This window comes from Schistocerca americana, chromosome 3, assembly GCF_021461395.2.
Source record: "Schistocerca americana isolate TAMUIC-IGC-003095 chromosome 3, iqSchAmer2.1, whole genome shotgun sequence".
Taxonomy (NCBI): domain Eukaryota; kingdom Metazoa; phylum Arthropoda; class Insecta; order Orthoptera; family Acrididae; genus Schistocerca; species Schistocerca americana.
Genome location: NC_060121.1, coordinates 94,220,705 through 94,364,883, shown reverse-complemented (window position 1 = coordinate 94,364,883; position 144,179 = coordinate 94,220,705).

The window sequence follows — 144,179 nt, the reverse complement described above, 5'->3', positions numbered from 1 at the left end:
GTAACAGTACCATCGGCACCGCGCAGCGAAGGTACTGACTGCGTCTTGCCGCTTGTGTACTTTACATACGACCATAATTTCTTCGGATTTTCTACCAAATTTCGAGACAATGTTTCGATGTGGAACCTATTAAAGGCATCTCGCATTGAAGTCCGTGCCAAATTTCGCGCGTCTGTTAATTCTAGCCAATCTTCGGGATTTCGCGTCCTTCTGAACTTCGCATGCTTTTTCCGTTGCCTCTGCAACAGCGTTCCGACCTGTTTTGTGTACCACGGGGGATCAATTCCATCTCTTACCAATTTATGAGGTATGAATCTCTCAATTGCTGTTGCTACTATATCTCTGAATTTGAGCCACATCTCTTCTACATTTGCATAGTCATTTCGGAAGGAATGGAGATTGTCTCTCAGGCAGGCTTCTAGTGACACTTTATCCGCTTTTTTAAATAAAATTATTTTGCGTTTGTTTCTGGTGGATTTGGTAGAAACGGTATTGAGCCTAGCTACAACGACCTTGTGATCACTAATCCCTGTATCAGTCGTGATGCTCTCTACCACCTCTGGATTGTTTGTGGCTAAGAGGTCAAGTGTGTTTTCGCAACCATTTACAATTCGCGTGGGTTCGTGGACTAACTGCTCGCAATAATTTTCGTAGAAAGCATTTAGGACAATCATGGAAGATGTTTTCTGCCTACCACCGGTTTTGAAGGGAAGGTTGAAGTCCCCACCAACTATAACCATATGAGTGGGGTATTTATTTGTTACGACACTCAAATTTTCTCTGAACTGTTCAACAACCATATCATCGGAGTCTAGGGGTCGGTAGAAGGAGCCAATTATTAACTTAGTTCGGCTGTTAAGTATAACCTCCACCCATACCAATTCACACGGAGTATCTACTTCGACTTCACTACAAGATAAACCACTACTGACAGACACAAACACTCCACCACCAATTCTGCCTAATCTATCTTTCCTGAACACCGTCTGAGACTTCGTAGAAATTTCTGCAGAACTTATTTCAGGCGTTAGCCAGCTTTCTGTACCTATAACGATTTCAGCTTCTGTGCTTTCTTGAAGCTCAGGGACTTTCCCAGCACAACTACAACACTTTACAACTACAATTCCGACTGTTCCTTGATCCAAGCACGTCCTGTATTTGCCACACACCCTTTGAGATTGCAGCCTACCCCGTACTTTCCTGAGGCCTTCTAACCTAAAAAACCGCCCAGTCCACGCCACATCGCCTCCGCTACCCGTGTAGCCGCCAGCTGAGTGTAGTGAACTCCTGACCTATTCAGCGGAACCCGAAACCCCACCACCCTATGGTGCAAGTCAAGGAATCTGCAGCCAACACGGTCGCAAAACCGTCTGAGCCTCTGATTCAGACCCTTCACCCAGCTCTGCACCAAAGGTCCGCAGTCGGTTCTGTCAACGAGGCTGCAGATGGTGAGCTCTGCCTTTATCTCGTATATGGACATATTTTGGCGAAGTATTATCCTGGTGGAAACGCCGTTAAGAATGGTTCCTGTCAGTATAGGGGCGACCTACGTAGTGAACTGCACGATATGTAAAACTGTGACAGCTATTGAGTACGAGAGTAGTGACAAAAATCCAGACAGTCATGTCATTTAAATATCTGTGTCAGACAGTCCTTCGAACTCTCCCCCAACGTTGACCTCTGTAGTTGTTGATACAGCGCAGAGCCCTTTCCTCCATTCTCTGAAGGCACTTTTCTGATGCCACTCACGTCATTTGCTCTGTACTGTGTCACACAACATATGGTGCATGGGAGAGTTCCTAGGATGTAGTGTACCGTACCTGAGAACATATTATATGTTTGTTGGTCGGTACTTCAGACTAGTGCCTGATTTTAGTATCACATGAAGAAATGAGCACTAGAGACCGCAATAAGGAGTTTTCCAAATTTTCTACAGTTCCTGTTGTTGTTACAAATGAGGTTATGTTTTGTGCGAGATTTGTAAACATTTCGCAGTTTACATGTTTAAGTGCAATGAAATACATACATCAAAAAAAGCTTTGCATGACCTCGTTTCCGAGAGTTCCGGAACCTGTACAGAAAATTGGAATAGAGATCAACATAAACATCATTTCCGCCCTTTTTATTGCTCATGAAAACCACACATTGCATGTTGTACCACCACACAACGAAACCTTCAGAGGTGGTGATCCAGATTGCTGTACACCCAAGCACCTATAATACCCAGAAGCACATCCTCTTGCATAGACGCAAGCCTGTATTCGCTGTGGCATACTATCCACAAGTTCATCAAGACATTGTTGGTCCAGGTTATCCCACTCCTCAACGGCGATTCGGCGTAGATCCCTCAGAGTGGTTGGTGGATCATGTCGTCCATAAACAGCCCTATCCTATCTATTCCATACATGTTCGATAGTATTCCTGTCTGGAGAACATGCTGGCCACTCTAAACGAGCGATGTCGTTATCCTGAAGGAAGTCATTCACAAGATTCGCACGATGGGGGCGTGAATTGTAGTCCATGAAGACGAATGCCTCGCCAATACGCTGCCGATATGGGTGCGCTATCGGTCGGAGGTTGGCATTCACGTATCGTACAGCCGTTACGGCGCCTTCCATGACCACCACCAGCTTACGACGGTCCCACTTAATGCCACCACAAAACAGCAGGGAACCTCAACGTTACTGTACTCCCTAGAGAGTGTGTCTAAGGCGTTGAACCTGACCTGGTGCCTCCAAGGAGTGTCCGAAGATTGCCTGGTTGAAGGCATATGCGACATGCATCGGTGAAGAGAACGTGATGCCATTCCTCAGCGGTCCATTCTTCACGTTGTTGGGACCATCTGTATCGCGCTTCATGGTGTCGTGGTTGCAAAGATGGACGGTGCCATGGACGTCGAGAGTGAAGTTGCGCATCATCCAGCCTATTGTGCACAGTTTGAGTGGTAACACGTCTTGTGGCTGCACGAAAAGCATTATTAAACATTTTGGCGTTGCTTTCAGGGTTCCTCCGAGCCATAATCTGTAGTTAGCGGTCATCCACTGCAGTAGTAGCCCTTGGGAGGCATGAGCGAGGCATGTCTTCGACAGTTCCTGTTTCTGTCTGTATCTCCTCCGTGTCCGAACAACATCGCTTTGGTTCACTCCGAGACGCCTGGACAGTTCCCTTGTTGAGAGCCGTTCATAGCACAAAGTAACAATGAGGACGCGATCGAACCGCGGTATTGACCGTGAAATACAGGGCTGAACTACAGACAATACGAGCCGTGTACCTCCTTCCTGGTGGAATGACTGGAACCGATCGGCTGTGTGACCCCCTGCGTCTAATAGCGCTGCTCATGCATGGTTGTTTACGTCTTTAGGCGAGTTTAGTGACGTCTCTGAACAGTCAAAGGGACTGTGTCTGTGATACAACATCCACAGTCAACGTCTGTCTTCAAGAGTTGTGGGAACCAAGCTGATGCTAAACTTCTCTTGATATGTGTATATTAAATCTGTTTTGAATATATTGTTAATTCTACACTGCCGGCCGGTGTGGTCGAGCGGTGCTAGGCGCTTCAGTCTGGAAACGCATGACCGCTATGGTCGCAGGTTCGAATCCTGCCTCGGGCATGGCTGTGTGTGATGTCCTTCGGTTAGTTAGGTTTAAGTAGTTCTAAGTTCTAGGGGACTGATGACCTCAGATGTCAAGTCCCATAGTGCTCAGAGCCATTTGAACCAATTCTTCACTTACAGAATTTATGGAGAGTAAAATGCCACATGTTTTTAGAGCTACACAGGTATGTAACGCCGGAAATGCATATCCTCGTATTTCCATCTATTGTACTATAATTTTTTTCCTTATTTTGTTACCAGAATATATTTCGTTTCTGTGTCTTTGTATATTGTAATTGTTTTAATATTTGTATATATATGCATTTATGTCGATGTAGAATTGGTTTGTTGTGTAAAGATTATTTGTATTTTTACGCTGGGTCTGGCCTAGGGAAAACTATGCTATCGAACGAATACATCGATAGGTCGTGTGGAGAACCAAAGTGTTTAGGATCTCCGGTAGTGTTAACTCTGCCGCGTGGAGCGCGGGCAGAGCAGAGAGAGTCTGGCTGGGGAGGGGCAGTGGAGCGGGTGTGTTGTGTGAAGCTCCCGCGAGTTGCCGCGCTTTCGGGGTTTGGCAACATGTAATTGCGCTCGACTTGCGATGATAGTTTCTGACATGGTGTCGCGGACGGGAAGCATTAGCTGGCGCACATCAAGATCCCATTTCGTCTGGTGACCGTGTCGAGAAGAAGGCGCGCTAACATCCAGCTTCTGCAACAGTGACGGCCGACAATGAGTGACTGTCGCCACCTCCTCGATCGACAGCTTCAAACCTTCAATCAGCCAATAAGGAAGACTGGAAGCACGTAAAGTTTTAGAACTGTATGGCAGACCTCAGCTTTTCAAACTTTTAAAATTGTTGCACCACAAAATTACAGCAACTTAGCATGAACCTTTGTTGCTCATTGTCCCAGTTGCATTGCCAAGCAGGGTCCCTTCCTTTTGCGAAATGAGACCGAGTGTCGTTGAAATTCAAACGCCAGCATCATTCGATTTCACTGCTTTAATTTCAAAGTTCAGTTAAGGAATTCATAGCTGGCTACAATATTTAAATTGCAAAAGCACAAATTAAGAGTGCGAGTTTTGTTACCGTATTTTAGTTACCTGTGACTGCAGCTCAACTTGGTACGTACGAAATTTTACTATTGTTAATTGTTCAGAATCATTTAATTCAAGTTCAAAGTTAAATCTCTTATTTCTAAATTGCGTAGATTCAAGTAGCTTTTGAAATGATTGTTGAGGTAGTCCAAGACTAACCGTAATTTATTGAATTTCGATGTGATTCAGAAAGAAAGCTCACTATTAACTTCAGTCACTAAATTAACTTGCGATTTTCCGGTTTTATTAATTCTTTTGCTAAATTAAGTCAGAGTGTAGCGAAATTTATTACTTCTGACAAACTTTCAGTTTTCACACTACACGTGTCAACCTTCAGTTGCCACGCTTCTAGTGCTAATTATATGTGTAATAACCTTTCTTTTTTCAGTTACTATAGTAATTGTCCTTAGGACTGGCGACCGTAATTTCCCCCAAATCTCAAATATCTAATTACCGCTAGTTAATTGTTAACGTAACGGCCGCACATTTACTTTCTTTATTAACTTTACCCCTTTTCAAAATTAATTTCCACCAGTTTCATTTGCATTTTTCCTTTCATTTAGATGTAACCCTTTCCTCCCTCTTTACCGACATATTAACTTCGGTGATGATTGCTTTTCCCAAATTTCCATTAGATACACGCGGTTTAATTTTTCACTGTCATTAAGGTCGATAAGTGAGGGGGAGGTTACAGGTAGATGCAGTGTTCCATGAGTTCCGGTAGGCACTCGATGCATTTCGGCGAGGCCGCCTAATGAACAAAACTCGAGCTTACGGAATATCCTGTGATTGCATTGAAGCGTTTCTAGCAAACAGAACAGACATCATGACTGCAGCAGAAACTGGGCCATCGAGAATGACCTGTGGTCACCTCGTTGGATAAGTCACGGATCCTGCGACCCCAGGTGGAGGGCAGGGTCGGCATACCCAGTCATCCAGGCGCCTCACCTGCAGCAATGCGCGCTGAACCGTCTCTTCTGAGACACCTGTTCCTGCACGAGCTTTGTGCTGCGCCCTCAGATCTCTCACAGACAGACGTCTATTCCACTTTTCAATTATGGAAATTCTCTGACCACATTTTTTGATGAGGTGTGGACGTCCGGTGTATAGCTTAATTGCCCCAGTATGGCAGTGCCACCACCGCATCGTTGTTTAAAACGACAATACAGTGCCACGTGAGGAGTTACACTTTCTGTCAGACCAACGACATCCGTCTCTGCCCATCATCAGCTAAAACAGTATCTTTTGTAATGGCGGCTTGTTACGTAATTGTAGCCGCAAGCAAGCCATGTGTCAGAGTTACATCTTACGCAAATATGTAATTTATATTAAGTGAACTAGGCAGACAAAAGGATAAAAATGGCCATGAACGTATAAGAGGGAAAACTGCTACAACAATGTCAGCATGCAAAGTGAGTAGAATGTTATTCTCTTATGTACATAAAACGATTGCATTTCATTAAGGGAATACAAATCTGGAATGAGTTTTTGTTGAGACAAAGTATTTTCAAAATCATCGATGCATTTTAGTCATGCTTTAATTAATTACCATTACTTAAAATATCTTGTTTTAAGTGAGACCAGAAAACTGTATTGAGATTTTTCAGCACGTATTTCGACTGATACCTGAATTCCTTCAAGAGACGTTTTTAAGTAAGTGCAAAATAATACGTTCAACTGCGCTCGCATGTCAGGCTTGATAATCCCACTAATCCTGATAGAAGCTAAAACCATGTTGTCTCTATTATATCGCTGCAAGTAAAGTTCTGAGTTTCAAAAAATGCTATTAACGTTAGGCGTAATTTCGGAAAAGAAAACCAAACAATAAAACATCAATCATGCGATGACAGCTTATACAGTAAATATAAGTAAAATTACTTCTATGTAAAGAGACGGATAATTTCTTGCAATTTGATATTGTAGCGCGAAGTGTCGTTTATGTTACGTCAGAACGAACTTTCACCAAGTGAAAATTTAGGTAATGACGGACAAAGAGCTTTCGGAAACAGTGGATCAGATATAGACCACGTTATCATAATCGGTCATCGATTGATAAAAAGGGAGAAGTTCATTGTTTTGTAGTCATCGTCTACTTCCTACCAGTCCCATGTCACTCACAATCGGAAGCAAGGAACTGCACATATCTACCGCTAAACGTCCGACACGCTACTGCTATGTTCCAATTTACAGTATGCCATAAGGAAGGCGTGATTATACCATATACCTAAGGTATTATAGACAGCCTCGGAGTCCGCAGCTCGTGGTCGTGCGGTAGCGTTCTTGCTTCCCGCGCCCGGGTTCCCGGGTTCGATTCCCGGCGGGGTCAGGGACTTTCTCTGCCTCGTGATGACTGGGTGTTGTGTGATGTCCTTAGGTTAGTTAGGTTTAAGTAGTTCTAAGTTCTAGGGGACTGATGACCATCCTGCCTCGGGCATGGATGCGTGTGATGTCCTTAGGTTCGTTAGGTTTAAGTAGTTCTAAGTTCTAGGAGACTGATGACCACGGATGTTAAGTCCCATAGTGCTCAGAGCCATTTGATGACCATAGATGTTAAGTCCCATAGTGTTCAGAGCCACAGCCTCGGATACTTCACACTAAATATGTCCAAATTGCAATTGTGAATCATAATAATTAAGTAATCTCTTATCTACGTACTATGTTTCAAGAGGGAAACTCGTAAACACCTCTTGCCTAGCGTATCGCAGCCTCCATTGTTGCCCGGCCGCTGTGACCGAGCGGTTCTAGGCGCTTCAATCCGGATCCGCTCTGCTGGTACGGTCGCAGGTTCGAATCCTGCCTCTGGCATGGACGTGTGTGATGTCTTTAGGTTAGTTAGGTTTAAATAGTTCTAAGTCTAGGGGACTGATGACCTCAGATGTTCAGTCCCATAGTGCTTAGTCATTTGAACCATTTGAACCTCCATTGTTGCACAATACATTGCGTCTCTTTCCTGGTTTATCTATTGAACTAACAAGTTATCGAACAGAAATCTGTGGAACAGACGGTTACAGTGGACTCTCCTTGAAACAGTCACAACGAATATCTCAAAAATGATGTCATTCCATCACGTTATAACCTAACGGCAAAAATAACGGAAAATAATCACTGGATGGTACTATCCTTGTTTTATAGCAAAGCTTTTAATGATTATTTCTGTCTCAAATAGTTATGTGAGATGAAACTTCCTGGCAGATTAAAACTACGTGCTGGACCGAGACTCGAACTAGAGACCTTTGCTTTTCGCCGGCAAGTGTTCGCCCACCAGCTTCTGTGAAGTGTGGAAGGTAGTAGACGAGATCCTGGCAGAACTGAAGCTTTGAGAACGGTTCGTGAGTCGTGCTTGGGTAGCTCAGGTGCGTGAGCACTTGCCCGCGAAAGATTAGGTCTCGGTCCGGCACACAGTTTTAATCTGCCAGGAAGTTTCATATCCTCCCACACTGCTGAGTGAAAATCTCATTTTGGAGTTAAGTGAGATATATGTTTTTCGCTCTTTTCATAATTCCGGCATAGCTTCCAACTGATAATTGTTTATTATCCGACAGGGAAGCAGTGGTTGGGAAGGGAGTGAGACGGAGTTGTAGCCTCTCCCCGACGTTATTCAATCTGCATATTGAGCAAACAGTAAAGGAAACAAAAGAAAAATTCTGAGTAGGAATTAAAATCCATGGAGAGGTTCACCGATGACATTGTAATTCTGTCAGAGACAGCAAAGGACTTGGAAGAGCAGTTGAAGGGAATGGACAGTGTCTTGGAAGGAGGGTATGAAATGAACATCAACAAAAGCAAAACGAGGATAATGGAATGTAGTCGAATTAAGTCGGGTGATGCTGAGAGATTAGGAAATGAGACATTTAAAGTACTAAAGGAGTTTTGCTATTTGGGGAGCAAAATAACTGATGATGGTCGAAGTAGAGAGGATATAAAATGTAGACTGTCAGTGGCAGGGAAAGCATTTCTGAAGAAGAGAAATTTGTTAACACCGAGAATAGATGTAAGTGTCAGGAAGCCGTTTCGAAAAGTATTTTTATGGAGTGTAGCCATGTATGGAAGTGAAACATGGATGATAAATAGATTAGGCAAGAAGGGAATAGAAGCTTTCGGAATGTGGTGCTACAGAAGTATGCTGAAGATTTGATGGGTAGATCACACAGGTATTGAGGAGGTATTGAATAGAATTGGGGAGAAGAGGAGTTTTTGGCACAACTTGACTAGAAGAAGGGATCGGTTGGTACGACATGTTCTGAGGCATCATGGGATGACCAATTTAGTATTTGAGGGCAGTGTTGAGCGTAAAAATCGTAGAGGGAGACCAAGAGATGAATACACTAAGCAGATTCAGAAGGATGTAGGTTGCAATAAGTACTGGAAGATGAAGAAGCTTACACAGCATAGAGTAGCATGGAGAGCTGCATCAAACTAGTCTCAGGACTGAATACCACAACAACAACAATTTAGTTCCCTACATTAGTATTACTGTTATTAGATGTTATGTTAATTATGTTTTTCGCAAACTTGCCATCAGCCAAACAATTGCAGAAAAGGGTCGCAAGTGTCTAATTTAAAGCGTGTAATGCGAAACGTGCGGTTCAAACCCTAGACGAATTTGCGCCAAGACATTTCGACGAAGAAGAACTGCATGTTAGCCCGAACATCTTTGGGATGGGTGTGAGTGTTGTCCTTAGCGTAAGTTATTTTAAGTTAGATTAAGTACTGTGTAAGCTTAGGGACCAATGACGTCAGCAGTTTGGTGCCACAGGATCTTACGAAAAAAGAAAGTATAACAGAAATACTGCCTGGCATTTCCGAAGGAAGTGTATGGTCCCTCTGCTGTTCCTGATATACCCAAACGATTTAGAGATAATCTGAGCAGCCGTCTGAGATTGTTGGCAGATGATGCTGTTGTTTACCTTGTAAACTCATCAAATGATCATAACCAACTGTAAAATGATTTAGACAAGACATCTTTTCATTGTGAAAAGTGGCAGTTGTCTCTAAATAATGAAAAGTGTGGAGTCGTCCACGTGGGTACTACAAATAATGCGGTAAATTCCTGTTACATGATAAATCACCCAAAACTAAAGACTGTAAATGCAACTAAATACTTAGGGTCTACAATTACGAATAACATAGACTGGTACGATTACATACACGATGTTGTGGGGAATGGAAACAAAAAGCTGCGACTTATTGGCTAAACACTCAGAAAATGCAACAGGTCTACTACAGAGGTTGCCTGGACTATGCTTGTCCGCTCTCTTCTGGAGTACTGGTGTGCGATGTGGGATCTTCATCAAGTAAGATTGATGGAGGACATCGGAAGAGTTCAATGAAGGTCAGCTCGTTCTGTATTGTCATGAAATAGTGGAGAGAGTGCCACGGACATGATGCGGCAATTAGGGTGCCAATCATTAAGACATAGACGTTGCGACAGGAACTTGTCATGAAATTTCAATAACCAACTTGCTCCTCGGAATGTGAGAATATTTTTTTGACGCCCACCTGCATATGGAGAAATGATGACCATAATAAAATGAAATGAATCACTGCTCGCACGGAAAGGTTTAAATGTTCATTTGTCCTACACGCATCACAGCGGGTGGGTAGAGAAAGAGCTTGGAGGTGGTTCTATGAACTCTGTGCTAGGCACTTAATAGTCATCTGCAGGGTGGTCACTTTGTCGTGTATTAGATGTAGTGTTGCTGTTGTCTGAACACTGCTTTGATGCCGGTCTCCACTCTATTCTATGCTGTGCAAGTCTCTCCATCTCGGAGCACTGGAACCTGTGCCCACTTGGACATGCTTACTATGGGCAAGCCTTGCCCGCCCGGTTGGCCGTGCGGTCTAACGCACGTCTTTTCGGGCGGGAAGGAGCGCCTGGTCCCCGGCAGGAATCCGCCCGGCGGATTTGTGTCGAGGTCCGGTGAATTGGCCGGTCTGTGGGTGGTTTTACGCGGTTTTCCATCTGCCTTGGCGAATGCAGGGCTGGTTCCCCTTATTTCGCCTCAGTTACACTATGTCGGCGATTGCTGGGCAAACAAGTTCTCCATGTACGCTACACCACAATTACTTTATCGCGCAAACATAGGGGTTACACTCGTCTGATGTGAGACGTTCCCTGGGGGGTCCAACGGGGGCCCAACCGCACAATAACCCTGGGTTCGGTGTGGGGCGTCGGAGGGGTGAAGTGGACTGCGGTAGTCGTCGTGGGGTTGTGGAACACTGCGGCTGCGACGGGGACGGAGCCTCTCCGTCGTTTGTAGGTACCCGATTAACATACAACATACAACTTTGCTTCTCAAATAGCAAAATTCATCTACCATTTCAAGTGTCTCATTTCCTAATCTACATCCGTCTGCATCGTCTGATTTAATTGGATTGCATTCCATTTTCTTTGTTTTACTTTTGTAGATATTCACCTTATATCCTTTTTTCAAGGTGCTATTCATTCCGTTAAACGGTTCTCCGTAGCACTTTGACCTCTCTGACAGAACTGTCGCGTCTTCAGCTAACGTTAAAGCTTTGATTTTTTTGCTAGAACTACGTTTCATTTCCAAATTTCTCCTTGGTATCTTTCACTGTTTGCTTGATGTACAGATTTAATAACAAGTGGGACAGGTGACAAACCTGTCTCATTTTAATCTCAACCACTCTTTCCTCTTCATGTTCTTCACCTGTTCTAATTGCAGTGCGGCTTCTGTACAAAGCATACAGAAAAGTGTATTTTGGAAACTGTATTTCAGTCAACATTGTCAGAAACATTCTCTAGATTTTAAATAACATAGTAGATTTGCCTTTCTTTAACTCACCTTCTGTAATAAGTCGTATGGTCACTATTACGTCACATGTTCCATTATATGTCAAGGAACCCAAACTGATCTTCATTAAGGTCGGCCTCCATTTGGTTTTCCATTGCTCTGTGAAAACGTCATGCCAGTATCTTGCAACCACGATTTATTGAACAGATAGTTAAATAATATTCAAACCCGTCGGTGCCTGCTTCATTTGAAATTGAAATTATTATATTATATCTCAATCGCTCATTGTTATCATTTCGGCTGGCCCACTATAGCTTTCTCCTTTTTCATTCAGTTGTCGCCGGATGCTGCCTTGGAAACTCTGAACAATCAGTTGGTCTTTTCAGTTTACATTTAGATAATTACATACCTTTCCTTAATTTCTCAGGTTGTAATCCACAGTTCATTATCCATAAATTGTGGTCAGAGACCACATGTGTCAGAAGAAACGTTTTTAAATTTATAAATTGTTTCTAAATTTCTGTATTAATCCATCTAACACCTCCCAATGTCTAAAGCTCTCTTCCGTGTATACATCCTTCTATCATGGTTCTTAAAGTACTTGCGATGTTCTGTGAATCACATACGCAGCTTTATTACATCATTCGAAAACAAAGTGTTTCCAGTGCCCTGTGCAATATTCTATACAGATTTGCGTCTCCCTTAATTATCTGAATCATTTATTGTACCTCACTATACATTATTTCACCCTCTTCAGTATCTGCGAAGCCTAATAGGCTTATAAATTATGCTGGTGGGAATATAAATTCATATTGGTGTGTTGGCTGCATTTGTATCTTGACGAACATAACACGTTCACTATGCTGTTCACAGTAGCCCGTATTCTTACTTCTTATTTTTGATTACACCAACTCCTGCGTCGGCGCCAGTGGCCGAGCGGTTCTAGGCACTTCAGTCTGGACCCGCGCGACCGTTATGGTCGCTGGTTCGAATCCTGCCTCGGGCATGGATGTGTGTGATGTCCTTAGATTAGTTAGGTTTAAGTTGTTCTAAGTTCTAGGGGACTGATGACGTCCGATGTTAAGTCCCAAAGTGCCCAGAGCAAATTTGAACCAACTTCTGCACAAACCTTGTTTGATTTTGTGTACTCACCTGAGCAGTAGTCCCATTCTTCCTGTCACTGCACTTCAATAATTTCCACTATATCTAACTACAAATTTGGTATTTCCCACTTTCCATTCTGCAGCATAGCTATCCGATTAAGGTATCTACCATTCCACGCTCCGATTCGCAGAACGACAGGTTCCTTTTTTCCTGATTGCAAGACCCTCCAATATTCCGGACCTACAAATTCCAATGGGGGACTACTTCAGCCCAAGAATACTTTACTCAACAGGATTTCATCATCATTAAGCCATACAGTATAGCTGCTTGTCGTCAGGAAACACAATGCCTATAGTTTTTCCTTCCAGCCGTTCCAGAGTCTTCCACATTGTTGCTCCAGAAACTGCCACCTTACTGATACCCTTCCGAAATGATCGCATCTACCGTACAACTATCTTACCATGGAGGTACGCAAGGCGCCCCACCGCTCCAAAGTCATGCTTCGAGGATGTGGCTCCAAAGTCTGGCTTTTACATTTTCCGCATACGTGTTCTGTGTGTTTGTGTGTATGTGTGTGTGTTTGAGGGCGATTCCTCTTCGCTTCTGCCGGCACCACACTGTTGCCTGTCCGGCTATGGAACGCCTTTTCTCTAGTCCTCCTCGAGCAACAAAGCCGTCAGGGATCCTCGTGAAGTGTGTACCAAAGTCACTTGGCGTGGGGCCAGCACACACTCACATACAGGTTTTTCATAGACATTCACAGTGATCAATGCGGAGGCCCAGGTTAAGTTTAGATTTAGTGCGGTATAGGAAAGGTTGTGCCCCTGCATATGTTTTTAATGTGATATTTTACATTTTAAAAGATCATCACTATTATATAGTTCTGTTCACGAATGTGTCTTAGCAGGAGGAGTCCGGTGGGTACTGCTGTTTTCCCTGGTTGTGTCCTTAAGAATCGGCTACCTCAAGACTGGACTCTCTTCGATGCAGAATTATACACGATCATAAGGGCACTGGAGCAGATAAGACGTGTTGCGCCTGCTAAATTCCTCATCTGTTCCAACTCCCTGAGTGCCCCTAACCCCCTACAACTCTTGGATTCAGCACATTAAGCAGTCCAGGATGTCAAGGACGCTCTTCTCCACATACAAATGTTGAGAGGAGGTTTCTTTCTGCTGGGTATCGGGATATACTGATATGAAAGGAAACGAAATGGCGGATGTGATAGCCAAGGATCTTTGTTTCCACACTCAGATTGTTCAGTGTGCCATTCCCCTGCATGCTATCATCTCATTGTTGAAGCAAAGAGTCATGCGTAGATACGAAGAAGAGGGGCTGGGAGGGACAATCAACAAACTGCGCCGCCTCCTTCTAGCCAGGCAGACATGAAGAGGTCCTTCCTACTCGTCTGCGCAGAGACAACAGCCCTATGACGTGTGGCCGCTTGCTCCAGCGAGAGGACCCTCCAACATGTGGTGCTTGTGGCGTACAGATGACGGTGCATCACATTTTAGTAGACAAGAGGGTAGAAACACATTTGCAGATGGATTTACTATCTATTTCAACTGACTGTAAAGTTTCATGAACTGTCCGAACTGGTTTCCAAAAATGTTAGGGAAAAGTTTTTAACGTTTCATCAGGGTGGCTGGCTCTGATATTATTTTGCAAGCGATCAGTCCTGTGCAGCTATATTAGTTTTCCGTTTTGCTTACCTGCGTTTTAATTTCCAGTTTTGAGACATCTCCTCACTTTTACCTCATCTTAATAGATGAAAGCTCGTTCTAATTTCGGGATGAACGTGACAGAGGTTGGGAGAGGGCGTGTATTTGCGTAGGACTTACTCATCCTAGTATTATGACATTCATTCCTATTAATATTTGCATAGCCTCGCTGCTGAGCGCTCGCAAACCACAAACACACACACGACTCGTAGAAGGATTTAATGTAATTTTTTTTTCCTTCTTGGAAGGCGGCCGGGGTTTAGTGGAGGATGAACAGTGTTCTGACGGGTTTTATGCCGTCCAGTCTTCTGTTTCTACTTCTTCACATCAGTTTAGTACAGACAGCCAACGTCCTCAGTTATCTGACCGCTGCTTCTAGCAGCATGGACATTAATCTCTCATCGGCTGAGTTTCTCTCACGGTATCCGATATACTCTTGTAAGCATGAACCTCGGTTAGTGGAAAACGTCTGAGAAATGGATCGCACTAGATCAGTATTTGTTGCATCTATGTACGTACTACAGTGATGAGACAGATGAGAAAAGTCGGTGACTCATTATGTGTTTCCTTCCCCTGTTAGTGATATTTAATATTCACAGACTAAGTCGGTGATTAGAGAATATACGCAAGTTTCGATACGAAAAAGAGACTTTGTATTTTCTAAATATGTTCTTGTGAGACATTAGACATGTTTCTTCATGTACCGTTTCAGGTTATGCAGCATTTCGTTTCACTCCTCCAGAAATCAGACGAGACTGTGAGCTTCCTGATGACCTTACGCTTATGTGATCGATGTCCACGAAGACAAGTGAACATCATTACGGTAAAATTTCATAAATGCTCACAATTAACAACATTTTGGTTGCTGTTGGTGGTTTGTCTACTATTTCTGACGAATGTACAGAACCATTTTATTATACCATCTTAAGTAAAAACGCCGTGGATACATTTGATTTTCTCAATACTTTAATGAAGACACTGTCAAGCATCTAGTGTTTTTGTTTGAAGACATAAAGGACTGTTTCAATAAGTTAGGTAATTTAGGCTCTTACGAATGTATCAATACACTGCCAACTATATTCCATACCTGGATAGAAGAGACGATCAGCGCTTACGAACTCCACCGGCAGATGTATGTATCTATGCTACTGCGTTTCGAAATACAGTCTCAGGATGGAGGTGTTGGTGGACACATGCCAGCATACTGAAGTACGAAGTGTAGCCAGGTTTCTTCGTTTAGAGGAAGAGCTGCAAGTTTCAGTTAACTAGTGCAAGCTTACGGAGCCAGTGTAATGTCACGAACATTCTCCACACACTCCCGTTCTAGCACTATGCGATTTTCATGTACTCGGTCCGTTAAACAAGCTGTGACGTCGCATCGCTTTAATTTGCCACCTAAATAATTATACTCACGTTCACTTGCCATTTTCTGTCCTCGCCAACAGCCATAACTGTAATTACGTACGTCGCTAGCCTCACTATAAAAGTTTCACACAATGAGACGATACCCCTCTGACAGTCTCGATGACCTAGCATCAGTTCGTATGATTCAGGAATATCATAGCCGGACTATTAACACCAATAACTAAGATTAGATAGAAATGTAGTCAATGAGGTAGTCGACAAGAAATATAGACGTCAAAAAATATGAGACTGGCAGAAGTGAAAAATGATTAAGCAGGAATGGTTAGAAGACACATGCCTGGCTGTATAAACACAACTGGGAGAAATACTGATGCCGCCTACAGAAACGTTAAAGAGATCTCAGAGGCAACAGAATCTGCTGTCTATCAAGAGCTCAGATGGCAATTGAGAACTAAGCGTAGAACGTAAATCTGAAACGTGAAAGGAATATGTAGTGGTGTCTATATACAACAAACGGACTGGAAGACAGTCTTATAAGAAAAGAGGAAGTAGTTCAAGATATGATAGAGGATATGATAATCACGCTAAAAGACTTGAGTCGAAAGGAGGACACTGGACTGCTACTGAGATTCATGGGAGTGTTAGTTATGGCGGAAATCTTTCACCTAGTGTGCAGGATATATGATACTGGTGAAGTACCCTCACCTCAAACTTCAATTGATGACAGGTGGGGATACTACCGAACCATCAGTTTAACAAGTCATGGTTGCAAATTACTGACACAAATTATTTACGGAAGAATGGAAAAATCTAGTAAAAGCCAACCTCAGGAAAGATTAGTTTGGGTTTTGCAAAAGTGTAGAACATGAGAGGCATTACTGAGCTGACGACCTATCCAAGATGAAAGGCTGAAGAAAGGAATACCTACTTTTTTAATGGTGTAAATTCTGAGAAAGCTTTTGACAATGGTGACTGGATTTCATTCTTTGAAACTGTGAAGAGAGTAGAGGATAAAACACAGTGAGAGAAAGGTTACTCACAACTTCTATAGTAACCAGACTGCTGTTATAAGAGTCTAAGGATATAAAAAAAAGAAGTCGTGGTTGAGAAGTAAGTGAGACAGGGTGGTAGCCTATCCCCAACATCATTTAATCAATACATTGAGCAAGCTGTATAGGGTATTAGGTAGAAATTTGAAAGAGGAATTAGACACCAAAGACTTGAAGAGCAATTGAAGGGGGTTGATAGTGTCCTCAAAATAAGTTATGGTATAAATATTAACGGGATTACAACAAGGATAATAGTAAGTTGTCGTATTAAATCAAGTTACACTGTATTAATAAAGTACGGAAATCAGACCGTAATAGTAAAAGATGATTTTTACTTTTGGCAGCGAAATAACTGATGACGGCTGAAGCAGAGGATATGTAACACAGGCTGGCAATATCAAGAAAATCATTACTGGAAAAGAAGATTTTTTTAACATCTGATATCAAATTAAGTGTTGGAATCATTTTATGAAGACATTTTTTGCAGCGTAGCCTCGTATTCAAGTGAAATGCGAACAATAAAGATTTCAGATAAGCAAAGAATAAAAGGTTTCGAAATGTGGTGTTACAGAAGAATGTCGAAGATGAGAAGGGTAGCTCGATTAAGAAATACGGAGTTATTGCATCGAATTGGACAAAAAAGAAACATATGTCACAACTTAACCAAAAGAAGGGATCGGTTTATAGGACACTATCTGAGGCGTCAGGCACTTGTCAATCTGGTAATGGAGGGAAGTGTGTGTGTGTGTGTGTTTGGGGGGGGGGGGGCAAAACTTGTCGACAGAATGCAAGAGATTAATACACTAAGCAGTTTCAAATGGATGTAAGTTGCAGTAGGTGTGCAGAGAAAAAGATGTTGGCACAGCATAGACTAGCATGGAGAGCTTCATCAAAGCAGTCTTCGGATGAATATCAGAACAATATCAATAGTATAAGACAAACACCTCTTCCGTTCACTTATTTCTATCAAACATGGAAGAAAAAGAAACGACAGTACAAAGTTTCTGAAGACACGTAATGAGGAAAATACTATCAAAAAGGACACGCCAGGTTACATTAAACGTGAGGGATTTTTATTCAGCTCCTTTACTTACTGTCTCCGTACTTTTGCACACTTCGTATTTTACAAGGAATCGTTCCAGTGCGAGGTTGCAAGTTCAGTCATTTGAATGTATTGTGTTAACAACCACGACACGAAAAATATTAGCTGCTAATGACTCACCATATGCATCAGGAGGACGAATGAAAGTGAATGTCCAGGAGACGCAAAGATCAACTTTCTATGGGATGTATGTGTTACACTTCAAAAAATTGACATCGCCGAAATTAAAAAACTGTCGAAAATAAACCATTACTATGCACCATGAAAACCGAATGAAAAATGACGCGCCACAGAGATCACAAAGGTTCACGTCATCAAGATCGAAGGTGAACGCTTTGGTATTTATAAACTATGCATCACGTTCAGCCAGGTATCCACTCTTATAGACTGCGTGTAGAATGACAGTGGTGTAACAAGGTAATGGGAACTGATGGAACCTGATGCATGCACCCGAAAGCGAAACAATCTGTTTTGGACCTTATCGTGTAACTGACCTTCCTTTTAGAGGTAGCTGCAGATAGAGGGATTATTTGTGTCATAGGCACCGAAAAAACAAACATCCAGAGGCTGAAACTGTCCATCGGATCCAGATGGTATGAACTGCAATGTCCCGCACTTTTCAGGGGTATTATTTTTATACGCAGACCGGGAATTAAGCGGAAGCAACTTATTTTGGCCAGCTATTGGCCAAATGCAGTCTTCATACCATAGTCGTAGCTCTCTTGCGCCCATTTTCTCATTCTTGCTTGCTGTGACGTAAATGTTCCATTGCCCCTGCCTGATCACCCAGACGAGAAGGAATCGTAGGAAGCAGAGCACCTCCAAGTTCTCGCAGCACAATAAGTAACTGTCCAGCCACTTTACCATCCAGATTAACAGTCGGAATAATTGTATACGAGTGCTTTAAAGCACTGATGTTAGTTGACCTTGATACAGCTCTCTTGGTACCTCTAATTTTCGTGGTTCCTTTCTCATGCGTTTCCTCTTCTACTCCCGATTGGTTGGAGCTGAAAACTGTTTCCTTCATGAACGATGGGATAAGTTTGTTTATCTTATCTACAAATTTTTTGGCCGATTCCGTAGTTTTCTGTGCATTGTGAAATTGACGCTTGGTTTGGAATTTCGTTATCTCATGTCTTCCAGCTCTGCAGCACTGTTTTAAGTTATGCAACCATCCATCGCCTCACTTGAAATCATTGTAATCTATGTCGTGTGGAACTTGATGTACATTACGTAGTAGGTCACTATAATGCACATCCTGTAAATTGGCCAGTCACTGTGGCCGAGCGGTTCTAGTCGCTTCAGTCCAGAGCCGCGCTGCTGTTACAGTCGCAGGTTCGAATCCTGCCTTGGGCATGGATGTGTGTGATGTCCTTAGGTTAGTTAGGTTTAAGCAGTTCTAAGTCTAGGAGACTGATGACCTCATATGTTAAGTCCCATAGTGCTTAGAGCCATTTGAACCAGTAAATTAGATCAAGCATTCTTGAAACATGCAAACATCTGTCTTTGTAACAAGGGCACCTTGTCCTCCGTTGAAAATATCCGTAGCTTTTCTCATGCACTACAGGATTATATTCCTGCGGATTTATTGGAAATAAGTCCTTTTTTTATGAGGCGTGTTGCGATAGCACGGTCCGATCGGTGGCGAAATGGAAAACACAATGAAAATCCGACAAAGCTTTGAATAGGTGTGTTGGACAATGTCTGTAGTATGCCCATTAATTGTGTCACATCTGTCTTTCCAGTTCTGAGCGCTCAGTAAACTGTGTCTCCCGCCAAGTATGAGTGCCTGTGGGAGATTTCGCCTGATTTGATGCAGCCCACACAACACAATTGTCATGCATTTCCTCCTTCATGACAGATCTGGGCCGCCCTCTGCAGGGGCAATGAGGAAGCCCCTGCAGCGTTTTCGATGGGAAGTGTTTGATTGTCCTCCATACATCCCGGACTTTGCTCCCTCTGAGTTTCATCTCTGCTTACATGAACCGCTTGCTATAAACTCGACGTTTTGGCATAGACAACGAACTGGAGGTCAGCGTAGAGAATTGGTGGAAAGTGCAGGCGGCTGCCTTGTATGACGAGGATACTGTAAAGTTGGTACAACGCTACAAGGAATGTTTCAGACCGAGCGGCGACTATATAGAGACGTTTCTGGAAGCTATAGCAAACTGTTGCATATAAATCACTTTGGATTTTCACTATGGTTTCCATTTCATAACCCATCGGACATTACTTTCGGAATACACTCCGTAATATGCTGAGGGTGATATTCCATGTACGTAATTATATTTAGTACTCGCTCCTTGGACAACTATTATCCTTTACTACGTTACACTGGACACGAAATTTGTTGCTTCCTGTCCGACAAGGATGATGAACTACAGGGCTCGACACCTGTTTCGATACCTATTTCATTTGTTAAGCATGTATCGTCATCATTGTATTCCTCATGTACAGTCGTGCTCAAAAGTATCCGAACGACCTAAATTGCATTTCGCCTGATTCGAATGCAACCCACATAGCGCAGCTGTCTAGCAGATCCTCTAATAGCCCCTTGGTACAGCCGTTTGACTATTGAAAATGGTTCCAACAAGTAATCACTAGAAAACACTGATCTGTATCGCAATAACTCAAGATGTAAAGTAATACCAAGGTACTACAAATATCAAGGAACATCTTATCACAGATAAGACGGTTCTTAAGGCTTGTAAGCTCACATTTATTACAATAAATGACATACATGAAATGTTAACACACTCCTTATTACGTCAGGTAGGTAATTCACGTAGTAAGTTCGTCGTATCAATGATTTTCTCTTCAAAATAACACACCGTACTTATTATTTAACACAAAATGACATTAAAAATTTAAGTTATTTACGAGCAGATAGTTGAGAATATGTATGAACTACAAATGACACGATGAACCGTCTCGTTCTGCATATGGATTCAAACCCAGGTCATTCAGACTAAGCAAAGACTTCGTGACTGACGCAAACTAACAGTCATTCCAGAATAGGCATACAGAGAGTGATATACCTCGATTTTAGACAGTATCAGTTAGCAAATATCAACTTTAAATTACATAACGTAAACACTTTTAATGGACACGAATTTCTACCCAGCATCTATTGTCCTTGTTAACGAACTACGAGAGATGTTAAATATTGCTTCTTCACAAGTAACTTACTTAAAATGCGGTGAGGTAAAGCTTTGTGTTGGACAGGGATTCGAACCCAGAGCCTAATTACATTGGCATCGAAGCACAATCAACTGTGACGTATCGGATTTTCTCGGCAGTAGCTAGATGTTTTAACTGAAATGACGAGACGAAACATTAATTTTTTCTTTCCCAGGACTCCAACCTGGCACCTTTTATTTTTTTGGTCATCAGTCTACTGACTGGTTTGATGCGGTTCGCCACGAATTCCTTTCCTGTGCTAATCTCTTCATCTCAGAGTAGCACTTGCAACCTACGTCCTCAATTATCTGCTTGACGTATTCCAATCTCTGTCTTCCTCTACAGCTTTTGCCCTCTACAGCTCCCTCTAGTACCATGGAAGTCATTCCCTTATGTCTTAGCAGATGTCCTATCATCCTGTCCCTTCTCCTTATCACTGTTTTCCACATATACCTTTCCTCTCCGATTCTGCGTAGAACCTCCTCATTCCTTACCTTATCAGTCCACCTAATTTTCAACATTCGTCTGTAGCACCACATCACAAACGCTGCTATTCTCTTTTGTTCCGGTTTTCCCACAGTCCATGTTTAACTACCATACAATACTGTACTCCAGACGCACATCCTCAGAAATTTCTTCCTCAAATTAAGGCCGGTATTTGATATTAGTAGACTTCTGTTGGCCAGATATGCCTTTTTTGCCAAAGTGAGTCTGCTTTAGATGTTCTCCTTGCTCCGTCCGTCATTGGTTATTTTACTTCCTAGGTAGCAGAATTCCTTAACTTAATTGACTTCGTGACCATCTCTCTCGCTGTTCTCATTTCTACTACTTCTCATTACCTTCGTCTTTCGCCGATTTACTCTCAGACCATACTGTGTACCCATTAGACTGTTCATTCCGTTCAGCAGATCATTTAATTCTTCCTCACTTTCACTCAGGATAGCAATGTCATCAGCGAATCGTATCATTGATATCCTTTCACCTTGTATTTTAATTCCACTCCTGAATCTTTCTTTTATTTCCATCATTGCTTCCTCGATGTACAGATTGAAGAGTAGGGGCGAAAGGCTACAGCCTTGTCTTACACCCTTCTTAATACGAGCACTTCGTTCTTGATCGTCCACTCTTATTATTCCCTCTTGGTTGTTGTACATATTGTATATGACCCGTCTCTCCCTATAGCTTACCCCTACTTTTTTCAGAATCTCGAACAGCTTGCACCATTTTATATTGTCGAACGCTTTTTCCAGGTCGACAAATCCTATGAAAGTGTATTGATTTTTCTTTAGCCTTTCTCCCATTATTAACCGTAAAGTCATAATTGCCTCTCTCGTCCTTTTACTTTTCCTAAAGCCAAACTGATCGTCACCTAGCGCATTATCTCTTTTCTTTTCCATTCTTCTGTATATTATTCTTGTAAGCAGCTCCGATGCATGAGCTGTAAAGCTGATTGTGCGATAATTCTCGCACTTGTCAGCTCTTGCCGTCTTCGGAATTGTGTGGATGATGCTTTTCCGAAAGTCAGATGGTATATCTCCAGACTCTACACACCAACGTGAATAGTCGTTTTGTTGCCACTTCCCCCAATGATTTTAGAAATTGTGATGGAATGTTATCTATCACTTCTGCCATATTTGACCGTAAATCCTCCAAAGCTCTTTTAAATTCCGATTCTAATACTGGATCCCCTATCTCTTCTAAATCGACTCCTGTTTCTTCTTCTATCACATCAGACAAATCTTCACCCTCATAGAGGCTTTCAATGTATTCTTTCCACCTATCTGCTCTCTCCTCTGTATTTAACAGTGGAATTCCCGTTGCACTCTTAATGTTACCACTGTTGCTTTTAATGTCACCAAAGGTTGTTTTGACTTTCCTGTACGCTGAGTCTGTCCTTCCGACAATCATATCTTTTTCGATGTCTTCACATTTTTCCTGCAGCCATTTCGTCTTAGCTTCCGTGCACTTCCTATTTATTTCATTCCTCAGCGACTTGTATTTCTGTATTCCTGGAACATGTTTGTACTTCCTCCTTTCATCAATCAACTGAAGTATTTGCTCTGTTACCCATGGTTTCTTCGCAGCTACCTTCTTTGTACCTATGTTTTCCTTCCCAACTTCTGTGATGGCCGTTTGTATAGATGGTCATTCCTCTTCAACTGTACTGCCTACTGCGCAATTCCTTATTGCTGTATCTATAGCGTTAGAGAACTTCAAACGTATCTCGTCATTCCTTAGTACTTCCGTATCCCACTTCTTTGCGTATTGATTCTTCCTGACTAATGTCTTGAACTTCAGCCTACTCTTCATCACTACTATATTGTGATCTGAGTCTATATCTGCTCCTGGGTACGCCTTACAATCCAGTATCTCATTTCGGAATCTCTGTCTGATCATGATGTAATGTAATTGAAATATTCCCGTATCTCCCGGCCTTTTCCAAGTATACCTCCTCCTCTTGTGATTCTTGAACAGGGTATTCGCTATTACTAGCTGAAACTTGTTACAGAACTCAGTTAGTCTTTCTCTTCTTTCATTCCTTGTCCCAAGCCCATAATCTCCTGTAACCTTTTCTTCTACTCCTTCCCCTACAACTGCATTCCTGTCGCCCATGACTATTTGATTGTCGTCCCCCTTTACATACTGCATTATCCTTTCAATATCCTCATACACTTTCTCTACGTGTTCATCTTCAGCTAGCGACGTCGGCATGTATAGCTGAACTATCGTTGTCGGTGTTGGTCTGCTGTCGATTCTGATTAGAGCAATCCGGTCACTGAACTGTTCACCGTAACACACCCTCTGCCCTGCCTTCCTATTCATAACGAATCCTACACCTGTTACACCATTTTCTGCTGCTGTTGATATTACCCGATACTCATCTGACCAGAAATCCTTGTCTTCCTTCCACTTCACTTCACTGACCCCTACTATATCTAGATTGAGCCTTTACATTTCCCTTTTCAGATTTTCTAGTTTCCCTACCACGTTCAAGCTTCTAACATTCCACGCCCCGACTCGTAAAACGTTATCCTTTCGTTGATTATTCAATCTTTTTCTCATGGTAACCTCCCCCTTGGCAGTCCCCTCCCGGAGATCCGAATGGGGGACTATTCCGGAATCTTCTGCCAATGGAGAGATCATCATGACACTTCTTTAATTCTTCAAATCCTATGGATACACGTTACGCGTCTTTAATGCAGTGGTTTCCATTGCATTCTGCATCCTCATGTCGTTGATCATTGCTGATTATTCCGCTTTTAGGGGCAATTTCCCACCCCTAGGACAACATTACGAAACATTACGAAAGCAATGAATACGCTGATTAGTATACATTATTTGTATAGATCGGAAGTTGAAAAAGCGCAGATCTGCACTTTACTTTCTGTCTTAATGGGCATGATTTTTAGTTTCTTCTCTTCTGAATTTTGAAATGAGTTGATTATTACATTTCACAGAACAATTAGTTAACTGTGTGTCTTACAGCTTCCATTCACACCAACATTTTTCTATATTCTCGTGCAATTCATGAAATTCTACTTGTATGATCACAAGACTGCACATGAATGCAATCGATTTCGAGGTGCATAGTGCTTGTTATCTTAATTTTTGTGACAGGCGGGCAAAGTTTATTTCCAAGAACTTTTTACTGTACTGAAATAATGTTTTGTCACAAAGCAACAAGGTAAGTGTTTTATTTGTATATATTTTGTGGGAAACTGTAATCGTTATGGGAGATTATATACCTGAATGTTCGACACATCAGGTAAGACAAAACTCCGCATATTAAACAAACCACAAGCATCCTCTCCGTATCCTGCTATGACAGGAGCATAGGATTCTCCTCACATACCGCTACAGAGCTGTTCCTAGCACAGTGAGAATTGGCAACACCGTCACAAACATTTGGCAACACTGTGACAGTGCAATCACTTCCACATATGGCACTGAATTGACTCGCTTAATTCGCTTGATGTTCTCTTTCCATTTGAATGACTCGTGCTATATAATCCTCATGTAAACGAAGACACTGAGACTGAAAATCCAATTTTTTGGCTAAAGAAATGCTTTTCTTCACATAAGTGACAACATTTATTATCTTTCACGATGTCTTATGAGCGACCAATATCATGATGAGAGTGGATTGCTGCCAGCAGTGTGTCTGTAGCACTGTGGTACAGCCCGTGTCTCGTGTCGCAACGTCTCAATGAATCGTCAGTTCTAACCGTGGTAGGGGCCAGCCTGTGCGAGCTATTTTCTGATTTATTTTATGGAGCTACGAATTTCGAGAAAAAATTCTGTAACGAAATCTGAAGAAAACCTTTACACTTCAAGTCCTGTTGGTAGCTCGACCCAGTAAGGTGTGTTAATGGTCATAGATGTCTGCTTTCTGACTACCAAAGCCGGCTGAAGTGGCCGTGCGGTTAAAGGCGCTGCAGTCTGGAACCGCAAGACCGCTACGGTCGCAGGTTCGAATCCTGCCTCGGGCATGGATGTTTGTGATGTCCTTAGGTTAGTTAGGTTTAACTAGTTCTAAGTTCTAGGGGACTAATGACCTCAGCAGTTGAGTCCCATAGTGCTCAGAGCCATTTGAACCATTTGACTACCAAGCTGCTTCACAATACAAGCGTCTCTGAAGAAATTCGAATCGACCGTCAACGATACGAATTTCGATATTGTTCTTCACATAAACCTCACATGCCAGGGTGATAAGTATGAAGGGAATGAACCTGTTGATTACTGTAGGGCCTCTATGCTAAATTTCCACAGTAGCAGTTAGGAACACTCTGCAGACATATACTAACAGCGGCTCTAGCGACTTACTTTTTCTCTGGGTAGCTTCAAATATGGGTAATTTTGTGGCCTTAAATCCAGTTGAAGATTTTAAATATCACTTCTGAACAGCGTTCACTTCTCCATTAATTAATGTATAGACCTCAAAACAAGGAATATGCCTGAGTAGCTATGTAGCAGGTTCTGAAAGGTATTGACACTATGTTTTGCATCCATTTACCTTAGGGATTCAAAGAAAGGAACCAAACACATACACTGCATTTACTCGCGGTGCCTTGACTAACACATATGAATCCATGAAAAAAAAAATATTGAAGAATCTCCTGGGAAAGGAAAAAGAACTGGATATGACACTTTAATTATAGCGCACTGGATCACAATGAAATTAAATCTGTGCCACATTGATGTACTGCATACTAGTTTAATAAAATACTCACCAAATAAGAACGGTTTTGTACCTCCGTTGTAATAGGGTGTGAAACACAAATCGTAGACAGATTTTATGGTTCACCACTCAACAACATTAAAGCATTTTACATCGTCGAGAGTGAGGAGCGGAGCAGACGTTGCCGACAGAAGGCAGCGCAGTGCTTCAGCCCCCGCCGGTAGGCAGCAAACGGGTCACAGAGATCTCAGACGCATGCGGTGTTCAGAGGGGGATGGTCGGCCAAGAAATCTCTCACTAAAATATAGTTGAACCAAACAGTTATTACCAATGTGACAGAAAGCGAAATATTTTGTAGATTCGCTTGAAATACACTCATAGTTTCAGCACCCAGAGGAAAGGAGTGATATAAATTAAGTCGACGTGTGCTCTCGGTTGCCAGATGTCGTATTAGCTAGGCTTGAGTTTTACCTCAAGACTACAGTCGCAGTGGAAAATGATGCACTCAGACTGCACTCAAGACTTCCTCCAGGAAGTGACGCAGTCTACAATGTAGCTAGATCGAGCATATATCCGGACATATAATTCTGAAGGCAGCACGATAGTATTGTCCACCTTACGGACAGTTTTTTTGTTTAAGACTGTATTTAAAAAACATATTGCACGCTGAACACCGAGAAAATTAACAAAACAAAATTATTTTATGAGACCATCGTTAGCTACAGCGTTCGAAGTATTCATAGTATTGTATGCGTGTCTGTAAATGCCTTCTAATGCCCACACAAAGAAGACAAGGATACACAGTCTAGCTACAGTATTGTAAATAAGCCTCAGTTTGTGGATGAACTCAGACTTAAGTTGATAATCATTTTGAATATTTAGCAGTACTTTACCCAATGGTGTTAAACTCGTTTTCAACCAATGATTCCCACAGCTACAGGAACACTACTTGTGATACCTCTTGGACAAAATACTGATACAGTGCTTTAAGACGAAAAGATCAACCTGACACAAACTGTGGGAAGTTTGTCTCACAATCTTCGTACCTGGATAAAGAGCTTTTCCTATTTGAGATATCTGTCAACGTTGCTGCATAAGACGATTTAAGAAGAAACTAAATTCCTTCAGCAAACAGTCTTCGCTACATTAGGTTACTTAAAATGGTGTCACTCTGAGCTAGAATTTATGGTCAGCGACTAAGTATAAGGTCAATGAGTCGGATGCGGGTTTTGCAACTGTGAAATACTTTCCTATATTATAGAAGTGAATATTAAATTTGAACTAATAATGCGAAAATTTTGAACTTGGATAGCTTACAATGGAATTCTTTCTCTTTATTGCAAAGGAAAACAATTGACTTTCTAAAACATTCTCTGTCATACACAACTTGAAACAGGTCATGTCGACCAAATCATATGGAACAACTGACAGCGACGTATATCAGAAGGCAGTAAGATCTCTTGCCTTTTGGTTTGGCAGTACTCGATAGCCATTTCTAGGTGCAAGTAAATGAAGAAAGACAGCGCTTTTTTGTTATCAAGTAACGTCTTCATCAAATACTTTAGTTTAAATGTAAACTACAAGTAACTGCTTATGTTTGATATTAACATGAAAAGGATTCCGTAGACAGGGAAAGATCCTGTTCTTGGGAAACTACTTCTATATTGACCAAAAGGCATTAAATGATCTTCAAGCACGTGTGTTCCAGCAGCGGTATGAATAAAATGATAGTAATAATGACGGTAATAATCGAATTATCCGGTAACTTCACACTTCACAGTGGATTTTCTCGAACTAAGAAATTTGCTCAATTTGTGAAAATTCAAAATGGCTTTACTTCGAGCCTATGATGCCTAGAAGAGTCTTTACATCCTGCTGACATGAGAATAGCACAATCTCCAGGTCAGAAACTTGCTTCTACTTAACCATTTAATAGACTCGCATTTTTTCCACCGTGACTAATTTTGTAAGCTAAGCACATCATCCGTTTCAGCACACTCTTGAGGCTCGGAAATGTGGCCACAATGGTCTGGTGGAACGAATTACCACAGGTGCACTGCGTGGGTACAGGAACTTACTTTTAAGAGGGAGAAACAGATTTATTTTACCTCTGGTAACCTCAAGAGAAAGACGTTATAATCCATAATCCGCATTAAACATCACGTTCCTTCATTACCAACTGGGCAGAGCCGGTTTACGTTGGGAAATGACATAGCGGAAGTCATGGCAAACAGAAGTACAGTCGCCAGTAAACTTACTTACATTAGAAAATTTTATTATATTTGATGAACCGATAGCCATTTAAAGGAACAGGTCTCTTATTTTACCTCTTTCGAGGATCTGAATCTCTCAGAACAGTATAGTTCAATCATTTCCTTCCTTTTCCCAAGACTGCAATCTTCTCTAGTTCTCCTCCAAAGTATTCACAACAAAAATATTCATAATATCATTTCAAGCCCTATCAAGTGCACACCCACCTGCTAGTGAAAATTAACATGCATTTTTAATGTCGGTTGATGTGTTGCCAACAATCGCAATAGCTGTCGTTATTTCTGGTCAAACACGCACACATCTTACTGTTGGTGAGTAGTCAACTGATACTTAAACTATATTCGTGGGTGCACGGTAGGTGTGCAGTTCGATTGTCGCTTAGGCACAAAAGTTTGTATCCTTATTTTAGATTCAAACACCTAGCAGCTCGTAAGAAAAACCGATAGGTAACATTTGATTTTTCTTAGTTAACAACCCGATTACTTGTTGGGTTCGTGTCTCCGTCACAGAACTTCACATCATTCTCTTCATCTTTAAATGCATGCACACTTTGTTACTTCAGAATGGAGGTATAGCCGGCCGCGGTAGTCGTGCGGTTCCAGGCGCTCCAGTCCGGAGCCACGCTGCTGCTACGGTCGCAGGTTCGAATCCTGCCTCGGGCATGGATGTGTGTGATGTCCTTAGGTTAGTTAGGTTTAATTAGTTCTAAGTTCTAGGGGACTGATGACCACAGCAGTTGAGTCCCATAGTGCTCAGAGTCATTTGAACCATTTTAATGGAGGTATATCAGACACCTTTCGTGGTTAGCTAACAAGGGCGAAAGGATCTTGATAGGAATCCCGGTTTATTACAATAACTGTCGTCCTTTATTTTCAAGTTTAGATTTGGTTACCGGTATTGGCAACAAATTTCGATAATTCATGACTCTTCATGGGTAGTGATTAATATGTGATTAGATTAGGTTAGATTAATTCTTGTTCTATAGATCATGAATACGAAATTCGTAATGATGGGGAACGTGTCATTTTAAATAAAAGATATCTATACATACCATGATTCAATTTCTTTACAACAATTTTTACACACGCTCTCTCTCTCACTCTTTTATTTATTTCTCTCTCTCTCTCTCTCTCTCTCTCTCTCTCTCTCTCTCTCTCTCTCTCTCTCTGCCACACACACACACACACACACATACCACACACAGACATTTTTTTTTTATTTGTTTATTGTGCTCGACTATCGGTGAGGCACGAAAACGCCTGTGAATGAGTTTCTTAGTTTCGAGTACACTTACGAAAGAAATATAAAAACAACTATGAGAGTTACTGATTTATGATGCTTAGTTTGCAGGCAATTCTGAGTATTTTTAGTATCTACGCTCCAGTTTCTAAACCTAGTTACAGAAATGCAAATCTGACGCATTACGTGTTCCAGGCCGTAGCAGCTGCGACTTGGAGACACCAGCTATGGTCACTTCCCAGCCCGCAGTAGGATCACATCGGTTCGTCTTCTTCGGGCTGGTACTGTAACTGAGATTTGGCAACAAGGCAACGTATGTTTGGCAACTCTGTAATTGGCGAGTTACTTCCTTGAGTGCACGGAATTAAGCCTCAAAGTTCACTTGATTTTACCTGTCATTTCCTATGAAAAAAACGCAGTTATTATCGCTTGAGGTGTAACGAAAATTTGTAAACTTACGGTTTTCAGCCCAGGAAAGTCGTTGCAGGTGGAAATCGCAACTTATCTCGTCCTTTACACAGCGGTTTATGAGTTCTAGCCACTATTGACCTCGTAAGAGGAAGCTGAGACTATTACCTTTTCGCCAGCTCTGTGGAAACGTGCTGACCTGTGAAACAGCGTCTGTTATGGTTCGCAGTTCCAGTCTCACTGACTTAGACATTTTTACCCCTTCTGTGAAAGAGCTATAAGCAGTCACAACAAATATCAATAAGGAAATTGCAAGAAAATACTTTCGGCTCATAGTGCAAAGGTGACAAACTTACAATGCTGCACAACAGGTAACGCCTCTTTCCGCTGCTGACAAGCAAATTTTGGGTTTCTAGAAATACATAATTATTCTTATGGAATGCCACATTTGCATACAGCTTGAGTATGACACAGCATACCAATTAAACACAGACCCAATCAAAATCTAAGTGATTAGTATTTTACTAATTCGCGTCGATAGAGGCATGCTTGTGCACAAATACTGGGTTTCATTAAAACAGACTTTCGTCGTAAGGTTCTCGTGGGTAGTTTTATTTCATTTCTTGTAGTACAGTGCTCAATTTTCGTAACGTTTCCTTTAGTGTTGTTGAAACAGTAGTAAACATGAGAGCGAAATTAATCATCACCGACATATGCGTATCCTCTGATGTTATCTATAACAGTCTGACGATGTTCATGCACTTTATCGATTAAATGCATGTAGAAAACTTGTTCTGAGTTAAAGCTGTCAAACAACGTTTGAAGAAGAACAAACTGCCACTACCACACGACAGCTACTGTAGAAAATACTTTTCTGACGTATTTGGGCACAATGCGCTCTCCCCATACATAATACAAATTCTTCGAGATGAATCTGCTGCCTGGCTGTCTATTATACCTGAAAACAACAAAATGTCACAGAAGTTAGTCCTATTTCCACATGCGACTATTTTGGGTTGAAAAGTGAAGGGAACTTTGTTCAAAGTTCCATTAGATTGGTAACTTCAGTAGACAGCAGAATTGCGTTTAAAAAAAAATTTGCAGTAAATGTATTCGAACTCGCGACATCTTATATATGGCGCACGACACTTACCATTACGCTACTAGCTGACACATAACTAAAGCAGTTCCAGAGCTGAAGAGCAATTCCTCCAGAACTTCTGCATACCACAGCGCTGCAAGGTAATGCAAACGGCCGGGTCAAGACTTCTGAGAAAAACAGTTACAGCTTTTCTGTTGCGCTGCGTGTCGTTTTTTACAAACAGATAGCGCAATAGAATAGCTCAAGTGGAAAGGAACACTTCCTATTTAAATTCTTGCATTCTACACTGTTGGCAGTTCTGTGTAGGTGGCAGTTACGTGATTTTATTTCGGTGATTACAAAACAGAGTCGAATGTATGCACTGGGTAGCCGATGCAGCTACTTCATGGTGATTCGGTCAACCAAGTAAATGAATTTACTGAACATGCTGTAATTTACTACAGGGAGCCTGTGTGTCAGAATTCTCATCTAGTGTGGCGCAACGGCGTTCAGATAGAAAAATGAGCTACAGAAAAGATGGGTTAGTTATCTGTTGGACTGATTGTAATTTGTTATACCTATGGTCTGGGTTCGATTCCCACTTCCGTCAATGATTTTAGATAGGGAGAGAAAGATTCCATTATCTTCTGACTACACCAAGTGAAGAAGATATAATGGCAGTGTGGTTTGAAATTCACATTAAAGATGATATACCTTCTCTGCCAAGTAGACGTTAGGTTGAACCACAATAAAGTCTGGAGTGGCGACATGTAGAAACTATATCACCAGTAACCTTTCTTATACTAGTTATTTATTTCTAGTGACGAAACAAACGCTATGTAGGGTCACAGGACACTTATTCCATCTTTTATCTGAGCTTCTGTATGTCGATAAAATTGGTTCTGAACTGAGAATGCAACTCAGACCGCCCTTAACGCGGAATTTGATCCCTTCGTGACAATACAGCTCGAGTACAATTTGTTGTTTGTTCAAAACTGCAGATTCCTCAACATCTCCACATAATACGAGGGAATGGGTTCGAATCCTGGCCCGGCTCTAAATATTTCATTATGTATTATCAAGCTCTAGCATGAGAACACCTATCTGCAGGTGGTTAATAATTTTGATTTTTTATGTTTTTTCATTCGTTGTCAACACTAACGATATCTGACGTTTTTGACTTCGAGTGGAACACAGAACTATTTGCGATATCACTGTAAGTTCAGGATGCTATTCCGAGCTGCTGGTGGAGAAAAATTCGGTAGCTGACGTCTCTTTGTGTGTAGTCAACAACGATGTGTGTGGGGCTCTATTCCCAGTGAGCACTGAACTCTTCGGCATATTATTTCTAGTTCAAACATGTTCACATGTCGCTGCTGGTGCAACAAACCAATATTTAACGTTCGTTTTCTCTAGAATATAACAGGGATAGGTGCCGGGCTGGAGTCCTGGGAAGGAAAAAATTAATGTTTCGACTCGTCATGTCAGTTAAAACATCTAGCTACTGCCGAGAAAATCCGATATGTCACAGTTGATTGTGCTTTGATAGCAATCCGGTTAGGTTCTGGGTTCGAATCCCTGTCCAACACAAAGCTTTACCTCACGACATTTCAAGTAAGTTACTTGTGAAGAAGCAATATTTAACATCTCTCGTAGTTCGTTAACAGGGACAAGAGATGCTGGGTAGGAATTCGCGTCCGTTAAAAGTGTTAACGTTATGTAATTTAAAGTTGATATTTGCTAACTGATACTGTCTAAAATCGAGGTATATCACTCTCTGTATGCCTAATCAGGAATGACTGTTAGTTTGCGTCAGTCTCGAAATCTTTGCTTAGTCTGCATGACCTGGGTTTGAATCCATATGCAGAACGAAACCGTTCGCCGCGTCACTTGAAATTCATACGTATTCTCAGCTAGCTGCTCGTGGATAACTTAAATTTTTAATGTCATTTTGTGTTAAATAATAAGTGTTGTATGTTACTTTGAAGAGGAAATCATGAATACGACGAACTTACTACGTGAATTACCTACCTGACGTAATAATGAGAGTGGTAACATTTCAGGTATGTCATTTATTGTGATAAATGTGAGCTTACAAGCATTAAGGACAGTCTTATCTGTGATGAGGTGTTCCCTGATATTTGTAGCATCGTGATATTACTTTACATCTTGAGTTACTGCGATACAAAGCAGAGTTTTCTAGTGGTGACATGTTGGAACCATTATCAACAGTCAAACGACTGTACCCTGGAGCGATTAGAGGTCCTGTTAGACAGCTGCGTTATGCCGGTTGCATGCGAATCAGATGAAATGCAATTCAGGTCGTTTGGATACTTTTGAGTATGACTGTACATTGTCCTCACAGTCGAGCACATACGGCACCACGCATTCGACTGACTCATCATGCAGAAACGCTAGCATCTCATCTGCCAGTTTTTTCTCAGTCTGCAAAATTCCTTGGGTTCCCTTCTGACGAAATGTCAACTTCGGCAACTGTAATTACAGATATAATGTAATAATTTCTTTGTTTATCGTTGCCGGCCAGAGTGGCTGTGCGGTTCTAGGCGCTACAGTCTAGAACCGCGCGACCGCTACGGTCGCAGGTTCGAATCCTGCCTCGGGCATGGATGTGCGTGATGTCCTTAGGTTAGTTAGTTTTAAGTAGTTCTAAGTTCTAGGGGACTGATGACCTCAGTAGTTAAGTCCCATAGTGCTCAGAGCCATTTGAACCATTTTTTTGTTTATCGTTCACGTTCCTCTGCTTTGTATCACCACTAGCACAGTAGCACCGTTGTGATTTACTCTTAGACTAAGCAGTTCAACTACGCTGCGTAGCCTCATGCTGTGTTCCCCTTTGGATACCTCCAGCCCCGCCTCTCGCACTCAAGGGGTTCCACGTTAACCTCAGTAACACCACTAACACTTAAATATTTCCGTGCAAGCTTTGACATGTCTTATTTTATTACGATGAGCATTCGTCCTCTGCAGGTGGGCGGCAGCAAACACATTTTCCCACTCAGAGGAGAAAGTTGGCGACTGAAATTTCATGAAAAGATCTTGCAGAAAAGAGAACGCCTTTGATTTAATCATTGCCATAAAAACTCGCGCGTGATATCTGCGACACTCTTTCCTCTCTTTCTCTTTAGTACTTAACCAGTTGCACTTCTCCGCACTATTTCGATTCCTACGTTAATCCTATTTGGTAAGGGTCCTACTGCACGCAACAATATACCACAAGAGGAAGGACAAGCGTTGTGTATGTAGTTTCTAAGTGATCGTTCAATTTCAGATGTTCGTAATTGTGATCCCTAGAAAGTTAGCCTTTAGATTTGTGTGTTTTGCCGTGTAACCGAAACTCGACGTCTTCCATTCTGTGCTCATATGGATGAGCTCAGATTACTTCATTATTCTGAGTCAACTGTCAGTTATCCTACTACACAGATATCTTGTCTAAATCGTTGCACAAATTGGTTTTGATTTCCTGATGATTTTAGTACACGGTAAGTGACAGATTTATCTACAGTCAAAGAGGGCTGTTCGGATTGTCTCTAAAGAGTTTATGTAGGCGAGGAACAGAAAGGGCTACAACAGTTTCCTGGGGATTACAAGATATCAGTTCTGTTTTACTCGGCGGCTTCCCCTCAGTTACTACGAACTGTCACACTTCTGACAGGGAATCACGTACTCAGTCCTGCAACTAGACGCTACTCCACAGGCACACTATTTGATTAGAAGCCGCTTTTGAGCAGCGCTCTAAAAGCCCTCTGGAAATCTACGAATATGGAATCAATCTGAGAAAATTATTTATGTACCAGAAAGCTACGTTTACAGTTTTGGTTATGCGACAACCGACAGTTGTTAAGTACTTGAGAAAATACATTATTAGCTATCAGCTGTTTAATACAAACCTGTATGTCTACTGGTTTGGGTAATCGACTGCCATCACAGTACGTCTATCAGCATCAAATCTGGATACATGTAAGGTAAATAACGTAACGTAACAAACTGTACTTATATCTTCATAAATGGTGAAACCAGATCAGTTGAAAGTAGGTTTCATGTTCCTTATGGCCTCAAATAACACCGAAGTTTTCACTGCGAAACTGCGCAATCAGTAACAAGGTTCAGCACTTATAATAGTAGCACAGAATCACAGTGATTCATACCAAAGTGACGAAAAGCATGGGGAAACGCAAGTACACGAAACAAGTAAAGACAATCGTCTGTAAGACGCCATTGCAGGTGATAATGCCTGTAATACATCCAATGGTCGTAATAAAGTCTGTATTAATAATCTCTGGTAAAAATAATACGAGAACTAGCGACAATGGAAGTTATCAGTGTTGACATAACAAGGTAACGAAAAGCCTCCAGCGACAGTAAAATGTAATTATCTTTTAAATAAATATAATTATGCATACATATTGTACAGGATGCTAGGTGGGACAACTATGGAACTCGTACTATAAATAAACCGTATTGTGAATAGAGACTGAGACATAATCAAGCATGAATAACACCTAAATAATGCCAGGTTCTGCAGAGATTAATTAAAGAACCATACACTTCTTTAAACGCCAGTGTAATATAGTTAAATACGTTACACGATTTAGCCCATACTTCTGTGTTACATGTGATCGTCATACGAATGTATTCAGGCCAGTTAGTCCGCAGCTCGTGGTCGTGCGGTAGCGTTCTCGCTTCCCACGCCCGGGTTCCCAGGTTCGATTCCCAGCGGGGTTAGGGATTTTCTCTGCCTCGTGATGACTGGGTGTTGTGTGATGTCCTTAGGTTAGTTAGGTTTAAGTAGCTCTAAGTTCTAGGGGACTGATGACCATAGATGTTAAGTCCCATAGTGCTCAGAGCCATTTGAATTTTTATTCAGACCAGTTAAACACCTGTATAAAATAAAAGTTTAATGTAGATACTGATAGACATCTGAAGGACACAAAAGTGTTTACGCAAGGCACTAGCTAGGGAAATAATATTAGTTAAACATGTGAAGAACTATGTGAATATATATGCAGACCATGGGCCACATATCATCCTTTCGTGGATGAAAATGTGTAGTCGTCATCCACAGGCATCAGAAATTCGGTGCTGTCACTTAACTTAACTTCCAAAGAAATAGAGATTGCTGCGTACTAGTGTAAAACAACATGTAGGTGTACAGAAAGAGGGACGCTGAATCAAACGCGTTTGGCTGTCAAGAGAGAAATGCATGATACCTTCCATGATTACCATAGCAGAATATTATCAACTGATCTATCACCGAACCCAAAGAGCGTCTGGTCGTATGTGTAGCCTGTTAGTGGCACCAAAGTTAGTGTCCAGTACCTAACGAATGAGGCAGGGACTGAAATTGAGGGTGGCAATGCAAAAGCTGAAATTCTTAACTCCGTTTTTAAATTTTCATTCACAAAGGAAACCAAGGAGAATTGCCCCAATGAAGTCCTCGTACCACTGAAAACATGAATGAAGTAAGTATCAGTAACACGGTGCTGAGAAAGAGCTGAAATCGTTAAAACTGAAAAAAGTTCCAGGCCTGGATGATATCCCTGTGAGATCCTACATTGAATTTGCGGCTACGTCAGCCCCTCTTGTAACGATAATATGTCGTAGGTCCCTCGAGAAAAAGAACGTGCCCACTTATTGGAAAATCGCACAGATGTGGTGCCGTGATGCAAAGCTTTCAGTATGTCATGTGAGACAAGTGCAGGTTGGGTATGATATGATCGATGCTTTTGGAATCCATGCTGGTTTTCATGGAGAAGGTTATTCTGTTTTAAAATTCTATAGCGTATAGATGTCAAGGATATTGGACCGTAGTTTTGTGGGTCACTCCCATCATCCTTCTTGTAGAACGGTGATTCTAGCATCGCCTTCAGTTTCCTTTCCGCAGAGCTCGCTACATCAGAAAATAACTATCTTATAAACCTATAAATTCTTTTTATATCTGCCACCACCATTACTGTTATTATGCAGTTATTATTGTTATTGTTATTACTATCGCTAAGATGGCAGGCGATGCAGTAGTACAGTACTTACAGTAACTTTATAAGTTCATACATCTACATCTACCTACGTACGCCGTAAGCCACCGTATGGTGCGTGGAGGAGGGTGCCCTGTACCACTACTAGACATTCGCTCGGCAGTCAGCGTCGATTGCCGGTTCTCTAAATTTTCTCAATAGTTTTTCTCGAAAGGAAGGTCTCCTTCCTTCCAGAGATTCCCATTTGAGTATCCGAAGAATCTCCGTAACATTGACGGGTTGTTCTAATCTACAGATAACAAATCTAGCCGACCGTCTCTGAATTGTTTCGGTGTCTTCCTTCAATCCGACCTGGTACGGATCCCAAACACTCGAGCAGTACTCAAGAATAGGTCACACCAGAGTCCTGTCTGCGATCTCAAGAAAACCACTCTTTCCCAAAGAGTCGACCATTTGCCTTCCCTACCACAGTTCTCATATGCTCGTTCCACGTCATATCGCTTTGCAATATTACGTCCAGATATCTAAACGATTTGACGGTGTCAACAGGACTCTTGTAATACTGTATCCGAACGTTACAGATTTGCTCTTCCTACTTATCTGCATTAACGTTCATTTTTCCACATTTAAGGCTAGCTGCCATTCACCATACCAACTGAAAATTTTGTCTAAGCCGTCTTGTATATTCCTACTGTCACCCAACTTCGACACCTCACCATACACCACGGTATCATCAGCAAACGACCACAGATTGCTGTCCACCCAGTCCGACAAATCATTTACCTATCTAGAGAACAACAGCGGTCCTATCACACTTTCCAGGGCACACCTGAAGACACCCTTGTCTGTGATAAACTCTCGCCGTTCAGAACAACTCATCGGGTGCTATTATTTAAGAAGTCTTCGAGCCACTCACATATCTGTGAACTTATTCCATATGCTCGTACCTTCGCTAACAACCTGCGATTGGGCACCGTCTCAAATGATTTATAGAAATCTAGAAATGTGGAATCTGCCTGTTTCCCTTCATCCATATATCTCAGTATATCATGTGGGAAAAGGGCAAGCTGAGTTTCGCAGGAGCGATGCTTTCTACGATTATGCTGATTCGTGGAAATAAGCTTCTTAGTCTCAAGAACGTTTATTATATTCGGACTGAGAATATGTTCAAGGATTCTGCAGCAGACAGAAGTTAGGGATATTGATCTGTAATATTGCGGGTCCTTTCTTATATACTATAGTCACCTGCATTTCTTCCAGTCACTTGGTACTATTCGCTTTTTATTTATTTATTTATTGTTTCGTGGGACCAAATTAAGGAGAAGTCTCCATGGTCATGGAACGAGTCAATACATGAAATTATAACACGATATTAGAAACAGATAAATTGAAATATAAAAAAACATATTCAGGTGACAAGTCGTAAGTTTAAATGAAGAAAATCAACAATTTAACACTGGAATTTGCTTAATTTTTTAGCTCTTCCAGGAGCTCCTCGACAGAATAGAAGGAGTGAGCCATGAGGAAACTCTTCAGTTTAGACTTAAAAGAGTTTGGGCTACTGCTAAGATTTTTGAGTTCTTGTGGTAGCTTATTGAAAATGGTTGCAGCAGAATACTGCAGTCCTTTCTGCACAAGAGTCAAGGAAGTGCATTCTACATGCAGATTTGATTTCTGCCTAGTATTAACTGAGTGAAAGCTGCTAACTCTTGGGAATAGGCTAATACTGCTAACAACAAACGACATTGAAGAAAATATATACTCTGAGGGCAATGTCAGAATTCCCAGATTTTTGAATAGGGGTCGACAAGACGTTCTCGAACTTACACCACATATAGCTCGAACAGCCCGTTTTTGAGCCAAAAATACCCTTTTTGAATCAGAAGAATTACCCCAAAAAATAATACCATACGACATAAGCGTATGAAAATATGCGAAGTAGACTACTTTTCGTGTTGAAGTGTCACCTGTTTCAGATACTGTTCTAATGGTAAATAAAGCAGCATTTAGCTTGTGAACGAGATCCTGGACATGGGCTTTCCACAACAGCTTACTATCTATCCGAACGCCTAGGAATTTGAACTGTTCCGTCTCGCTTATAATATGCCTATTCTGTCTGATCAAAATATCGGTTCTTGTTGAATTGTGAGTTAGAAACTGTAAAAACTGAGTCTTACTGTGATTTAGCATCAAATTATTTTCCACAAGCCATGAACTTATTTCATGAACTACATCATTTGTTACTGTTTCAATATTACACACAAGATCCTTCACTATCAAGCTGGTGTCATCAGCAAACAGAAATATTTTTGAATCACCTGTAATACTAGAAGGCATATCATTTATATAAATAAGAAACAGCAGTGGCCCCAGCACCGACCCATGGGGAACGCCCCACTTAACAGTGCCCCATTGGGACTGAAAATCACTACCACTCTCAATATTGCGGAGAATTACCCTCTGCTTTCTGTTCTTAAAGTAAGAGGCGAACCAATTGTAAGCTACTCCCCTTACTCCATAATGGTCCAACTTCTGCAGTAATATTTTGTGGTCATCACAGTCAAAAGCCTTCGTTAAATCAAAGAAAACACCTAACGATCGCAACCTTTTATTTAATCCGTCCAAAACCTCACAGACAAAAGAGAATATAGCATTTTCAGTTGCTAAGCCATTTCTAAAACTAAACTGAACATTTGACAGCAAATTATGTGAATTTAAATGCTCCAGTAACCTTGTATATACAACCTTCTCGATAACTTTAGCAAACACCGATGGCATAGAAATAGGTCTAAAATTGTCAACATTATCAATGTCTCCCTTTTTATAAAGTGGCTTCACTACCGAGTACTTAAATCGGTCAGGAAACCGACCACTCCTGAAGGGAAAGTTACAGATATGGCTGAGAACTGGGCTAACATACATAGAACAATACTTCAGTATTCTGCTAGATACCCCGTCACATCCATGAGAGTTCTTGGTCCTTAGTGATTTAATTATTAACTCAATCTCCCTCTTGTCAGTATCATGGAGGAGCATTTCTGGTAACAGTCTCGGAACACTTTTTTCTAAGAGCGCTATATGATTCCCTATTGGGACTAGGTTTCTATTTAGTTCACCTGCTATATTCATAAAGTGATTATTAAATACTGTACATATATGCGACTTATCAGTAACACGGACATTCCCACTATGCACAGATTCTATATCCTCGACCTGTCTCTGTAGACCAGCAACTTCCTTTACGACTGACCATATGGTTTTAATTTTATGCTGAGACTTAGCTATTATATCTGCATACCACATTCGTGATAAATGCAAGCTAGAGTACTCTTTGTAAATTCGAACTGGAATTTAATCCGTTACAGGTGATTTGTTTGATTACAAATACTTCATTTGTTTGGTTCAAATGGCTCTGAGCACTATGGGACTTAACATCTCAGGTCATCAGTCCCCTAGAACTTAGAACTACTTAAACCTAACTGACCTAAGGACATCACACACATCCCTGCCCAAGGCAGGATTCGAACCTTCGACTGTAGCGGTCGCGCGGTACAAGACTGAAGTGCCTAGAACCGCTCGGCCACCAGCCGCCGGCTCCATTTGTTTCTCTATGCCTGGTATACTTATTACTATGACGTTCATACTGGAGTCTGTCAGACGGTCAAATGACGGTATGTTTGTACGAATCTCCTGTGTGGACGATTTCTTCAATGTCAAATTTAAAACTTCGGCTTTCGTTTATCTATCTTCAGACTGGTACACCAAACTGATCAAGAAGGGACCGAATAGAAGCCTGAGACCCACTTAGCGGTCTTACATACGACCAGAATTTTCTCGGGTTCTCTGCCAGATTTTTTGCTACGGTGCGACGGTGGTAGTTGTATGTTTCGCGCATAGATCTTTCCACAGCTGCCTGAATCTCTACTAACGTTCACTTACCGTCATTTGTGCATTCCCTTTTGAACCTAGAGTTCAACAGCCTCGGCTTGCTCAACATCCGCCGAATTTCGTTACTAAACCATTTTATGCTATTTGCCCATTTAAATTGTTATTTCTTAGAAAACTAAGACGTAAGAATGGTACTGTAATTGAGAAATCCTGGTACGATGTAAAAGGGAGCATGATGCCCAAATCAAATCTGTTTAAATAAATAAATAAAAAAAAGAATGAGTCCTAACTTTTTATGTAATGCAGTTTCAGTTGCAATATGAAAAGTTTGTAGAACGAATGCACTACCCCAGATTGGAAACTGGAGACAGAAATCCACCAATTCGTCAAGCAATGCATTGGGACCAAGGGTTCTGGGGAGTCCCAGCAACTGCTACTGAAAGGTTGAATGCGAACAACCTTGGAATTCAAACTGCAATTTTTTCTAGGTACTTGAAATACATATCTCTACTGAGGAAACAGAAGGAACTAGAAATACTCTTAAAGAAACACAAAATTCAGATTGTAGCAGTTCAAGAAACAAGGTTCCTAGATGAAAATGTAGTAGATACTTCTAACTACAGAATCTTCAAAGACAAACCAGTAATCAACGTTATGAACCAGATGCCATTATTGGATACAGCTTTTAATGTTCATAAAAGTGTAATAGGAAATGGAACAGAATTTAAATACACCTCAGGGAGAATATTTTTCCTATAAACTAAATGCAAAGAAAGATATACATACCTGTTACTTGCCATATAGCAGTAAATGAAGAGAACAGAAAAAATCCACAAGAAACAGAGGAGTTTGCGCTCTTTTAGAAACTGAAATATCCAATACTTCGACGATGAACACCACATTACTATTAGGTGACTTCAATGGACAAATACGCAGAGAAAATAAATTTAGAAATGTAGTAGAATAATACCCAGCTCATAGAAGAACCAGAGCAAATGATATGAGGCTAACCAGTTTGTGTCAAAGCTCACAGGTGAAAGCAATGTCCATTACCTCTCTAAAATTACTGACACCTGTCTAATAAAGAACAAAGAAAGTCTCAAAAATTGGTAAAATATAAAACAGATGGACTCACTATAGCAAAAGAAACAAATAGAAACTATCAAGACGAAATTAAAGTGGCTGCACGTGGCAACTGGCATGAAATATCCAAAGCGCACAGCAAAAATTTGTGTCAATAAAAAAATAAAAGGAAAATATGGTGGAAGGAAATATAAGAAGGAGCCACAGGAAGAAGGGATAAAAGATGGGAAAAACGGATATGCTCAAAGAATATTGAAGGTTATAACCAATTTAAACGATAGAGAAAGAAATCATTCAGGTTAATCATAAATACCAAAAGAGATTTTGAAAAGCAGGAATTTTTAAAAAAATAGATACAAACTTTGTAAAAATTATACCAGTCACTTTTATCAAACTTTTAAGGACAAATTAAAGGGGTACTAAGCTCCAGAAATCTCTTTCAAAAATTAAAACGGCAGAAATGGATTAAGCAATGCTGACAATTGTGAAATAATAGCAAGGTATTTTCACCAGCTTCTGAACTATCCTGAACACATCAACTATAGAAGAAATTGAAGAAGTTATTAAAATCCTCAAAAACAACAATGCTAGTGCAGATGATTTTATTACAGCTCAACTTATCATGTGGTCCTTACCAAATATAGTAAACAGGCTAAATTTGCTCTTTGAAGAATTCTGGAAAACAGGAAACAACCCAGAGGAATGGAAATTTGCCTTGATACATCCACCCTACGTAAACAACTACAGAGGAATCTGTTAATTGCCAGCATATATGAAGTATTTTCCGAGATTTTATTAAGCAGAATAGAAAAAACACTAGACAGTCATTAGGCGAAAATCAAGGTTGTTTCAGGAAGGGAAGGTCATGTTAAGAATATATATTTAAACTGAAGTAAGTTTTTCACGATAGATTATTTGATTCAAAGGACATTTCCGTTTAAAAAGACATTTGAGTCTGGTAACAGAGAAACCATACATCATATAACTCGAGAAATCGGCGTAAAGTCCAAACTGGCAAGCCCAGTTTGTGAAACATTTACAACTAGAGTCTGTGAAGTAAAATTTATGGAAGAAATTTCGCAGATTTTCAAAATAAAAACAGGTGTACAACAAGCTGGGCTTATCCCCAATTATTTTTAGTACTGTGTTAGAGAAAACAGTGAGAATTGGAAACGAAAAACCTACTGAACTCAACATTAAGATTAGGAAGGGGAGCAAAAAGAGCCGGCCGCGGTGGTCTCGCGGTTCTGGCGCTCAGTCCGAAACCGCGAGACTGCTACGATCGCAGGTTCGAATCCTGCCTCGGGCATGGATGTGTGTGATGTCCTTAGGTTAGTTAGGTTTAAGAAGTTCTAAGTTCTAGGGGACTGATGACCACAGTTGTTCCATAGTCACTGTCAAAGGTATTAGAAGGATTTTCACTTATAACTTTCCACTCGGTTGTTCCTGGACCTGCGTCCCTAACCTCGGACTGATAGATTAACCCATCTCCACCATCCCTGAAAGCTTGTAAGACCACCACGGAATCACCCCGTCTACGTTTCTGGAAATGCAGATGGGAACCGACAAATACACCAGCGAGCAGGGAGGGGGAGGGGGCGTGGCCATACGATGTGGTACAAAAGCGAAAAAAAGCCCATTGAACGATACGAGGATTCTACCGGTCGACGGTTTCTCGATGCGTGTGGCTCTCGGCAGTTTGTGGGAGTCCGTGTTTTGCTGTGACAGCTGCCGGCACGCGAAAATGCTTACAAATGAATATCGCCGCGCCGTCTCTCCGAAACCGCCATGCGGGCTTTTTGTGTACTATTTGATGTGTGCGAAAATGGTCCGATGCGGCGGTCAATTAGAGTCGCCGCAAACAAGAGCGCGCCCGGCACCGGAGCGAGCTGTGGACACAGGCGGTTTGCGCGTCCCGTCCCGTGTTTGTCAACAAAGAGCTGTACTGGCGCGGGAGTGGACGCAGGCCCGGAAAATATACGCGCGCCCCGGCTCTGGAAGGCTCCAGGTGGTCGCCGTTGCGGCGGCGAATAAACAGTGAGAATCTTTCTACACAGACCGGACCAGCCGCCAAAACTGAAGCGAAAGATGTGGACCGACACAGCGAACTTTGTTTCCTGCACCTGGTCACCATACATAACGATTTACTTCTTTTTGGCTGTAACACAGAGTTATCATTTGGGAAATTTGCGTGCGTTGGACAACATAACTATTTTTCACTGCCAATCTAGACCTAACCGAATATGTAATTACGAGAAACTACCCTCCCCCTCTCCTCTCCGTAACCCAATTCTTTAAGTGATCGAACTCCCAAGAAAAACCGCATGTAACGTCTGATGATAAAAATGAGTTAAATATTTGACGTTACTCACGTAAAACCTTTATAACTGAAGACGCAAGACCCTAATCAACTTGTTTGTTGCTAAAAATATTAAAGTAAAACACTTTAACATCAAGACCGGAATTTTGTTATTACAATTACACTATGATAATGGGTTTCGGTTGCTTTCTACAACCTTCTTCAGATCTGTAAAGAAATGGAAGAAAAGTAGCCAAATAACATTTTGTATAATTTCAGTAGGATATAAAAACACTATATAAAAGCTGACCATAACATACATTGGAAGCTAATTCCAATAGTAAAAGTGAACATTTGACGAATCCATTTACTAGTGTATTACAAAAAACGACAATGTGAAGAAATTGAAAAAATCAGCGAACCGGCTGAAAAACAAAGGTTTATCTTCTTCGAAGGAGTGGGCCTTGTTAGAGGGCTTTGTCTCTGGCATGGTGTATACTTAAGTTATGCAAATATTTTATCCTTTGAATTCTGTTATAATTTCATGTTGAAAAGAGCCTGTACCAGTGGGTGAATACATTTATGCATTTATTCTGACCTACGTTGAATGTAATCTGGCTGCTGTCTTAAGCCTTCGCATGTGAGGTTCTGGTATCCATATCAGTTTCATATATGGCAAAAGCGGCTCGGCTTCAGGTAATGTAATTTACCACCACGTGATGTAACAAGGCCCACACCTTCTGAAGAAGATATTTTCAGAAATATCGAAACCTATATCAAGGGCTATAAATCTTTGTCTTGCAACTGATTGGCTAATTTTTTCAACCTCTTGAGATTCATAAGGTTGCTGATTTTGAAAGCATCAGTGCTTATAAGATACATACCGCTCAAAATGCAAAAAGGAGGTCAATGTACATTGGTAAGCATCATTGTCTGTACTCATACAATGACACGCATTGCTAAAGCCAATACAATGGCAGTATGCAGTTTAAAAACATCACCATCAGAAAGAGAGTCTGTAGACCTGCTGAAAGAATTTTAGACAATAAATCTGAATATGTTTATTTCTACATCAAAGTGGATTTTAAAATTGTAAAAACAATAACGGAATGAAGTTAAAATTACAAGTCAGGGATGCTATATTACATAATTAAGTGGTAGCTCACAATATGTAATTGGCAAATCCTACGTGATTGGCAATAATTCAAGAATAAAATTCATGATGATTGTTCCTATCTCCAAATAAATTTAGAACGACAACAATAAGAGGGGAATGAATTTATATTGGTACCAGTATGTGCAGTGGTTTCCCGTAGCTATAGACATTCAAACCAACCAGTTCACAGTAATTTTGTAAGTAAAGCTATGTGATCGATAATCATAAAATCAGAGAGAAATACCATATGATGGATTATAAAGGAATGATCCTGCATGGCGTTTGAAATAGCAGTCTCTATAAACTGTCCACAGACTGAAGAATAAGAGGAAAATACCACAAGCACAACGTTCTGACAAGTCAAAACAAATTAATGTAGACAAAGGCTCCCACTAGCCGACCGCATGTGGTGCTGGAGAGTATGCATTTAGAAAGATTGAGACAATAAATGATAAATAGCATTATATGTGTACTGGAAAAGAACATAGTAATGATGACTAAAAGTGGAGATAAAGCTTAACAACAGCTAGGGCAATAACACTAGGAACAGTTATAAAAAAGACCGGAGATCGAATTATCATTAGTAAGATGTAAGTATATATAAATATAGGACACTCCAGTAGTCGTAAGGCTATAAATAGCAGGGACTACAATGGTATTCTTCAGGTAATTATATAATCAATGGTAAAAATGTGACGACCTAACAGGCAGGCACAGCTCGGTGGTGGAAGGCGGCAGTTTGTCGATAGCCCAGGCCGGAGAATGTGCCATTGTAGAATAGCAACGACTAATTTCTCTACAAGATGTCATCGAAGATACTGAAAAAATAATTCTAGCTGAACTGTTTTTGTTCATTCTAAATCTTATCAAGGACATTCATCGTACTGGAATATTCTTCCAGCAAATCAAGTTTTCTTCCTTGTGGAGCACAATGTAATACTTCAAGCCCATGATTAATGTATACACCATATGTCTTTCAGTGGTAATATGCGAGGCAAAAGCATTTTTATTTTGAGAATGGTTATGCTACATGAAATGTATATCAGAAGACTGGCCTGTCTGGTCAATATAGTAAGTGTGGCCGTTAGTGTTGTAAAAACCTGATTCATGGAACCCATTGGGTGTTGGCATGTGTGGTGTCCTATGTGTGTCTTAAGTGATTCAGTAGTCTGCATACCGATCCTAGCATCCGTTCTGCGCAGGCACTGCTCAATGACTACTGTAGGTCACAGCTCTAAATTTAACTTAATGTGAGGGAAGGTCTGGCCTGATATATTTTGTTTCTTACTTTTACTGTAACACTTCGTCACGTCAGATATGTTATTACCATTGGCCACAGCGATTTGTTTAAGGATGTACCGGTGTAAAGGAAGGCACGATAGACGATGAACAATGGAAGCGAAGAGAGACATTTTATATCGCTGTAGGTGTGACACTGTAGGCGTTAACAGTTACGTCAGCAAATGCTCGTTTGCTGTAAATACCTCATACGCGCTTATTGTCTTGCCTACTAACAGTCAAGTCTAAATAACTAACTGTACAGAGCCAGTTCTAGTTCAAATGTATAATTGATTTTGGATGTATGGAAGTGAAGTCACATGCTTCTTGACAGAGGGTACGGGAGACCCGCATCGCCGTACTAGGCAAGGTCCCATGGAGGTGGTTTGCCGTTGCCTTCCTCCGATCGTAATGGGGATGAATGACGATGATGCAGACGACACAACACCACCCAGTCATCTCGGGGCAAGTGAAAATCCCTGACCCAGCTGGGAATCGAACCTGGGACCCCGTGCTCTGGAGGCGAGAACGCTACTGCGAGACCACGAGCTTCGGAATCTTGATGTCTACTCTTCACTAATGTCGAAATGTTATTTCTCTGTGAAGGCAAATTTATAGAATTGTCAGTAAAAGTGGGTGGATGTCATGGAGAGTTTTGTTAAACATGGACATTTTAGAAGGATTTTTGCCGTTTTACTCTCGCACCAGTCAATGTTGCACCCCTCCGCGATCGACCCAAAAGGCGGCGTGAAACACTGGAAAAGCTTAAGCACCCTTTGTTGCTACAGATCACCTTCTTATTTCGTCGAATGGTGTTGAACGGTCCATGCTGGTTCCACGCTGTGCACCAGAGCGAAAATTGCGGTCGCACTGCCCTCCAAAAGGCGAGATCACATTCAGTGGGGTTGCAGCCCGGTGACGTCCCATGAATGTCAACAGTACCAAAGGTTGTCGCGAACGTAGACCTCTTGCTCATCGCACTGCAAAGTCGTTTTCGAGCATCAAAGTCCCTAGTAAAGGGCCGGTTTCATGGGTGACTTTTATGCCACCCCCTGAGACCTTAATTTTCTATTCTGAGCGACGATGTGTCTAAAATGTTTTCCTCGGACACTTACAAGAAAACTGCGTGGTTTCAACGCTGGGGCGTCACTTTAAGAACTACATATCAGAGGCGTCAAAGCAAAGGTTGAAATGTGGGTAAAAGGGACTATCATGACTTTCCTATCACGTGACACGTCCACAATGCCGTTGGGCAGAATTGTGGTGAAATCTGATGCCAGTGTGATATAAGTAACCCACTTTACACGTCACACGAACTTTTGAGTTCCGGCCTTTTTTCCGCACTTTCCGACACCTTGCTGTTTCAAGCGTTGTTAACGACGAGGTTAACGTCGCAGGAAGCGACGCTTTTGTGTCATTACAGAAGGAGGTTGTGGGCACCGTTCAGCGAAATTACAAGCTTATACATCGGAATGAGAGACAGTTACTGGGTTTCGAAAAATTGATCCTTTAATTCTGTTGCGCAGAGTACAAAGTTTTGTAACATGTATGAATTTGTGATCTAAATTTCTGTTGACGATAGGTGCTAGATTAGGTGCTCTGTATTATACACTCCTGGAAATTGAAATAAGAACACCGTGGATTCATTGTCCCAGGAAGGGGAAACTTTATTGACACATTCCTGGGGTCAGATACATCACATGATCACACTGACAGAACCACAGGCACATAGACACAGGCAACAGAGCATGCACAATGTCGGCACTAGTGCAGTGTATATCCACCTTTCGCAGCAATGCAGGCTGCTATTCTCCCATGGAGACGATCGTAGAGATGCTGGATGTAGTCCTGTGGAACGGCTTGCCATGCCATTTCCACCTGGCGCCTCAGTTGGACCAGCGTTCGTGCTGGACGTGCAGACCGCGTGAGACGACGCTTCACCCAGTCCCAAACATGCTCAATGGGGTACAGATCCGGAGATCTTGCTGGCCAGGGTAGTTGACTTACACCTTCTAGAGCACGTTGGGTGGCACGGGATACATGCGGACGTGCATTGTCCTGTTGGAACAGCAAGTTCCCTTGCCGGTCTAGGAATGGTAGAACGATGGGTTCGATGACGGTTTGGATGTACCGTGCACTATTCAGTGTCCCCTCGACGATCACCAGTGGTGTACGGCCAGTGTAGGAGATCGCTCCCCACACCATGATGCCGGGTGTTGGCCCTGTGTGCCTCGGTCGTATGCAGTCCTGATTGTGGCGCTCACCTGCACGGCGCCAAACACGCATACGACCATCATTGGCACCAAGGCAGAAGCGACTCTCATCGCTGAAGACGACACGTCTCCATTCGTCCCTCCATTCACGCCTGTCGCGACACCACTGGAGGCGGGCTGCACGATGTTGGGGCGTGAGCGGAAGACGGCCTAACGGTGTGCGGGACCGTAGCCCAGCATCATGGAGACGGTTGCGAATGGTCCTCGCCGATACCCCAGGAGCAACAGTGTCCCTAATTTGCTGGGAAGTGGCGGTGCGGTCCCCTACGGCACTGCGTAGGATCCTACGGTCTTGGCGTGCATCCGTGCGTCGCTGCGGTCCGGTCCCACGTCGAAGGGCACGTGCACCTTCCGCCGACCACTGGCGACAACATCGATGTACTGTGGAGACCTCACGCCCCACGTGTTGAGCAATTCGGCGGTACGTCCACCCGGCCTCCCGCATGCCCACTATACGCCCTCGCTCAAAGTCCGTCAACTGCACATACGGTTCACGTCCACGCTGTCGCGGCATGCTACCAGTGTTAAAGACTGCGATGGAGCTCCGTATGCCACGGCAAACTGGCTGACACTGACGGCGGCGGTGCACAAATGCTGCGCAGCTAGCGCCATTCGACGGCCAACACCGCGGTTCCTGGTGTGTCCGCTGTGCCGTGCGTGTGATCATTGCTTGTACAGCCCTCTCGCAGTGTCCGGAGCAAGTATGGTGGGTCTGACACACCGGTGTCAATGTGTTCTTTTTTCCATTTCCAGGAGTGTATTTGCAATATGCTTTATATTCTATGGGAAAGACAATATATTTCAAACGTGTCTAGAATTTAACTTCCTGTTGCCTACACGTCCAATGTGGTAGTTGTTCAAATATGATCAAATGTACAAGAGTAATTTAGCACATAACCGTTTTGAGAAATGGTGGCGAATAAAAACTTCAAATTATGCACATCCTTAGAGCAATCATGACTTATTTTAGTCGCTGTCTGATGATAGTGGTCACAAATAGGAGGGAAACAATTAAAAATCTACGGTTACGACGCTATAGTTAATTATTTGTACAGTTTCTCATTATATGATTCTCACTTCGAAAGTTACATAATTCATTTTCTTTTTTTGTTTTTGTTTCATTTACATGTCTGGAGTCCTGCTACTGAATTACAACTCCGGACCACAATGCCGATGCACTGCGCCAAAGGAGCTAAAAGGAACTCTGAGATATCGATCGTACACAAAGACAATGTTTTTTAGATAACCGACTTCGATAGGTGATATAACAAACATATTTCTCTATTTTACAATCTTTTATATTTAGTTTTAACCGTTGGGACCTGAGTACTTTCTTTTGAGTGATTACTAGCTCGTCTGTTAATCCGCGTGGAGTACATTGTTGCTATTCTGGATTGTCCCAGGTGCTAATTAGACACTACCCATGTGCGATCAAGCGGATGTAATTATATATATATATATATATATATATATATATGTATACACATATATTGAGGCGATACAAGTCTTGGGATACTCTTTAATACCAGGTCGTACCTCCTTTCGTCCGGCGCAGTGCAGCAATTGGATGTGGCATGGGCTCAACAAGTCATTCGAACTGCCCTACAGAAATATTGAGCCATGCTGCTTGTCCAAAACTATTCAGTGGGATTCATGTCGCGCGATATCGGTATCCAAGTCATTCTTTAGAACTGTCCACTACCTTCTTCAAACTGACTCTTAACAATTGTGGTCCGGTGTTATGGTGCATTGTCATCCACAAAAATTCCATTGTAACCGAACATGACTATTTGCAGCCAAAATGGGATATCGCACGTTTCTAGCTCCAACTAACATTCCGCGTTCAAAGTGTTTTAATTCCCGTCGTGCGGCCAGAACCACATCGGAAACCTTTTCACATGAATCACCTGATTACAAATGACGGCTCCGACAACGCACTGTCCTCTTACACCTTGTGTACGCGACATTACCACCACCTGTATACGTGCATATCGCTGCATCATGACTTTTGTCACCTCAGTGTATGGTAGAGCTGGCTAGTCCAGCAAGCACGGAAGTTGCTCACCGGCTTCGGCGTAGCGTACTCTAGGTACACACATTGCCTATTTCACCACAGATACTCTTTCAACGCTACATATTAGCGAAAAGTACCTATATGAAGTCAACTGAATTTTCAATTTAGAGGTTTCTGGGCAATTCAAGTACGTGTGTAATGTCTAGTCACCTTCGTGGATTTTCGTCACGTGTCCGCACTTGTACGTATGTAAAGTGTGTCACTATGATATTTTCACAGCAATGGTCAGCGTCGCAGCAAGTCTATGAGTCCTCAGAATTATAAAGCGCACATGCCGCAATAAAGCTGCTCAGAAGTAATAAAAAAATTTATCGCGATCCGCCCGTCTTCGCTACTTGCTCAGCGTCGTAAACGTTCTCATGTTTTACTCATTTACAAACATTAAAAACGTTGTTTCTTCCCTATAAATATGCAATGTCGCTATCGGATGACTAGTGCAGTCATGTTTTACACATTCAGAGCTATAATAGGTGCTTTCCATTTCGCTGTTCATATACATATACACAGGTGAGTCTGAACGTCCTGACCACACATCACCGCAAGATTGAATGCAGCCTAATGGTTCTGCGAACACGTGACTAGGCAACTAACGAACGTCAGCGGGCAATCATTCTAGAGAGAATACCGGCCACAAATAGTGAAATCCGCTTACATAAGCATGATTTGTTAATTCATCAGTCCTGAATATACCGTGAAAATGTTTAATTTTTAGTTGTTTAACTAATTCTTCTATATCAAAATTACTTAATGCATTAGAATACATATGGTTAATTTTTTGCAATTCTTTTAATCCATTTCCTTTTTTCTCCATTTCCACGTTATGTCTTCTCTGTTCTTCGAATTCTGCATCAGCTTTTTTCTTGTTTATTACTGCATTTTCTATTGCTTTAGAACTACCAGCGAGTCAACCAATAGTAGCTAGATATGGCAATATATTCAGTAGCAGGGGAAAAAATTCATCTTCATGTTTTCTTAATCCTGATACTTCTTTCTGTTTTGTTATAAATTGAGTGATTTTTTTGACAAGAGCAAACCTAATGTAGTAAGTAAACCATCACAAACTTTTTGAAACAAATTGATAAGATTTATTTCTTAAAAACCTAGGAAAATAATCTTCAACATTTGTTTTTATTTAATTATAAAGGTTATTTCCTGAACTTGATTTTATTTTATGTGGATAACTTTCGTTGCATACAGCATTTGAGTAAAATACAATTCCAGCATAATTTTGTAAACGTTCAGTGCATTCGATAACTCTAGTTATATTATGGATTTGGACGTGAATAACTTATAAGGTTATGTGAAGAAACGATACCGTGACCGGGGGCTTTCAATGGCTGCCTGATGAAGATCTCAGAGTATTCGATGAGATATTTAAAGCAGTTGTTGTGGCGGATGATTTTGACATACGGTTTGTTGTGGAGGCAGACCTCGGATACCCTATCAGTTTCCATATTGTAGATTTGTCATTATGTCTAGAGCGGCTAGTTCTGCGAGGCATATATTTCACCACAAAATTGATGACAATTTTTGTAACCTCCAGCAGTGTCTTCGGTTACAGATATTTCTGGTTGGAATTAGGTGTGCTACCTCTTTCAAGCAGGAACGCTAGTTGAACGGATATATTGATTTGAACATGAAATAGATGGCTTCCATGATGTGTGACTTGGAAAAAGATTTTTTTAAATTAATAGATAATGCAATTTTCGCTAGAACTATGGACAATTTGAGGAACCGCATCGATATCCTTATTAGAACCGAATGGGATGGTAGTCATGACTGTATGTTTTCCGCAGGAGGCTTGACCTCAACAGGAATAAGCCGAAAGTCTGCATGATCCATCCTCCTCCCATCTCTTTCGCAATCAAAAATAAAATCCTGGAGATATGCTGTAACTAGCGAAAAGAAATGGAAATACTGACCAAAAATTCACTATAGAATTTAATAATTGGAATTTCTCCGATTTTCACGAAAAAAATCAGAGGACCTCATTTTGATGAACGTCCAGTCAGTAAGGGCAGATGATGGGAAGTTTCGAAATAGTATTTTCAGGAACCAATGAGATTCAAATTTTGACCAACAGTTCCAGAAATCCGTTGTTCGGCTGTAAGGTGGTGTGACCTGTATCATCACACAAATTTGTCAGAGTGAAAACAGTCTGTCTCTCTTCCTCTCTCTCTTTCTCTCTCTCCCTCTCTCTTTCTCCCTCCCCCCCCCCCCCATCTCTCTCTCTCTCTCTCTCTCTCGCTCTCTCTCTCTCGCTCTCTCTCTCTCACCCAGCAAGTTTTTTTTTGTTTTTTTTTTTTTACTAGACTTGTGGCCTGTTGGTGGTGGTGGGACATGGGATACATCATATGAATGGTGGAGAGGTGAGGGGAGTTGGGTAACCCAATTTCCCTATTTCCCACAAAAGTTTGAATTTCCGACCATGACCCCTGTGTGATATAGCTACATCTGCTACATCTACAGCCGCCATATTGGACCCGCCATCTTGAATAAATTTGGAAACAACGCAAGCTGTGTCAGAAACTGCTTAGCACCACTGCTTACATCGACTTGATCTTTCTGAATACCGAAGCTCACGCTAATGGAAGAGTTGCTCGTTGCCTTTCACAAAATCGTCGTCCATAACTACTTTTCATACCCTTTTCGCCACAATTACATAACGGCCTCGAGAAATGGTACCTTTACCGTAAGCAGGTGGTATGTGGTGATGCAACGAGATGCTGCTCACCTGAATTGGAAGAGGCTGTACTGCATCACGTGGAAGAGAGTCCATCAAATGAGTTCATGAGCAATATCATTTGCTATTAATGAGATAAATTCTAAAAGAAGTCATGTAATCATTTACTTATAAAAATGGTAAGCTTACCAAAGTGTTTTCAAATGGTTGTAGCACGGAAATAGGACGTTTCCAGACATGAGTTCCAGTTCAAAATATTATCTACTCACTCCCCTCTACAGGCCCTAGAACTTTGCAACAGGAATTGCCGAACACCATACATTTGTAGTGTGATTCAAGCGGCCCTGCCTATGGGTTTTCTGCAACCAGCAACGCCTTAAAGTACCAAGTGAAAGATTTTCCTATTCCCTCACTTGCTACACTCAAACTATTAGTCCTATAGAATAGATGAACAGGACCTTTTTGGACATTTTATGTGGTTAGATTTTGTACTTGGATACCTTATCGTTAGAGTCTATAGTTCTCGAATTATTCAAGAAAATCCTACAGAACTGAATAACTCGAAAATCGTGACTTCCAGAGAAAATGTATCCTAGTACAAAAATTAACTAAAATTTCCGACAGAAAGGTCGTGTTCATTTTTTCTGCATGACTAACAGCGTAGCCAGGAAGAGAACAGTTCAAGGAGAGGCTGAATAGCCTGTTTAGGAAGTCATCTTGCCCTGGGATGATTGAAGTTTTGCTGTCCAGTGGGCTTGTAGTTCATGACGATTCTAGGCAAACGAGCTTCTTACACGGTTTCTAAATGGCACACTTGATGAATTTATAATTGTTAATTTTTCTTTCCAAAATCGAAAATTTGTAGCTCTTATCTTATAACCGTGTTTTGCATTTTGTCCACAAGTGTGCTGGCTTTGACTGCCCTGAAAAATTTCTTCTCCACTGATGTAATTTCGCTTTTATCTTCCTTTAAGAATATCCATGCTAGACTACCTATTATACTACCGATACCACTATTGTTTTATAAAGTTTCGGTTTAGCTTCCGTTTGTTTTTCATTTCAGATTTCCATGAATTTTCCACATATGTCTTAGAATTTGCCAAGTTTTGTTTCTATGTTGCGGTCTATTGTTGAGGATATTTCACATCCAAGATAGCTGGAGGTGGATATCTGTCCCAATATTTTATCGTTTATTTCAGATTTTTTCCCCAGAAATGTTAATACTTGTGACTTATGTGGAGATTTTATCAGTCCCTAATCTTTACCTCTATGTCTTAAGATGTACAGCCCCCTCTCTAAATTATCTTCTGTCTGATACACAAGAACAGCCTTGTGAGCATATAATAAACTACTTAACTCATACTGAGGTTAGAGCATTACACCATGCTTTGAAAACTGTTTCCATCATACTATGAACTGGTTCATATAGATACTATACGTGTGCAGCAACATTGTGTAATTCCTTTATTTGTTTTTGGCGTTGCTTGCAGTTTATTCCCTAGTTTATTCCTTGAAGACTATGAGGTTTGTTGCGATACACCCTCGACTTGAGGGCTCCTCACACAGAGTGGCTGCACACTGACAGACCACGTGACCTGAGTGGCCAGCTAGGGCGGCCACCAGACTCACCTCTGTTAACAACACTGACGGGCGTGAGATTGTGTAAATGTGCTCCAAGGTTCGGCCGGCTGTCTGGGCATTTGCTGCATCCTTTTGGAGTGGTGTTAGATGTATAAATTCTAGTCCAATGACATCTGCTCGTCAGGGCCACTTTTATTTGCTAGACCTTGTACATTTTGTCGTAAAAGTGATAAGATCCTCCAAAATAAAAAGTGAAGGCCCGTAATAGGTTACGTATTATTTTCCCTGCATACTGAAAAAAGTCGTTACTCTTCAACTTTAGTAGGAACATTCAGAAAAAAGTTGTTAATAAAAGAATGATATAAATTTTTATAGCATTTGGCAGAAAATTATTCTGCCATCACTGGGAAATGTGATTTATATGGTAGGGACTCCGCTCATGGCGGCTCGTGTAGGTTCGCACAGGTCAGTGCATAAACAGTTTCCCATTGCCTTGCTTCCAGAGGAGGAAGAACTTCCAGTACTATATTTTCAGCTCTTGCAGAATTCACATCTTTGTCCCCATCGCCTGAGATACTGAAATGCTGTGGTAAGATCTACAGGCAGTACTGCAGTGACTTAGAACCAGAGAAAAAAGCGTACGTGAAGAACTATTGAAATTTTAGTGTGTGAAGTTTGATGTTACCAACAGTTCAGTGCAGTGCACATACCTCATTATTACACTTACTGAACAACAAAGCGGCATGGTACGACTGGCCACAGTGAAATTTATCCGCACTCAGAGAGACTGGCGTTGGCCTACGGTAAGATTGCGTAGTGAAGCCAAGGTGGGCCGACACAGTTGGAAATGAGATAGACGTGGAACTTGGAGTTGCCTAGTAGCTGTTGATGACTGCCCGAGCTTTAACAACTCCAGGAATACTAGGTTGTAATTTTTCATAACATGACAGATCCACATAAATTTATAATACGTTAAAAAGCTAAATAATCTTAAAGAATTAAGTATTGATTGAATACAACAGAATAGTACAGCTATAACTGAAAACTGATAATTATTTAAAGTAATTATTTTTTAAAATTATTATTAATGTTACAGTTTTATCGTGTATTAGATTATAAAACTATGGTTTACTTTGCAGCGGTAATAAATAATTATCTAGCATAGTCTACTAACGAAACCACTTAACCGCCAGGCATGCGACTTTGAATAAAAATGTCTCCCCCGTAATGGAATATCCATAACGGGTGTACGAGTGCAAGTTGTAGACACTTCGTAAACAAGATATAGAAGTTTGGTTCAAAAATGGCTCTGAGCACCATGGGACTTAACTTCTTAGGTCATCAGTCCCCTAGAACTTAGAAATACTTAAACCTAACTAACCTAAGGACAGCACTCACATCCATGCCCGAGGAAGGATTCGAACCGGGACCGTAGTGGTCGCGCGGTTCCAGACTTAAGCGCCTAGAACCACTCGGTCACAGCGGCCGGCTTTGTTCGGCTAATCTGACCGTAAAAGGAAATGTTAGTGGAAGAGCCTGTGACTTGCAATATCTATACTTAGGCTGACATTCCAATTGTGTTATGATAAAAGTGTGTTACATCCATCACTTACACTTGAAAACTTGTGCTGTGTTTTATCCTCAAGATGGCTGCAATACACCGTTATATGTGTCGTTCCTAGTTTTGTGGGAAAATCTTTAAATGAAAAAGTGAATCACCCTTATTATTTCTGATTTGCAAATTATTGTTTTCACTTTATTTATTGGGAATAGCTATTAATGCAAAAGTAGGCGTACTAATTACACCGCTTTGGTTAATCATGTCAGAAACTTACTCAACTGTGATTGTTTCATTATTTTTAGTGGCAAAACTTGCATCTTTCCTGCACCCTCTACATTCTGTCTCAAATTTTGTCAGTGTTCCACTTCATCCGTCGACGATTCCCTCGCTTCTGCGTCCGACCCACACTGAGCTGCTGTCGCGTCACTCCGGTGTGTACACCTGCGTCACGCACCGTGATCACGTGACAGCAACAAAGTAACGAAACTTGCGCCTTCCACTTGATCATCGGAGGAGCGTAACACTCTTCTGGTCAACAGATTTTCTTTACGGTACTTTTGTAATCAAACAGCTTCAACAAACCGGCACTGAGTTTAGGGGCAAGTTTAGATACCGTATTATTATACATTGATGGCAAAAAGTGCAGCGTCAAGAAGGAGTTCTGCAACATGTGTAGTTGGTAGGCGTGTCTCTATATCTGAAAGATTATGTCTGTCCAGTTTTCGCGCCAGTCGCATAACAGTGGCGCTAGCAGCGGCACTATGAGGATGCAAATCAGGTTTACTTTAAATACACGTTGTAATGGTCGTGGGCGTTAGTTACCTTTGAGATTGAACGTGGTGAGCTGATGTTAGTCAAGAATGCCTTTAAGGTGACAAAGGCGCCATTATCAACACCTCTCTGAGTTTCAACGAGTCGTGTAATAGGCTGCAAGTAGCTGGATGTTCCTTCTGCCGTATTGCGGAAAGACTTGGCAGGACTTTAGCATGACTGCTGGCAGCAGTGGTCACGGTCGCAACTCAGAACGGCCACGTGGCTTACCGAGAGGGAAGACCATCGTGTTCAGTGTATGCTGCAACTGCAGCATCGATCTGAGCAGTAGTTGGCAGCACAGCCTGCTGCAGTGTGCGTTCCACTGACGCGAAACCAACGGCATTTGTGGCTTCAGTTGTGTCAATTGAGAGCTCACTGGAGGTCAGAGTGGAGGCTTGTTGTGCTTTTTGATGAAAGCTGGTTCTGTATTCGGGCCAGTGGTTGTTGTGTGTCGGTTAGAATAAGGCTAGTTGAGAGCCAGCAACCAACATGTCTGAATGCTAGACACGATCGCCTTCCACTAGGATTTACGGTTTGGGGTGCGATTTCATACGACAGCAGGAGCACTCTTGTGGTTATGCCATGCACCCCGACTGCAAATTTGAACGTCAGTCTGGTTATTTGACCTGTTGTGCTGTCATTCAATAGCAGCATTCCAGGGAGTGTTTTCTATCAGGATAACGCTCATCCACATACTGCTATTGTAACCCAACATACCCCACAGAGTGTTGCCTTGGCGTGCTGGAACACCAGATCTGTCTCAAATCGAGCACATGTGGGACGTCAGTTGACGACCACTGCAGCATCATCCACAACCAGCCTTACCTGTCTCTGTATTGCACAACCAAGGGTAGCAGGGATGGAAGCCTATCTCTCGAACTGACATTCGGCACCTGTACGTAAATCTGCAAGCTTGCATTCAACATTCTGTCAGTTCATCCAACTACTAACGTAATGGAATTTCACATTTGCTGTGGCTAATCTGTGATCTTGCGATGTTAATCACTTAAATATGTTACCCAGACAAATTTATTCCAGATATTTCATTACTCTGCATTTATAATTTTTTCTGTCGCGGATTTTTTTCCGTCTGTGAATATACACACATCCAAAAAATGTTAGCAACACCCCGTTTCCCAGAACTCCTGAAGATAATCGTTGACTGTGGATATTGTATCACCGACAGAGTCCCTTTGACTGTTCAAAGATGTCACTAAACCAGCCCAAAGATGTAAACAACCGCGTATGAGCAGCGCCTATTAGACGGTGGGGGACCGACAGCCGATCAGTTCCTGTCATTCCACCAGGAAAGAAGTACACCGCTGGTGTTGTCTCTAGTTCAAACATGCCTAGACGGTCAATACCGCGTTCGATCGCCTCCGCATTGTGACTTTGTGCCAGGAAGGGCTCTCAGCAAGGTAAGTGTCCAGGCGCCTCGAAGTGAATCAATGCGATGTTCTTCGGACATGGAGGAGATACAGCGAGCCAGGAACTGTCGATGACATGCCTCGCTCAGGCCGCCCTTGGGCTACTACTGCAGTGGATGACGGCTACCTACGGATTATGGCTCGGAGGAACCCTGACAGCAACGCCACCATGTTGAATAATGCTTTTCGTACAGCCTAGGGACGTCGTGTTACGACTCAAACTGTGCACAATAGGCTGCATGATGCGAAGCATCACTCCCGACGTCCATGGCGAAGTCCATATTTTCAACCACGACAGCATGCAGCGCGGTACAGATGGGTCCAACAACATGCCGAATGCACCACTCAGGACTGGTATCACGTTGTCTTTACCGATGAGTGTCGCATATGCCTTCAACCAGACAATAGTCAGACTTGTTTGGAGGCAAACCTGTCATGCTGAACGCCTTAGAAACACTGTCCAGGGAGTGCAGCAATTCCGAGGTTCCCTGCTGTTTTGGGGTGGCGTTATGTGGGGCTCACGTAAGCCGCTGGTGGTCATCGAAGACGCCGTAACGGCTATACGATACGTGAATGCTATAGTGCAACCATATGAGCAGCATATTGCGAGGCTTCGCGCCCCCATTGTGCACATCTTGTGAATGACTTCCTCCAGGATAACGACATTGCTCGACTAGAGTGGCCAGCATGTTCTCCAGACATGACCCCTATCGAACATTCCTGGGATAGATTGGAAAGTGCTGTTTATGGACGACGTGACCCACCAACCATTCTGGGAACTACGCCGAATCGCCTTTGATGAGTGGGACAATGTGGACCAACAGTACCTTGATGAACTTGTGGTTAGTATGCCACGATGAATACAGGCATACATCAGTGCAAGAGGACGTGCTACTGGCTATTAGAGGTACCGGTGTGTACAGCAAACTTGACCACCACCTCTGAAGTTCTCCCCGTATGGTGGTACTACATGCAATGTGTGTTTTTCATGAGCAATAAAAAGGGCGGAAATGATGTTTATGTTGATCTATATTCCAGTTTTCTGTACAGGTTCCGGATCTCTCGGAACCGAGCTGATGCAAAACTTTTTTGATGTGTGTAAATAATTGTACTGATTTGAGCAGCGATAAAACTGTGAGATGGCCTCTGCGTTATCTGAGGATATGATGAGGTTACAACAGCAAGGGCGGATAGTTAAATTCTACACAAGCAATTTATTGCCCCGCAGTGAGAACCTCGTGCTTGATAGCTGCATGGCTTTTCGAAACAGCAGCAAGATGCTAGCCTGTACGGAAACGTTTCATTGATCCACGCACCGGCCCGACAGTCCTAAAACATGGTACGAGGCCATTGCAAATACTTTATCACAGTGACGGTCAATAAGATACCAAAGAGGCTAAAAACGTGAGTGTGATGGTATTGCAAGAACAGCAGCGTTTCGTTACCGCAGGCAGTGCACAGAGTTTGAAGTTGGCGCCCTCTGTTGTGTTTGTAGGTGAGCGGCAGTGGGCAGTGCTTCCGCCTGGAGGGGCTGCGACTGGTGGAGAACCTGGTGGAGGTGGAGGCGCTGCGTGTGGTCGGCGCCCACCTGCAGCTGGGCGGCGGCGGCGGCGGCGGCGGAGGGGGCGGCGGCTCGGGGCTGCGCCTCTGGCTGCACGTCGGGCCGGGGGCCTCGACTGAGTCTCCGCCTCCGAACGAAACTCCACTGGCAGTTCGCGTCGGCCGCACCACGCTCAGCCTCCACCCAGACAGGCAAGAACGCCCACCACCCCATCAGTTCCATCCACACGGTTGAGTAAGGGGTGATTATAAAGCCCATGAAATATTTTAAAAAATCTAAATTACTAATGGCCAAACTATACAGTACATGAAAGACAAAGTCTCATGGGAGATTTTTTTAAACTCCTCGTTGCAAAGTTAGTTTGTAAAATGGCTCAAACTGGATGAAAATGTGGCCTAACAAGTTCAAAATGGTTGAAACGGCTCTAAGCACTATGGGACTTAACATCTGAGGTCATCAGTCCCCTAGACGTAGAACCACTTAAACCTAACTAACCTAAGGACGCACACATCAATGCCTGAGGCAGAATTCGAACCTTCCTAACAAGTCAAAGGAAGCATTTTGTGTTCTGCAGATGACCTGCTGAAAATCGGTAATGAATCTGCAAAGAGATCCGCTTGGCTAGTTTCATTAAACACTAACAACTAACAACAACGTAATAAAGTAATACAATAAATTCCTAGTGGTTGGTTGCGTGCACGATGCAAAACTGTCAGGCCGACAGGGTGTTTCAGAAAAGACAGTTGAGTGTGTGGTACGTGATGGTACGAATTCCCACAAAGTATACCTATCGAGCTAGTCCATAATTGAACATCCCCCAGCCAACAGTGTAAAAACCCCTTCGTAGGCGATTAAGAGTGAAGCTCTTCAAACCCCACAAGCCGTAAGCCATTACGACAAACTGTACCAGCTGCAGTTCTGTAATGATATGCAGGACCAACTTGAAACAGCCGAATTCGGTCGAAAATTATTCTTCATTGAACGAAGCCACTTATTATCTTTCATCAAATGTGAACCGACACAACAAACATCTTGGGGGACAGACAATTCACATGCGACTGTCGAACACGTCCGGTATTCCGAGAAAGTTAACGTGTTCTATGCCATGTCCAGCAAGACAGTTTACAGACCATTCTTCTTCCCTGAGAGACTTGTCAATGCTATCACCGATCTCGACATCCGTGGTTCACGCCACGTTTGAAAATGACAACACGAATATCATCTTTTAACGAGAGGGTGCCTCTCTAGATTTCCACAGATGTGTACAAGATTACCTGGATAAGAAGCTGCCATGTCGCTGGAAGCAAAACTCTGTGGCAGCTGACCTGGCACGCCACTACCAGTTGTTATGGTGAGCCAAGTGTGGGCAGAAATGGACTACCGATTACCTGTGTGCCATCTGACAAAGAGTGGATACATAAAACAGTCATAAAAGTTGTAAAAATATTTGAAAGTATGTCTTTCACAGACTGTATCATTCCATACGATAGTCTTATCCATTTATAGAGTTTTTGAAATGTTTCATGGACTTTATAATTACCATGTACTGATTGTGTTGTCACCGAAATCGACACAGCCAGTCTTTCTGTTATGATTTCCTCGCACGCTGTGTGGTCCTTCAGCTGATAGAGAAGAGAGGAAGAGATGCCGTTCACGAACAGAGAAATCAGATATTAATTTACCCTACATCTAATATAAAATAGTAAAAATAATGCACAGTTACTATATTGGCAGCGTCAGTTGCTAATAGTAGATTTGAACGCTGATATGAATATATCCAAAAATTTGTAAAAATGTCACTCTTCAATACAATTTATGTTCAGAATAAATCGAACACAGGCCACTATGAAAGTCTGTAAATGTTATTCAAGTGACAAACATACAAAACATGGTCAGTGCATGAATGTTACATCTTAAATACACCCGCCGCTAAAGCTACGGAGAGGGGGGTGCTTGAGTTTCATTGGCAGCGGCATAATCATTCGTGACAGCGCTCTCACGCCGCAGTGGCGGCTGTAGGAACCAAGGGAGCGTAACAGGCGGCATTCGTATTTGAGAGTGTGGCAGACCATGTAACGGTCTGCACTGCTCTTTCGAGGGTCATACTTGTTGTGGGCTGGCAGGAGAGCCAACCCAGGAATACTAGAGGAAGCCGAAAGGCACGCGTTTTAGCTCACGCAGGCTGGCGTGAGGTCCAGAACAGGACAAGGAAACTAGAAAACAGAAAAACGGACGTAGCTGGTGGAATACTTAACTTTAATCCGTTAAAGGTGAACGTCGGTCTGACGGTACATGATTAACAAGATCAATAGCAACTGATAATGGCTCCTTGCTAGGTCGTAGCAAATGACGTAGCTGAAGGCTATGCTAACTATCGTCTCGGCAAATGAGGGCGTATTTTGTCAGTGAACCATCGCTAGCAAAGTCGGCTGTACAACTGGGGCGAGTGCTAGGAAGTCTCTCTAGACCTGCCGTGTGGCGGCGCTCGGTCTGCAATCACTGATAGTGGCGACACGCGGGTCCGACATATACCAACGGACCGCGGCCTATTTAAAGGCTACCACCTAGCAAGTGTGGTGTCTGGCGGTGACACCACAATACTGAAACTAATGAAGAAACTATAGTTATGAAATTTGATTTCCATTTTTTTAGAAGCTATGTACACCCTCTTAATACATACACCTTCTGTCATCTTTTAATATCATCTCCGTTTCTGTGGAGATATTTTCCGCATGATTCGGTTGAGTCTGAACTTTCCTTTGCGCTACAAGTTCGTTCTACTGAAAGTCAATGACGCGCTGCTTCATCCATGTCCTCTTGCTCATCGTGGAATTGGCTCGCAGCTATTCTTTCGCAGTACACAAGAGATGATAGTCAGAGGGTGCGAACTCGCGACTGGAGTGGGGGCGCAGAGGGCTTTCCCTGCACAATGTCTCAATTTTCTCCAGAATTTTAAATCTGTCAGTGAACAGTGGTGAGTACAGCAAGCCGCGAGATTGCTTCGTGAGTGAATGATGACGTCCGTCTGTTATCAGTTGGTACTGACTGTGTTGCTCGTCTCCCAGGAGCCTGGCTTAGCTGTAGTTTCAGTATTTACTAAAATTTTACATGTACGCAGGCCGAACGTTATAACAGACAAGCAGTTCCAAGCCGCCCGTCGCGTTACTGATTTAAGACCTTTTTCCCAGGATGACTACTGTGCAAGACATGTTAGAGCTTCGGCAGTGCCTTCTTATAGTGGACAGCGTTTGTGGTCCGTCCACATTCAAGAAAATGAGTAATAGTGGAACCCTCTACATGCTGACAAACGCTGCCCTTACATTTCAGAGCAGACACAGCTCTCCCTCCTTTCCTTACTCGGCCGCCAAACGAAGTCATTCCACCACCTTCACTAGTGTTGCAGTTTTGGCACACAAAAATGTACCTACAATTCACCACCTGGCACAAAACTCATCAAATAAACGTCTCTCACGTATCTAAATGTCTGAAGAAGTCTTTTAAATGTATGTGAATTCCTAAGGGACCAAACTGATGTGGTCATCGGTCCCTAGATTTAAACACTACTTAAACTAACTTAACGCTAAGGACAACACTCACACCCATGACGGAGGGAGGACTCGAACCTCCGGCAGGAGGGACCGCACGATTAGTGACTTGGTGCCCCCAACCGCTTGGTCACTCCGCGCGGCGAAGAAGTCTTTCAATGGAGGTTCTTCTTTGAACTTTGTGCTTCTTGCTCAGCATCCGTGTGTCCCAACAAAAAAAAAAAAAAAAACTTTGTGCTTCTTGCTCAGCAAACGTGTGTCCCAACAAGAACCAAATGTTCCATAAGACAAACACTGGATCATTTACGTGCTGCACTATGCCCTGTTCCAAGGTTCATTGTGATTTCAAGCACTTTGACATGAGTATCTTCTCTAATCATCAGCTCCTTCTGAGCTGTTTTACACGGAGGCCATTCGAGAGTGATTATTACAGTGTTCATGTAGAATGCCTGTGTTTCCATCTTTGAAGAGTTTCATCGACCTCCTAACACTTCTTGTCCTCGTGCACACGTACCCATATACACACTCAAGCCAAAAACAAAGTATTCCAGTAGAATCTTAATTGATGTCAGATTTTAGTAAGTACAGCTTGTGGTGACGTGGTGGAAGTTAATATGGTCACCAAGGGTAAAAAAATAGTGTTACGTCTCTACATTAAGATCATGTAGTGGTTTTCATTGCATTCTTCGAAATGAAATTGTAACAAATGGTCGCTGTCGACATTCAGTGTGGCCTTTATGCAGTACGACTTCTTTAAAAGTTACATTCAAAAATAGTTTTACTAATTCTGTTACTCATTATGACGGCGTGTGTTCCAATTAGGTGGATTAGAAAATGATACGTTGCGGTAGTAGAAGAGTTTTGCTACTTATCAAAACAACTGACGGTAGGCAAAATACAGGGGATGTAAACTGCATAATGGCAGTAACGAGTACAAGCCTGCAGTGTAGCTTTATATGGAAGTGAAATGCAGACGATAAACAATATATACTGCAACCAAACCCGCCGATTGTGTGACCGGTTCGCATTTGTATTTTAAATGTCCAAATCGAGTGTAATAGAACCGTAGCCAGGAAAGGAAAACTACTGGCGGTCGAAAACCCATAGCGAATTCCCTATCTCTATGACTTCAATTAGTTTAAATGAGTTACATGTTCTAACACCCATAGAATGTTACAGTCGGTATACTTACAAATAACATTTATTTTCATATTTTATTTTCCATAAAATTATTATATTTTCACAAATTACACTTTTCTTACTACGAACATTTATTACAGAAATAACATATTTACGTCTTGACATAGACGTAGAGGTTTCCTCTACACCTATAACCACGACCAATAACACCTACTCACCCTGAGTGCGTGGTACTTGTCGTTGGACATTATTAACTTCCGCAGCAACGCTGCCAGATTCTCAAGCATTTATATCACCTGTTGCACACCCTACCAGGTCACTCTCATTTTCGGAATCGCTAGTCTGGTAATGAACTGACTCCTCTACTGAAAATGCCTCAAAATGGCAATAGGTCTCAGTCACCTTAATTCTTGCATCATTATCTTTATCCTCTCTTTTGAAACTTATCTTCCTTGGGATGCTCTGCCCTAATCATTGTTCGTCTTCGGAGAATGGGATTACTTCATCAAAATCTATTTGTACATTCATCTCTGTGCCATGATTTTTTCCGTCCTTCCTGTTTACTCGTGATGGTAGAGCCTCTTCCAGGTCACTACCTCACGTATTTTGCTCGACTTTTCCATTTTTCAAACCGTCATTTATTTTACAAATATCCTCAAAATAGGCAGCACTCTCTGAGCCGTCTTCTAATTTGCAATTTTTCTTACTCTTGGCAAAAATATGTGCCTCCTTCGGTGCCTTCGATACACCTTGTCTTTGATCCAAATTCTCCGTTTCTCCTTCTCTCCCTTTACCGTTTGAATACTTTCCACTTCAGCTACTTGCGTACCTACTGTCTGGTCTAAAACGCCTTGTATCAGTACTCTGGTGTTCACTTTTGTCCTGTATCTGTTGCAAAACGTATATCCAACAGAATCACGATCGACCGGACTACCGCTGTCTCCATCCTGATAACAGGTCGTTGTCGTCTTTTTTTGGGACAGTTTTGCCTTCTCGATCCCGACAAAGCCGAAATCTATGCGGACATTAGTTTCCCTCATCTCAATACCTCTTGGTATTATAGGAGTTACCTCTACCACGACCTCTACTTCTTCCTCTAATCACATTTATTTGATGCTATCTCTGCCTCCTCATCCAGATGTATTTTGGTTCCACAAGAAATCATCGAACGTTTTGTGATTACTGCCGACATAGCGCTTTGAATCGTCAGGTTGTTTCTTCCTTTACTCATGATTTCAGATTGTGATCACCTATCTTTCAGATACTCAAATCGTTTGAACCAGTTTTCACAGTAATCTTTCATGGTACTCCGTCCACAATTGTCTGGCAATTTTGCAAAGGCAAATTCTCATCATAACTTATCCCGATTTTGCACGGACCAGAACTCTAAAAACTATTTCTTGATCTGGGGAAACGTCATATTCCACGTATCCACATTCAAACCCGATGTCCATGCAGTGCTTATCATCGCATCTCTCGACAAATTTATCTTTTCATTCTCCTTCATGTCGTTGAGTAACACCCGCTCGCAAACCGTTATAAAATGAAAGGATGCAAACCTCCTTGTTTCGGCTGAGGATTGCATTTTTCCTCTTTAATCAATAATTCAGAGTCTTGCAAAATCAAAGGGATACTACCCTCTTTACTGAGGAACGCGATAAGTAATGATTCGATTTCATTACGTATTTGTGTGGCTTCATCACTTACTTTGTTTTGTAGTTTTGTAACAGTATTTTTAAGTGCTACTAAATGTGCTTTCGTCTCGTCTGTAGTCGCAGTCTTTATTACAGGCACTAGTTCCTGCAATTTGATTCTTACTATCGATTCTTCGCCCTCTACTATTATTTGTAATTCAGTATCAAGCTTACTGTTTTCTTTGTATCATCATATTGCTGATCGAAAATTGTAGTATCTTTTTCTAGTTTTTTCAGTAGCGGTGTTGATTCAGTTACTGGCCGCGTAGTCTCGGTCCCGTTGTCACTAGCCGCCAGTAATGACACCTGCTGAACAAACACGTCACTGTTTCTTGCCGCGCATGCTACCTCGCTGCTAACACCGTCTTGCTCCATCATGATTTTAACCATCTCCTGGTTTTGCTGTCTAAAACTGTCTTTGCTGCGCTACCGTGAAAGCTGTTGTCATGGACATCAATCACGAAAATCTAGTATTTCGGTCCTCACGCATAGAACTTAAGTTCTTTATCACCAGAAAAGACTTAAAAGTCCTGTCAAGGTCGCCACCGAACCCGCTGATTCCCGTCTCTGTATTTTAAATGTCCGAATCGCGTGCAATCGAGACCTTTTTAACGTTTAGCTAGGAAAGAAGTGCCTTTCAACTACGAACATGAGAATATTTACCCATATTACCCGCTGACATTGATTAACGTGGAATTAATAACGCGGAGAATAATTTTTGTATCTCTCTAGAAGAGAAAATATTGTGTTGGACGCGCTACGGTAAGCGAACCCGGTTGGCGGTCGGGTTTACGACACTATGCGCTTCGGGATTGCCTCACAAAAAAGAACTTTACTCCCTTCCGCACTGCCTGCGCGTCACATCTCAATAATCTCTTACAAACATTTTTACACATGTTACGCAACCGAATAGTATTATTAGCAAGACACATATTTATGATTTAAACGTCGGTCCAAAGCGAGATGAGGATAATAGGATTCGATTTTCGGAATTGGTACACCACACAGGTTATTACACACACAACACTTTATATGGCCTATCTGGATTTGGTCTTATCCACACCCCTGTAGTAAACACCTTGCAGCTAAGTAGCCTTACATTACGTCAGATCAACTGAAAGAAAATTATATCTACGATGATTTTGTGTCTTCAGAATTAAAGTATCAATTATTCTTAGAAGTTATTTTTATACAACTCTGAAAGATTGTCGTAACACCAAAATTAATTAACCATGAACTTCTGAGTGCACAGAATGACACAAAAGCTACTTTTAAAAAAATGTAAAAATTGGAAATTTGAGGTAAGGACTGTGGGACCAAACTGCTGAGTTCATCGGTTCCTCGGCTTACGCACTACTTAATCTAACTTAAACTAACTTACACTAAAGGCAACACACACACCCATACCCGAGAGAGGACTCGAAACTCTGACGGGGGGAGCCGCGTGAACCGTGACAAGACGCCCAAGACCACCCGGCGACCCCGCGCGGCAACAAAATGGACAGATCGGTATGATTTTGGGACAATGACTCTAACAACTACTTTCAACAAAACTATATTAATACTTTCTCAAATTATGGGGTTGACTTTTACATCCTGATACGCTGCTAAATACAGTTAACATGAAAATGTCTTGCCGTTTTCATTGTAGTCGTATACATGTCGAAGTCGTTGCTTGGTGAATAAGAATTTGGTTAGGCTCTTCACGTCTCCAGTGACGGAATTAATTTATAACTACCCTGCACCTGCGATAGCCATGTTAACTTGCTGTATCATGGGCTCCATATTCCATCATTTAAAACACGTTGGACATTCTAACGGTCCGACATAAAAAAACTGAAGACGACTTGTGGAACTATAAGTTATTGCGACATCAAATATTAAGCATTTTCACATCGCATTTTTACTGTTTAAGCATCATATCGCTCCTCATTTTCACTGCTCGCGCCAACTTCATCCAAAAGACTGGCGGTTGTAGACCCATAGTGTATTCCCTACCTCTTTGATTTCAATTTGATTAAATGAATTACCTGTTGTAATACCCTTAGAATGTTACAGACAGTACATTTATAAATTACATGCATATCCATATTTTATTTTCCATAAAATTATTAATCTTTTCACAAAATACACTTTCCTTCCAGCGAATATTTATCACAGAAATAACACTTTTACATCTTGGCATAGTTACATAGATTTCATGAACCCTAACCTTTACTATAAAATTAATAATTTTAGTGAGGCGTTTTGTTTTCAGTACCTTTTTATAAAAAAATATTTTTAGATATTGCAATTTGAATTTAATTATGTCATCACAATACGACGACAGAATAGAACCTTCAAGAATATAATTACATTTTCCTGGAGACGTTTTGAGTCTAAACTTTATCCTTGATAAGGATAGAAACTGAAACCAGGTCTCTTGCTTACTAGATAGGTGTGCTACCCACTACACTACCCAGTCACTGTGGCTAACACGGCTGACGATTTAAGAAGGGGAGAATGGATATGGGCTAAGGTGCGAATTGAGATTTGTGTTTGGGAAGGCATTGGACTAGCGTTTTCTGTCCATATATGTTAGCCACGCTGACAGGGTGGTTCAGTGCACAGCTCATTTTCCTAGGGAGATGGAGATCCACGTTCAGGTCCTAATGTGAACTAACCATAAGAGACGTCATATGACAAGTGCAATGATGACTTGTTTCAACTGCCAAAGGATATTTCACAACGTAGCGCGGTATCTCAACACTTTCGGACCATCTTTTACTTCACTTGTTTCTTATATGATCCGTTCTATGAGTAACTGTTATCCACTATTTTCAACACACCCTAACTCAGGACGTAAAACACTTATTCAAAAACTTTTATAATTTAAACACGCTAGACCAGATCGAAACTAGAATCGGTAGCCGTGGTTATCGGAGGGTATATGAGCGTCATGAACCAACGAACCAATGTACTTACTGAATTAAATTCACTTACTAATTTTATATATTATGGCTAAGCCACTCTCCCAGGGTCGTTATCGAGTGGCGTATACAGAACACCGACTTCGCAATTTGTGAAGGATATGAGGTTATGAAGATCTGTCAACAGACTTTCTGATCCGTTAAGTACACCCTCACACTGTCTACGGCAGAAATAGCACTCTTGCTAAGTCAACAGAATTCATGTCCCGATGCTGCCTACGATACACACGGCACAGTACTTTATCGCGGAATTTGCAGCTCCTTTGATCACCACACAGTGTGTATGTTACTGCACAAACAGACAAACCATTCAAATTCTTTTATTTAACTGACAGAAACTCCAAGAAACAGGAAGAAATGAATATTTATACTGAGCTCCCGAGTGTGTATTCTAGCACTTTGATTACACTACCTGACAAAACAAGTGAAGTACGTAGAACACATATCCAGATATGAATATAACTTCATAATGATGTAGTTGCAGTTCTTCGTGACAGGTAGAGCGTCCACAAGCTTGTATTAGTGCTGTTCGTGTTCAGTGTTGTTACCAGGCATGGTGGTGTGTATGTAAGGGACCTGGACAGCGTCAGATGTTATCACTGTGCAACAGGTGCCGCATACTTGAGTGAGGGGGTGACAGACTTTGAAAGGGGTTTCATTGCGGGGCTCCAAAGGTCTGCTGACCGAATCGTGCGTTATTCAGACGTGTGTGGCGTTTGGGTGTGAGAGCGGCGCGATGTAGCACATCGGAAGGGAAAGCGCGCCATGCACTTCTTAACACCTTCACATCTCCGGCTGCGATCCAAGAACAAGTAAGGGAATCTCTGCAGTATTCTGTGTCATCCCACCCTACTGATCATAGACTAGCAACAGCTGGACTGCGGAATTACCATTGAGTGCATAGGCTGTCATTAACATCACAACAGAAATGGCTTCATTTGCAGTGGTGCCAATGGGAGAGATGTGCAGGTTCCTCTTATATTTTCTTGCTTTTCTGGATTCATCTTTGGCTATTGCCACTTGCTAGTAGCTTGCAAATATAACCGAGGTCCCAGAAAGAAAACTGCCGTTGTATTCTGTAGACTTTCACGTTTGGCAAATAAAAATCTGGGTCTGCATTCTTGACTCCTTTCCTAATACAGCTTATACGAAAATAAAATCTGACACCGAGAGGAAAATAAATAAATTAAATATTGCAAGATGCTGGCGTGTGGCTCGCTACTTGCATTTTGGGCGAGACATTTGCCTGCTTTGATTAAAAGTTGGTTAAGATGGGTTTCCGCCAGTGATTACTGTGTGAGCACAAGCAAAGCAAAAGTAACTGCAGCCAGCCTGACTAGGCATTACCCTCTTTTAACATAATCTAGGTAGATAATTCGAAACTCCTCTTAACAGGGCCAGGAGTAAGCAAGACACATTTTATCGAAATAACATTATTAGTCGTCTGATGCAAGGTTTTGAACATAACCGAATTCATGCTCCAGTCGTGAGCCTCTAGGGGTAGAGCAGTTCTTTTGTGGCCCTCGGACAATCTAGCACCTCACCCAGCTTGCACAGAGGAAATTCCGCCGTGGGCAGTCGCTTCTCAAACTTGCCGGCGATCTGTCATGCAGTATACGCCGTGAACGACACTTCACTGATTAATAATGGAGATACGACTCTTCCAGACTGTGGCGTAACTGGCGACTTGCGGCGCCCTGAAAATATTCTAAGTTGGCGTGGCTGCACGGGACGCTCGGCCAGTCGGCGCCCGGCAGCAAACACGTGGCGCCAAACGTTCACCGCATGGCTGGGAATTGCGCTGTGACGAGGACGGTGCTTTGTGTCGATGAAGGAGATGTCTATGCCGGGAGTCCTAAGGATGCCGAACTTTGTGAAACCTTAATGGCAGACATTTCACAGTTCGTAAAGAAATTATTAGTAGCCAGATGAATCATGATACATCAAAAAGAAACATGTAGATTACCATTTTTTGCACGACGATTCTGATGGTGTAATCGGATTTTCAATATCTTTATTAAATTAAAGTTTAGTATCTGACAGTAAATTATACAGGTAATATCCAGCAACCAATTTCCAAAATACAAACGCTTCATCCGATTTTGTCGATCGCCGTGTCTTTAGAAAGCTATTAGTGTAAACCTAAATTGGTGTGAATTACAGGCATGTAACTTAAATAGTACATGAGTTTTTAGAGATCAAATTAGCCGATTATTAACGATCGCGTCAGGCCATAAGCACTCCACTGTTACAAGAAAAAACAGTAGCAGCATGCTTACAAATATATTTATTCATCTATGTCTTTGTCTATATCCGATATCTACTATTGATGAAGAAACTGGTTAAATATTTTCTGTGTTTTAGGAAGCACAGTGACATTAAGCTACTGGCCTACCTTCTGTTCTATTCCTTTGATATATGTTCATTTAACTTGTTTATTTATTTAATAATATGTGTTAGAGCGTGTTCATGGTCCAGCTGTAGGAATATTTATTTAACTTCAAGTTGTTTAAATGTAAATGCAGTATTTCGAAAGCGTTTTATGTTTGTGAGTGTAAGTTAGCTTGGAGACGTGGAGGGAGCGCTCTTCCAATCAGAGCGCTCGTTACTAAGGGAGGCGACTACTGAAGTGAATGGAAGGGAGAGGACACGAGGCGGTACGGGAGAGGACACGGGAAGTGCTGGACGTTACGGCGCGACGGACGTAGAGTCACGGGAGACTTGGAGAGTCTGGAGCGGTTTGCGCCTGGTCGCGGCATATTGAAATACCTTGCAGTGCCGACTTGTTCACTTGTGGCCCTTCCGTGGCTTCTACAGTGAAGACGCAGTGTGCGTTTAGAAGTGAATATCTACCGACTTGTGTTGTTGTTCATAACGAACTACGTGCTGTAGAAATTTATTGTTTCCCTGTTATTCAACTTATATTTTATTTAATTGCTGGACCATCGACACCAATAAGTGTTTTGCAGAAATATACCGCACTCTCAAAAGTACTTCCACTATCGTACTCATCATTTACAGTCGTTAAGATAGTACCTGCAGATTTTATTTAATTGCAATCTTTTACTTATAAATCTATATGTTACATTCATAATTCGCAATTCCCGAGTGATGGAAACCTTCGACTATTCAATTCATGTGGGTATTCTTATCGTACTTTGTAGACTCAGCAGTATTTGGCCCGTAATGCGGCAGCTACGTATCCCAGGCCCTAGACAACTAAGCCAGCCAAAACATTTAATATCGCAACTCTGAGTCGGACAGGACGTAGTTGAGGACCACCACGTTTCATCCATCAAATTGTTTGAAAACTCACAAGACGCTACGGCACCAGTGTCGAAAAGGCAATTTAGAGAATGGTGATGGGTGACGCCGACGTGAGACCTGCTGGTCCCAGTTGAGAGTTGATAGCCTGTCGATTGAGTAGGAAGTTACGCCCTCGCCAGACTTAGAGACGTCAAAGTTTTTGATTATGATACTTTCGAATGTGGTTTAAACAGAATGGTAAGATGCGAGTGTTTGGTGCCATTGGCCGTTAAAATGTGGCGTGGATTTTCTGATGCTCGTACGACGAGAGGAGAAGAGCCGAGCGGCAAATTTTCTCTCTTCTGCTATAAATTAACAAATAATCAAGACCCCTGGTTGGCTGACGCGGATTTTTGCGAGAATTATTCTTGGTGAGACGCTAATATTAGGGAGGCGAAAAAGTACGGAGGCAGTTCGCTGTCGGCGAGCGGTGGAATGAGCCCTGGTTCGGAGGACTGTGGAGGACACCAGCTTTCAGGCTAAGCGTTCGATGGAGGGCGTGTGGTGTTCGTTTGAGACCCGAGACAGCAGCAGGAATGGTAACTGTTCTTGCTGCGGTATTAGGATTTAACTGAAGTTAGCTTCGTGTGAAGCTTAGGAACCTTGCGAGCAACGTAGAGTCATTCCTCAGTCATATTCGTGACTCTTAATTTTATCTTTTAAATACTTTTACAACTCGGGATACAACGTTTATTATAGTGAATTTTGAGTCAGACGACTTGCTCACTAACTTATCAAGTGCACTTATTAATGCTCTTTCATGTCTAATTTCTCCTTAATACATTCAGCAACGCAATTATTTCTGCCAAATGATTGAAAGTCAAGTCATTTTGCGGAAGGAGCGCATCGTTTACACTGTGTTTCCCAGTTATCTTGCGGATCCACCATACATGTATCACTTGTAACTGCGGCAGTTTAATACTTCGTGTGTGTCCGGCACATCTGAACATATACATTCATCATGTTTAGTTTTCCCATTTGTGTAGATTTACGATACACATTTGCAGTAACGGAGTTCCTCTTGCTATCATTTCGGTAGTTATTTAACCCCATGGTGGTGGTAAGTTTCTGTAGGACCAAACTGCTGGATTCATCGGTCCCTAAGGCTACACACTATTTAATCTAACTTAAACTATCTTACTGTAAGGACAACATACTCACTCTTGCCCGAGGGAGGAGCCGCGCGAACCGTGGCAAGGCGCCTCACACGGCGCGGCTGCACGAGGTGGCAAGTCTCTTAAATAAATGTTAGCCAAGGCCATTAGCCACATATGTGATAGACTTTGTTTCTTATGACTATTCCAGGCGGCAAATTTGCTTTTAAATAATACATAGTTTCTGATCAGCTTACAGGCCGTCAATCATTGATGCTCAGGGACCTGGTGAGGCTTGTATGGATTCACCAGAAGAAGTAGCAGCGTGCATAATTCCCCCAAAGTAGATGTGTTTCACGGTGACTGGGAAGCACGGAAGCTGCTGAATAGCGTCACGCAGTGTTCTGCAATATCCCGGGTAACCATCGTAGCAGCTATGATAGAGGTCTGTGCAAAGAACCCACACTTCCAACGTTTCTGAGATGTACAGTGAGGTTACAGCTGGTATCATGGTGTGAGGCATCATGCGTTATGACGTCAAGTCACAGCTGGTAGTGACTGAGCGACCTCTGAGGGCACAATGGTATGTCATGGATGGCCGGCCGGACTGGCTGAGCGGTTCTAGGCGCTATAGTCTGGAGCCGCGTGACCGCTACGGTCGCAGGTTCGAATCCTGCCTCGGGCATGGATGTGTGTGATGTCCTTAGGTTAGTTAGGTTTAAGTAGTTCTAAGTTCTAGGGGACTGATGACCTCAGAAGTTAAGTCCCATACTGCTCAGAGCCATTTTTTTGTCATGGACGTGCTGTCTCATATGCTACTCCTCGAGTGATAGCATCGTAGTGCAATTCTCCGACAGGAGAATGCTGCTGGACGCACTGCGCTTGTCCTTATGAACAGTCTGCATGATGTTGAGGTACTCCCGCAGCCAGCGAGACCCACAGAACATTTGTGGGACCAGCTCTGGTGTCAACCCCATCGCAGTGGCAGTACGCAGGATATTAAGGACCGGGTACAGCAGATGATGACTAGCTTGCCTCAGGAGGGGATTTCATGGTTTTTCTGGCAGCTTTCCATACTTGTTCAGTGCACGCATCCAGGCCAGACGGGTTCAGCGTCATACTAACAAGTGGGCTCATACTGCTCCACGGGACGCCCACTGCCGGCCTGGAAACCCCTAGTGTTTTGTCAGGATGCAGGCCGAGGGCTCATGTGGCGTCGTTAGACTCAATGAAGTAGCTTCCAAGATTATTCCACTTATTACTCGTTACCGAGTCTTCTGCGACGGTTGGTGTCTACGCAATCCGACGAGGAATCCACTGTGTCCAACAGCGAAGGCTGCTGAGGACGCTGCATCAAGTGGATGACGGCCTCGTTCCGGTGTTTGCAGCCGCTGGTGAGGTAGGAATGCCCCGTCGTTTGCCTTGCTCAGAGATGGCGGTCACCTCAACCGGTGTCTTTGATTCACAGGCCGTATCGGACAGTGCTCAATTCCACATCACTGTCCGTGTTCCTCCCCCCCCCCCTCATGAGGACCACGATGTTGGCTACTGTGATGTCGTGCTGAATGCTGAACCTTGCCCTGGATAGGAGCTGTGTTCGTAAACACCTGGACTAAGTATCAGTGTTAGCTGCTCTGCTGACTTCACTACTGAATGCTAGACCTCATTATCTGCGGCTATGGATCGCTGATCTTCGCCTGAGGCAGAAAGTGTTAGACGAACACTAGAACGCAGTTGTACTAGATATTACCATACAAGAACCAGGAGATCGAGTGCAAACGAACGCTATCGATCCTTTTGATCGAGCTCTCTAAGACAGTGGGGATGGAGTTTTTACGTCGTCAAGGAAAGGCTCCGCTCTACGTCATCATTCGTCCCGGCGGTCTCGGTTCTGCTCTTTTCGAGTTATCAGCGGTCTTCTGTTGTGCAAAATTGCTTAACAAATATCTTACAGTGTCTTTAGTAATTAGTCAAACTCCTGCTAGGCAATGTTGTGGCCGAACTTGTGTCTCTTACAAACCGTTTCGAAACTAATGAAATCAGTTCGCTCTGTGCTCTTCTAAACATATTCTGCAGAGCTCATGTATAGTCACACACAAGAATGTAGAGGTTGCTATCCTGACAGAGTAACGATATTGAAATGTTTATATTTTTCGGTTAGCAGCTATTGATCTTCCGGATGACTGAGTAATGCTGGCTCTTCCAACTGGTTGTGTGACATGCCGAAGTTGTTTATAAGCTTGACTCGATTTTGTAACGTCGCATATCCTTACAATACGTGAAGTTTCATTTCGCTGCCTCCTTTCTTTCTGGATACTTTGCTTTCTTTATCAGGCTGTGTAAATGCTGCAAAATTGCCATAGTGCAGTGCTAACAAAGTAGCTTTGCCTTTAATCGTAACTAAAGCCCGTTACATTATTGACAACGTAAAGTCAAAAGAAATAGTTTCCATAATTCAAACTACGAAATCCTTATCTATTATTACTGGATGAAAGTTTACCAAGGTACACGGCAAAGTATAAATATCATTCCACTGAAGAGTTATTTGACCTGTTTACTTGTACTCGGCTTATATGGGTCTCCAGAAACTGGCACCCTTTCTAATGCTCGATTTCATGTAATAATGAAAAGAGAAAACATGAATCTATCCTCAGAGACCCGTTAGCCTTTACTTTCAAAATCATAACTTTCGGGAGGGACATTCGGTGAACATGTATAATAACGTCTCTCTGACATTCAAGACGCAAGCGACTACAAATAAAATCACAAGAACGTGAGGTTTATTAATCCTTCAAAAGTACTGCCAAAAGTTAACTACTGACCAAAAATTGAACCCCGTCCGAACAGGCCTTGGAAGGCCCAACGGTACCGACCGGCCGCCGTGTCATCCTAAGCCGAAAGGCGTCACTGGATGCGGATATGAAAGGGCATGTGGTCAGCAAACCACTCTGTAGGCCATATGTCACTTTAAGCGACCGGATCGCTACTTCTCAATCGAGTAGCTCCGTAGTTTGCCTCACAAGGGCTGAATGCACCCCGCTTGCCAACAGCATTCAGCAGACGGAATGGTCACCCATCCAAGTGCTAGCCCTGTCCGACAGCGCTTAACATCGGTGATGTGACAGGAACCGGTGTTACCACTGCGGCAAGGCCATTGGCGAAAGTTAACTGCTGTGGACCGAAACATTATTTCGTTTTAAAAGAATTGCATGTTAAATGATGTACAGATATTCCAAACATTATAATATAATCTCCCCAGCTAAATTTCTTCTAACGAAACTCTGGATTATCTCTTTACTCATATCTGCTAAGATCCAGTAACGTTGTACTCATGCAGGTATTACACGCAAGTTGAAACTACGCTGAATACTGGTAATTTACCGATGCCGAAAAAACTGTTACAGTCGCTGTTAAGCTGTATTTTTGTGACTGATGTAACCTGCAATAATGTATAGCTTTCTACTTGCAATCTTGTGTTCCATACATCGAGACTTCAAACGGATGACTCTCACTTTGTTAACAGTATTACATTCACTCAGCCCTTGCGCCCTACTCTTTCCTCTGAATACATACAGACTGAAGCGACGAATGAAAAATTGAACTAAGTCCTGGATTGCAACTCGGGTGGCCTGCTGACTAGGCAGATGCGCCAACCACTACGCCACCATAGCACAGTGCCTTTGTCCCACTGCACGGACTACTCTAGCACACCTCCCTCCTCAGTCCCAATTTCCATTCATAGTTCAGCCCATCTGGTGTTCCTCCTCAACTCGAACATCACTGCAGAGGCTCTCTAAATGTATTGGAATATCACCTCAGTATCAACCGAAATGGGGAATCCCGAATCCTGCGTGAAACCGAGGCATAGGTGTCGTCATGTAATTAATTATATTGGTCCAATTACGTCTTCAACATTTATGACGTATATGTATGCAGACAAATTTTCATTCGTCGCTGCAGTCTGTATATATACATCGTAGCTGTTTGAAACTTCATAAGGTCTCTCAAACTGTACAATTTCACCTCATATTTTTCTTAATAGACATCTGTATTGGCCAACAACGCTATTGGTGGCCTATGTGTTAGATGCCGCATCCAAACAACGGCACGCACGTTCGTTCTCGCAGGCAGACACCATCCTACTTGATTCACCTACTATATAGTAACTATCTTTTCCTACTCAGATTTAATTCTGTTTAAATTTCGTTGAATAACTGAGGCATCTAATATCAGATTGTTTGAAAAGAAACAACGACTGATGAATTCAGAAAGGATGCATCCTAAATTTTCATACTTCTTATATATACACTCCTGGAAATGGAAAAAAGAACACATTGACACCGGTGTGTCAGACCCACCATACTTGCTCCGGACACTGCGAGAGGGCTGTACAAGCAATGATCACACGCACGGCACAGCGGACACACCAGGAACCGCGGTGTTGGCCGTCGAATGGCGCTAGCTGCGCAGCATTTGTGCACCGCCGCCGTCAGTGTCAGCCAGTTTGCCGTGGGATACGGAGCTCCATCGCAGTCTTTAACACTGGTAGCATGCCGCGACAGCGTGGACGTGAACCGTATGTGCAGTTGACGGACTTTGAGCGAGGGCGTATAGTGGGCATGCGGGAGGCCGGGTGGACGTACCGCCGAATTGCTCAACACGTGGGGCGTGAGGTCTCCACAGTACATCGATGTTGTCGCCAGTGGTCGGCGGAAGGTGCACGTGCCCGTCGACCTGGGACCGGACCGCAGCGACGCACGGATGCACGCCAAGACCGTAGGATCCTACGCAGTGCCGTAGGGGACCGCACCGCCACTTCCCAGCAAATTAGGGACACTGTTGCTCCCGGAGTATCGGCGAGGACCATTCGCAACAGTCTCCATGAAGCTGGGCTACGGTCCCGCACACCGTTAGGCCGTCTTCCGCTCACGCCCCAACATCGTGCAGCCCGCCTCCAGTGGTGTCGCGACAGGCGTGAATGGAGGGACGAATGGAGACGTGTCGTCTTCAGCGATGAGAGTCGCTTCTGCCTTGGTGCCAATGATGGTCGTATGCGTGTTTGGCGCCGTGCAGGTGAGCGCCACAATCAGGACTGCATACGACCGAGGCACACAGGGCCAACACCCGGCATCATGGCGTGGGGAGCGATCTCCTACACTGGCCGTACACCACTGGTGATCGTCGAGGGGACACTGAATAGTGCACGGTACGTCCAAACCGTCATCGAACCCATCGTTCTACCATTCCTAGACCGGCAAGGGAACTTGCTGTTCCAACAGGACAATGCACGTCCGCATGTATCCCGTGCCACCCAACGTGCTCTAGAAGGTGTAAGTCAACTACCCTGGCCAGCAAGATCTCCGGATTTGTCCCCCATTGAGCATGTTTGGGACTGGATGAAGCGTCGTGTCACGCGGTCTGCACGTCCAGCACGAACGCTGGTCCAACTGAGGCGCCAGGTGGAAATGGCACGGCAAGCCGTTCCACAGGACTACATCCAGCATCTCTACGATCGTCTCCATGGGAGAATAGCAGCCTGCATTGCTGCGAAAGGTGGATATACACTGTAGTAGTGCCGACATTGTGCATGCTCTGTTGCCTGTGTCTATGTGCCTGTGGTTCTGTCAGTGTGATCATGTGATGTATCTGACCCCAGGAATGTGTCAATAAAGTTTCCCCTTCCTGGGACAATGAATTCACGGTGTTCTTATTTCAATTTCCAGGAGTGTACAATCATCAATTTATCGAAAAGAATTTTTATTATTATTTCCTAACTTATGATTTGCAAATTAGTTATTTGTCATGACCATATAAACTCATGATGCTGCATAATAAAATCTGATGCATCATATTCGTAATTGTATATAAAGTCTTCTTTTAAAAGCGATAAAATTATACGACAGTTTTACGTCAAATCTTTTACAGCATCTAATAACTACAGAAAGCTCGTAACTGTGCCAGGACTTAGTTCCCTCTATATTTACTACACTATCTTTCTTTTATAGGAAACAGTAAACCCTGCATGACGCGTAAGAACCAGTATTACGCACAGTAAATGAATTTGATAACTCTGATTTGCATATAGACTGCTTTCCAAATCTATTCCAGTTAAGTGGCTATGCATTCCATCTAACTACCACAATCAACGCTCTATCCATCTTTATGTATACAAAAACTTGAAAAATCGGAGCATACAGACGAACTTATTAGCTTGCCACACCGCGAAACCTGAGCAACTGATGAGATATGTACTATTGACTCCAGAGAGACAAGAAGAAAATTGGATTAACTTTGTCACTATACACTAAGATCGCGTTTCACTTTTCACTCGTATTATCTCTAGAAATTGTGACAATTGATGAAACATGCGAAGATAATTCTTAGCATTCAATAACGTGTGACGTGAAATACAAATCTCTAACCACTTGGTTGACGAGTTTAATAGGAGACAGTAACATACTTTTCACTCGGTTATCCCAACGTACTCAGGGACTAGGCAGTGTTTCGCAATAGCTGCAAAAGATGTTTCATGCTGATGAGTCTAGTCAGTACATTTTCTACATGATTTCTGTTTTCGGACTGGAGGAGGGTACACTACTGGACAGTGACTGTACATATGTTTACCATTGATGTATGGACACATACATACACTAATTAACTTAGGCCTTCAGGGAATGTCATCAGATGCGAAGATATTGTCCAGTTGTACTAACTCAGAAATGCTGGTGAATACTGTCCAATAACATAGTCTATATTCTGTCGACGAAATAAATTTCCCGTTAGCTTGTAGCTGGATTCATCAGTTGGTGTCTACGGTTCACAATCTGAAAGTGAAGTGACGTCTCATCGCATTGCACCGACCTTTATACTGAACCATAGTTCGCAGTTTGGCCACGGTAGCGCCTCAATCGGGTGAGTAATGCAATTGTGAAGAGTTCCATAACGAGATTTTAATCCCATTCCGCTTCCCTCCATCAAAAACTGTGGCGGGTAGGATACATTTTGTAAAAAAAATAACTTAATTTGGCGTAATGAAAGAATCGGTGCACATTTTATGTCGATTTGATGCGTTCTTCTCGGATCATTCTAAATAAATAAGAGTTCTTCCCCAATTTTACTTTTTTCTCGACTTCAGCGCCATTTGTCAATGCTTTAAAATTTTTTCAGACAAAACTTGATTACTTTTTTATGGAGAATCTGAATCAGCAATAAAAATGAGTGTTTCCTTTTAAGATTTAAAATTTGTCTCCCGCCCCACACAAGGGGTCGGGGGCTGGAGGTAACGTGTATCTTACCCACTACTTTTACCCGATGTATAGTTTTCGAGATCTCTCGTCCGAAGCTTCAGATGGACCGTTATTGCAAGCAACTTACATCTACATACGTGCTCTGCAAGCCACCATATGAACGTTGCATATTTTACCTTTCCTATCCCACTGCCATTTCCCTAAGGGAAATGTACGTTGGCGTTCGTAGAATCGTTCTGCTATCAGATTCAGATGCCAGTTATCTAATTTTTGTCAGTACTGTACCGCGAACAGAACGTCGCTTTCCGTTTAGGGATTCCCATTTGAGTTCACGAAGCATCATCGTAACACTCGCGTGTTGATCGAGCCTACAGGTAACAAGCTAGCAGCCCTCCTTCGAATTACTGCCAGAAGTGTACACATTCCGCTTTTAACCATAGTAGCCTATTCGCCAGGCAGTCAAGCTGCGACACGTTATCAGCAGAACAGGCAGGGTGCTTTACTCGCATCCAAGCCAAGCTGAGCCCAACCCAGGCAGGCTAATGAGTCTTGCTTGCTTGCCTATCGTCCCGAGATGCTACGCTACGTAGTAGCTTATTCTGTAGGCTTTCACTGTAGTGTTATGCGTTCGGGCGTTTTTTACAAGGATATCACCAGACGAGGTCCAATATACACAAATCAAAAAAAAGTATTGCATCACCCTGGTTCCCAGAACCCCTGAAGACAGACGTTGACTGTGAATATTGTATCACAGACACAGTCCCTTCGACTGTAAACAACCATGCATGAGCAGCGCCTATGAGACTGAGGGAGTCCGACAGTCGATCAGTTCCAGTCATTCCACCAGGAACCAAGGACACGGCTCGTTTCGTCTATAGTTGAACCATGCCTAGACGATTAATACCGCGGTTCGATCGCGTCTCGGAGTGAACCAAAGCGATGTTGTTCGGACATGGAGGAGATACAGCGAGACAGGAACTGTCGATGACATGCCTCGCTCAAGTCGCCCTTGAGCTACTACTACAGCGGATGACCGCTACCTACGGATTATGGCTCGGAGGAACCCTGGCAGCAACGCCACCATGTTGAATAATGCTTTTCGTACAGCCGAGGGACGTCGCGTTACCACTCAAACTGTGCAAAATAGGCTGTATGATGCGTAACATTACTCCCGATGTCCATGGCGAGGTCCATCTTTGCAAACACGACACCATGTAGCGCGGTACAGATAGGCCAAACAACATGCCGAATGGACCGCTTAGGACTGGCATCACGTTGTTTTTACGGATGAGTGTCGCATAGGCGTTCAACCAGACAATAGTCGGATGTCTTTGGAGGCAAACCTGTTAGGCTGAACGCCTTTGACGCACTGTCCAGCGAGTGCAGGAAGTCGGAGGTTCCCTGCTGTTCTTGGTGGCATTAAGTCGAGCTGACGTACCCCGATGGTGGTCACGGAAGGCGCCGTAACGGCTGTACGATAACTGAATGCCATCCTCCGGCCGATAGTGAACCCATATCGGCAGCATATTGGCGAGGAGTTCGTCTTCATGGACGACAATTCGTGCCCCCATCGTGCACATCCTGTGAATGACTTCCGTCAGGATATAGACATCGCGTGACTACAGTGGCCAGCACGTTCTCCAGACATGATCCCTCTCGAACATGCCTAGGATAGATTGAAAAGGGCTGTTTATGGACGACGTAACCCACCAACCACTCTGAGGGATCTACGCAGAATCGCTGTTGAGAAGTAGAACAATCTGAACCTACAATGCCTTGATGAACTTGCGGATAGTATGCCACGACGAATGCAGGTATGCATCAATGCAGAGGACGTGCTACTGTGTATTAGAGGCACCGGTGTGTCCAGAAATCTGGACCACCACCTCTGAAGGTCTCGCTGTGTGGTGGTACAACATGCAGTGTGTTATTTTCATGAGCAATAAAAGGGTGGAAATGATGTTTATGTTGACCTCTATTCCAGTTTTCTGTACAGGTTCGAGAACTCTCGAACCGATGTGATGCAAATCTTTTTATATGCTATATATATTAATCTGGGTCATTGTAGGCCAGAAAATTGTGGATTTTCTCTTTTTCCCATTTCGGCGTATTCGGGCTTATCTATTTACTTCGATATGAACGGTTTGCTCTGCAATTTCTCCTCTTTCACCTAAAACTAGTTATTCTCAGTTCGACCCATCATCAGGCAGCTCTAATATATGTTTTCCAAAGTAAGCAGAACCATCTCTGAAAGTCGAGATGCTTTGCACTGATAGGGGAAACTCGCCATCCCACCCCATCAGATTTAGTTGCAAGATGGCCCAGTGGACAGACCGAGAAAGCATGAAAACAGGAAGAAGGTATACTAAACTGTGAAGGAAGAAGAAAAAACTCGAAATAGTGAATGGTACAAGCTCTGAGTATACAACATACAGCAGCTGTGGATAGCTGCGGCGTCGTGGTCACGGTTTTAAACTGCGAAGCTGGAGATCAGTGTTCAAGTCTTCCTCGTGTTCCATGTTTTCCTTTTTTGTTACAAAATTATGAACTGTACGCCCGGTCATTGACGTGTTTGTTCGCAGGATTCAAATTCGTATCTGTGTCGTGGTGTAACGTCCGTTTGCAACAGCGAGGTGGAGGAAGGGACCTACAGACGTATGTACCTCTTGTTTGTTCTACGCAGTTACCACTTGTTATGACTCTACCGTTGCGTTTTTGGAAGTCTAGACTCTGAATTGCTTTGTTGTAACATAGTTCAACAAAGCTTTTCTTCCTTTCGTTCCTGTGAGAGGTGTATGCGACATGTCACATGCTGTCACTGTTCCTCTTATTAACGAGGGACGGTAATGTATTCTTATCACATGACTCATACTCTCTAACCAATCCACAGTATAAAAATTGTCAAGTGTACAGAAGCAGAACAGGCACGTCGGTGACAGGACGAAAATTTCACAATTTTGTGGAAAAAAAAAGAACACGAGGGAGATTCGAAGACAGATATCCCGCTTCGCATTTCAACACTGTGACAACAACGAGGGCGTCAATGTCGCAGTGATCCCGATACTGCGCATGTTGAGGTTAGACTGTTCACGTTTCTACACTACTGGCCATTAAAATTGATACACAACGAAGAAGACGTGCTACAGACGCGAAATTTAACCGACACGAAGACGATGCTGTGATATGCAAATGATTAGCTTTTGAGAGCATTCACACAAGGTTAGCACCGGTGGCGACACCTACAATGTGCTGACATGAGGAAAGTTTCCAACCGATTTCTCATACACAAACAGCAGTTGACAGGCGTTGCCTGATAAAACGTTGTTGTGATGCATCGTGTAATGCGTACCATCACGTTTCCGACTTTGATAAATGTCGGATTGTACCCTATCGCGATTTCGGTTTATCGTATCGCGACATTCTCGCGTTGGTCGAGATCCAATGACGGTTAGAAGAATATGGAATCGTAGGGTTCAGGAGGGTAATACGGAACGCCGTGCTGGATCACAACTGCCTCGTATCACTAGCAGTCGAGACGACAGGCATCTTATCCCCATGGCTGTAACGGATCGTGCAGCCACGTCTCGATCACTGAGTCAACAGATGGGGACGTTTGCAAGACAACAACCATCTGCACGAACAGTTCGACGACGTTTGCAGCAGCATGGACTATCAGCTCGGAGACTATGGATACGGTTACCCTTGACGCTGCATCACAGACAGGAGCGCCTGCGATGGTGAACTCAACGACGAACCTGGGTGCACGAATAGCAAAACGTCGTTTTTTCGGATGAGTCCAGGTTCTGTCTATAGCATCATGATGGTCGCATCCGTGTTTGGCGACATCGCAGTGAACGCACATTGGAAGCGTGTATTCGTCATCGTCATACTAGCGTATCATCCGGCGTGATGGTATGGGTAGCCATTGGTTACGCGTCACGGTCACCTCTTGTTCCCATTGACGGCACTCCGAACAGTGGACATTACATTTCAGATGTGTTACGACCCGTGGCTCTACCCTTCATTCGATTCCTGAGAAACCCTACGCTTCAGCAGGGTAATGCACGACCGCATGTTGCAGATCCTGTACGGGCCTTTCTGGATACAGAAAATGTTTGAGAAAATGTTTGATTGCTGCCCTGGCCAGCACATTCTCCAGTTCTCTCACCAATTGAAAACGTCTGGTCAATGGTGGACGAGCAACTGGCTCGTCACAATACGCCAGTCACAACTCTTGATGAATTGTACTATCGTGTTGCAGCTGCATGGTCAGCTGTACCTGTACACGACATACAAGCTCTGTTTGACTCAATGCCCAGGCGTAACAAGGCTGTTATTACGGCCAGAGGTGGTTGTTCTGGGTACTCATTTCTCAGGATCTATACACCCAAATTGCGTGAAAATGTAATCACATGTCAGTTCTAGTATAATACATTTGTCCAATGAATACCCATTTATCATCTGCATTTCTTCTTGGTGTAGCAATTTTAATGGCCAGTAGTGTATTTTTCTTTCTGTTTCACAGATCAGTACATCTTCTTCCGGTTTTCATGGTTGATCTGTGTTCAGTTTTGACGGGCTATCAACTGTGACGTTTTACAACAAAATCTGAGGGAGGTGCGATGCGGATTTACCTTTTTAGTGCAACGCCAAGTAAGGTTTAGGAGGTCTAGTTTCTGTATCATAGTTCAAATTAGCCTGGCGTAGAGAAACTTTGTCAACCACTTTCTGAAAATCCAAGAACACAGAATCCGCCCGTTGCCCTACGACAATGGCTTGCAGAGTATCGTATAAGAAGAGGACGAGCTGAATTTCGCATGAGCGATGTTTTTCAAACTCGTGTTACCTGTGGACAGAGCCGGCCGTAGTGACCATGAGGTTCTAGGCGCTTCAGTCTTGAACTGCGCGACCGCTACGGTCGCAGGTTCGAATCCTGCCTCGGGCATGGATGTGTGTGATGTCCTTAGGTTAGTTAGGTTTAATTAGCTTTAAGTTCTAGGGGACTGATGACCTCAGATGTTAAGTCCCACAGTGATCAGAGCCATTTGAACCATTTTTGTGGACAGAAGCTTTCCCATCTCAAGGAAATTTTTTATATTCGCACTCAGAATACGTTCAACAATTCTGCAACAAACTGTTCTTAAGGATATTAGCTCGTAATTTTGCAGGTCCCTTCTTTTACCCTTCTTTTATACAGGAGTGACTTTCGCTTTTTCCAGTGGCCTGGTGCTTTCCTCTGGGTGAGAGATTCGCTATAAATGTAACGTATAATAAACAATGACTGACGTTTTGATGTAGTTCCAACATTTCGAAGAGCGCGAACTCATTTCTTCGTAAGACCTACTGATCCGATCCGTCACTTCTGTTGTGTTTCGTACCGGACATACTTTATACGCTGTGTGTCATTCTTTCTATGTCAGTGTTACGAGTAGAGCTCAAACAGTTGCTTCCATTTCAAAATTCTTGTTTTTCTCCATATAAGGAAAGGAAATGACCTGACTAACTGATTAATTAACTCATTATAACCCAGCCTAAATCGCTAAAAAACAATCTTGAGAATTGGAGAGGGTATTGATGTTAAAACGTAGACGTCGTTTAAGAAGTGAGTTTTCTTAATTATTGCCCTAAAGTAGTTAAATAGCGGATGAAAGGTTTTCAAAGAATATGTCACCATTAAAGTAATTTTGAAGCTAGAAGTACGAAAATTGGCAATTGGTTTCTCGGTGAGAAATTAAAAAAAAAAATTACGTGTTCCAGCATTTTTGGAAATTCAACAGTGAACGGGAGTGAGATGGGAGATGAAAAGTCTTACGAATGTATTTCATTGTGAAATAATTTTTAGAGCTAAATTTATGTAAAGTGTGTTTGGTTTATCGATTAGAAATAAAAATAATTACGAGTTTCACTGGTTTTGAAAATATATACATATTAAAACATTATTAAAGGTAAATCTATGATAACTGGTATTTGACTCTAAAGAAATTTGTGTTAAGGGATGAAAATTTCTATGGAAATACCACCATAAGAAGTCAAAAGCGAGGATTAACAAAGACAGCCGACTTCAGCTACTAAATTCGCTTTTTGGTCAGAAGTACATTCGTAAAAAAGGAAAAGCTTCTATAGCTTTAATTAGCGCGAAATGTTTAGAAAATATACCAATTTGTGAGAAACATAGAGATTCGCTTAAAAAAAAAGATCTGTGCAGACAATAATGTCGACACGATCGAAGGAGCAGGTGCTAAAGCAGTATAAACTATAGTGCTTGCTGTGTCCGTAAACCCTGACGTCGGCTACTGACACTTTCCGTTGCTGCCTTTTGGCAGCTCTGCTCTTCACATCACCAACACTGCCACATCACATCCTGTAACACCGACGATGTGCCTTACGGACCCACAGCTAGGCCGCCACGGCGGTTCTGCCTCTATGATTGCTTCAGCTACGCTTTCAGCAACGCCTTGCGTCGTAATATACTCTGTCCAGGCTGGCTCTGAGCACTATGGGACTTAACATCTGAGGCCATCAGTCCCCTAGAACTTAGAACTACTTAAACCTAACTAACCTAAAGACATCACACACATCCATGCTGTAGGCAGGATTCGAACCTGCGACCGTAGCGGTCGCACGGTTCCAGACTGAAGTGCCTAGAACCGCTCGACCACTCCGGGCGGCATACTCTGTCCAGACTCACTAATGTGACCACCTGATGAAAGCCTAAATAAGCACTTTTTTTTCGGTGTGGACCGCTGCGCGACGTGAGGCTGTCAAATGCACAGACACGGATGTGAAGCCATGTACACTCCAGTGCCTTGGGAAGGTGCGTTAGGCTTCTCGGTTGAGGATCCATGGCGCGTAACAGTCCGATCGTGGTGGTCCACGGATTCTCAGTTTGGTTTAAGTTCGCTGAGTCTGGCAACCAGCGGAGTACGGCAAACGCGTCGGGGTGCTCTCTCAGCCACGCCTGTACACTGCGCGCTGTCTGATACGTTGCATTGTTCTTCTGGTAGATGGAATAGAGCCGAGGACAAAAAAACTGCGTGTACAGGTGGACATGGTCCGCAAGGATAGGTGCATACTTCAGTTGATCCATTGTGCCTTCGAGAATGACGAGATCACCCAGGGAATGCCACCAAAACATTCCCCAGACCACAACTCTCCCTCCTGTGTCTTGGACCCTTCCGGCGATTGTTGCGGTGTGTTTACGTTCCGATTTTTCCCGCCAACGGCCATCGGTCCGATGGAGCACAGGACGTGGTTCATCTTGCAAGGCCACCCGTCGCCATTCAGTGGGCGCCCAGATGCGGTAATGTCGAGAAAATTCCAGCCCTGGTCGCCGATGCACAGAAGTCATGGCGGGCGCACGAACCAGGCGCCAGCTGAGAAGGCCCATACAGAGCAACGTTTGCTGAACGTTGGTTGAAGACACCCTGCTGGTTGCCCCTTCGGTCATCTGGGTGGTCAGTTGTTCAACAGTTGAACGTCTATTTCCGGCCGAAGTGGACGAGCGGTTCTAGGCGCTACAGTGTGGAACCGCGCACCTGCTACGATCGCAGGTTCGAATCCTGCCTCGGCCACGGATGTGTGTGATGTCCCTAGGTTAGTTAGGTTTAAGTAGTTCCATGTTCTAGGGGACTGATGACCTCAGCAGTTAAGTCCCATAGTGCTCAGAGCCATTTTTTGAACGTCTATTTGTCCGTACACATTTCCACAGCCGTCGATCAGCCCTGTGATCTATGGTTCTTGGTGCTCAGCAGTTGCCTCAGCGGCGGTTTTTGTTAGCGCCATTTCGCCATGCACGGTGTGCTTCAACCAAAGAGGCATGCGAATAGTTTAAAAAGGTAGCTGTTTCCCAGACGCTTCCGCCCTTGGACTGGGCTCTTTCGGACGTCAGAAAGATCGTACCATCTCCGCATTATGACAACGACTGTGCTGTTTCCCACGTCTCTCCGACACGCATTACATACCCTCCACTGCTAGTGTTGCCACCAAGCGTCTGTGAGTGGTTACTGCACGTTGACGTCGAACATAGGCGATGGTCACATTAACATGAGTGGAATGTATATACACTGATGAGCCGAAACATTATGACCAATTGCTTATTATTTGTTTGTCCGACTTTGGAACGAAACACATCACTGATTTTGCGTATCAGGGATCCGCCAGTTTGTTCACAGATTTGTGGAGGTATTTGGCATTAAATGTCTACGCAGAGTCACGTAATTTGCGTAAATAACGAGCCGCTGATTTGCTTACGCAGGCCGCCCGGGGTGGCCGAGCGGCTCCAGGCGCTACAATCTGGAACCGCGTGACCGCTGCGGTCGCAGGTTAGAATCCTGCCTCGGGCATGGATTTCTGTGATGTCTTTAGGTTAGTTAGGTTTAAGTAGTTCTAAGTTCTAGGGTACTGATGACCTCAGAAGTTAAGTCCCATGGTGCTCTGAGCCATTTGAACCAGTTCTTGCTTACGCAGTGATGGCGTCCGATAGCGACCCAAATGCGTTCCACAGGATTTACATGAGTCGAAACTGGTCGCCGAAACATCGAGTTGTATAATGCTCCTCAAACCACTATAGCACGGTTCTCGCTTCGAGACACGGACTGTTATACTATTGAAAGATGATGTCACTGTCGGAGAAGACATCAACCATCAAAGGATGTAGGTGGTTCGCTGCTGCCAGGGTGTCTTCAGTCACTACCACAGGACACATGCAAGCGCAGGAGAGTATCTCGCGTAATACAACGCCGCTGCCACCAGCCTGCGTCCGTGGCGCGCTGCACATTTCGAGCCGTCGTTACCTCGATGACGGCCTTTGTGGAGACGACCATCGACCCAGTGTAGCAAAAATGTGATTCACCCGAAGTGCTGACATATTTCCATTGATTGACTGTGGAGTTCCGATGGTCCCGTGTTCACTGCAGTAGCAACTGACGATGTCGTTAGGTCAACATGTCAACACATAGGGGCGGTCCGGTGAGGAACTCCATGTTCAACAATGTACGATGAACCGTGTGCTCCGAAACACTCTTGCGAGCACCAGAAATGTGCTCTTTTGGCACAGCTGCCACAGATCACCATGCATTCTAGTTTACATAGCAGACAAGCCTCCGAATCCCACGATGTCTGAAGAGTCAAGGCTGTCCAACCATTAACGAATACTGGTAGTTTCACTGTCCTATGTCTTTCCATGGATGCTCACGACAGTAATACGTAAACATTCCACTACTTTCGCTGTTTTCGACATAGTCGTTCACAGGCGCTGCTTAATAAGTTCCAGCCTATATCTTCTCCAAGGTGATCCCGTCCGTGTCTGCTCCAGTTGCATACTTTTGTTAGCGCGTCGCGTGGCCGCACGCCATCACGATTCATTCATCGTCGCCTCCTGACAGTTTCTTTTCTGTTATCTGCTTTGTCACCGTTTCAGACCCTACTGATCCGCAAAATAGTCATGCGCACACAAATATTACTCGATTTAAACATGTTAAACCTACACTGCACTGTCGTCCGAGAAAAGTCGGCCAACGAAAAAAAAAAAAAAAAAAAAAAACGTGAACGTCTAGAATATTTCAAAAACGTCTTACTTGTGTGAGAAAAAGATAACCCCACACCCTTCACGTCTTCTTATATTTGTGATAGTTACGTTATAGTTAAGAACAAGTAAGCTGAGAACCAAATTTAACGGGAAATGTGCATTAGGATAATTAGAAGCTCGGAGGCACTGTTCTACATGTCGTGTATAAACAATGGCCCGCTGAGGAACCTGACAAGTAATTTGGCACCGTCCCGTCGGCCATCTATCACGTGGCGGACAGGGGCGACCACATCCTGCGTCACCGTACCTCTCCTAGCAAAATATACGAAGATAAACCGCTTCTTGCAAAACAACGGCAGGTCGCGAGCTCGAAAGAGCAGACACAGTTACCTGTTTTGCTACATGTTGTAACATCATCAGGTGATACTTTTGTTTGATATGTATAAATAAAAGACGATGACTAAAAAATTGCTTTCGTATTTAGGAGGAGCAAGTCTAATTGACCAAAAGCTCTTAATATGGGTTCTAGGCCGGCAACTTGGAGGCATCCTGCGATGACTTTCTTTCCAATTACAGTCACTCTCTGAACTTCTAGTGGTAGAAATAATAGCATACGCCGCGCGGTATTAGCCGAGTGGTCTAAGGCACTGCAGTCATGGACTGTGGGGATGATCCCAGCGGAGGTTCGAGTCCTCCCTCGACCATGGGTATGTGTGTTTGTCCTTAGGATAATTTAGGTTAAGTAGTTTGTAAGCTTGGGGACTGATGACCTTAGCAGTCAAGTCCCATAAGATGTCACACACATTTGAACATTTTTTAATGACATACAGGGATTGAAAGGAGATACACAACTCGTGCAGAACCCAGAAATATTAGCGAAATGAAGCAACTGGCAGAGGCTGCATTTTTGCAGATTTCCGAAGACATCATTCAATGATGTCATGTTGCCAGATTTCACACCCACTCCTCCCTCAACTCTCTCACCTTACAACCGACAATCGACGATGATGGAAATATCCCAGTTGTCCTGTAGTGTCGGCAGACTTGCCAACACTACATACACTAAATTAAAGAGGCGGCCAAGATGCACGCGCTAACTCCCGCAGGCGGGCGTGAGGTCTGAAACAGGATACGTAATGAATGCTATAAAGAAAAGTACGTAGCTGCTGGAATACTTAACTTTAATCCATCATTTGTATACAGCGTTCTTGATGATACAAGTGAGACTCTCTCTAGATAAATGCAATGTAATGCTAATGGCGCCTTGCTAGGTCGTAGCCATGGACTTAGCTGAAGGCTATTCTAACTAGCTCTGCAAATGAGCGAGTCTTCGTCCGTGTAGTCGCTAGCAAAGTCGTCCGTACAACTGGGGCGAGTGCTAGTCCGTATCTCGAGACCTGCCTTGTGGTGGCGCTCGGTCTGCGATCACTGACAGTGGCGACACGCGGGTCCGACATGCACTAATGGACCGCGGCCGATTTAAAGCTACCACCTAGCAAGTGTGGTGTCTGGCGGTGACACCACATGTCCTATGCATAAAATGGACATAAAATTCTAAAATGGGGGGGGGGGGAGGGGAGAAGGGAACATTTTAAAAATTCCATGATCGTTGAACTATACAAATTATCCTAACAGTATGGGGGTTGTCCAGAAAGTAATGTAGCCATTTTTTCTTCAAAAAATCTTTATTGAATACAATGAGAAACACACACACGAAAGAATGGTGTTTTATCTACACACCCTATTTTTCCAGGTAATCTCGTTCCCATACTATGGCCTTCCTCCAGCACGATAACGGCCGGCCGCGGTGGTCTAGCGGTTCTAGGCGCTCAGTCCGGAACCGCGCGACTGCTACGGTCGCAGGTTCGAATCCCGCCTCGGGCATGGACGTGTGTGATGTCCTTAGGTTAGTTAGGTTTAAGTAGTTCTAAGTTCTAGGGGACTGATGACCACAGATGTTAAGACCCGTAGTGCTCAGAGCGATTTGAACCATTTTTTCTCCAGCACGAAACAATGGCATGCCGCGTCGCTACCAATCCTTGTCCTGGTGGCGGATCCAATGCCTCACTATGTGAATCACCTCCTCATCTTCCTCAGAATGTCTTCCACGAATGGCATCCTTTAATGGCCCAAACAAGTGGAACCTCGCTGCAACGTGAAAGGTGTGACAGCCATGTGTGGTCTCCGCGACCGCTGCAAATCGTGGAGCTCCGCCGAAACGCCTTCTGATGGCCTCACCCTGCGTGCCCAGCGAATAACTGTACTTCTGTAGGCAGCAGATGCGATTGTGAGTATTCCCCAGAGTTTCTTTTTCTGCAGTGAGAAATTCAATGACGGCATATCGCTTGTAACGTATATCACCCATAGACGCCATTTTGAAACTGTCCTGCAGCTACGCTATCAGTCGGAAGTGACGGAAACTTGGCGCGCTCCCTCAGGAGACTTCAAATAGTACATACGTAACGTTTCGCATTCGCTGCATTGTTTTCGACTGAGAAAAAATTATGCGCTGCATAACTTCCTGCGCAACCCTCGTAAAATGGGGGAACTTCAGACTAGCTCAGTTATGCTAAGTGAAAAGTGGTGGGAAATTGAAAAATCCAAGAGGGCTGATCTATGCCACTTGTCCTAATATAAAATGACAGAAGATTTAAAAAAAAGGACGGTTAAGTAAAAAATCTACTTACCTTAAGCATAAAATTCTAGGAGCCCTTCTTCCTAAGTTGAAAACTGCGTCATTTCACATCCCACTTGTGAAACACTCATATTTTATCTTTAAACAATTTCTCCCACCCGAGAGTCCGACACTGCTGCTTTGTGTTTAGTATGATAGGAGAGGAACAATTGCGTCACCATGTTATTTATTTATACAGTTATCATCAACATTCCAATAGTGTGTTAGTGTTTATTTACTTAAGGGAAGTTGGAATGACATAGCTGCTTTGGGTGTTCATCAGCAGCATTTGAAAATTTGTGCGGCCCTGGGACTCGCACCTGGATGCTCCACTTCTCCAGAACAGTTACCTTAACCACTCTGCCCATCTGGACACGCTTCACATTCGACTCAAATTCCCAAATACCGCTCACCACAGATACTGTGCCCATGTTCATTTTTCCCCATTGCTTGCAGCCTAACATATCCGGAGGGACACAACATATATAGCTGTACAGATACGCCTCGAAGGACATACGGCTGTTTTAGGGGGGAATGAATTCTGCTGCTCGTCTCCTTGTGTGAAAACGGTTAGGCCACCAGCAAAGATCATCGATTGTGAGCAGTACTCGGGAATTTAGGTCGGATGTGAAGCAAGGCAGTTAAGGCAACAGTTCAAGAGAATGAGAGGATCCAAGTTCAACTCCTGGACATGCACCAATTTTCCAGTGCAGCTGTGAAATTATTTCAATGCACAAAACTGCAAACTCATACTCATTTCCCTTAAGTTATGAATGTGGCGCTGCGTAATTCTATCATTAGTGTTTCTTGTTTCGGTCATGTGTGAAAGAACGATGGCACATATATAACCGTTTGTTTATTTGTTAAATCATTCTTCAGGCTGTGCCACCTAAATGCTAGCTCATGTACTGCGCATGCTCTGTGGTCTGGTCTGCGAGCAGAGCTAATAACTTCCACCAGGACCTACACCGTGCAAATTTGTTTCGACTTCACATTCTGAAATCTTGATCACAAATGACCAACAGCAACTTGCCACTGTCACAGTCTACATCTACCAACTGGTCCCATCTCCGGCTTGTTGTACAAATAGCTTTCACACTATGATAACATCAGACAGCGGGTTAAGACCTGTGCAAAAGCAACTAGTCTGTGCCACGTTCCTATGCTGTTTATAATTCAACCCAGTAGCAGGGGGGTTGCTGCTGCTGTGTTCTTTACAGCATGCCACACATTGCGACATACAGACAGCTCTTTATTCAGTGCCAGAACAACACTTAAACACTCCACTGCTGGTAGTGATCCATTAAGGGGAAAACTTTATGACCACACTCCAGCTCAGTGGGGTCATACGCCTCAGCTGCCACACCATAGCGAACACATGCTTATCACGCCCACTCACTCAAAGTTTTGATCTGAAGCACCACTTCACATTGCAACACATACACATTTCTAGGGCTGCACGATATTATACGTAACCGCGGTCCAGTCAGGCAACTGGACAGTAGGCTACTGTGCTGGAGGGTTGCAGTGTTCCAGTTAATTCTGTTTCAGGATTGTGAGAGCCGTTTTTCGCTCCTCCCTCGTGTGGGATATTTCCCACACCAGGAGTGTCATGTTATGTTATTTACATTGACAACAGTCACAGGAAATCACAAATGAGATCCATCTACTTACAACTAAGCTGCTACGGGCAACGCTTTTTTATGTACAAATCCACATACAATCGTTTCAAAACTACTGGAGGCATACACAGTTCGCAGATTAGGAGGAAATATCTAGTTGTAATTCTGGCAGTTGAGAGTAATACCCACAAAATCAGCGATTTTTCTGTCGGACTACGTCAATTTCGTGTCGAAATTAGTAAGTTCTAGGTCGAAATCGCTGAATTTCGTGCTGATAAAAGTGAATTCTGTGTGAAAATCCATAAAAAGGTTCATATAAAGGATTCTTTTACGAGTTCGATACGGGTTTCTCACAATCTAGCCACCATTAGTCCTTTTACCTCTACGTAACTGGGCTACCCTCCGAGCTGTGGCATGCTGCTAACAGAAGTGACCAAAAGTGTCACGACTGTATGTATTAGACTGCCGTCGCAGTGTACTACATTGGTATACTGTATATATGCAGCGAATTTTGCTACAAATTAGTGACATTTTGTTGTTCTTTTCTCGGTAATTGCACAAAGAACTCTCAAACCCGATTATTACCAGTATGTACACGCATAGTCACGAAACGAAAGTTCTGAGATATTCTCGCTACTTCAATAATTGACCATTGTCGACTTCTAGTCTTGAGCGTAAATGTTAGGCAAAGATTTGGTCCTGTAGCTGTCAGTGCGCCTGGTACCGTTATGCTATCGTTAATGGCCCGTAATAATATACCCAATAGACTTTGAACGAGGGAAAACAGAAGACAACCATTGCGAAACTATTAGAGTCGTATAGCGATACTGCATTACGTGTTACGGCATATATAAACTTCATCCGCTAAATGTAATGTAGGAAGAATAAATAAATAGATATGGGATAGTGTAATAGAATGTTGTGACTTATATGTCCTGTAAAGATGGTGTTTAGGCTCAATATTTGTTTAGAGAAATGTGTTGTAGAAAACACTGGGGCATGAACTGCTGTAAGTTCGTGTGCGAAGAGAGGACAAGGAATTAAACAGGTGTATAAATGCATGTCTGTGAGTTATACATAAATCTGCTACTCATATACACAGAAATTCCAAGCAAGTACAGTTTACATAGAGCACACTTGCGTATGTTAGTATTCCAGTTATCTTGACTGCAATAGACGATGAAATTAGAGCATGTAGAAAATGTTATTGGAAAAATATTGCCGAGTGATGATTGGGATTGATCTAGAAACAGAAAGTTGAGGTCTTTTTAATAACAGTATTTTCTTTTTCACAGGGAACTAGGTACAAAAATGTATAACAACAATGTGTAAAAATTTATATCAAAATATATAGCTCGTCTTTTGTCACACACATCCAATTTAAGTAACGCGACAAATTGCTCTTGAATAAACTGTAGGGATCCCAAGCTATTTATCTACACATATTCCTTGCTCCGGAAGAAAATATTGCAGTTAAACATTTTGCTTAGCAAAACTATTCGATGATATTTATTTTATTACAAAAACTTTCTTACTGTAGCAACCATAGGATTCCTACTCATAGAATATGAGAAAAGGAAAGGTACACATTTAACACAAACAGCAATGTCTCTCCATGGGGAGAACAGGACTCCCACCTCTACGTGGAGATTTGTGTTGTGGGTTGCCCTCACAATCCTGCAATTCAGATGACAAACGACTTGCTGCTTTTTGGCTAACTGCCGTTGCAGCTTTTTGAACATTTAAGGGAAGTTAATAGTAGTTACATCCTTCGTTGTGGTTAATAGATATTTTTTCTAACACATAGTACCTACAAAGTTGTTACCACTCTCAAGAACCAGATACGAACACTCGGAAACCACAGGGCATGTTCCAGCCATTGATCGTGCCTTTCATACCAACCTTGTAGCTCCCGACACAATGGAAACACGAGCATCGCTCTCCGTTACCGGTATAAAAGAATCCAGGTTCCCCGAATTTGTGTGAACGCCGCTTAACAGCTACAGTATAAGTATTTTTCCATAATAAATTCAGTATCAATGAACATTTTTGCCATTTAGATCGTTTAGCTGCATCATTTCCATTCCCAGCAAGAAATGTTTATATAGACGGATAACATAGGAATTCACAGTTTATAATATAGATATTTGTTACATTCCTTAAATCGGTTGTGTGTGACAGAAGGTGCCACATATATTTTCATATAATTTTTATAGATTGTTAATATAAATTTTTGTTCTTTGTTAACTACGAAAATATATTAACGTTAAAATAAGGTCAATCTTTATTTTCTTAAACAACCACAGTCATTGTTCACCAATATTTTCCAAATAACTTTTTCATGTGCTTAAACTTCAGCATGTATTCCATTCAAAGTAATTGGAGCAGTAATATATGTCATCTGTAAAGTCCAATTGTATGGAATTTCTGTGTGTGGGGCTAATACTAAGAGTCTTCTGTATAATGCACGTACACGCATTTATGCGTTTGCCTAGCTCGTTCTGCTAGTTTCTAGCGCCAACTCCCTGCTACCACGAATACTTGCTCCCTGCAGTTATTGTCCTACTGTTTTCACTGACACAGTTCTCTACACGTATATGAAGCTTAGCCGCCATCCTCGTGGTATTGGTCGGTCACAGTCATGTATAAGGCTATCCTATAGTTTTAAATGTAGTTAATTATTCTTCCTATATTACATTTACTGGATGTAGTTCACATATGAATCATGTAGGATGTCGCAACACAAGATGCAGTATCACTACACGCCTCAAGTAGATTTGCAATGACTGTCTTCTGCAAGCCATCCTTCAGACTCTGTCAACTCCGATATTACGGATTATTACAACACCATAACGTTACCAGATGCACTGATGGCTGCAACATCGAATCTTTGCCTAACATGTAATCTGATATTACGGTCCGGAGAAGAGGTCGCTGTGGTCAACTGCTGGATGAAACAGCGAGAAGCGGTACCACAAAATATATCTCTTAGACCTTTCGTTTCATAACCACGCATATACGTATTGATAATTGCCTATTTTGACAGTTCTCTACTTAAAATTAATCAATACCACTGCAATTTTGAAGAAAGACTATAAAAGTTCATAAATTTTGTCGTAAGCTCCTCTGTTTGTATACACCACACTGTAATAGTTCACAGTAACAACAGTCCAACACGTACAATCATTCCCAGTCACCTTCGTTACCCAGTGTGCAGCAGCCTGCTTTTGGCTATAAGGCAGAACAATTATGAATAGGTGAAAAGACTTGTGATCAATAGTCTACTGTGAATAGCTGTATGAAACTCATAAAAAGGATCTTTTTTGTGAACCGAATCTTACACAAAATTCCAGGGTTCTGGCACAAAATTAACTGGTTTCAACACTTCGCCAATTTAGATACGGTTGACTTCATAGATGTTACTGTCGCCAGTCATATCCACAGTACTAATTTCCTGCTGTTCTGTGACCTGCGACGCTCTCCAACAAACACATTTCACTGACAACCGTCCTCTAACTCTTCTAGGTTGCCATGCATTCTGACGGAATAACGGAAAATCGCAGTTACTGAAGGGGAATCGTACAGGAACTTCGTAAACGTTTGACGGCACATACTCCATAAAACCCACCAGTGGCTTGACTAATCATTTCATACAGAATCGCCGCTTTACTGGATGCAACAGGATTGCTCTGCCACATCTGTAGCTATATTGCTTCAATTGTAGGTATAAGGCTTTCACGCTACTTCTGCCAAGCTACAAAGTGATCGTAGAGAAGCGACTATGCGGAATGATTCAGCGATTACTTTAGGTTGGATATAACAAAGTGATTCAGACCATAGAAAAACCTGTGTGTGCAGTCGACTCAATCAAATCACGGAAAGCACATCACCATCGCAATGGTGCCACTGCCCTAACCAAAACAATACTGTAGATCTATTCCCTTAATATTCGGCCCCAGAAGCATTACCATTCTCTAGACTTTGAGAGATTTGAAAGGTACCTCTCCAAGTGCCCGTTTAAGGATATAGTCTTTGACTTGTTATTGCAGGTAACGTCTCATTACATGATGAATTTTACATTTTGTCACAGATTCGCACAGTAACGATGTCATCACGAATGGAATGCAACATTCTCGTCTTGTGTGCACCGTCAGAGTCAACGGTATAAATCTTCAATGGAATACATTTAATTGAAGAAAGGCATAGAACGGTTTATCGATCCAAAAACACACGAATCTGTCCTTCTTTCAGATTCGGAAGATGTCTCCATTTAGGTGAACTTCCACACAACATATGTCACCCAGTACCACATGACTGATAACACTAGTCGTACAACTTCTAATCATCTACTGCATACACGATTTCATCTTCACGTCCTAAGTGAGAGGCGGTTTGGAACTTAAGGGGAGTCGTACCGCCCTATCTCGACAATGTTAAATTGGCTGTATAAATGCCCCGTTTTCTCAGGAACTGTAGAGTACAGAAATGTGGTATTTTTATCACGTGTTTTTCCATGTTTTGTGACTGTATTGCTCTACAATCACTTTAAAAAAACAACTGGAAAAAAGTTATCATTTTTTCCTAAAAAATATATTTTTTGTGTAAATTTTCCCAATTTTAATTTTTGAGTTTTAACTATTGTAGTAAATACTACTAAAGTAGAGATACAACATCATTGTACTATCTATGTTATGTGGTAAATAATTCATTGATGTAGATTCAGAAGTTTATGAGAAAAAGGGGTTTTACGTTGAAAAATGTCATGTTGAGAAAATTGCGTTTAAAGAAAGAAATTTTAATATACAGCCAACTGATCCATAAACAATATGTTAGAATCCTCCTGGATGGTAGTCCTCATCTCCTCCATCTACCTCACCCAATGCTGCCCTCCTTCTCTTGGATCTGGCTTCTTTTGACATATTGTTTGTTGCAATCTCTGCTTTCATGATTCGCAGTTGGTCCAAGTCCATCGCACTTTTAGTGGTGTTGTAACCTTTATGAATGACTAGAGATTCTAAAACCTGTAGTCTTCCAGAATAGCTATCATTAAAAGTAAGAACAGCATCCAAAACACCAAGTTCAAAGACTGACCTTCCAACAAACACATTGTTTGGTATCCTTGACCATACAACATTGCTAAATCTTCATCTGCATTTTGTGTTTTGCCCTTGAGACATTTCATCAACAGCTCTGGTTGGGCAAGATCCTGAAACACACGTTTCATGGCAAGCATAACAGCAGTTTGTATAGTAATTTTGTGCGAGAAAGTGTCTACTTTACCCTCCTCTTTTGCCTTCAAGTATTTACACCATTCAGTAGAACACAGGTTGTGTATTGGTTCAGCATTTGTAAACAGCTTGTGAAAATAAATTGCCCAAACAGCTCTCTTCATACCATCTAAATTATCTATGTTACTTATAATAGCCATACCATACTATTGCGTAATCTGATCAATTTGTTTATCAGTCAGTCAACGTGTGGTTCATGATGTGGGTTCCTGTAGTCATGTCCTAGTTCATGAACCACGGGCAACGTATGAGTGGCCAAGTAAGTGGTCCCGACAGTCGGGATACCAGTTACTTTGGATTAAGGCTGGGCATCTCGGACATATTCTGAGTTGTGGTCACCTTTGTGCTCATACGGCAAAGACTACCAAATCCACCGGTTAGTCCCTCAACCGTTAAGGGGAAAACTCAATGGCACTCGGGGCAAGTAAGGCTAGCAACCTGCTTGCCTGGTGCTTTAAATATGATGCTGGCAACTATCAGAGCAAAATGCCTCGGACCTTTGGAGGTGACAGAGTCCCACCTCTAACTGACAAACCAGGGACTCCTAAGATACGACTTTGCAAACAAATGGTAAAGAGATGGGGAGCTATTAATATCAATGGGGGCTACTCTGGGAAGAAGGTGGAGCTGGCAGAGGCTGCAAGTAAGATGGGGCTGGACTTTTTAGCTGTTAGTGAGATTCGGGTAAGGGGTGAGAAAGAAGAGGAAGTGGGAGAATACAAGGTCTACCTGTCAGGAGTCAAAGCAGGAATAGCACAATGGGGGGTACGGCTTTACATAAGGAAAGAAATGGAACCCAGCGTAGTTGCAATAAGGTATGTAAACGAGCGACTGATGTGCATAGGTTAGACAGTGTCTAGCAAGAAAATTATGATTGTGTCAGTGTATTCGCATTGTGAAGGGACAGATCAAGATAAGATGGATAGTTTTTATGAGGCACTCAGTAATGTAGTTGTTAGAGTAAAGGGCAAGGACAGTGTTCCGCTCATGGGTGATTTTAATGCCAGGATTGGAAATCGAACAGCAGGGTATGAAAAGGTTATGGGGAAATTTGGAGAGGATATGGAGGCAAACAGGAACGGGAAACAACTTTTGGATTTCTGTGCCAGTATGGGCCTGGTAATCACAAACTCCTTTTTTAAACATAAGAACATTCACCGGTATTATACTTGGGAAGGCAGGAGAACCAGATCTGTCATTGACTATATAATAACAGATCAGGGATGCAGGAAGGCTGTGAGGGACTCACGTGTATTCAGGGGATTCTTTGATGACACTGATCATTATTTGATCTGCAGTGAAACTGGGATTGTGAGGCCGAAAGTGCAAGAGGTCAGGTCCATATGTAGGAGGATAAGAGTGGACAAACTTCAGGATAAGGAAATCAGGCACAAGTACATAACAGCGATCTCAGAAAGGTACCAGTTAGTCGAATGTAGTCAATTACAGTCATTGGAAAAGAAATGGACGAGGTTCAGGGACACAGTACTAGAAATGGCTAAAGAATATCTTGGAACAGTAGTGTGTAAAAGTAGGATGAAGCAAACAGCTTGGTGGAATGACACAGTCAAGGCAGCCTGTAAAAGGAAAAAGAAGCCGTATCAAAAATGGCTACATACTAGAACTCAGGTAGACAGAGAAAGTTATGTTGAAGAAAGAAACAGAGCCCAACAGATAATTGCAGCATCCAAGAAGAAATCTTGGGAAGACTTTGGAAACAGGTTGGAGACTATGGGCCAAGCTGCTGGAAAACCATTCTGGAGTGTAACTAGCAGTCTTCGAAAGGGAGGTAAGAAGGAAATGATAAGTATTTCGGACAGGTCAGGAAAACTGCTGGTGAATCCTGTGGATTCCTTGGGCAGATGGAGGGAATATTTTGAAGAGATGCTCAATGTAGGTGAAAATACCATCAGTAATGTTTCAGATTTCGATGTCGAATAGGATAGGAATGATGATGGAAATAGGATCACATTTGAGGAGGTGGAGAAAATGGTCAATAGGTTGCAGTGCAATAAAGCAGCTGGGGTGGATGAAATTAAGTCGGAACTCATCAAATACGGTGGAATGTCAGGTCTTAAATGGCTACATAGGATTAATTGAAATGGCATCGGAGTCGGGACAGGTTCCATCAGACTGGACGAAAGCAGTAATCACACCAATCTTTAAACTTGGAAACAGAAAAGATTGTAACAACTACAGAGGTATCTCTTTAATCAGCGTTGTGGCTAAAATCTTCTCAGGTATTGTTGAAAGGAAAGTGCGAGTATTAGTTGAGGACCAGTTGGATGAAAATCAGTGTGGGTTTAGGCCTCTTAGAGGTTGTCAGGACCAGATCATTAGCTTGCGGCAAATAATGGAGAAGTGTTATGAGTGGAATTGTATCTATGCTTTATAGATCTAGAAAAGGCATATGACCGGGTTCCTAGGAGGAAGTTTTTGTCTGTTCTACGAGATTATGGAATAGGAGGCAAACTTTTGCAAGCAATTAAAGGTCTTTACATGGATAGTCAGGCAGCAGTTAGAGTTGACGGTAAATTGAGTTCATGGTTCAGAGTAGTTTCAGGGGTAAGACAAGGCTGCAACCTGTCTCCACCGTTGTTCATATTATTTATGGATCATATGTTGAAAATAATAGACTGGCTGGGTGAGATTAAGATATGTGAACACAAAATAAGCAGTCTTGCATATGCGGATGACTTAGTTGTGTTGGCAGATTGATTGAAAGTTTGCAAAGTAATACTTAAGAACTAGATCAGAAATGTAACGACTATGGTATGAAGATTAGCATCTGCAAAACGAAAGTAATGTCAGTGGGAAAGAGATATAAACGAATTGAGTGCCAAATAGGCGGAACAAAGTCAGAACAGGTGGACGGTTTCAAGTACATAGGATGCATATTCTCACAGGATGGCAACATAGTGAAAGAACTGGAAGCGAGGTGTAACAAAGCTAATGCAGTGAGTGCTTAGCTACGATCTACTCTCTTCTGCAAGAAGGAAGTCAGTACCAGGACTAAGTTATCTGTGCACCGTTCAATCTTTCGACCAACTTTGTTGTATGGGAGCGAAAGCTGGGTGGATTCAGATTACCTTATCAACAAGTTTGAGGTTACGGATATGAAAGTAGCTAGGATGATTGCAGGTACTAGTAGATGGAAACAATGGCAGGAGGGTGTCCACAATGAGGAAGTCAAAGAAAAACTGGGAATGAACTCTATAGAAGTAGCAGTCAGGGTGAACAGGCTTAGATGGTGGGGTCATGTTACACGCATGAGAGAAGCAAGGTTACCCAGGAAACTCATGGGTTCAGCAGTAGAGGGTAGGAGGAGTCGGGGCAGACCAGGGAGAAGGTACCTTTATTCGGTTAAGAATGATTTTGAAGTAATAGGTGTAACATCAGAAGAGGCACCATTGTTAGCACTCAATAGGGGATAATGGAGGAATTTTATAAGGGGGCTAGGATCCAGACTGAACGCTGAAAGGCATAATCAGTCTTAAATGATGATGATGATGATGATGACGATGATGTCGGTCGACGTCTTATACTCACATCATCAGATAACTTGGTACTTCCCAACTGCTGTTTGAGTCTATGTAGTCTCGTGCCCACCCTCTTTTGTACATGATTAACGCACTCTAGTTTTGTAATTGACAAATCACCAAAGGGTTTACTCTCCACCGCTGCCTTATACGATCGTGAGTCTCCATCCCCAAGAAAACTCATGTGGCGAACAGCACGGTCATGCTGGGAACGTCGGAACATTTTCACTACAGAAGCAACCTCCATCCCTCCACTAGTTCCTTCACAGTTTCTCTGATAATTGCTTTCATGCTTAGTTTGCTTTCCAGTACTCTTGCCTGCTTGATTACGACCCTGACACTACATGGTCAACACATCAACATCCAACACTTTCCTACTGTCGATGCTGATAATAGATGCACATGAATTCTTTGATTAGAATCCTCTTTTTTGCCAGGATCCGTCGAATGATGTTGATATGTCAGAACTATAATTTTCTGCTACAGCCTGCTCTGTTGCTGTAGTCATTGACTCCATAGCACACGCCTTGACACCACTTCTTACTATGGACTTGTATTTGATAGATTTTGTAGGGGGACTAGTGAGGTTCAGCAAGCCACAAAGAACCTTCCCAGCGTAATGGCCTTTTCTTATGCATCTAAGTCTATAGAAGTATCTTAGATTAGTGTCAAAAAGTCCATTCTTTACACTTACTTCTGTTGTCTTGAAAGTCTTTTCGCTTTTACAGTTCAAACACAATATTTGTAAAGTGCACACCAGACCATTGCGTTGAGATAGCTTTTCAGAAATTTCAATTTCCCCTCCACTTATACGACAACACACTGTTTCACACAAAGCTGAAATGAGTATATGGAGATTAATAATGATATTGCAGTTTGTTTCACAGTCTGAAGCTGCGTTGTATTTTACATCATTATCCACAAGTTTTCTCTTGGAAGCACTCAGAGGAGTAGGACTGTCACTATTTACAACCTAGTTATCACGCCCTTTGGCGCTAACCACTCTTTTTACTGCTGCTATATTTGTTCTGTAATATGTGTTTCGTTTTTTTCGTATTTTTTAAACACTCCTTTTGGTTCAGTCATGAGGAGAACCATCACAAGAAACAAAGAAACTAAAAAGCGGCTGGTGGATAACTGTTGTTGTGAAACGCAAACAAACGTACAGTTCAAAGAGTTTACTGCGAAGTACCGCCAGTGTAGGCAACTTATGAAGCGGACAGTTCTCCACAAAACAAAAGAAACCACAGTCTTCTAGACTATACAGTTCCAGAGAAAAATGCCAGTATGCGAAATGATGGAAAACAAAATTCTCGGAAATGTCATTGCATGATTATTTTCAAATATTTACTTAAAATAGTAAACAATCGAATATTTCAATAAAACCAACACCAAATTAAGCATAGACATCCATATTTTCATAATTTGCATAAAAGTAAAAACGTCAAATTTTGTCATTTTTGGCGCTACGCTTCCCCTTAAGTGATTGTCAAAGGGTTATGATATATTTAGATATGTGCTTTCCATGTAATCTCGCCAAAAACCACTTTATGTGAGGGACCACCTTAACCTCTGTTGGACATGTCCGACAGAACAGAGAGCGCTGTTTTTGATGCAACGGCCGGAAACATCAATATTTCGAGGGAGGTACCGACGTCAGCCGCTACTAGGCATTAGAATAATTCTGTGGCGAAAGTTGAAAATTTCTGCCGGGACTTCAACCCAGATTCCCTGCTTTATGTAGGCAGTCACCGTAATCCCTTCGGCTATCCGCTTTCTGGCCAACTAAAATGCTCATTACATGCTACGACGTAGCATCTCTGTCCATTTTCCGCATTTGCTTGCAGCGTTTCCGTTGCTCCTGCAAGATATTTAGACCCCAGTGTGCATCCGCCCTGAGGGTATCATAGCAATCGAGCTTGCAAGTATACTATACACGTATGTGTAGTGTCTCTTCTGCCGGACATGACCGTAAGATTGACTCCTACGACATCCTCAGTGCAGATGCGCAGCAGCATCTTAACCTTCCGTGATGATACAGGAAACGCTGCGGGAGATGAGCCAAATGGACAGAGATGATACTTCAAAGTTGAAGTTTTCGGTCGGCCAGAAAACGAGCTGAAACTGCCAAAGAGGTTAAGGTGGTCCCTCACATAAAGTGGGAAATTCAGGTTCGAGTCTTGTTCAGCACAAACTTTCCACTAGTTGTGGCCGATGTCAGTACCTCCCTCGAAATGTTGATGTTTACCGCCGCTGTAGCAAAAACAGTGGTCTCTGTAAGTTTGACTGCTGCCAAAAGAGCAGACACCACACACGTGTACAGTACGTCTGTAAGGTGGATTGCTGTGATATCGTCAATGTGAATGCACAATAGCGCCCAAACCTGTTGCTGAAATACGGGAAACGCCGCGATCAAATGACGTAAATGGACTAGACGATCCTTAGTAGTATTCTATAAACTGAGACTTTCGGTCACCTGGAAAATGTTCTCAGATAGCAGAAGAATTTAAAGCCTAACAGAGGAAATCTGGGTTTCAGTGCTCATCCAGCACAAATTTTCAACTTCCGCCACTAAATTATTTCAGTACTTAATTGCAGCTGACTTCAGTAACTCCCTCGAAATATTGATACAATGTGCACACTGCCAACAAATGCTATACGGCACTCGTCACTTGGACCAATACTTACACCGTTTGCCTAGAACTCTCCTCAGTTACGACTATTGAGAAATTTGTATTCTATCAAAGCCAGCATACAACAAAAATCGCTGTTACTGTTAGTTAAAGAATGTTGCACGATTCATGGTGTCAATTCCCTCCAGCACTACAACAGACACTAGTCAAGTCCATGCCACGTCGTGTTGCGGCACTTCTGAAGAGCCAAAGAAACTGGTACACCTGCCTGATACCGTATAGGGCCACCGCGAGCATGCAGAAGTCCCGCAGCACGACGTAACATGGACTGGACTAATGGCTTAAGTAGTGCAGGAGGGAATTGACTCCATGAATCCTACAGGGCTGTCCATGAATCCGTAAGAGTACGAGGGGTTGAAGATCACTTCTGAACAGCACGTTGCAAGGCATCCCTGATATGCCCAATAATGCTCATGTCTGGGACTTTCGTGGCTACTGGACGTGATTAAACAAAGAAGAGTGTTCCTGGAGTAACTCTGTAGCAGTTCAGGGCGTGTGGCGCGTCGCATTGTCCTGCTAGAAATGCCCAAGTCCGTCGGAATGCACAACGGACATGAATGCATGCCGGTGATCAGAAAGGATGCTTATTTGGGTGTCACCTGTCAGGGTCGTAACAGTCCCCTGCTGACGTGAAGGGTCTATGGATTCATGAGGTCGCCTCCATACCCGGACACGTCCATCCACTCGATACAATTTAAAACGAGAATCGTCGGACCAGGCAACATGTTTCCAGTCATTAACAGTCCAATGTCGGTGTCGACAGCCCCAGGCGAGGTATAAAACTTTATGTCGTGCAGTCATCAAGGGTACATGAGTGGGCCATCGGCTCCGAACGCCCATATCGACGATGTTTCGCTGAATGGTTCGCACGCTGGCACTTGTTGGTGGCCCATAACTGAAATCTGCAGAAATTTGGCGAAGGGTTGCATTTCTAAATGATTCTCTTAATTCGTCGTTGGTCCCGTGGAGACCGCAACGCCATATACTACTACTAGCACTACCACAAACGCCACTACCACCACCACCACCACCACCTTAATGAATATGTCTCAATGACCACACGCCCTTAAAAGGCTTTATGAACACAATATCCCATTTCGGCCCCCCATGAACCATGGACCTTGCCGTTGGTGGGGAGGCTTGCGTGCCTCAGCGATACAGATGGCCGTACCGTAGGTGCAACCACAACGGAGGGGTATCTGTTGAGAGGCCAGACAAACATGTGGTTCCTGAATAGGGGCAGCAGCCTTTTCAGTAGTTGCAGGGGCAACAGTCTGAATGATTCACTCATCTGGCCTTGTAACACTAACCAAAACGGCCTTGCTGTGCTGGTACTGCGAACGGCTGAAAGCAAGGGGAAACTACAGCCGTAATTTTTCCCAAGGACATGCAGCTTTACTGTATGATTAAATGATGATGGCGCCCTCTTGGGTAAAATATTCCGGAGGTAAAATAGTCCCCCATTCGGATCTCCGGGCGGGGACTACTCAAGAGGACGTCGTTATCTGGAGAAAGAAAACTGGCGTTCTACGGATCGGAGCATGGAATGTCAGATCCCTTAATCGGGCAGGTAGGTTAGAAAATTTAAAAAAGGAAATGGATAGGTTAAAGTTAGATATAGTAGGAATTAGTGAAGTTCGGTGGCAGGAGGAGCAAGACTTTTGGTCAGGTGACTACAGGGTTATAAATACAAAATCAAATAGGGGTAATGCAGCAGTAGGTTTAATAATGAAAAAAAAAATAGGAGTGCGGGTTAGCTACTACAAACAGCATAGTGAACGCATTATTGTGGCCAAGATAGACACAAAGCCCATGCCTACTACAGTAGTACAAGTTTATATGCCAACTAGCTCTGCAGATGATGAAGAAATAGATGCAATGTATGACGAGATAAAAGAAATTATTCAGGTAGTGAAGGGAGACGAAAATTTAATAGTCATGGGTGACTGGAAATCGTCAGTAGGAAAAGGGAGAGAAGGAAACATAGTAGGTGAATATGGATTGGGGGGAAGAAATGAAAGAGGAAGCCGCCTGGTAGAATTCTGCACAGAGCATAACTCAATCATAGCTAACACTTGGTTCAAGAATCATAAAAGAAGGTTGTACACCTGGAAGAATCCTGGAGATACTAAAAGGTATCAGATAGATTATGTAATGGTAAGACAGAGATTTAGGAACCAGGATTTAAATTGTAAGACATTTCCAAGGGCAGATGTGGATTCTGACCACAATCTATCGGTTATGAACTGCAGATTGAAGCTGAAGAAACTGCAAAAAGGTGGGAATTTAAGTAGACGGGACCTGGATAAACTGAAAGAACCAGAGGTTGTAGAAAGTTTCAGGGAGAGCGTAAGGGAACAATTGACAGGAATGGGGGAAGGAAATACAGTAGAAGAAGAATGGGTAGATCTGAGGGATGAAGTAGTGAAGGCAGCAGACGATCAAATAGGTAAAAAGACGAGGGCTAATAGAAATCCTTGGGTAACAGAAGAAATATTGAATTTAATTGATGAAAGGAGAAAATATAAAAATGCAGTAAATGAAGCAGGCAAAAAGGAATACAAACGTCTCAAAAATGAGATCGACAGGAAGTGCAAAATGGCTAAGCAGGAATGGCTAGAGGACAAATGTAAGGATGTAGAGGCTTGTCTCACTAGGGGTAAGATAGATACTGCCTACAGGAAAATTAAAGAGACCTTTGGAGAGAAGAGAACCACTTGTATGAATATCAAGAGCTCAGATGGCAACCCAGTTCTAAGCAAAGAAGGGAAGGCAGAAAGGTGGAAGGAGTATTTAGAGAGTTTATACAAGGGCGATGTACTTGAGGACAATATTATTGAAATGGAAGAGAATGTAGATGAAGACGAAATGGGAGATAAGATACTGCGTGAAGAGTCTGACAGAGCACTGAAAGACCTGAGTCGAAACAAGGCCCCGGGAGTAGACAACATTCCATTAGAACTACTGATGCCCTTGGGAGAGCCAGTCCTGACAAAACTCTACCATCTGGTGAGCAAGATGTATGAGACAGGCGAAATACCCTCAGACTTCAAGAAGAATATAATAAATTCAATCCCAAAGAAAGCAGGTGTTGACAGATGTGAAAATTACCGAACTATCGGTTTAATAAGTCACAGCTGCAAAATACTAATGCGAATCCTTTACTTACGAATGGAAAAACTGGTAGAAGCGGACCTCGGGGAAGATTAGTTTGGATTCCGAAGAAATGTTGGAACACGTGAGGCAATACTAACCTTACGACTTATCTTAGAAGAAAGATTAAGAAAAGGCAAACCTACGTTTCTAGCGTTTGTAGACTTAGAGAAAGCTTTTGACAATGTTAACTGGAATACTCTCTTTCAAATTCTGAAGGTGGTAGGGTTAAAATACAGGGAGCGAAAGGCTATTTACAATTTGTACAGAAACCAGATGGCAGTTATAAGAGTCGAGGGGCATGAAAGGGAAGCAGTGGTTGGGAAAGGAGTGAGACAGGGTTGTAGCCTCTCCCCGATGTTATTCAATCTGTATATTGAGCAAGCAGTAAAGGAAACAAAAGAAAAATTCGGAGTAGATATTAACATTCATGGAGAAGAAGTAAAAACTTTGAGGTACGCCGATGACATTGTAATTCTGTCAGAGACAGCAAAAGACTTGGAAGAGCAGTTGAACGGAAGGGACAGTGTCTTGAAAGGAGGATATAAGACGAACATCAACAACTGCAAAACGAGGATAACGGAAAGTAGTCAAATTAAATCGGGTGATCCTGAGGGAATTAGATTAGGAAAGTAGTAAAGGAGTTTTACTATTTAGGGAGTAAAATAACTGATGATGATCGAAGTAGAGAGGATATAAAATGTAGACTGGCAATGGCAAGGAAATCGTTTCTGAAGAAGAGAAATTTGTTAACATCGAGTATATATTTAAGTGTCAGGAAGTCGGTTTCTGAAAGTATTTGTATGGAGTGTAGCCATGTATGGAAGTGAAACATGGACGATAACTAGTTTGGACAAGAAGAGAATAGAAGCTTTAGAAATGTGGTGCTACGGAAGAATGCTGAAGATAAGGTGGGTAGATCACGTGACTAATGAGGAGGTATTGAATAGGATTGGGGAGAAGAGAAGTTTGTGGCACAACTTGACTAGAAGAAGGGATCGGTTGGTAGGGCATGTTTTGAGGCATCAAGGGATCACAAATTTAGCATTGGAGGGCAGCGTGGAGGGTAAAAATCGTAGAGGGAGACCAAGAGATGAATACACTAAGCAGATTCAGAAGGACGTAGGTTATAGTAGGTACTGGGAGATGAAGAAGCTTGCACAGGATAGAGTAGCATGGAGAGCTGCATCAAACCAGTCTCAGGACTGAAGACCACAACAACACCCCATTTCGATTGATGAAGTTTCCTCATGAACTATGAATGCCGCCGTAACACTCGATGCAGCAGCACCACTTTAGTAGATTTACAATGAACGTCTTTGAGCTCAGTACAGACACCTCACTAGTAATGGCATAGGTGAAAGTTCGTAGCATCATTTCCTGGCAATGAAAATAGATTGTTTTCCTACGCTGCAATGTTAATAGTGCCTCTGGACACAGCATAGCATAACATTCCTATTGCTGGAAGTATCCCAGAGGACTGACAGGCCATAAATAGCTGTGATACATGCTGTACACACTTCGATGAGACATTGCAACCCTCCAGCACAATGGACTACTGTCCATTTCAGAAACTGGAGCATGGTTAGGGAAAAAATCGTGAAGTCCTAAAAATACGTCTGTGTTCCGATGGGAAGCAGTGCCTTAGATCTAATCGTAGAGCAATCGTGGCACGCAGCGGCTGATGACAGTGTGACCGTCAATGGAGCCTGTCTCCTGATGTTATCTGAGGCGTCCACGATCTTAGAATGTTGTCGTTAGTTATGATCACTATCGACAGCAGAGTGTGTATGAAGTGGCCTGGCACCGAGTCAAGGGTAAGCAGGTGAGCACACAGTGACTAGGCCAGCACTCAGCAGCAGCGGTGCACCTGCGAAGTGCTTCCCTATGTTGGAATGGGGCTGCAAATAACACAGATGTATCCCACACTCATGTCTATTCACAGCTGCACAGGTTGTAACCCGCCAATTAACATATCCTTTACGTGAGAGATGTTCATATGACATTTTGGAGACAGGGCCAGTGATGTCACATATCCCAGGCACGTTGGAAAGGATTAGCTGTGACAGTGGCATTAGTTAGCTCTCATTTCTGCCATTAACATATGCATTACGTGAAAGCTGTTCATATGACCAGCTGGAGACAGGACCAGCGCCGTCGCCTATTCCAGGCATATTTGTATGGATATGGTTCAAATGGCTCTGAGCACTATGGGACTTAACTTCTGAGGTCATCAGTCCCCTAGAACTTAGAATTACTTAAACCTAACTAACCTAAGGACATCACACACATCCATGTCCGAGGCAGGATTCGAACCTGCGATCGTAGCAGTCGCGCGGTTCCGGACTGCGCGCCTAGAACCGCTAGACCACCGCGACGGCATTTGTAAGGATAAGTTGTGACAGTGGCATGAAGTAGCTCTCAGCTGTGATCCCAATGCCACAGCATGAGCTTGGGTTGGGTCGAGTGGTCTCTGTTAGCTTTGCTGCCATACTCGACCGAACAGGTCCAAGTACCATCCGGATGCCTGTGGTGTCAGTGGAACAGATAAATAAACGTTCTGTATTATACATTGTCGTGGTGGAAGACAGATTTGGAAACTGGAGTGATCTGTAGAGATTGAATAAGAGCACCCTAACCAGTCCTTCCGCCAACCTGTCGTCTTCTAAAGTTGTATCCCCAGCTCGTCGGTCGTGGGATCTTCTTCGGTAGGGGCTGCTATGTTTTCATCTCGAACTTGAATCTGTGTTTGTGTGTTGTTTTTTTTATGGTGGAATGCCACTTGCCCAGGTTAGTCTTCATATACACAGAGGGCGAGATCTATAGTACTGACACTGATGGTAGGCGACACCTGTCAGTAATGTATCGTGTTTGTTTATATTTTAAAATGTCACTTTTTACACTGTCTACTACAACACTCGACACAGCTTTCTCAGTTGTACAGTAACTTTCCTGACAACTTCAAAAAAAAAAAAAAAAGAAAGTTCGAATGTGTGTAAAATGTTATGGGACTTAACTGCTAAGGTCATCAGTCCCTAAGCTTACACACTACTTAACCTAAATTATCCTAAGGACAAACACACACACCCATGGCCGAGGGAGGACTCGAACCTCCGCCGGGACCAGCCGCACATTCCATGACTGACAAGTTCCGAAACAGAGATACACGTCCGGCTGTGAAGAACACCCGAAACACAGTGATTAGAGCAGCCGAAGTACCTCGCCTCCCAGGCGCGCCAAACTGACCCGAAGGTGTCCGTGGCACTTCGTTTGTAATATCATTCCTCTCATATTTCTCAAAAGTAGTGAAATTTAATAAACAACAACAGTTTGTAGGGTAGCCACGAGTGAGTGCCGTACTGAAAACTGGATTAAATACAATGAGAAGTATATAAATAATTAATAAGAGAAGTTTGGCGTCTTGGCGCCTAACACCTGAGTGTGCCGACCAATCAGAAGCCAGTACAATTGGTGGACTCTCCCATGGGAATGGTACATGCTGTATCATCTGCTGCTTGTATCTCACTCCACTTTTGTACCATATGCTGCTTTAAGCTGCATCAAGGCGAGCTTCTAGCAAGATAAAATACTGGCGGCCACAGCTAGGAATATCACTTTCCTCCCCAGTGACGGCGATAATCCTTTAAACAAATGAAACCTTGACACAGTTGTTCTTATCCCTTCCTACTGCTCACACAACAGTGGTGCGATGCATTGTTTAAACACTAAATATGCGTGTAACACAAGTGGGCTGTGAGGTCACATGGTTTTGAACGTAGGAGAAGTGTGATTGCACCACTTTATATTTAGGGTAAGTGTATTTTTGAATTTCCCTCCCTTTTAATTTCCCGTCGTTTTAGGCTTAGCAAAAGTGGTCGAGGTACCCATCTTCGATTTTTGAGGTCCCTACCATTTTAAACTTTCCACAAGTGAGCTACTTTGAATTTCTAGCCATTTTAAAACTTGGTTAATTGGCCTAGCTCCCCTACATTGCATTTTGTAGCTTCCAACCGTTTTCAGATTTACGCCATTTTAAACTTAAGACATTCGAATTAAGTATGCCACCTTGTATTGTGTGATCAGAGATGTCGGGTGAAATGTAGCAGTGTTGAGTGACAATGTAAGCAGATGTCACCTGAAATCTGGTAAACGTGCATCCTTTGCCCTTCTACTCTCGTACTGCAGTTACACCAGTTGAAAGACACAATAGGGAATCGGTATTTGATAAAGGAGTAAGAAAGCGTCGTAGTCTACTACGCACGTTATTAAACCTGCACGTTCATCAAGCACTAAAGGAAACCAAAGAGATAATTGGAATCAAAATGAATGTTCAGAGAGAAGAATGAAACTTTAACATTTGGCCACGGAATTGCGTAACTGTCAGAAGCTGCTGCAGCATCAGTTTAATGGAATGAACGACGCCACAAAATGAAGTTAAAAGAAAATCACTAACAAAAGAAAAGCAAGGACAATGGAATAGACAAATTATAACTGGTTTTTATGAGAGAATTAAAGTAGCGAATCGGACACTAAAAGTAGTAGATGAGTTTTACAATCTGAAGAAACAGATGATTGAGGAAGTAGATACGATATAAAGCGCCGGCTGGCAATAACAACAAAATCGTTTATGAGATAGAGAAAATTGTTTACACTGAACTTAAAAGTAAATATTGACAGTTTTTTTGAACACAATTCGCTGGGATATAGTCTTAAACGTTAGTTACATGTGTATGATAAACAATACAGACAACAGGCAGACGCAAGATTTGGAACCGCGGTGATACAAAAGTATGTTATAGATTAGATGGGTAGAAGAGGTAGCTAATGAAGTGTATGTCAAATTGAGGAGAAAACAGTTGTATGATAGACCCTGACTAGCACAGTGGGTAACTCATCAGTAAAAAACATGAGAAATCAAGGATCAAGGAGTAGTTGATTCCGTAGTAGAGAGAAGTCCGCACTGTGGGGATGGGCGGGGGGGGGGGGGGATGGGTTGCAGTAGTTACACACAGGTAGGACCGACTTGCGAGCAAAGATGCATCAAAGCCCACAACAGTAATAAATAACCTGACCAGTTGAGCTTCTCTATCTCAACATCGACAGGAGATTAGGCGTTCACGATTTTTACATATACAGAGGTCGGATGAAAAAGGGAAAAAGGGGGAGGGGGGTGAGCGGACAATAAAATCGACATGGGCAATTTTTCTTGAACCCTAAGATAGGCAACCTGACTTAAATCACCCACATCCGGGACAGATGATGTGTATTTGAGTGACAGTCTTAGGGTGCAGGAAATGTTTTGTTTTATTTTTTCCACCCTGTATGTAACAGTAAATCCTCGATTCTTTGAAGTCTCGAATTCCCACGCATAAAGCTGCCCAGGCCTTATTACTTTACAAATGAAGTATTGTGTTAAATATGTGACGTTAAGCATGTAAGTGAGAAAGCGTTGGACAGGGGTGGAAACTGTACTTAAAGGTTGTTGGAAAACACAAGTGCTTTCATTATAAAACATAGAGTGAATGTAGTCTGTGCAATTTCGGTTCCATTTTAAGCAAAAGTAAGTTTCTCGTGCTTCTCAGAGTTTATGATGTATATCTCCTGAAATATGTGTCGTACAGTGATATAATTTTGCACGTACAGTCAGCAAAATATGTAGACTCTGTCTGCAAGGCGTGTTGCCAACAGTGTTAGTGGTAAGGAAGTAAGCAGCTAAAAGCCATGCTTTATGAAGTTTTACTGCGCACCATTTCAGTCAGAAGCTACTTTTCCTCACATTTAAATGTCTATGAGGTCAAATCTCCTGAGCTCGGCACCCTACAACGAAATAATTTTGCAGGTGTCTCCAGTGACATACATGGGTATTGTCTGAAAATTGTGTTTCGAATAGTCAGTAGTAAGGAATTATCAAATTAAAAAGCCTTGTGTGATGCTACAGTTTTAGTGCAGAGTACATGAGCAGGGAAAATGTAAATCTCTGTAAACGTTTTTCCTGTGGTCACTTTGTGGGAGTTGTGAACTTTAAAGATTTTCGTAAAGCAGTCAATTTAGTGTAAAGTGTGTCGGAAGTCGTTGAGTTCTCTCAGTCTTAAATATCAGATGCATAAAGTCTGCGTATTTGCGCACCATTAGTTATTAACTTTAGTCCTCGTCTCATTGTATTAAACATTTAACGCAAGATTATACCTCTTAAATGAGTAGTTCATGATAGCGTTTTAAATTCGGTCAATAACAACGCGAAGTATTTAAAACCATTTCATACGCAACCTGCATCTGGTATATGGCTTCGGGTTCCGGAATATTCGCTTAGCTACACTGACGGAAAAAAATTGCAACACCAAGAAGCAGCAGGGGGACACAAATAAAAGCTGGTAGGCGTGTTTCTACATCTCAAGGGTGATACCTGTTCAGATTTCGCGCCAGTCGCATAGGAGTAGTTCTAGTAGCGCCTCCACGAGGATGAAAATCGTATTTTATTTAAATATAACCTGTAAGGCCTTGAGCGTAGGCTACTTCGAGACTGTGCGTCGTGAGTTGATGTTAGTGAAGAGAGCCGCTGCCAACATATCCCTAAGTTTCAACGAGGTTGCGTAATAGGGCTACGAGAAGCTGGACGTTCCTTCTGTGATACTGGAGAAAGATTTGGCAGGAATGTAGCCGCTGTACATGACTGCTGGCATCAGTGGTCACGAGAAGGTGGTGGGTGGCACCAGGACCGGACGCCAGTCGGCCATGTGGCACTACCAAGAGGGAAGACCGTCGTGTTCGACGTGTGGTTCTGGAGCATTGTACTGCATCTCCAGCAACAGTCTGAACAACTGTTGGCACCAGAGTGACATAAGGAGCTGCTACAAATCGCTTACTTCAAGGACGTTTATGAGCCAGACGCCCTCTAGCGTGCCTTCCACTGAACCCAAACCATCGCCATTTGCGTCTTCAGTTGTGTCAAGTGAGAGATCGTTGGAGGGCAGATGGAAATTTGGTGTTTTTTCTGATGAAATATGGTTCTCGCTCGGTGCCAGTGATGGCCGTGGTAGGTTGAAGGATTCCAGTTGAGCGCCCACAGCCGAACCGCCTGTGTGCAAGGCACACTGGACCTGCACCTAGAGTTATGGTATGGGATGCGATTTCGTATGACAGAAGGAGCGCTATCGTGGTTATCCCAAGCACCATAACTGCTAATTTATACGTCATTTTGGTGATTCGACCTGTTGTACTGATAGTTATGATCAGTACTCCAAGGGCTGATTTCCAACAGGATGACGTTCTCCCACACACAGTTGTTGTATCCAACACGCGCCACAGTGTGTCGACATGTTGCCTTGGCTTGCTCAATCACCTAATCTGTCTCCAATCGAGCACATACAGGGCATCATCGGACTATAACTCCGTCATCCACAACCAGCATTAACCATTCCTGTATTGACCGATTATGTGCAACAGGCATAGAACTCCATCTCACAAACTGGCATGCGGCATCTCTACAACACAATGCATGCATGATTGTCTGCTAGGATCCAACATACTGACATTTACAACATTTATCAACGCACCAGCGTTTCACATTTCCATTGGCTTATCTTGCCCTTACATTAACCTGTAATCTTGAAATGTTAATCAGTTAAATATGTTACCTAGATAAAGTATTCCGAAAATTTCATTACCCTATGTTATTCGCTTTTTGATGTGGCGTTTTTTTTTTCGGCGGTGTGTGTAGGCTGGTCAGATACTTTTTTAACGCCCCTTGCCCATAATAATTACTAAATCGCATTTTAGTTCCATATTCCGATTTATACATGTCTGCCACAGTTGGCATATAGGTTCCTTTCCTTTAGCTCACCATCTTTACAGTAAAGTGTAATACAGTGAGTGTGTTGCTGTCTCTCACCTACTGATTGTTCACACATTTACTAAACGTTTGTCGTGCTATATCTTGATTGTCATACTCAAACTTATACGCACTTCTTCAATGTAATAAGTAATTTATATTGTGGACTGCAGCGGCGAATGGCAATTTGTGCCAAGGCAATAATTCGGAGGCAGATGCGGTAACCACTACACCACCATGTCACAGTGGCTATGAGACATGGACTGCACTACCACGCCTCCGTCCTCAGTGTAAAAGTCCATTCACACGTTCGCCCACTTAGTGCTCCCCTTAAACTCGAACTGCATTTCAGAGGCTCTGCAATTGTAATGGAACACCATAGATGTTTGGTACTTGAAAAGTTCGTTGGAACCATACAGCTCCACTTGATTAAGGCACCAATGACTGGATTTCAGGCAGGATCCCCGTCTCGTTCGATGCCGAGGTGTTTTTGCGATATATGTGGAGAGCCTCTGGAATGCAGTTAGAGTTTAGAGGAATGTCTAGTGGGATGAAGCGAGAAGGGGAACTTTTGTTGAGAAGGGATGAATGCAAGGGTAGTCTGTGCAGTAGAGGAAAACCACTGTGTCGGGTTGGCTTAGTGGCTAGTGCATCTGCCTGCGTAAGCAAGAGCCACAGTTTCGGATCCCGGCGTTGGTAAAAATTTTCATTCATCGCTTCACTCTACATACATACGTCATAGATGTTTGAGACTTGAATAAGTCTCCGGAGCCATATAGTTTCATTTGAATCTAATGAATTTCTTACAGAAATAAAAGAACGCACTGACAACACTGAAACTTTGTCAAGTTACATCTGTGTGAAAACTACAGTGAATTTTGTTGAGCTTTATTTTTCGGACACAACACTATCACTAATCATTGATTAATTGCTTCGGTATCATAATACTAGTGCTGAAGATTAGGGTGGAACGTTACGAAGTCTGATTTGGAACACTGAAAAGAAAACAACATTGAGAATTGACATCTCGAGAAATCGAGACCTCAATAATTCTATCACTCACTGGATGTCACTCGCAGTATTTGTTGTAGGTGGTAGACGAGGAAGACACATTTACCATATTGTTGCAACGAAGACGTCTACGTTCCGCGTGACATTTTTCTGGAAGCTGTAGTATTAAAGGAGTAATAACTTCTAAAACGATCATATGTCTAGTGATAATCAGTGAAAATACAATGTCTGTTTAGAACAACAGTCGAAATCAAGCACTGGAGTTCTCTGTAATCTTGCGTTACCTGCAGACTGAAAGGTCCACCACTAATTTCTCAAATCGCTACAGCTATCTGCATAATACTTGAAAACTGAAAGTAACTGAAGCTCTCCATATGAGTGACGCTACATCCGTGTAACACGTAGTCAGATGTAGACGGCGCCAGCTGTTTACCACACGAATATGGATCGGATGGAAATGGCTTGTGACTTCTGAGTGTGCATACGATGCCATCCAAAATAAAGGGTGATACAGGTGCCGTAACTGTAGCTCTTATTCAACCTGCAACACCTTCAAAACTCTCCTCGAGATTTTCATATTATCTCGCTCTCTATGCTAAAAACAATTATACCTACAAAAAAATGAACAGGAAATTTTTGTAGGAAATTTAAGGTAGTTGAATTTTTTACTGGGACACATTTTCAGTAGACACCACAGTTTCCGAGTTATTCAGGAAAAACGCGTTTGAAGAGGTCACTTTTGTACGTTTTTCTTGACTAACTCGGAAACTGTGGCCTCTACCGTAAATGTATCCAAGCACAAACATTAAATCCGCCGGAAAAGCCTGAAGAGTCACATTAAATTTCCTACAGAATGTTCCTGTGCACCTTTTCTATATGCCTAATAACTTGCACGTACAGAGCAAGAGAATGTGAAAATCTGTGCGTGGTATTTGAAGGCGTTGCGGTTTGTGTAAAACCTGTAGGCAGGGGCAACTAAGGCAACTAAATCACCCTGTATGTTTGAAAGAGCTGATGTAAAAACATATCGCTGTTCTGATGTCAACTGAAATTCTTCATCATGTCTTAAGAGGGCAATTCTGGAACTATTCCAATAAGAATAATAACTTGTAAGAAATTGCAGCAGTTACCAAGAATAATGGCACGTCCACCGTTTTCATGGTGTCTACCGAAAACGTCAGACCTTACTGGAAGCCACACATTAATGTTTTCATAGAATGAAGATAGCACCACCACATTACGTAAATCTTGCAGTGCAAGTCTCGAAGAGGTGTTGCATCCGAAATTTATTCGTCGACATGATGCAAGAAGAAACGCCATGATTTTTATCTAGTAATCATCTCATGTGTCATACGATTAAATCGTATCAACCATGTATCCATTGTCTATGTTATTGTGATGATTAGTTTCCGTGATCCTTTTCTGGTAAGCGGATGCAGGGTCATTTCAGTCACAGCAGTCTGACTGAGTAGTGTCATTAATGACAATCTGTAGCATAGACTTGCACCACACAACGTAATACAGAAGAGATATATAACTTTTCCTTCAAAGATCAGGTACTATAGCATGTCTGTCACATGGTATGAAGAAGGCGGTTTCCTCATACAATGTGATGGATGTTTATTTTTTATTTTATTTATTTATCTGTTGCCATTTACAAATGACTTGCCACCTTGTTACCAAGACAGGTCGTACTTCAACAATAAGAAATTTTACATGTGCAGAATACGATACTTACATGTTATTTCTTATTTTTCATAACGGTTCAAAAGGCTCTGAGCGCTATGGGACTTAACATCTGAGGTCATCAGTCCCCTAGAACTTAGAACTACTTAAACCCAACTAACCTAAGGACATCACACATATCCATGCCCGAGGCAGGATTCGAACCTGCGACCGTAGCGGTCGAGCGGTTCCAGACTGAAACACACCGGCTGGCTCTAATTTTTTTAAGTGTGTTAATAATATTGCAACTTTAAATACCCTAAACTTAAAAGTAATTAGGAAACGAAAGTCTTAAAATTGGCGATTTATGAATGGAAGATAAGAATTTATGTAGACAGAGAAGAGGTTATGACATAACTTTCAGACATATTACGAAATCGGAATTTTTTTTCTAAAACAAGCTAGGTTTTTTCTTTAAGATGGATAGATAAAAGGTACTAAACATTTATAAAAGTAACAAAATTTTGGAAAATCGAATTATAAACCATAACCATAAGTTTAGGAACAATAGAAGCAGAAGATGGAAAAGATGATAGTGTAAGAATGTCCCTTCACCAAGTGTGTATGACATTGCGTGTCTTGGAATTGGCCATCAAGCCACCGACCGTCAATCACAGCTCTTAATCTAAATGTAACCTCTACTCCAGATTTCCTAACAAATAAACCTTAGCCTCAATTTTTAAAGGCTTTTGTGTTGCTTATTTAGGGTATTTCTTCTGGTCCCATGTCGGAATCAGTTCTGTCTTCCAACCTGTGGATGTCTTCCTGTCTTTGCATGTAGGCTCGTTGTCTGGCTCGGACATACTCTCTGTAGGTCGCTTTGAATCTATAATCCATTGGTCTTCGTCTGAACATTGTGTGTATGGTGTCTTGAATATTGTTGAGGTTTAAGTGTATTGTGTGTCTGATGTTAGTACATCGTCCGCAGGAAAAGATGATGTGTTCTGGAGAGCCTTCTTCCCTACATGTGCATGTAGGTGTCTGCCACATCTTCGCGCGGTTTAAGTTCGTGGAATAAGGGCCGTGTCCTGTTAAGAAGTGGACCATGCCGTGGCTGGGATCGCTACAGTGGGAAAGAACTGGTGTAGACTGCGGCCCCTATTACTTGTGTCATCTTGTCAGGTATCCATCCTCCAATTTTTAGTTGTTGTTTCGTGTCAACTGGTCCTCCAGGGATCTTTCGAATTTGGTCGTGCCTTCCCACATCAAACCAATACACAGCAGATCTGTATCTTATCGTAATGTCCACTGAGTAGATTTCGTGCACGAAACAGAGTGATTCCACTGAGGTGGTGCTGAAAGCTCCTGAGACTCTAAGTAAGCCACTTCTTTGTCTTCGTCTGATGAGGATGCGGTTGGCTGATGGGCTCATCGTGTGAACCCATGTGCTGACGGCGACGCTAAGTCTCGACTCGAAGAGAGCACAATGGCACGTCCGTGTAACTGACAAGAGGAGTTTAAATTATTCTGAATTTTGTCTTGCCAGTTTGTGTAGTGTCTTTGCTGCTTTGTTTGTGACAATGCGCATGTGTTCATGGTAATTTTGCTTTTCGTCTACGCGTACCCCAAGACAGCAGGTGGTGACTGCTCGTTTAATGTTTGTGTCCCCTATTTTCACACTAGGGTTTCTCTGGAGAGATCTTTTCAGTGAAGTGTATGTTTTTTTGCTATCGGCTATCTTGAGTTCGTTGTTGTGACATCACTGTGTTACACTGTGTTATTGTTTTGAGTGTTCCACTTTGTCTTTCTTCTAAGTGGGACCTACCGTTAGTAGACACTATGCCTAGAAGACCATCTGCGTATGCGACAACTCCTTCTGCCGTTGTTGTTTACTCCAGTAGTTGCAGGATTGTTTCAATAGCAATATCCAGAAGATGGGGCCGCAGACCAATAGTTGGGGGCAGCCTTTTGTAATTCGCTTGATTACTTTTCGGCTGTCCATCTGCCATTCGACCACTTTGTTCTTACTGTAGTCTAGTAGACTGTTGTGTACTGTTTCGGGTACCTCCATATGTCTGAGCCTCTTGAACATTGAGGCCACCAGAAATTATCAAAGGCACCCATAATGTCGATCATAATTGTCATTGCATACTTAGCCCTGGTGTTGTTTGCAAATTGTAAAGCTTGGTTGATGGCATCATCAATCGCCCTTCCCTCTCTGATACCGAATTGGTCTTGGCTTAGGCCATGGAGAGCTCTGTTTGCCTGTAAACGACTGCACAGGAGCTTTTCCTGCAGCTTTGCAACCGTATTCATAAGACATGTAGGCTTATGTGACTTGGGACCTGATGGATCCCTGTCAGCTGCCTTCTTTATTACGATTGCCCTGTAGACCTTCTAAACTGTAGGCACACTACGCAGTCGTAGAGCTTTGTTTAGCAGAGTTATAAGGAATGGAGTGATCGGTTTTAATACTTCTGAATGAATTCTGTCTGGTCCAGGTGCTTTTGTTGTTTTTTAGCTCTGAGATCGCTACCGCCACTTCTTCTTGCGCAAAAGCATAGGTGCTGCGGCAGTGTTCTATGGTACATTCAGTTCCTCTCGCAGTGTTGCCTGTTGATGTGTGTCAGTGCGGGCGGTGTCATCAGGTAGGAGCCTGTGCAGCAGGAATTGCGCTCTTTGTCTCCATCCCTTTGTCATCGCGCCGTCATCCTGCCTTAGCATTCCCAGAACTAGCGGGCTCTTTATTTTTACTGTATTTGTTTTGTATGGTTCCCCACATACGTTTGTCTGTATTTGCGTTACCACATGTCTGTCCCAGTGCTGTTTACCTTTCTGTATTGGGCGTTTACGAGCCTATATGCTTTCAATCTTCTTTGTCTATCTCTGTCTGCTACTGACCGTTGACCGTTGACTGTCGATCTACGGGTTTCTTGTTTTGCTCTAGTCAGTTTATTTGTCCATGGTATTTGCGTGCGTTTAGTGTTCTGTGTTTTTAGTATGGATGTATTTTGTGCTTTTGTGATGTGATTGGTAAGCATGTGTGCACTGAAGTTAATGCTTCTGTCGATGGTTTCAAAGGTTTCCGTCTTGTACTATTGCTCGAAGCCTCTCCCAGTCAGCTGTATGGAATAGTAAGCGTCTGGTGGCTACTGTGTTGGTTGTGTTGTTTTTTCTTGTTAGTCTGAAAGTGATCGCGTTGTGGTCACTGACAGTAATTTGGTTTTGAATTTTTCGGTCCGTTATGCATTACCTAGCAGTGTTGTTTACGAGTGTGATGTCTATATTACTTTTCGATACGTCATGTTCTCTGTGTGATGGTATGTTCCCTTCTACGTTCGTGTAGTCACGTTTGGTGCATGACGTCGTTTATTTTGCGTCCTCTGTCGTCTGTTTTATTGGAATTCCACAGGGTGGACCTGGCATTTATGTCCGAGGATATGAGAACCTTCTTACCTTGTACGTATTTGGCTACTAGCTTTATACACTCGTAATATGGAATGACTGTATGTGGAATGACTATTCATCGTACAGTGAATCAGTTATCAATATATCTCCTTGGTATGAATGTTCAACTGTTAACAAGTCTTCATTACATAATTCGGCTATATTAACAATGTTTATATGTTTATTTAATGTAGAAACTGCTCCCTTGTTGTCCTGAATACCGGTACTGGTGACCACATTTGTTGGGAAGCATGTCAGCCTTGTTTGGTGTATGGCTCTTGTAGACAGAGTGTATCTATGTTTAGGTCTTTAACCATATTGGGGAGTTCATCACTAACTTGTTTGGTCCTCACTGCATTCAGTGCTACAGTTTGGAACCACGCGACCGCTACGGTCGCAGGTTCGAATCCTGCCTCGGGCATGGATGTGTGTGATGTCCTTAGGTTTGTTAGGTTTAAGTAGTTCTAAGTTCAGGGGACTGATGACCTCAGATGTTGAGTCCCATAGTGCAAAGAGCCATGTGAACCTCCTTTTTTTTTACGTAGAATTTGCTACCAGTTTGAGTACAGTCGAAGTAAGTCTGTCCGTGTGACCTGCCCCTGCCCTGGCTCCGTCGGTATTGATCTTATTCTTGTCAAATGATTCTTCTCTTCGTATACATACTTGCATTATTAAATCTAACAACTGCTCGGAGTCGGTTGGTATGCTTTCCTTCTTAAGGATGATTCTGTCTGTTTGCTCTGTAGTTGGGAAACACACAGAGTCACCCTTTGGATGCAGCTGCCTAAGCAGCATTCTTAGAGCTGTCTGTAAAATTTCCTTTCTTTCTAATCTACTTAGCTTAACGTTAAGTTCTAAGTCACTATAATTAAAGATTTTGTTGACTGTGATGGGCGCTGCTTTTGTGGTACGAGATACCATCGGGCTGGTGCTGGGTGAGAACATCTCTCGGACACAGGTGGTTGTCTTTGCAATGGCGCCGTTGGTGGTGGGTGCATTGGACCTCATGTCGGCAGCCTGGTACGTAACTGTGGAGTCGGTCGGTCAGCTGAGGTCAGCGTTTTGTGCCGTGTGGCGTGTCTTGGTGTTGAAATACACACAACGTCATACACATTAATCACTTCTTTTGTCACACGGTGAGTTCTAAAAATGCTTTCAGCCGTATGTAGAAGACTCTTTTTGTGTGGTTTCACTAGTGTTGCGATACCATCCGTTACACTGGGGGTAGATTTCTTCTTATTCGGTTTTTTGTTGTGATACTGAGAACTGTATGTTTCTGGAGTATATCATTGCTTTGTTCTTTGGTGGCATTGTTGGATTGTGCAATGGATGGTTGTCCTACTGGGGGGTACTGGCTTCTGATGTGGTGGTTTCATCTGTTGGTGTGTTTTCATTATGTATTTTACAGGTATCAATTGGACACTTGTATTCATCATTTTCGTTTTCATCGTCACTACCTTCGTTTTCATAATGTATTATGTTTTGTGTATTCGCAGTCTCCGGCTGTGAATTTGGAGTCAGTCTAGTTTCATGAGTGGGTGGTTTTATATCTGTGTCTCTTTTCTCTACCGTCTCTTACTCGCCAGTTTTGTTGTTATTACATTCTGTAATATGCGGTTCGGTCACACGACTAGGTGGTATTGTGCCTTGGTTCAGTAGTCCGCCTGATACAAAACCTGTATGTTTTATGTGCCACTCACACTTGTTTGTATCGTATTTGCTTCCCTTCTTACTTGGTGTGCCTAGTTGTATTTGGTTTTCAATACTTGCGTGTTTTATTTGCTGTCTTATGTTTGGTCTAATGTTTGGATTGTCTATTCTCAAGGCTGTTGTAGATATGGCGCTGTGGTTTTCGCCGGTATCCGACTGTTCGGGATGATTTAATAACTCGTCCTCCTATTCCTCTGTTCTTTGGATTAACAAGCATTGAAAGTTAATTCAGTAGAACATCTGTTTCTGTATTAGTTTTTCTACCTCGTTAGGTATCGATTCTTGCAGAAAATAAAGGCGAAACGCGTATGGCACTAAAATTGTGTTTTATTCAGTTGCTGTCAGACGGTCCATAAGTAAAAATTATCAATATACCGTAATGTCTAGTAACTGTCTGTATGTCTGAAATTCTCTTCCTTTTCACTTATTTCATTGTCTTCTCCTGTTTCTACATGGAATGCATGCTATGGATACTGTAATTCGGATTCGGATTTTTTGTGGCCGGCTTGGCCACACTTGGCGAGCATTATAGCCTCTTCGCTTCTGTGTGTGTTAGTGCAGCGACCATAGTCGCAGCACTTATACAATTGACTCACAAAGTTGGAGTCTTTGACATTAAGTGACTCGAAGTTAATGTAGACTTTTGGTTTTTGGTGAGGTACCAATAACATTTTGGGACCTGTTTTGAAGCGAATTTTCACGTCTTGCTCGATCTAGTCGTTTCGTTGCTTAAGTTCTGCTGATGGACGCTCTCGGGAAATTCGTTGTCAGTGATTGTGTCAGGGACTCTGTGGTCTATATTTAGAGACTTTAATTTTCTCGGAGCTTCAAATCCGACGGTACCCAGTTCCCTTGTTTCTTCCATAATTTTTCTGCAGTCATCTTGAGCAGCAGTCTCTACGATAACTGCAGTTTGTATTGTTCGAATTGATTCGATAAGCAGGTTCCCTTTTCTGGGCTTTATTTTTGCTTCGGAGTTTAGCTAACTGATTTTTCATCTTGATTGGCTGTTGATTTTATGAACAATGCTGTGACGTGTTTAGATTTAGCTACTTTGATAGGCTTTGCCTCCTTTGTTTTGGATGAAGATGTCAGGGCTGCTGCAAATGCAAGTGTCTGGCTTTGATTTTGTGCTTGCTCACTCACCTTTGTGGTAAGTTCCCTAACTTTTTCTTGCGGCTCCCTATTGTGATTGCTCAGTACATTATTTTCAATCTTTAGTTTCCCTAATTGTACTTACAAATATTCTATTTGCATCTCTTTGGCAGAGTCTGATGCTTTTTGAAAGGTCAGAGAAAACTCGACTTTTCTCCTCCTGTAATAATTCAACCTTTGCTTCAGCTGCTATCAGCTTATGTTCTACTCGTAAAGTCCTGAGTATACTCATCGGCAAATGCTTGGCGTTGGGTTCTCCTCATAATTCAGAGATTATATTGTCTATGGCAGCCACCTTTTGACTGGAGGGCATCAGGGTGTAATCTGCAGCTGTGGACGCCATTTCTGCTGGGTTGCGCAGAGCAGCTATTTGCCACCTACCCCATACTGTCCAACCTCGTCTATTGCGTGCTGCCGAAGTGATGTATCATGTGTGATGGATGGGAAAGGCTTGGCAGTCTGCATATTGTTAGTACAGATAGCCATCGGAAGGTAATATTGTTTGATAAATGGGTGTTATACGACGGCCAGATGCTATAAGCTTTACTCGTCTCTGACAGGACCATTTTGACTTGAAATTTTCCATAACATTAGCTCATGTAACTGAACCTCGACATACATAAGGGAAGCCTCCAGTTCGACTGCAGAAGATCTCACCATGCTGGCGTACCTGCGCGCACGGAATGCTCGTTTGCTCTGCAACTTGTTTGCTAATAGGAACAGTGATGTAACTGTCAAAAATCAAATGTGATTCCTCGTACTTGCTATGAGCAGTGCAAGACGGAATGTTACCAATTTTCATAAAACGTTTCTCAGTACAGTGCAAACAGAGTCAAGAAAGTAAAGAAAAATGGGGAACTAATCTTAATCTTCACAACTTATAGTCGAGAACAAAGACTCCATGTTTCACTATGCTTCATTACACCATGAGATCAATACACCTTTTCATAAAATTCTTACACCTAAACAAGTTAGCAAAACTATTTCTTAATAACTGTCCTGTGTACAATTGCCTTCCTTGACACTTATTTCAGCTAGAAGACAAAACCATATATTGCATTATAAAATTTCTACAGCAAACTTCAACCATCCTCAATGTTCTAAAGATAAGAAACTACACAGTTACAAATATAAAACACTGTATTACCATAGAAGTTGGCTTTTGTCTTCCTACCATTAACGTAATTTAATTATCTCAATATCTTTCCTCAGAGCATAATATTACAAAGTCTCTTTTTACATAATGCGGCCTGCACTACATGGGTTCCATCATTTCAATCGAAGTACATTGCCAGACTGTCCAACACACTGCTACTCTCTGGCTTACTCTAACGAACACCTCTCGTCTCCAACACAGTCTTACAAAGGATATGGTTGTATCAATACTAAAGATGTTGAGTACATTCGCTAGTTCATTCACATTTGTGGTAAAAACTTACTGAAAATCGTCATGGCAAATAGGGCAGCCACCTTCCAAAGGTAGAGGGTGAAACTTGGTGCTGGCACATAGCTTACTTCTGTCGAATAGCACCAATAGGACCCCGTTCGACGAATGGATTATCATTTGCAGCGTCTCGTGCCCTCATTTCTTGAGACACTGAGCAAATGTTTTGAATATAGTGTAGGACATAGGCACGAAGACTGGTGATCAGTAACTTTCTGCCACCACCTCTCCTCCCCATACAAGTACAATACTGGAAGTGAAAATTTTCCACCACCAGGATTCGAACCTACTTATCTCTGAGCCGAACGTCACTACACGGACATGCATTAGTGATCTAGGCTAGAATGAGGGTACTGGAGGTTACACGGAAAATAAAGTGAGGTATAATGTCAGTTATGTGGTTGTACAAATTTGTGAAAGCGAATGTGATCATTCTGCCTGAGGTCAGGGATTGTGTGGCTGGTTGATTTGATCATGCCACACGCTCCCTGTGCTTCATACTGTCCATACCGTTAATTAACTCTGGCATGTAACACGCTTGGTACGTGATCCATGTAATGAGTGTTCCATTTGACATTCCTCATTTAGTCGCACAACCAAAACCTGTGTGTGTGTGTGTGTGTGTGTGTGTGTGTGTGTGTGTTGACATCATCACTACGGATGTTCACATTTTTATTTTACTCTTTACAAATCTCAGGAATGTGCTGGAGGTGGCAGAGTTTCCCTCGGATCTGGAAGTCGGCGTCAGAGACGGCTCGCCAATGGACAATGCAGTCGACTCTGACAATTCTGTGTCAATGAGAGATGCGCCCATCGAGCGGAATACGATCCTCAGAGACTTACAGCTGACGGAAGACGAGAGTCATCTGCCAGACCACGTGAGTACAGGGGCTTTTCAAAAGCGGATACTCAATTTGAAACATATGTCTGTCACTTCAAACATATCAGTGACTTATCGAGTGACTGCAACATCTCAACTTGTGTGCAATCCCTATGTGAAGGAACACAGCAGCGTTTTACTGTAACGAATGTGAAAACTGCAAACGAAACATATGAACTTCATACCATAAATAAATAAGGTCCGCGGCAGTATAAAGGTGATTAAGATTTTACAACGACTATGTTTGAAACAGAGAAGGAAACAGTTGCATGGCATAGTTGGCTGGGAGACCCTGATAATCAGGTTCAGTTACCTGTTCGGAAATAGCTTTCTTCCTCTTCTCCCGATGTGTCTTCAGTGGCGGATACAGAAAAACTTCAAGGAGGGGGCGCAAAATATATCTTGAGCTACCTTTACTTTTACCGTAATAAAAAGTAATCAAGTCACATACAAAGCTTAAGAAAGTTTTATATAAACTGGTTATACACATTTACAAGAGAATGGCCTCTTATGATATAAAAAAGTTACAGTTGTGGTTCTTTACCTTAAATCATGAATTCTATGCGCCTATTCTTCCTGGCAAATTGGTTAATTACATCGTCAATAGGGCAATAAATTTGTGGGTGAGTGTTCGACAGGGTGAGTGCCTTTAAGTCGATCCTCCTTCATTATCGACCTCAACCATGTTTTTGTACGCCGCAGTGTTGAAAAACTTCCTTCTACTGTAACAATAGATGCAGGTAGAGAAGCAAATATTTTTTACAGCGCGTGCAAAGTAGGATAGTCAGGTCTAGGACAAACAGACAACGCTTGCATAAGAGAATCACTATTATTAAGGGCGTTCATGCTCATTTGCTTGTATTGAAGAATCTCTTCCATTAGTCTCTTTTTAATCACAAAGAATGATTCTTCCTCAAAGAACGGTTGTTCAGTTAAGCACTGATTCAATTTATGTGCCAGATCATTAACTTATGTTTCCGTAGTTGAGAGGGCAAAAGTATTTTGAAATTTAAATGATAAATATTTTCTTCAGTGAAACATTCTCTCATGTCAGTCGTAACATGATCCAGTGCTGGAATAGAAACAATTCCTTTCCTGTATGTAATAGCATCATCATTATGATCGCAGTTTTCCCTGTGTTTTCGTTTGCCTGTAAGCCGAGGACTTTTATGGAGTGTGAACAAATGCCTACTGTGAAAGCGACAAACCAGTATGTACCTTACGACGTATAATATAAGGGCGAGTTTCCAATGATGACGTCATCCGGCAATTTATGTGTGTGGAGCTGTTATTATCGATTCTGGTCCATTCTAATGCACTCGACAGAGGGAATATATTGTAATAATGCGTTTTTAGGAATTTTCCCGAAAGTCACTATTACCGGAGATACAAGTATCAGTAGTTTTCCATACCTAGCTCGTATTACGAGTGTGCTACATAGGGAAGTACAAATACTCGATAACTCGACTGAGTCGAGTCGATTGACGAAACATACGAACGAATAGCGTACGGGCTGACTGAGGGGGGCAGCGCTGGTGGCAATACACGCGGCCCCGCTGTTGAAGTTGGCGATGGGGCGGGGGGTGGGGGGGGGGGGCGGGGGAGGCGTGGAAGGGCGCGCCACTGCGTGTCTTAAGTGCATATGTTGAGAGTATGTGAATTTAATGTATGTACAAGGTGACAATTATTGAACTACATGAAATATAATCGTCACAACTTCTGAACTGCTTGTGTTAGGACTGTACGGTTGGTCGCGGGGCATGATGGGAATAACATCTACATCTACATACTCCGCAAGCCATCTGACGGCGTGTGTGGCGGAGGGTACCTTGAGTACCTCTATCGGTTCTCCCTTCTATTCCAGTCTCGTATTGTTCGTGGAAAGAAGGGTTGTCGGTATGCTTCTGTGTGGGCTCTAATCTTTATGATTTTTTCCTCATGATCTCTTCGCGAGATATACGTAGGAGGGAGCAATATACTGCTTCACGCTTCGGTGAAGGTATGTTCTCGAAACATCAATAAAAGCCCGTACCGAGATTCTGAGCGTCTCTCCTGCAGAGTCTTCCACTGGAGTTTATCTATCATCTCCGTAACGCTTTCGCGATTACTAAATGATCCTGTAACGAAGCGCGCTGCTCTCCGTTGGATCTTCTCTATCTCTTCTATCAACCCTATCTGGTACGGATCCCACACTGCAGAGCAGTATTCAAGCAATGGGTGAACAAGCGTACTGTAACCTACTACCTTTGCTTTCGGATTGCATTTCCTTAGGATTCTTCCAATGAATCTCAGTCTGGCATCTGCTTTACCAAACAATCAACTTTATATGATCATTCCATTTTAAATCACTCCTAATGCGTACTCCCAGATAATTTATGGAATTAATTGCTTCCAGTTGTTGACCTGCTATTTTGTAGCTAAATGATACGGGGTTTATCTTTCTATGTATTCGCAGCACATTACACTTGTCTACATTGAGATTCAATTGCTATTCCCTGCACCATGCGTCAATTCGCTGCAGATCCTCCTGCATTTCAGTACAATTTTCCAATGTTACAACCTCTCGATATACCACAGCATCATCCGCAAAAAGCCTCAGTGAACTCCATAAGGTCATTTATGTATGTTGTGAATAACAACGGTCCTACGACACTCCCCTGCGGCGCACCTGAAATCACTCTTACTTCGGAAGACTTCTCTCCATTGAGAATGACATGCTGCGTTCTGTTATCTAGGAACTCTTCAATCCAATCACACAGTTGGTCTGGTAGTCCGTATGCTCTTACTTTGTTCATTAAACGACTGTGGGGAACTGTATAGAACGCCTTGCGGAAGTCAAGAAGCACGGCATCTACCTGGGAACCCGCGTCCATGGCCCTCTGAGTCTCGTGGACGAATAGCGCGAGCTGGGTTTCACACGATCGTCTTTTTCGAAACCCATGCTGATTCCTAGAGAGTAGATTTCTAGTCTCCAGAAAAGTCAAATTAAAATCTCCATCCAGAAGCCTAACATGCTGGGTAAATCTACTCAAAAAATTTTCCAAATTATCCTTCAGGTGCTCGGCCACAACAGCTGCTGAGCCAGGGGGCCTATAGAGACATTCATTTACCATGTCTGAGCCTGCTTTAACCATGTATGCATATGCTCACGTGCCTTGTTGTTTTTGGACATTTGCCTAGTAAGTGAGCAATAACCCCGAAACTTCTGCTGAAAGGAAGTTTGCCACCGAGTTCAAGCTGAAGACAACCGGTCCTAGTATGCTAACTAAAAATCAAGAATTTGATTCGCAAGTTTGAGAGAACGGATAGTGTTCGTAATGACGGTGTTGGCAATGTCGGTCCTCGAAAAGGTTTGAAAACGCCTTAAAACATCGAGAAGACACCCGCTGTGTTTGAAACCAATCACAGAAAGTCCATCAGACGAGCTGCACGAAAGGTGGGAATCAACCGGGAGACACTGCGACAAATTGTTGTTGACATGCATCTATTTCCGTACAAAATTCAAACCCATAGTCATTAAGCCGGAAGACCATGAAACTGCAGTTGTGTTTCGCCAAAACTATTGCCCAATGAATGCCCATAGATGTGAATACGGTTTGGTTTAGGACGAAGCCCACACTCATTTGCATGAGTTCGTCAATAAGCAAAATTGACGCAATTGGGGGAATGAGTATCCGCATTTCGCGATCGAGAAGGCTCTGCATCCTCAACAGGTGACTGTATAGTGTGCAATTTCCAGTCACGGATTAATGGCGAGGTGACTATGGAGAGGTACGTGAAGGTTTTGGAAGATGATTTCTTTCCCATTATCCAATGTGACCTTGATTTCGACAAGGTGTGATTCATGCAAGATGGAGCTCGACCTTATCGAAGAAGGAGAGTATTTGATGTCTGGTAGGAGCACTTTGTGGACCGCATTCCGGCTCGACAGTACCCATAGCCCACTGACATGGGCCTTGATTGGCCGCCATATTCTCTGGATCTGAACACCTGCGACTCCTTTTTGTGGGACCGTATAAAGGCAAGATGTACAGCAATAACACCAAAACCACTCCTGAGCTGGAAACAGCCATTCAGAAAGTCATCGACAGCATCGATGTTCCGACACTTCAGTGGGTATGCAGAAGAATTTCGCTATTCGTTTGCGGCACATCATCGCCAATGATAATCTATTGGTTATGACCTGTAGATTAAAACTGAAGAAACTGCAAAATGGTGGGAATTTGAGGAGGTGGAACCTGGATAAACTGAGTAAACCAGAGGTTGTACAGAGTTTCAGGGATAGCATAAGGGAACAATTGACAGGAATGGGGGACAGAAATACAGTAGAAGAAGAATGGGTAGCTGTGACGGATGAAGTAGTGAAGCCAGCAGAGGATCAAGTAGGTAAAAAGACGAGGGCTAGTATAAATCCTTGGGTCACAGAAGAAATATTGAATTTAATTAATGAAAGGAGAAAATATAAAAATGCAGTAAATGAAGCAGGCAAAAAGGAGTACAAACGTCTGAAAAATGAGATCGACAGGAAGTGCAAAATGGCTAAGCAGGGATGGCTAGAGAACAAATGTAACGATGTAGAGGGATATCTCACTAGGGTAAGATAGATACTGCCTACAGGAAATTTTAAAAGCTCTTTGGAGAAAAAAGAACCACTTGTATGAATATCAAGAGCTCAGATGGCAACCCAGTTCTAAGCAAAGAAGGGAAGGCAGAAAAGTGGAAGGAGTATATAGAGGGTCTATACAAGGGCGATGAACTTGAGGACAATATCATGGAAATGGAAGAGGATGTAGATGATGATGAAATGGGAGATACGATACTGCATGAAGAGTTTGACAGAATACTGAATGACCTGAGTCGAAACAAGGCCCCGAGAGTACACAGCATTCCATTAGAACTACTGACGGCCTTGGGAAAGACAGTCATGATAAAACTCTACCACCCAGTGAGCAAGATGTATGAGACAGGCGAAATACCCCCAGGTTTCAAGAAGAATATAATAATTCCGATCTCAAAGAAAGCAGATGTTGACATGTGAAAATTACCGAACTATCAGTTTAATAAGCCACAGCTGCAACATACTAACGCGAATTCTTTACAGACGAATGGAAAAACTGGTAGAAGCCGACCTCGGGGAAGATCAGTTTGGATACCGTAGAAATGACGGAACACGTGAGGCAATACTGATCTTACGATTTATCTTAGAAGAAAGATTAAGAAAAGGCAAACCTACGTTTCTAGCATTTGTAGACTTAGAGAAAGCTTTTGACTATGTTGACTGGAATACTCTCTTTCAAATTCTGAAAGTGGAAGGGGTAAAATACAGGGAGCGAAAGACTATTTACAATTTGTGCAGAAACCAGATGGCAGTTATGAGAGTCGAGGGACATGAAAGGGAAGCAGTGGTTGGTAAGGGAGTGGGACAGGGTTGTAGCCTCTCCCCGATGTTATTTAATCTACATATTGAGCAAGCAGTAAAGGAAACTAAAGAAAAATTTGGAGTAGGTATTAAAATCCATGGAGAAGAAATAAAAACTTTGAGGTTCGCCGATGACATTATAATTCTTTCAGAGACAGCAAAGGACTTGAAAGAGCAGTTGAACGGAATGGACAGTGTCTTGAAAGGAGGATATAAGATGAACATCAACAAAAGCAAAACGAGGATAATGGAATGTAGTCGAATTAAATCGGGTCAAGGAATTAGATTAGGAAATGATACACTTTAAGTGGTAAAGGGGTTTTGCTATATGGGGAGCAAAATAACTGATGATGGTCGAAGTAGAAAGGATATAAAATTTTGACTAGCAATGGCAAGGAAATCGTTTCTGAAGAAGAGAAATTTGTTAAAATCGAGTATAGATTTAAGTGTCAGGAAGGCGTTTCCGAAACTATTTGTATGGAGTGTAGCCATGTATGGAAATGAAACATGGACGATAACTAGTCTGGACAAGAAGAGAATAGAAGCTTTCGAAATGTGGTGCTACAGAATAATGCTGAAGATTAGATGGGTAGATCACATAACTAACGAGGAGGTATTGAATAGAATTGGGGAGAAGAGGAGTTTGTGGCACAACTTGACAAGAAGGGACCGGTGGGTAGGACATGTTCTGAGGCATCAAGGGATCTCAAATTTACTACTGGAGGGCAGTGTGGAGGGTAAAAATCGTAGAGGGAGACCAAGAGATGAATACACTAAGCAGATTCAGAAGGATGTAGGTTGCAGTAAGTACTGGGAGATGAAGAAGCTTGCACAGGATAGAGTAGCATGGAGAGCTGCATCGAACCAGTCTCAGGACTGAAGACCACAACAACAACAACAGAGGGGCATTTATCCCAACTTTACTGTAAGGCTGATAATTTGTCATAATTCTGTTGTAACATGTGACGTTTCGTTGCAATTTTCCTGTAGTTTAAGTGGTTTTGGTAGAAATGGAAATGAGTGTATGGCATCGTTGGCCGGGAGGTCCCATTTCGGGAATTTCGGCCGCCAAGTGTTAGTCTTCTTTCAATCGACGTCATATTGGGTGACTTGCGCGGATGTAGATGAGGATGAAATGATGATGACAACAAAACACCCAGTCCCTTGGCGGAGAAAATCTCCAATCCGGCAGGAAATTGAACTCAGCCAAGCAGGAGGATCATTATGGTAAAATTTCACTATAACAAAGAGACTAATCGGCAACATGGGTCAGTTTGTTTACAATTTAGGTGTAACATGGAGCAATCTGTCAAAATTTTCATATATTGTGAGGTGAAGCCAAAACATAGTGAAATACGTTATTAAACCAACACCAGAAGGTGGAAGTGACAATAAAATCAATGATGTTTAGCATATAAAATAAACAATCGATATCTGCAATAAATGCAGGGTGGACCATTTTAGCCCGTAATGTGAAACAGTGTGGGAGAGATATAACATTTAGCAAAGTGTGTTGGATGTAAGTTGTAGGTAGCAAAGAGGGTCATGCATTGCTACTAATGACTGTGGCCTTGAAAATGATTTTCAAGGTGATTTCGTGGTTTAAGTGATTTTTTAAATGGGAACCCTAATATCTGATATAAGGTTTGAAAAGAGTGGCAAATTATATGTATAAAATGATAAATTATTCAAGATTATGGCAAGATTCAATGAAGGTCCAATAAGCAAATATGTTTTTAGTTCTAATAGGGACTGTCTCGGAATGGAGGAGAGATATAACTAAATACAAGGTCAGATACAAATCGGAAGGGGCGTAAGAGGGCATGTGTCATTCCCAACAACTTACTTACTTACTTACATTACACAATGAGGCCCAATGGACCACGCGCTGCTTTGAGAGATTGTCTCCACTTCAGCCAGTCTTCAGTTCCTTTCTGTGCCACCCCTCCAGCAGTCCCACTCTCTGAAGATCTTTCTATACGCAGTCACTCCATCGAGTTCTAGGTCTTCCCACGGGCCTTCTGCCGGTTGGCTTGGTGTTGAGTACAGTTTCCGGCCCTTCGGTTGTCCTGCATTCGAGCAGCATTCCCTGCCCCCTGGAGTCGTCGTCTCTTCATTATAGTCACGTTTTTCGGCTTTGTAACTATCATACAACACTTCATTGTGACGATTCCTTCATATTTTTCACTCTCATTATTTTAAACTGAACTGGTCAAAAAATCTTCCGAAGGACTTTCCTTTCAAATATCATGAGTCTGCTCAACTCTTGCTTGATTGTACTCCAGGTGGCACATCCGTATAGTACTACTGGCTGCTGAAGTGTTTTGTAGATGTTCATTTTGAAATGTCTTGACAAACTTCCAGTTTTCAGACGAGCATTAAGGCCGTGACAACAGCGATTACCTGCCTGTAGTCTTGCCTGTATTTCTATTTTACTTCGTGGTCCATCTCTGAATACTGCGCCCTGATAGTTGAACTCCCTGACTTGACGAAAAGAACCTTCAGTTGTCTGTAAGGGTGGAAGTGTTTCTTGAGATTCTAACGTCACAGCTTCCTTTGTGTCCACTCCTCTCCACTCACATCCTAAGGCTTCGTCCAGAACAGCATCCCACTTTCTTCTCTGAAGTCCCTCCCCCAAACATCCACCCACTGAATTACCCTCTTATGCACATAGTCTACATCCACTCATTTGTCTTAATCAGTCAGTGCACTGGCTTCTTACCTTTTAGCTAAGGAGACTGTCCATCTGTCTTTAACATTTTATGAAGTATTCATTTACTATCTCATGTGCATCAATATATTACTTAATCAACAAATCATTTTTTTTAAATTTTAAATTATGGAACTGACTGTCTTTTCATTGTGCCAAACATCCAGTTTGTCAACTGCTGTGTCCAATTTCCATTATATTTTTTATTTCTCTTACATGGCTAAAGAGTGCAAATTTGTTTCCGCTGATGGCCCACTGCTCACCTTTATAAGATGAGGAGAATGAAATGGCAATATAGGAAGAAAAAGAGGGAACCAACAGCCACCTATTGAACAAATCACACATTACTTTCTTTTGTGGTGTATTTAAAAAACTTAGAGTCTGAATGTTTTTCTGGTCCCTGAGCCATTGTACATGTTCTTCCAGAGGATGGATGTGTTTGAATTTTTGAATTTCCCTGTGAGACATATGTGTAGCCATAGTACAACTGATATCATTTTAAACTTAGCATAGTTTTCAATTTTCCCCATTCTTTAATATGGACTACGGTATTAAGGGGCTTATTGCATTTTAAAATTTCGCTGCCATTGTAACTTCGGTCACGTGGGCTGTGATGTCAGAGGCATTGTGTGGGTAACTGCAGTGCCACCACAACCAATACACTGGTGTTGGAAATTAGTACTATTATCTCAAATTTTTTTCATTTTACACAATTTTTAACTAATGGTGAGAGGGCTCTGGAGTTCTAAATTTTAGACTTTTTGTCCATTTTCTACGACTGTGGGGTCTATGGTGGTGTGTAGTTAGCTGTTATGGTGTAATTTGTGTGGTAACAGAATGGGAACTCTCCCCAGTGCAGTATTTGTAGCCTCACAGTCCTATCCTATCACAAATATTTAAATAGCAGAAGTGGGCTAGCAACTGGTGGGGCGGGGGGGGGGGGGGGGAGGGAATTCTTAAACATAGAAGCTGATCAGTGAACTGAAGTGTCAGAGGGGTGGGTGAAACTGTTTAAACTTAAGACAGCTGGATTACAACGATTTTAATACTAGGACAACAGATATGTAACATCAGGGAGAATCCAATAGTCAGCTTTGATATAGAACACAAAACACAAGAAACCTCAGTCTGTGCTCGTATCTCCAGGTCAGCAATGTTGGATTGTCGTCTTGAATTTTGCGAAGTATGAGATACTTTCGATTGTTCTTACAATCTTAGATCCGCCATCTTGGATTCTATTCTTAGCACAAGTGGTCTGACAACAATGCACTCTGTGCTAGTGTCCATAAAGTCCACCATCCTCGATTCTGATGACACAGAGTTGAGGAAAATCCAGTGGCCATCGTGGATCGTCGTCTTGTATTCTGATATCATCCGACTGTGCCATTATCCCATATCAGTGATCTTCGATGACCATATGGCAATCTGATACCATAGGAGTGGGTGAAAGGAATGATTTTTTTTAAAATTTCTCACCATTTTCTACTTGGGATTCTCAATTTAGAACATACATGAAATCTGACAATCACGCAGGCTGGCCCATAACCCTAGGTCTGCCATCTTAGATTCCGTTCCAAGCACAAGTAACCTACTTCCACCATCCTGGGTTTTCGACCCAGTGCGTAGTTGACCATTTTGAATTTCTTCGTCAATTCACACATCAGTAAATTCTGTTCTGACCTCTGATGTCAGAGTGGAGGAAAAACCTGTCACACAGCTGGGGTATTTTAAATTTCCTTTCTAATTTTTAATTTCCTGCCACTTTGCACATAAGGGTATTGTCCTCTGAAGTCAAAGGAGTGGGTGGAGGGGAACACTGAAAATGCATGATGAAACGCCCGCTAAATCACGGGCCTACCCTTAAAGATTTCGCCATTTTGATTGTAACGCTGGATTTGCCTATGATGAGCTCTGAGTATATTATGCCTGGCCCGGTTCCAGTTTTCCTTGCTGACCAGCAGATTAACCTGGGGCGGAGTAAGATGCTGAATTTCCCACAAGTGGGAAAGAGGGGAATTAACTGGGTAGGAAGAAATCAGGGATGCAGGTGTAACTCGCGAGGCTTCATGAATGGCTGTATTAAAAGCAAAACTGAGCCAGGAAAGACTGGAATCCCATTTGCTGGGAGTTTTCTGATGATAAATAATCAAAGAGTATTTGAGATAGCGATTAACCCGTTTCACAAAGGACCCTTTGGGATAATACGGGGTGGTGGCAATATGCTTAAACCGTTCTGGAAGCAGAAGGTCTTAAAAGGGCCCAAAAGAAAGGCAGGAGTGTTATCACCAACAAGTTGCTGAGGTGGCCCGAAAACACTAGAAACACTAGTCAAGTGATTAATCGTGGTGGTAGCGGTAACGTTACGGCTAGAAATAAGCCAAGTAAACTTAGAAAACGCGTCAATTACCACGAATATATATCGATAACTCCTTTTAGTGCATGGCAAAGGCCCCAATAATCTATGTAGAGCTTGTGCGTAGGAGAGGGCTCTCGTTCGGAACTAAACCAGCCTTGTTGAGGGGCATTGTTAGATTTGGCTACGTTACATAAGCGACACTGAGCTACCATCTGTCTAACATCTTGGTCCATGGAGGGCCAAGTTAAGCGCTCCTTGATCATTTGGAGCGCCTTTCAAGTGCCCAAATGACTACCCACCAAGGAATCATGAAAATAACAGCAAACCGGTCGGACCAAGGTAGCAGGAAAACAGATTTTGGATTGCCGAGCATCGCCGACCTTCCTGCACAGAATACCCCCCATAATCTCATATTCTTGAGAGAGGTCTCCTGCCAACACACGCTGCTTAATGCGAGCCCACACAGGATCCTGACCCTGATGGTGTGCAATGTCCTCAAACAGAAGGGAAATTGACATAATACGCTGCAGCTAAGATTGTCACAACCCACCTGCTTCCCTCCGGCACCTCTTCAGTAAACATCCTGCTGAGAACATCCGCCAAGACATTTTCGGAGCCTTTAACATGCTTAACTTCGAACTGAAATGCTGAAATACGCACTGCCCGCCTGGCAATAGGCCCAGTCTCACGCAGCCTCACCATTACCCAGCTCAAAGCTTTATTGTCGGTTTCCAATTGGAAAACCCGATGTTTGAGGTAGAATCGATACTTCTCTAACGTAAATAAAACGGGCTAAGGCCTCCGAATACTTAAGCTCGCCATCTGTTAACCGCCGACACGCGTAAGCTAATGGTGCTCTGTGCCCCTCGATTTCCTGTAAAAGAACAGCTGAAATGCCGGGATTAGAGACATCAGTCTGCACAATAAACCTCTTGCTAAAATCCGCTACCCCAGGAACCGGCGGATTAGCTATGGCTGTTTTAATATGCTCGAAGGCAGCCTCCTAGCCACGTCCCCACTCCAAACGCACACCATTACGGCGTAACTGATTTGAGAGTGCTGCCAGCTGAGCAAAACTGGGTACAAAACGCCTAAAGTAATTTACCATGCCAACAAATTTTGCGGTTCCCCGCTTATCAACAGGAGGAGGCAACGCCCGCAGGGCTTTCGTTCGCTCTTCATCAATACGAATACTCTGACCAGAGACTATATGCCCTAAGAAGGATACCTCCCGCTTAGTCAGCGTTATTTTACTAGGTTTGCCCGTCAGACCAGCTTGCTGTAACCTCAAAAGAACTTGCCGAATATGCTCCAAATGATCCTCGAACGAACAACTGTAGATAACTAAGTTGTTCAAATAATTGTAGACGCAAACTAACTTTAAGTCCCGAAGAATATTGTCCAATAAACGAGTAAGCACTGCCGCTCCGGTGGCTAACCCAAAGGGAACGCTGTTAAACTCGAACAAGTTCCAATCCGTGTAAAGGCGCTGATATGTTTACATTCTTCCGCAAAACGAATTTGATAATAGGCCTGTTTCAAATCGAGAACAGTAAAGCAATTAGCCCCGGCAAACCAAGATAAAGAATTATGCAAATCGGGCAAGGGTACTGACTCGAGTACAACTTTGGCTCTCATACGCCGGAAATCCACAACCGGTCTGAAATCGCGCCCCTGATCCTTAGGCACCAGAAAGATTGGAGAGGCACAAGTGGAAGTAGAGAGTCTGATAACTCCATCTTCCAGCATCTGAGATATCTTAGCCCTGAATATCTTAACCCTCGGAGGTGAGAGGCGACAAGGAGATTGCCTACCGGGGTTGTCATCGGACAAACATATATGATATTCAAGAACGCTGGTAACCCGCATGTTTTCGCTGAGGAGCTGAGAAAAACTGTGTAACAAGTCGCGCAGCTGGGACGCCAGACTGGGCGAAAGATGGTCTAGATCAAATTGATTAGCAGCAACCTCCACGCCGAAAGTCCCGGCGGCTCGGCCTACTCCAGGTTTCGCGCACTCACAAAGGCCAAACTTCTCACTAGAAGCAAATTTAAAAGAAAAGGTGCGTCCAGAATAATCCAAGATGAGCCCGGTTTTACAAATGAAATCACGCCCCAATATTAGATTAACAAGGAGTCCCTTAACCAAGGCTAAGGATACAGGCCAGGAAAAATCAGCTACCGGTACACTGCTCCGGACCCAACCCTGCAAAGGCAACACGTGGCCATTGGCCACCCGACATCTCTGCACCAGAGACGGGACCGAACGAAGCCTAGTAAGATGCCCAAATTCCAAAAACCATTCAGGCCTCAATAATGACAAGAAACTGCCGGAATCCAGGAGACCACAAAGGGGCTCGCCACCTACCCGAGCACAGAAATAAGGCAAAAGGGACGACGCGGCGGGTGGTCATGAGGGTACACCTAGGCCTAAATTTCGAACCCCGGTTCGTGGTGCAACCTGGCGTCATCTATTAACTCTAGGAGCGCGAGGCTGATCACAAGAGCGTAAAAAATGTGCTGAACTTCCGCATATGAAACAACACCTGGGTTCCCTTTTACTAATTTCTACAGATGTGGGCAATCCGGAATCGACACCCATGTCGCGCCTCGCAACCTCCCAACGTCCGTGACTCTCAAGGAGTAATGCGGATGCTGCTATAACAGCACCACGGAGTTCTCCCCAGGTTTCAGGCTGCTTAGCAAAAATAAAATACGACTTATCCGCCGCACACATTCCCTTGAGGAGGATAGAAACTAATTCACGTTTCGGTTGTTCAATCAACAAGGCCAAAGAGGCTGTGAGGACTCTATGAAGATACTGATATAACTGATCGTCACCCCGCTGCACTTCCCGAATGTGGCGGCACTCAAGTTGTTTCCGAACCCCAGTGGATAACCGCTGACTAATTACAAGCCCCTCAATTGTTCCAAAGAAAATGTTTCGGCCATGGCTCGTGAGAGGATGCTCTACAACTCGCCTCTAGCTAGCGGGTACGGAAACAACAAAACGATGCGGTGCGGGACGCGAAAAGCGGCCGCGTGCTGTTCGAGACGAACCAACAACCACAGAAAATTCTCTACTTGATCAATCCGCTGTACCATCAACTCGGTTAGACCTTGAAAGAAATAAGCCAAAGGGTTCGGCAACTTAGCAAACGCGTCGTCTAACTCAACGGGAGCCAGAACCATGCCACTCCCGGGCTGGCCTACATGTTCCCCTTATGTCACAAGTCACCATCCTCAATCTTCATCCCATCCAACTCCAAACATGTAAGTTTAAATTGCAACACGCTTACTAGAGATCACAACTCAGCGGCCGATTTTCTATGCTGCTCTCCCAAATCTAAAGTACTTGAGTCGGCCACCCGACTGGTTAAATGCTCTGACTGTGCTCGGACGCGACCCAACTGACTGTCACTAGTTTGGGTTCCTTCTATGAGACCAATAGTGTCTTGAAGACCCTTAAGAGCCTCACCGAGAAACTGGATTGTCGCACCTGTTTCACCGATCACAGCCACGGTGAGGTAAACCGGCTGCACGCAAACGGGCCACCAATTCTGGAACACTGCCCTCCGTCGGTTGACGCCTTATTGCCAACTAGTAAACAAGATAGTCCCTTCTCAGCAGGCCGATCCCTGGACACTGTCTGACCGGCATTATATTAAAACCTGAAGCAATAACAACCAAAACAATACCGCGCCGCAGACAGAATGGAAACAAAAGTGAAGCCCACCGCAACTAGGTTGGTAAGCACGAGCGCGAACCTCGCTCTGCTACCAGTGAAACGCCCGCTAAATCACGCAGGGCTAACAGGTAATTAGGATTGTGGAAAGGGCCAAGGGAGTTGCGGTCGGATTGATTTCACAATGTAATTTATTATCATTTAGTTCAAAAATACGCTTTTGAAGGAATTAAATTTGCTTCGCTGCTGAAGGCCTCCAAACAGATGCTTTAGAATAAGTTCAATTTTGAAAATACATGACACACACCTAAATTTACGGGTAAGATAAGTCGTATACATATATGAGATCAGCATGCGGAGCGGCTGAAGGCCGCCGGATTACATCTTCAAAATTACTAATATACTATGATGATTACTGAAGGCACAAGGCCACAATGTTTTAAGATGATAAAAGGGCTGATGGCCCGCAAGGTGTACAGAAAAAGATAAACGAAATAAGTAAGATGGCTGAAGGCCGCGAAATAAAATTATGAAAATTAAGTAAATAAATATATTGCAGCAA